This window comes from Coptis chinensis, chromosome 3 (genome assembly GCF_015680905.1).
Source record: "Coptis chinensis isolate HL-2020 chromosome 3, ASM1568090v1, whole genome shotgun sequence".
NCBI classification, from domain to species: domain Eukaryota; kingdom Viridiplantae; phylum Streptophyta; class Magnoliopsida; order Ranunculales; family Ranunculaceae; genus Coptis; species Coptis chinensis.
The window spans coordinates 118,880,480-119,024,658 of NC_141458.1; the positions used below are offsets into that span (position 1 = coordinate 118,880,480).

General features: G+C 34.4%; 9 protein-coding genes, 2 long non-coding RNA genes, 1 other non-coding gene and 2 pseudogenes across 24 annotated transcripts; 10 read left to right on the plus strand and 4 right to left on the minus strand.

Moving 5' to 3' along the window:
• Positions 1-971: 971 nt before the first annotated feature.
• On the plus strand, positions 972-7,072 carry LOC147513640 (uncharacterized). The gene is made up of 9 exons (XM_086596808.1): positions 972-1,195; positions 1,436-1,597; positions 1,913-1,967; positions 2,449-2,506; positions 3,337-3,431; positions 3,538-3,641; positions 3,900-4,028; positions 4,476-5,999; positions 6,781-7,072. The coding sequence occupies exons 2-8, from the start codon at positions 1,470-1,472 to the stop codon at positions 5,992-5,994; spliced, it is 2,088 nt and encodes a 695-aa protein (XP_086452934.1). The 5' UTR covers positions 972-1,195; positions 1,436-1,469; the 3' UTR covers positions 5,995-5,999; positions 6,781-7,072.
• A 555-nt stretch (positions 7,073-7,627) lies between these two features.
• On the plus strand, positions 7,628-9,743 carry LOC147513641 (Thioesterase superfamily protein). 2 transcript variants are annotated; one of them, XM_086596811.1, is made up of 5 exons: positions 7,628-7,904; positions 7,994-8,134; positions 8,295-8,326; positions 8,798-8,919; positions 9,138-9,251. In XM_086596811.1, the coding sequence occupies exons 1-4, from the start codon at positions 7,698-7,700 to the stop codon at positions 8,907-8,909; spliced, it is 492 nt and encodes a 163-aa protein (XP_086452937.1). In that variant the 5' UTR covers positions 7,628-7,697; the 3' UTR covers positions 8,910-8,919; positions 9,138-9,251. The 2 variants fall into 2 exon arrangements, with proteins under 2 accessions (XP_086452937.1, XP_086452936.1); XM_086596810.1 differs by lacking the exon at positions 9,138-9,251 and adding an exon at positions 9,466-9,743 and having other exon boundaries at positions 7,632-7,904.
• A 153-nt stretch (positions 9,744-9,896) lies between these two features.
• Positions 9,897-12,421, minus strand: LOC147513642 (corytuberine synthase). Its single transcript, XM_086596809.1, has 2 exons — positions 11,333-12,421; positions 9,897-10,620 (listed from the first exon to the last, which is right to left on the minus strand). Exons 1-2 carry the CDS (start codon positions 12,185-12,187, stop codon positions 10,015-10,017), a joined length of 1,461 nt encoding a protein of 486 aa, XP_086452935.1. The 5' UTR covers positions 12,188-12,421; the 3' UTR covers positions 9,897-10,014.
• A 6,998-nt stretch (positions 12,422-19,419) lies between these two features.
• Positions 19,420-21,617, minus strand: LOC147513643 (uncharacterized; annotated as a pseudogene).
• An 8,190-nt stretch (positions 21,618-29,807) lies between these two features.
• Positions 29,808-34,542, plus strand: LOC147513644 (pavine N-methyltransferase). Its single transcript, XM_086596812.1, has 8 exons — positions 29,808-30,125; positions 30,218-30,326; positions 30,716-30,940; positions 31,143-31,242; positions 31,329-31,439; positions 31,590-31,679; positions 33,801-33,859; positions 34,060-34,542. Exons 1-8 carry the CDS (start codon positions 29,939-29,941, stop codon positions 34,253-34,255), a joined length of 1,077 nt encoding a protein of 358 aa, XP_086452938.1. The 5' UTR covers positions 29,808-29,938; the 3' UTR covers positions 34,256-34,542.
• A 16,246-nt stretch (positions 34,543-50,788) lies between these two features.
• I-2 (phosphoprotein phosphatase inhibitor) lies at positions 50,789-55,055 on the plus strand. Of its 4 annotated transcripts, none has more exons than XM_086596818.1 (5): positions 50,789-50,993; positions 51,205-51,262; positions 52,942-53,054; positions 53,140-53,313; positions 54,653-55,055. In XM_086596818.1, exons 2-5 carry the CDS (start codon positions 51,258-51,260, stop codon positions 54,892-54,894), a joined length of 534 nt encoding a protein of 177 aa, XP_086452944.1. In that variant the 5' UTR covers positions 50,789-50,993; positions 51,205-51,257; the 3' UTR covers positions 54,895-55,055. The 4 variants fall into 4 exon arrangements, with proteins under 4 accessions (XP_086452944.1, XP_086452946.1, XP_086452947.1 ...); XM_086596820.1 differs by having other exon boundaries at positions 50,875-51,025; XM_086596821.1 differs by having other exon boundaries at positions 50,888-51,114.
• Positions 55,056-55,151: 96 nt separating this feature from the next.
• LOC147513646 (Sugar isomerase (SIS) family protein) lies at positions 55,152-56,315 on the plus strand. Its single transcript, XM_086596817.1, has one exon. The coding sequence runs from the start codon at positions 55,550-55,552 to the stop codon at positions 56,150-56,152; it is 603 nt and encodes a 200-aa protein (XP_086452943.1). The 5' UTR covers positions 55,152-55,549; the 3' UTR covers positions 56,153-56,315.
• A 434-nt stretch (positions 56,316-56,749) lies between these two features.
• Positions 56,750-56,823, plus strand: TRNAV-AAC (transfer RNA valine (anticodon AAC)). Its single transcript has one exon. It is a non-coding gene; the product is annotated as a tRNA-Val (tRNA).
• A 240-nt stretch (positions 56,824-57,063) lies between these two features.
• On the minus strand, positions 57,064-61,555 carry CPFTSY (signal recognition particle receptor protein, chloroplast (FTSY)). The gene is made up of 12 exons (XM_086596816.1): positions 61,178-61,555; positions 60,990-61,094; positions 60,831-60,904; positions 60,685-60,743; positions 60,065-60,102; positions 59,339-59,459; positions 59,183-59,251; positions 59,007-59,089; positions 58,387-58,455; positions 57,970-58,032; positions 57,691-57,817; positions 57,064-57,594 (listed from the first exon to the last, which is right to left on the minus strand). The coding sequence occupies exons 1-11, from the start codon at positions 61,484-61,486 to the stop codon at positions 57,704-57,706; spliced, it is 1,104 nt and encodes a 367-aa protein (XP_086452942.1). The 5' UTR covers positions 61,487-61,555; the 3' UTR covers positions 57,064-57,594; positions 57,691-57,703.
• Positions 61,556-70,806: 9,251 nt separating this feature from the next.
• On the plus strand, positions 70,807-75,643 carry LOC147513649 (uncharacterized). Of its 9 annotated transcripts, none has more exons than XR_015215566.1 (8): positions 70,888-71,183; positions 71,286-71,657; positions 71,743-72,025; positions 72,706-72,802; positions 72,914-72,970; positions 73,208-73,273; positions 74,473-74,547; positions 74,816-75,103. It is a non-coding gene; the product is annotated as an uncharacterized LOC147513649 (long non-coding RNA). The 9 variants fall into 9 exon arrangements; XR_015215570.1 differs by adding an exon at positions 75,152-75,643 and having other exon boundaries at positions 70,889-71,657; positions 74,816-74,915; XR_015215568.1 differs by lacking the exons at positions 70,888-71,183; positions 71,286-71,657 and adding an exon at positions 70,807-70,870.
• A 13,754-nt stretch (positions 75,644-89,397) lies between these two features.
• Positions 89,398-94,388, plus strand: LOC147513650 (uncharacterized). The gene is made up of 3 exons (XR_015217402.1): positions 89,398-89,893; positions 91,702-91,897; positions 94,270-94,388. It is a non-coding gene; the product is annotated as an uncharacterized LOC147513650 (long non-coding RNA).
• A 1,591-nt stretch (positions 94,389-95,979) lies between these two features.
• On the minus strand, positions 95,980-96,396 carry LOC147513651 (mannose-specific lectin pseudogene; annotated as a pseudogene).
• Positions 96,397-131,771: 35,375 nt separating this feature from the next.
• LOC147513652 (transmembrane protein 161AB protein) lies at positions 131,772-133,493 on the plus strand. The gene has a single exon (XM_086596827.1). It carries the CDS (start codon positions 132,013-132,015, stop codon positions 133,402-133,404), a length of 1,392 nt encoding a protein of 463 aa, XP_086452953.1. The 5' UTR covers positions 131,772-132,012; the 3' UTR covers positions 133,405-133,493.
• A 7,958-nt stretch (positions 133,494-141,451) lies between these two features.
• Positions 141,452-143,476, plus strand: AT-HSFB2B (winged-helix DNA-binding transcription factor family protein). The gene is made up of 3 exons (XM_086596828.1): positions 141,452-142,014; positions 142,130-142,379; positions 142,464-143,476. The coding sequence occupies exons 2-3, from the start codon at positions 142,143-142,145 to the stop codon at positions 143,190-143,192; spliced, it is 966 nt and encodes a 321-aa protein (XP_086452954.1). The 5' UTR covers positions 141,452-142,014; positions 142,130-142,142; the 3' UTR covers positions 143,193-143,476.
• The last annotated feature ends 703 nt before the right edge of the window (positions 143,477-144,179 follow it).

Consider the following 144,179-nt stretch of genomic DNA (forward strand, 5'->3'; position numbering starts at 1 on the left):
TTTATCTCTCTAAAAGTGTGGAGGCTAAAGTGAAGGTTTTCACTCTCTAGCTATAATTTACTCACTATATATAGAGAGTATTATTGAGATATAGAGTACATTCCACCCTATTTCAAGTGAAGTGGTATAATTTATTTTTCTATTCCACACTACTTCAACTGGAGTGGTATGATTTACTTTTTTATTCCGTGACAATTCAAATGGAGTAGTATGATTTATTTATTTATTTGCATTCTGAATTAGATGAAATAGAGTGGTTTGTTGAGGTTTTCATTCTATTCTGTAAAACCATTGGACCCATTTTCCTTATCTATATATGTAAAACACAGTTAAATTGAAGAATAAGGATAAAGAGTCCAAAACCATTAGACTCGGCCTTACTCATTATCAATTGCCCTTGCTGTCGAGTTAATTGTTCAAAACTATTTCAATTTTTTATTTTATTTTTTTAACTAGAATACAACTTGAGTTGCATAAGATAGCATATTTATTTATTTTTATTTTTTTGGAGGGAGGTAATTATTTTCTCGAAGATGTCACGATTAATAACAAAAAAAATTCTTTATCAACAACAGAACAATTATTAATAAATAACTCAGATTCATTACATAGTGGCTCCATGCCCCCTACAAAATTGCACCTTCTTAGTTGGAATGTCATATGTCTACCGAATCTTGAGACAGGGAACAAATAAAATCCACCATACAACCGTTTAATCCTTACTTCATAGTATAACCTTTTTAATTAAGCTAACTTTCCACATTAAATCACCACACACACAGCAATTACCAAGAACAACTTGTTCCTAGTTTCCAATTTTCAACAATTGCCATAAAACTAGAGAACGGGGCAGAACCGCATAAGGAAAGAAATTCAATTTGGAGGATAAACAAGTAATTTCGAAACCAAAGTTCATAAAACGTCGGCACACCCGTTACTTATTATATATTATAAGCCGTTTTACACCTTCTAACGTAAGCTTGCTTTTTTAGGTGTGTGTTTAAAAAGAGTTCGAAATTGAACTCTTTCTACTCTCTTTTTGGACTCTTCTTCTTCTTCTTCTTCTCTCAAACACACTTCGACTCAACTCGTGTGTTAAAAAAAAAACCTTTTCAGTTTCCCGCGACTTCGATCGTAACTTATTCTCTCTCTCTCACAAATCTGAATACATGGCTTTCTAAAAAATAAACCAAAGGTCAGTTTTTCTTTTTCGAACGTTAAACATTTTTTTTTTTATTCTTTAGTTTCTTTCTAGCCGTTACAAAGTTTTTAAATCTCTTTTTTCTAAATCTAGAATATTTTTAACCCTAATATATCTTGTTTTTACTAAATCTAGTTTTTTTTATTTGTAATCTAGTTGTTCAAATTTAAACTGTTGAAAGTATTAATATTTTTGTTTGAATTGGATATTGATGAAAGTTAGGGTTTGTTTTAGGTTACTTTGTCTTGAAGAACCGAATTGAGTAGTGATGGAGAAAGAAGATGGTGGTTTAGAGGATGAGTTTAAGAAAGTAACCGTTGCCGCTTTAAGTGATGATGCGGTTTTTGAAGGCGGTGCTGATTTAGCAGCTCATCCTAAGTTAGCCTCGGTTCAAGGGTATGCGTCATCATTGTCATCCTATCTTTATTATGTTTGTTCAAATTGATCTTATGTAGAACATGTGTATCTATGGACAATTTGTACTGGAATATGCTATTTAAATCGCGTGGTATGTGCCCTCATGCCCTGTGATTTGGGTGCCTTTTTAATCATTGTGGGATTAATTTGACCTTGTTATAGAAAAATCTCATTTACTAGCTGGCATTAGTGGCATATATATCCTGAAAATGATTGAGTTATAGTTGGGGTATTTATATGATTAAAATTATGGAAGTTTTGTCATTGGGATAACAGCTGATGTTTTATTTTTAGGAGGACAACTGGTCCAACTCGTCGTTCGACCAAGGGAGGCTGGACAGAGCAGGAGGTGAGTTTATGATCTTATTTATAGCTCTATGTAGTTGATTTGGAGATTGCTATCCTATTTGAAATGTTGTAGACTTGTAGTATCATCTGTTGTATAACTAGCTTGTGTTATTCACTGAAAGATGGACAAATCAGTGAGTAATTGTCTTTTTTACTTTACTAGACTGCATTGGGCTAAACTCTATCCATGTAAAATGTATTGTTTTCACTACACTGTATGATGTGCAGTACAATTAAAACATTGCAATCCTTTAAAGTGATTTGTTTTGTATTTTATTAGAAATTTATATTTGTTTGAGCTTAGTACTGGAGAATGTGTAATATGGTATGACACGAAATCTATATTTTTGAGTTTATGGTATTGCTTAGTCAAACACAGTTTATGATTTTAGTCTGGAAATAAAACGGGTGCATAACCTCATGCACTTCCTAAAGGTTATAATTTTTTTTGTTTGTGTTTTGTGTTTTCTTTATTCTAACAGGATGATATGTTGACAAAAGCTGTCCAACAATTTAAAGGAAAAAATTGGAAGAAAATAGGTATGAACTTTCTGATATATTTGATGCTTTACCTATACATCTTTCTTTTCTCCTCTGGGTAGGTGTTTTAATTTTTTAAGTTGCAATTAAAATGAAAAGGAATGTGACAGATGGTGAGGTGATCCTACTTTTCTATCCTTGTTTCCATTAGTATCATCTGTTAGAATGGAAAAGTGTGTATTCAACTTTTAGTAATTAAGTTTGAAGACACTTTTCATCAGTTAGAATGGAAAAGTGTCTATTCAACTTTCAAGTTGTCACAGTGCTTCCGTATATTTTATTTGATGAGCTTATTGATCATGTGCAACCCAGTATATTCCTGGTAGGCCTTGTCTTCACTGCTTAATACTTCAATTTTTTCACGGTTTACAATTGTGAAAGGACCATGAACTCCGAGCAAGAGATGTTGAAGTTATCAGTTTATCTTAATAATAAAATGAAAAATAGAAGACAACTGTTTCATCGGTGCCTTACTAGGATATGTTTGATAACACATTTTGCCAAAAACAAATATGGTAGTTATGAGAAATAAGTTAATTTCCAGTGCTTGGTAACTTAATTGGGAGGCTGAAAAATATTTAAGTTGGACCATTTTTTTTTTCTCTCTTGTGGTAAAAATATGTTTTGGTTCCCCCTAAAAAACATTTTCCTCCCTATTTTCCAACCCTCATTTTCTCCATATTTTTCTCCGTATTTTCCCCGCAGTTTATCAAACAGAAACCCTAATTTTAGGTGGAAACCGTATGCATTTAACTTTTCATCATCACCCATAGCCTTGTGCTGTTGTTTTAAATTTCAAATTCCTTAGTGATGTTATTGTTCTTTTGCAGCTGAATATTTTCCTCGGCGGTCAGATGTTCAATGCTTGCATCGCTGGCAGAAGGTCCTTAATCCAGATCTTGTTAAAGGACCATGGACCAAAGAGGTACAGATTTGGTATAGATGTTTGGTTGCAAAAAACAGATGGCTATGTGTTATGCTTGTAATATGTGATGTTGTCATGTCGATTGATTTCGTGTTTGGCATTTCAGGAAGATGATTGCATTATGGAGCTGGTGAAAAAACACGGCTCTAAGAAGTGGTCTGTTATAGCACAGTCTTTGCCTGGCCGCATAGGCAAGCAATGCAGAGAAAGGTAAGTGAAGTTTGTGGTGTAGTATTCTTTTTCATTATTGGAATTTGTGCTTTAGTGAAAAAAAAGAAAGTCAGCGCGTAAATTAGGTGAGTTCCTGCATCAAATTCCTATGAGCGACTTTATGAAGTTATCTCTCATCTTGGGGTCTTACTTAGAACTGTTAGGCATCTCTTCTGTAAAGCAATTTATTGTGCTGTTTTATTTATGTACCCTTTGTTGGGTTATTATGGAAGGTTTGACTTAGAATTTGGTTTACAGGTGGCACAACCATTTGAATCCCGCTATTAAGAAACATGCATGGACCAAAGAGGAGGAGCTTGCTCTTATACGCGCACACCAAATATATGGCAACAAATGGGCAGAAATAGCAAAGTTTCTACCTGGAAGGTACACAAAGATTAATAGAAGTTATTATCTAATTTAATAACCTTATTGATAATAACTCAATACGAATGTAGACAGCATACATGCAGAAAGAATGAATTTGATACGTTTTTTTTATATTACCTTTGTCCAGGGAGAGTTTTCAGGGTCGCTCTCTTAGTCTGTTTTGCACCATATGTATAGTAGTAGATGTTATACTATATCATATATATATAATATATTTACGTTTGGCTTGTAAAGTTCTTAAGAATTGGGATGAGCTTGTAGAAATTTGGCGCGAGAAATACTGGATATAGTCTAAAGTAGATTGTGTTCTCTAAAATGTTTTATTTTTCCTTTAAACACTATAGAGATGTAGTTCTTCAGTACTTAATTCTGCATTGGCATGTTAAAAGCAGCATGTTTTACTTCATTCGTTGATTGCCCTTCTTTTCTTTTGCAAAACAACAGGGCAGACAACTCAATCAAGAATCATTGGAACTGCTCAGTCAAAAAGAAGCTGGACTCATACTTGGTGTCAGGGTTTGATGGAGATCTGCTCGGCCTTAATTCTTATGATTTCTACAATCTTGAAATGAAGGCAAATTCAGTGAAGGTTAATGTATCAAACAGTGATGCTGAAATAGTATGTTCTCACAATCCAAAAGAAGAGTCAGATGACGGTGTTGATACTAGTTTGGTGGTGTCAGTTTTTGGTATTTCTGACGGTGAGCGAAAAGATCGACAGTCACATTCACAACCTATTCAGGTAGAGAACAGTTGCTTAAAAGAAGAGATAGATAGTCAAGAAGAATCACTTAATGGTAATAAAATTGAATGTAGAAGTCCTATTCCACGTGGAATGAACAGTGAATTTGGTGGAGAAGATGCTGATTATGCTAGCACATCTGAGGATTTTCATCATTCCATTGAGATGGATGTATCTCGTGGGATCTCATCTTATGACTCTATGATGATCAGGCATTCACGTGAAAGTACATGTGTGCCTCTCGGTCTTTCTATAAATTCTCCCAGACATCCAGGCGAGCTTTCTTTGGCTACACCCTCCTTGAGCGGTCTATTAGATGTGAAGGGTGGTAGAAATAAGTGTCAATATCCGGACAGAGCTATTCCTGTTACTACTAAAAGAATACCTGAATCTCCTAAAAGGCCACGCCATTATGCACCTCCTTTGAATGAATATGGTGATATGAATTCAGAATCGAGTAATGAACGTAACAATCTCTTTTCAAGTTCACCATTAGGTGATTCTGGTAATCAGAGTGGAAAAGTTCGCAGCAAAAGCAAAGTTCCTATTACACCTCTACTCTGTGAGGATAAATATTTGCCCCCCCTGTTTTATGAGCCTCCTGAGCTGTCAAATCCTGATACTTTGTTGCAAAATGGAAGGTATTTAAGCACAGAAAATAACAAACAACTGGTAGACAGTCCAGTTTGTTCTACTCCAGCTAGTCCCATGGGAAGTATCTCTGTAAATGGTTGTACTCCAGAATCAATATTGAGAACTGCAGCAAAAAATTTCAAGAATACCCCATCCATTATAAGAAAACGAGTGCGGGAAGCTTCTAAACAGGAAAGCAATTCAAACGAATCTAATGGGATATGTACGCCAGAAGTGAGAAGTGGAAGCTCCAATGATACACAGGGTTCTGCACATTCTTGCAATGGTCAAGAGGATCTCACTAGCAAGGATCTTTTAAGTATGAACTGGCTTTCTCTTTCTTCTCCAAGTTTGCACAATGATATCAACGCTTCCTTTAAATCTGTAGAAAAACGCCTGGAACATGCATTTGATTTAGAATGGGATAATTCCAAAGCAAGGTGCAGCTCAGCGACTGAAAGTGATTCCAATGATGGTAATATTGGCACATATATAGCGTTGCACAACTCATCTGAGTCGTCCATAGCCAGATCAAACGAGAACTTGATGCTCCTTGATTTTGGACTCAATTGCAACCCAATGACTTGAAATTGGTGAGTAATGTCTCAGTATCTTGTTCTTTTTCTGCATTTGCCTTTTTGTGTTGTGTCATAAACTTCTTTTGGCACCTGAAGTTGTTGAGAACATGCTACTGAATTCACTATATTCCTACTCTACATACAAAAGCAACAGACAGGCACATAGCCCACTGTGACGATGTCTGTTATTTTACCTGGGTATGTACTGGGAAACAACAGAAGAACATGTTGTGCACACAACATTTGCATTTAAATATCAAAGTGTTCCTGTTTTACTTTTTATTTATCTTTAATGAATTCTTGTAAATCATTTAAATTGACTTGTTATTAGGTGGAAGAAACATATGCTACTTTGCATTAGCATTAGGTTTTTTGCCTAGTCAATGGATTATTGAAAATTATAAAAGTTGAGGACACCTTATTTTCAGTTCTCTAAATATGTTGAGTCTCCCATAGGTTTGATAAAAATTTATAACAAGAATGAGAGTTAGATCCGTTTAGGATTCGTAAAATGATCGACTAGTATTGGATCTTGAGGATTTCTACGAGAACTTAGCCTTCATTTTATAGATCACTCTGAGGATCAAATTTTCACCTATCTATGTGCTGACCTTTCAAATTAGACCTAATATAAAGGAAGTAAGAAATAGTATGCAACCTAGGTTGAGCAGCGACATAATTTCTAGGAGTTTTTGTGCATAGGTTATTTTCTTAAGTAAATGCTACTAGCATTCCTCGTATTTATTTATTTTAATCTTAAATTAATTGACTCATTGTATATGTGTTCTTGTTGCAGATTGTAATTTTTGATGCGTGTAAAGAGAGAGAACAGGACACTGCCCGAAGGGTAGTGCTAGACATACTCGGCACTGATGAAGTTTAGATTACTTGCCTTCACTTTTATCATGCAGGGAGAAATGTATATTAGGAAGATTCATTAATTTGCGTCACTCAGAGTTCCAATTGGTTAAAGAAATTATTATATTGATTTCTCATAAGGTATGGCCTGTAAATATGAAAAGCCAAAAGAGTGGCTGCCGGGGATTGATTGTTTCAATTAATAAAAGGTAGCAGTTTGCATCTTTCAATAGTAACTCCTTGGATGACACTGTTTAGTTTGGCTGAAACGTTGTTTCTAAGGTGCGCGCTATCGTGCAAAGACCATTTTCTAAGGGAGCCAGTTTAGATGAAACTTAATATTTACATTTAACAGTTTGGAGTGGTTGTGCTTATTTTTATCAGTATAGGCTCTAGGTCACCACCAATCCGCAGTGGCTACATACATAATCGCTTTTGAAGTTGCTGAAGTAGCTGTGTATACCAACCATATTATGTATTGCCACCCCGTTATGGTTCTCTAGACTCTTTACATTAGACATTGTGTACTTCCGAAGTCTTCCTCCACAATTTGCATCTGTTTTACATCTTTGAAGCAGTCTGACTACTGAATTCGCCACTGAGAAACCCAGTCGTGTTTAACACAAAATTATGACCTTCATCTCGCATCGCTCATGCCCCACTGCAGTTAATTAGTATTAATAAATTTTGAAAAGAAAATGGACCATCACAAATTCACATTTTCAATCTCAGTGCTGATCCTGAAATATCGGCATGTTATTTCAGTCTCTCGATACCAATCTCTGAAGATATCGCAAAAATTAGTCCTGGCCACAGATTCGTTTCCAAATCCAAACGTTTAGGAGTCGAGCAAGAATGGGCGCTCCACCTCCAAATCCAACCACCCCTTCATGGATTACCCCACTCAATAGTTTCTTCAAACACCTCGGATTATCCGCGAACCTTCCAGAAAGTTCTAAAAAAGACGATGCTTACACGGATATGATTCGCGGCGTTCTCAAAGTGGAAAAAGTAGAACGCGGCAAAATCACTTGCGTTCTTACTATCAAACCGCCTCTTTTAGTCCGTATAACCAACTAATTAAACAACTCTTTTGTTCTTTCACTCACACTTGTTTTTTCTTCTAGTTTCTAATTAAACTTTGTTTGCAGAATTTTTTAGGGTCGTTGCATGGAGGGGCAATTGCGGCAGTTGCGGAGTTAGTTTCAGTGGCGTGTGTGAAAAGCGTTGTGGACAAAGAATTGTTTCTTGGTGAATTAGCTACTTCTTATTTCTCTGCTGCGTTTGTCAATGTGAGTTGCTTTTAATTATTTTCTGTTTTTGGAATACATGTTTTGAATTTGTGAAATGTTTTTGAGTTGCAATTGATTCTTCTTCAGTTTTGTTTCTTGAGTGACATCTAATTATTTTACCTTCATGTTGTTGTCTCATTTCATCTTTTCTCTCTCGCAGGATGAACTGGAAGTTGGTGGATTTTTAGTAAGGTATTGTTGGAATTCTCCTTTTGATATTTCAAATTACTTACGTGAGCTTGACTGAGATAGCCCCACATTGGTTGGTAAACTCTTGGAAACTAGTTTTGCAGTGTATATTATTGTTTTAGTCCCACATTGTTTAGTTAACTCTTTGTGAGTGACTTGAACCTCTATAAAGGCTTGTAATCATCATCCAAAGACATTCAATAATTAATAATTAAGACCTAAACCCATCTCTTTCATTTAAGTTTTAGTTACCGGAGAGAGTTGTGTTGCTGTTCTAGTAGAATAGAATTTTGAAGTGTATCTTAGTCTACTTCTGTCATTGAATTCTGTGAGTAGAGATGCCTGTGAAGCTTTTTACACCATCTGAGGGGGCGGCGAAATCTCTTCTTAAGGACAGTGTTTTCACACGCTTTGATAGTCTGTTCTTCCTCTGTCTTTTTGTTATATTCGATTATCTAACCCCTTTTACAACAGGTATGGGAGAAATGTGACTGTAACCTCAGTTGAGTTCAGGATCAAGGAAACAAAGAAACTGGTTTACACTGCTCGTGCAACCTTTTATAATCTGCCTGTTGCAAACTTGTGAATTAAATCAGGTGAGTTTACCATTATACTTGAATGATGTTCAATGACCTTAATTTCTAACCTTGGTGACACAAAATTTTGGTGAAATTTGTGGTTATATATATATATATACAAACAGACTTTTCTGTCAGTGGTTTAGAAATATTATGTGGGAAGTACTTGTCTACACTGAAAATACTGAATCTTCCTTCGAATTAAAAACTATGTTTATTATGTGTATAACACATAGACTCATCTAAGTGGGACCAGAATGAAAACAAGAAATCCCTGGACTGAGATCGTGACGGCGTAATTGAATGTAGTAGACATGGCTTTAGACAGATTTGAAGGGAGGAATGGAATTCATCAGCCCAACTTTACAGATTAGGATAAGGCATCTCTTAGTACGTAAACCTTGTTGATCCGGCAATGGAAACATGGAACTTACTGAAGAGATATCTCCAAAGGCCATGGGGCTTACAACAATGGAAAGTTTTCATTTCATCTGATAAGTTATGAGAAGATTCTGTTTCACTCTGCATCTTATAACGTGCAACAATCATTTTTATCTTTTTCAGGATCCAATTGTTCATAATTAACAAAATATATGAAAAGAAAGTGCACGATCAAGGTCTGAAGCAAAAGAGAAAAGCTATCAATGTAATTCTAATTAGTTTCTCTATTTTGATGTGTTTGCATGTTACAAGAAAACTGTCATTAAGTATTTATGTCAAGTGTAATCTTTCGGAACTGATTCTTTCACTTAGTAAGCAAGATGTATGTAATCTTATATAAGAGGAGATGTGGCGATGAATCCCTGGTTTAAATCTGAATCTGCATGGTTGATTTTTTCTTAGCATCCTTGTGATACTTCAATTATTTCAGAAATTCATCTGTAGATTCTTGATTGATACATCATTGACTTCAATTTTTCCTTAAGCTCATACTTTAAAGTATTAGGTCCAAACTTGATTAAGACCAATAAACAAAAAAACAATGTAAGCACGTAGAGCAGGAAGCCGTAAATTTTATTGTGAAAACTCAAACTCATCCCGACCGTTACATCTCCTGTGAGAAACTGATGAATGACCCAACCCGCCCCCGCCCCTGCTTAGGGCAACAATAACTTATGCCCTTGCTTTTGGCACAACACAAAGACTTGGATCTATAGCTAATGACAAGCTTAGCATTTCATTCATTTTCAAGTCCTCGGGGCGATTTCCACCTGGAAGACCCAAATCATAATTGTGCACCAAAGAACCCACAATCAGTGGAATAGTTCGAGTAGCCAGAGGCATCCCAACGCAAGTCCGCCTTCCTGAACCAAATGGTATGAACTGATAATGGGCTCCGTGGAAATCCACATCGGATTCCAAGAAACGTTCTGGCCTGAAAGTGGATGGGTCCTTCCATGATTTAGGATCTCTTCCAATTGCATAAGCATTGACTAAAACTTGAGAGTTCTTTGGAATGGTGTAGCCCATGACTTCACATGTCTCAGCTGCTCGACGAGGGAGTAAGAAGGGTGCAGCTGGGTGCAACCGCATTGCCTCCTTGATACATGCTTGAAGGTAGGGAAGTTGAGGGAGGTCTGACTCTTTAATAGTGGAAGTACCAACCACCTCGTTCAGTTCTTTTCGCACCTTTGCCATTTCTTTCGGGCTCTTGATGAGCTCTGCTATCACCCACTCAATTGTTGCACTGCTAGTCTCTGAACCAGGTCCAAATGTTTCCTGTTAATAAGAAAATGCTAAGATATTGGAACTTCGGAAGTTAGTGATTGTTAAGGATGCGCTAAGAATCTATGGGACCCAGATAATTAGTTAATCTTTTTTCTCCTTTGATTTTCTTAGTTAATTAGATTGTTCTGTCAGGTTGAGATGAGACAGTACCATTTACGTATGGGACCGGTCATTTTCCATGGAAACACAAATCATCAACCTAATATTGTCCCTACTATACAAAGTTTGTATTAAGTGGGTCAGCAGGACAGGCAACAAAACTGCTCACACCATAGCTTCTTTTGGTAAACTAAACTCTAGTTCTGCAGAATGGTTACTAAACTCTCCAGAATGGCTTAGGGACATTCTGCAAGAGGATCGAGTATATGTAAATAACTCTTCTATAATTATTCTTCCTTAATATGATGATGGTTATAAAAAAAAATAAAAAATCATTAACCTAAAGGAAGTAAGGATGAGACATCTTGGCTGGTATCATCTGTTGTGAAAATGCAAGATTTGTTAGCACGTGCATGCATATGAGCTAGTAAACTTTAATATTAAGACTAGGCTTGGCCGCCTGGCTAACCTTTTTCCACGATCAACGGTTTTGCTGAAAGGTTTGATTTTTCCCATTTTCCTTTGATCATTTGTCATATAATTCATTCATGCTACTGAAAATTATGAAAAATAATCAAATCTAAGGGGAGAAAGAATCACAAACCAGGAAAAGAGCATTGATCTGAGCATCATTGAAGTCATTAGCAAGTAGAACATCCAACATGTCCTTTGACTCCTCATTCCTGTTTGCCTTCCTCTCCTTGACAGTACCTTCCCACATCTTCATGACTCGGATGAATCGATCGTCACACTTCTTTTTCAACCCTTGTAAATCTAGCTCTTCCAGAATCGGATAAAACTCAGCAACATTTGGTTCTGCTCCTATCATAAGCATCTCTCTTATCAAATTTTGAATCCCTCCCTTATCAGTTTCATCACTATAAACAAAGACATCCTTAGAGAACACAACATTCCCTAATATGTTCAACAATGTCCCAAAGACAAATTGACTAATTTTCACGACTTGTCCTTCTTTACTCCTCAAGAACTCTATCAACTCAGCCACCTTTTGTTCTCTAACATGAGACTGTGCTTGTAACATTTTAGGTGAAAATATTTCTGTTCTCACTATTTTACGTAGTAGTTTCCAATAATCAGTACAATCCGACCACACAAGTGAGTACTTGATGTGGTGTTTTAGTCGAAAACTCATACGAATGTGACGAGCGGAGAAGATACGATCATGTGTTTTGAGGATTTCCATTGCGGCTTCAGCAGTTGAAGCCATGACCGTGGGTTGAGTACCCAGCCATAGGATCATTATTGGACCATGCGTACGAGCCATGTTGGCTAGAGTAATGTGAAGTGGTACTTCAGTATTGGTAAAAAGGGTTGGTAAGTTGCCTATCAAAGGCCATGGATGGGGACCTGGTGGGAGGTTCTTGTATTTAGGTTTTAAGAGAAGTATGAGAACAAGTATGACAGGAATTAAGGAAAACAGTGCAATTTGGAGATCCATTTGAAATCTTTATCCTTGGTTCTGTTTTCTGTATGGTATCGACTGGAACTTCAAGGTGATGGCTTAGATAGAAGATCTTTAATATATAGAAAAACGAGTGGTCTTCGAGTGAATAGTGAAGGTATGTGGATGTAGGGGTATTTTGGTAATTTTATATTTTTTTTTATTAAAATTTTAACTTTTTGAGAAGCAAAATAGTATTTTAACATTTATAAGTTTTTGAAAAAAAACAAAAAAAAATCTATAGATCCCACGTAGGTACCACGTGTACAGTCTAGTTTATAGAGATGAATATGCTTTCTGCCTACTGTCAGTGGCGGGTGGATCTAGAACTTTTCCGTCGAAAAAGTAATATTAATTATAATATTTGTGTCAGTCTCTCTTGACTAACAATTCTAGATATTTGTCGTGTATATTAGTTATAAAAATCTTTTTGAGTGGCAATCCTCTTGTGGCAGTCGTTTTGAGTCGCAATCGTGCATCGGATTGCGACTATTTATCATTGCTTTTGACCCGTTTTCAATGAAAGACCTCTCTAGTCCACACATCTTTACTTTATAGAAAAATATGGAGTCGAATAAGAGTGATGTACGCCCCAGAAGCAAAATTGTAATTTCACTTTTTTTAAAAATATTTTTTGTTTTTTAGGAAAATATAACAGTAATTTCATTTTTTAAAACAGATTTTCAAAATTGGTGGGCTATTATGTTTGGGGAAAGTTAGACAAATAGGACTATAAAAATAAATTCACTCTTAAATTAGTATTTTTAGTCAATTTATAAAACCTTTTGTGTTGAGAAAATACAACATAACACAACACGTGTTTTTGCACGTGCACGAAACTAGTATGAATAAGAATTACAAAATTAGTCCATCCTTGCCAATTTGTAATAAAAATTATTTTGTATATTTTAGTTTAGCCGCAAAATTTTACACCCGTACTAAGAGGAAGCCGTAAATCCGAACTTTTAACCTTTCACTTTGTCATGTTGCAAAAATTGTACTGAATTCGTAGTTCGTAATTCTGAATGAAATTTTGGAATTCCATTTGAAATTTTGGTTTTTTAAAAAATTGAAATTTCAAATATAGAGTTGAAATATTGAAAATTCCAAAATCATTTGAAATTCCAAATATAATAGAAATCGAAATTTAATAAATTTTGGTTTTTAGATTTATTAGAATTCGAAAATTCCAAAAATCCGAACTATGACTGAATTTACTTCACAAACATATATATATTTGGGATATTTTATGATCACTAACAACCTGGCACGGGCTCCTAGGGGTGGGAATTTGGCCCTAACGACCCTAACCCGGCCCTGACCGACCCGATCCTAAGCCTTATAAAGCCCTCACAACTAAAACCCTCACAGAGTTTAGGTAGGGCGCCTTCTAGTTAGATTCTAAAACATAGGCCCGACCAACCAAGCCCTAACCGCCCCGCTTTCAAACTATAAATACAAATACCATAATTTCTTTGTTAAAATTTTTCAATTAAAATAACATTGTCCTTTGTAATTTATCACTTACACCCAAGGTTCTTCCAATAACTTGTTTTATATAACAAAAACTTGTCAACTTAGCGGCCCAAGAACAAACTAGCACTAAATAATAAAAATAATACTTTATTCCTTTGATCATCAAGTCAAAGTCCATAACTTATTATTCCGATTTTCTTTTCACATTATTTCTTATAAATTATATTTTTATTCAAAGTCTAAAACTAAAGGTTTCATTCTACACCATTAAAGCTCAAAAATTTGTAACATAGAAACCAAAAACAACCTTTGTACAAAAAATGACATTTGTAATCTCAAATCTTTCTCCATCATTCAAAAGCCAATATTTTCATTTCCATATAAAAGCTTGAATCACTTTTTAAATTAGAAGAAAGGTAATATTATATTTGTTTGAATCTATTATAAAATAATTTATGATATTACAAATAGTTTAAAACTCCACCGACCTTAACCAAAACTATTATGTTTCTTCTTTATATCTTTACTTTTCCTTTAAAATTATAATTATTTGTTCATTTCAAAAAAATGTAATTTTAGTGAGGTTTGAGTACAAGGAAGAACAAATTCAACTCTCCGATGTACTTGATTCATTAGATTGTGGATGTGCATTTTAAATTTTGGACTTATACATGATTATTCTTAGATTGGTTGGACTTTGAGTTTGTAGATTATTGTACATTTTGTAAATATAAATGAGTTTTAAAACCCGATGTAGTAAAAAAAAGAAAATATATAGGCCGGCCCTAAAGCCCGAACCCTAAAGCCTTTAAAGAGGGCTAGGGGTCGTGGTCGAGGCTTGAAGTTTAGACTTATGACTGGCCCGATCCGCCCTATGTTGACTTTTAGCCCCTACCTAATATCTGAAAGGGTTTTAATGTTTAGGGCGGCTAGCCGGATTTTCCTAGATTCCAACTTTTCAAAAGCAAAGACCATCAATATTGAAATCCAAAGCCCACAAATCCTCCACCAAAGCATAAGTCCAACAGCTTTTGCTGACTTTTGAAGAGAATAAAATAAAGCCCACTAAAATTGAGATGACAAATGGCAAGAAAAAATGAGTTTTAAAATTAGAAAATCACAATTATGCCCCTGTGCAGACGCAATTTACCAAACTGCCAGCGTAACAAACACACTGCCACTATTGTTCGCACCCAGATTTTTCTAATATAGTAAAATATATATTGGGCGTCCCCAAAAATTTAAGAGTTAATTAGACTAAACTCTTAAAGTATGTACCAGTTTAAATAAAACTAGGGGTGGAACTCGAGCATATTAGGTCAGGTTAAGACCTAATCTGAGCCCAACCCAAGTTTCAATGCTTCAACCCAAGTCTGGGACCAAGTCCTATTCGGTCTTTAAATTTTCAGCTCAAGCCCTAACCCGACCTGAAATATGTCAACCTAATCCCAACTCGAATTGGTCGGGTTGGTCAAGCTTTTCGGGTTTTTTTAAATTAGGAGGTAGATATATAGCACTGAAATTGCAATCTTTTAACGAAACCAAAAGAATTATTCAATTTGATGATTATATGTAAGGGAAACTAATGTGATTGATTCCCTTATTCTATCTAAAATAGATGTTTTCAATATTATTATTTTTGACGAATGGAAAATATGCGTACACATATGTATACGAGTTCAGGTTTTTACTTATTTGATATTCCATTTGCTTCACTCTAAGGATTGGAACAAGTTGTATGATGTGAGACCACAAATATGAATGGTTAAGATTTTTTTCTAGCTGTTTTGACTGCGCTTTAGACGATATTTATTGCTTCCGGGGATGATGTTGATAGCCCTACCTTGGTCTCAATGGGACATACCGAAGTCGTTACCTTAGTTGAAACTTCCATTCTCGACTTGATATAGGCCCTAAAAGATAGGAAATTAGAAAGCCCACGGCGGGTGGTAGGGTGGTGGTTCTTCAGCAAAAGAGAAAGCAGTTCTGCAGTTGAAGTAGTTATGAAAAAACAATATGAATGCAAAGACCTTTGGTTAGGGTCCCTCATTGGCCTTTCTTTCTTCGCCATAAGAGAGTAGATCGGTCAAAGCATGTACGTGACTTGTAGGAGAGGTTGGACCTGGCTTACTCTCATCATAGGACATAGGATAGCTTTGGATCACATTCACGCTTAGCCTTCGATGTGATTCCCAAGGAGGATGAGAAGAGGACGGCCTTTCCTAGTTTGTCAACATTTTTTGAAATGATACAACAGAAGATGTTTTTCTGCCGTGCACAAAAACTATCCTCAGAAGAGATGTATAATCATTGGGTTTATACCAATGAACAAAAACAAAAAAAACCTGAGCAACGAACTTATCAACCAAATTGAAGCTCTTCCTAGAATAAACTAAAGTAAATTAATAAAAAAATGGATATATAAAATAAGTAAAAAAAGATCGCCCCCTACATATTTTATAATCTCTGCTACAAATAAACTTGTAACACCAATACCATTTGTAATTCCATCAATTATTTGTTTATCAAAAAAATTAGTTAGTTATGATAATCCTTTTATAGCCCTAGTTAAAGTTTTTGCATAAAAATGGTCTATGTAACCTCGATTATATGACCAATTATATATTACATTTAGTATTTTGTCCCAAAAAATTCTCCTAGGACCTATTTTAACAAAAAAATTGATTAAGTTAAAATTCTGAAAATATGAATAAAAGCGGGACCATATAAAAGAAAAACGCTATAAATATTCCGAAATAAGCTATACTGATGGACAAAATGGCATTTCTAACAAATTCATACCAATCAAAATAATTGTTAGAATTTGAATGTAAAAAGTTTATCGACGGAGTTAACCATTTTGATAATATATCAAAATATATGCTTCTTTGATCAAAAGGAATTCCTATAGATCCAATGAACAAAGTAAATAAAGCCAATAAAAAAAGTGAAAATAACATAGTATTGTCTTATTCATGAGGATACGTCAAAGGTTTTTTATTCGCAAACTTTTTAATAGTAATGAGGTTTTTATATGTTTTTTTCGAAAAAAGGGAATCCCTTTCATTATTATTTATACTTGAAAAAATAAAATAATTTTTTTATCGCTTTCGGTCTATTTTTACCCCATACGGATATTGAATAGAACGCGTTATCTTTATTGCCGCTATAATTTTTAAAATTAATGTTTAAATGCCCTACAAAAGTAAGTAAATACATCTGAAACATATAAAATGCAGTTAACCCTGCCGTGAAACAAGCTATTATTGTGAAAATTGGTGAATACAACCAACTATCATTAATAATTTCGTCTTTGGACAAAAAACAAGCTAGAGGTGGAATACCGCAAAGAGAAATTGTACCTATTAAAAAAGAAGTTTTTGTAATTGGCACATATTTTGTTAAACCGCCCATAAGAGCCATGTTCTGGCTTTTATCTGGAGAATATCCAACAACGGTTTCCATTGAATGAATAATGGATCCAGATCCTAAAAATAATAATACTTTCGAATAGGCAAGAGTGATTAAATGAAATAAAGCAGCTCTATAAGATCCCATACCTAGAGCTAACATAATATAACCCGAGCCCAACCCAAAATTGAGTTGGGCTTTGATTTTACAAGACCAAACCCGAACTACGGATCTGAAATGTTAGCCCAAGACCAACAAAAGTCGGGTTTTAACCTATCGGGTTTGGGCTAACCTGACCCAAGTTCCACCCCTATTGTTTAAATTATTAGACTTAAATACCCATTCTCGTTTGTGTTTCACTAAATTTCATAACTGCCCCTATTATATTTAACCATTCCATTTTCTTCCCTAATCACTCGTCCTCCCCAACTGCCCAACCCCAACTTAATTCTACAATACAATCACAGCCCAAATCCCATAACTCCAACACCAATACCATATCCAACCTTAAGTAAATTTATGGATACTCAATTTCAACCTCCAAATACTCAATTCCTCTAATTATTAGTCCAAAACAAATGGATTCCTCCTCACCTCACCAATTTGTCTTTCTCATTTTTAACCCCATTTCCAACTTCTTTAAACCCATTCACAATAAACTGGGCCTTCTTAATAGCTTTCAAGCCTAATATCAGTACATATTGCCATATTTTTTCAATTAGGTTTAGTAAGTTAGATTCGAGTTCTAACGATGTGGGGTTATTTTGAATTGGGAGAGAAATAGTGCAAGAAGTTCTAAATGTTGTATTTAGGGAGGACAACATGCTCTATAATGCCACCTGAATATGGTGGTCATTTAATTATTACGATCAATTGAATTGTATCAAAAGGAGAATAATGAGTAGGAGTTACAATATAGTTTGAACATTTTATCAAGTATATCGTTTTAAATTCTTGGTACTTGGATTATAATTTTGTATAAATATGGTGATAATGATAGCAAAACTGGAGTAGGAGAAGGATTAAGGAAAAAATAGGGGCAGTTATGGAATTGAGTGAAACACCAACCAGAATGGGTATTTAAGTTTAATGATTTAAACAATAATAGGGGGTTTAATCTAAACTAGTAGATACTTTGGCGGGTTTAGTCCGATTAATCCAAAATTTAATCATATAATGGCATAATTTATACACAAATAGTTTTTAGCTCAATTGGTTGTGTACCTCTCTCCTCATGGGATGAGATCGGAGAAGTTGCAAATTCGAATCTCACAAAGTGTTGGTTGAGATTTTTCTTTATTATGTAATTATATGATGGGCCTTTGGACTAGGTGAGCCTTCGGGCTAGTGACAGGGTGCTGCTACAATAGGTGGACCAATGAGTGAAAACAAATCTTCATAGGCAAGGTGGATGCGGTTGGGTCTACACAAAATGGAACATCTGTGAAAGCCTTAGAGCAATGTAAGCCTTTGGGGTCGGTGACTTGATGAGCCTTGGAGCAATGTAAGTCTTCGGGCTAGTGTCCCTTCGGACTAAGCTCCTTAAATGTAACTGGTGTGGGTCTACCTGAACTTTCTAAATATTGGAAAAAAAAAAAATGAGATGTGTTGGAGTTTATTTATAAGTAATTCAACTTAAATATTTCTTTAGATATTTTGAGGATCTAACCAAAGTTTTTCAGGGGTAGCGAATCGAAGGTTCTAAGGGCATCACCAATGGGACCTTTATATGGCCCTCTATCTTCAAATTTAAAGGAACAATACGAAAATGGGCTTCTAATGCAAGCTCTATATGTCCCTCTATAGTTATCATCTTTTAAAACTGTCTCTATTTCTATCACATTTATTGAGGGCCCGGTCCGTTTCGCGACTTAAAGAGAAATACGCAGTGTTCTAAAAAACGCTAGGCGGTAGTCGGGCGGTGGAAGAGCGCCTAGCGCCTAGCCCGTCTAGGCGGTTTTTTTTAATTATTATTATTATTATTATATATATATATATATAATAGTAATCCAACCACGAAAGTTAAGTAAAATCATAGCATGTCTCCTAACGGTCATAACTCAAACAAAATGACATAAGATCAAAATAATCCAAATAAACATACAAAAAGATAACATTATGACTTCTGAACTACTCCACTAGGTCTACAATTCTTCCTCTCCATATCTTTCCATCACTCTCTCTCCATCAGATTCAAACTCATCCTCGCTCTCCTCATCCGACACAAAATCTTCTTTATGAAGCTCTCTAACATTATTCGCTCTTGATGATTCTCCAACCATACCACCTGTAAATCCCGAACCGGGATCAACTTCTTCATCATCCCCACCATGAACAATCCATCATTGTGCCTTACTAGCTTCACTAGCAAGTAATACATCTACCTCTTCTTCTTTTTCTTTCCTATTCTTGTCGATGAGTTTGGCATTAAATTGGACATAGACTAGATGTTCCAACCTTGCTGCATCAAGTCTATTCCTTTTCTTTGTATGTATCTACACAAAAGAAAATGGAAGTTAAAATACTATTAATACTCTGACTCTCTTAGTTTTATTTATTTAACCACTTACTACAAACTTTCTGGTTAGTACTTACCCCCTCAAAAGCGCTCCAATTTCTCTATGGACTTGTAGTCAATGAGAGGATCCTTGAAGCCATTCTTTGTAATTTGGATCTTATTTAGACCACCATCCAACTAGGATCATAAACTTAAATAGTCATTCTTAGCATTAAATAATATCGACGGAATGGAAATGAGTAACTAAGTAATGAATATCTTACCGGATCATACTTATCATCATTCTTGGATCTACCAAATGCACCTTCTTTTTTCTTATACACCAATAATTCATCATTTGTGACTTTATTTTGCATATCAAAGTCACCATGGAAGAAGTGCTCCTCTATACAAAGAAAAATCCCGTTCATGACAATTGGATCCTTTCCTATATCTTGATATTTGAAGTAGTAATAAGGATTCAAAAGGTAGGTAGCCAAATGCAATGGACTGTCAAGCCGACCAACACCTTTTTCTTTGATAATATCTATGACTGGATTGTAGTTAGCCGCCACATTTTTGAATGTTTCTTTGATATCTTTCTCTGCTTGCTTTAGTTCACCATGTAAAAAGCCCATAGATGGCTTATATCCGTCAGCAATGCGAAGCACTTTCACTAAAGGAGCAAATACTTTCAAGCATAGTGTTACCCCATTCCAAAAAGCCATACTTAACACGGTGGAATATGCCATTTTCCCCTTTGCAGTCTTGGACCATTTGCACTCTCCCCATTCATCACTAGTAAACATAGTTTTCAACTTCTCTTTTTTATCCATCAAACTTTGCAAAGTCAGGAAAGAAGTTGCAAATCCAGTAACTCCCGGCCTCACTATGTATTTTTTTTTTTGGTAGTTTTCCTCATCATCGACAATGTTTTATGATGTGAATAAATGAAGATAGTGAATGCCTTTGCCTTATCAATCACTTCTTTGAACCTTGGTAGCTTTCCAATCCCTTCAAGCATAAGGTTCAATGTGTGAGTGGCACATGAACTCCAAAACAAGTGTGGTCTCTTGTTCTTCAGTAAAACCGTCGCGGCCATATTGTTAGTAACATTGTCGGTCACAACTTGAATTACATTTTCTGCCCCAATTTCTTCAATACACTTATCAACATAAGAAAAAATAAATTATCCAGTGTGAGACTCCTCTGAAACTTCCTTAGAAGAAATAAAAATTGTGCCTAGCTTGCAATTGACACATAAATTCATGATGCTCCTTCTTTTTCGATCGGACCACGCATCTGTCATAATAGAACACCCACTAGTAGCCCATTCTTTTTTTTTTGCTTCTCGAGTGAACTTTTGGTTCGCTCATATTCTTCCTTCAACAATGGCTCCCTCAATTGGTATTGGCTTGGAGGTAGGTAATCTGGGCCAAATTGACCAACCGCTTCAACAAATCTTTTGAAGCTATCATTGTCAATAGCATGAAAAGCAATACCGGTTTCATACACCCATCGAGACAAATATTGATGCACGCTATGAGTTCTTTCCCTCCAAAGTGCATCATTAATATTTTGTTGGTGCATCTTTTTTCTTGCATTAATTGAGGAATCAGGAGTGATAGCAGATGCAAACTTATCCATAGGCCCTAGAGTATGTGGCATCTTCCTCGACACCACCTCGTCATCTTCTTCATCAATAATTTGAACTTCTACTCTTACTTCTGCAATGTGCTGGTCTTTCTTACCCTTCTTAACTTTTGCTCCTTCTAGTGCAGCTTTACATTTAGCTTTATCTTCATCGTTAGACTTTGGACATGCTGTTACTTGTCCCTTAATGTTCGCAATGTGTAGCTTCATTCGATAAATGCCCCCACTAATTTCTTTATCGCACATCTTACATTTTAACTTATCCTTGTTGTTTGCATCTCTCAACATTCCATACTCCCAACCAACATCGTCGGAATCACGTTTCAAAGGATCAGATTCAGATTCGGGCACGGCATTAGATGCCGCAGAAGAAGCAACATTACCAACCATTGAACTGAAAATATCACAACATCATACAACAATTAATAACCCAAAAAGACAATTCAACCATGTAAGTTACTAGTCGAACAAGATATATGAAATAACTAAATGAGTTGTCATTCATTCACTTAATTTTCTCCAAAAACACACTAGCTTATAGTTTATAGGCACAGAAAATATATGAACCTACTAGATACTATACTGATATTAATTAGGATGACATAAATATTCTAGAAAAGTACACAATAAAACATGGCATTAGTTTTAACTTTTAACATTGAGCTGCTCCTGGAAGTTGGAAGTTAAATGTTTTCAATACTCAAAAACATTAGGCAACCTATTTATTCACACCTAGAGCATATTATGGAACTGCTTGGCTTGTGTACACTCGGGCTCATTGTTTGCATTTATACGATTTGTGAGATTTGGTCTCATGTTAGTTCCATACACGTATACAGTGTACAAATCAATTTATGTTATGTTAGATACAAATTTCTCAAGCGCCTGAGCAATGGTTAAATTTGTAAACCTAAAATCAATTGACCTCAAATCTGATGAGAACAAAGAGGCGGTTAAATGAACTGTTGGCTTGTTTATACTTAGTAATTCCCTGCGTCTTTATTATTAAAGGGTGCTAATATTCTCACACCCTTACACTTGTAGAATGCAAACTGGAGTCTGAACATATAGGTAGCTATTTTGGTGTTGATTTTTCTAATTTATAAGTTTAGGATCAACTAATATTTAACATTCTCATCGTACATCAAATACTCAGAACTAGCAATTCCTATGTACCCAATGCTAGAGATGATAAAGCATATCAACGAAATATACAAGGAAAAAACGATGGATAATCCTGACTTTAGTTTTCCTAGCTAGAGTTTATTTTGTTTACCTTACTGAACTATGTTCTGTCTCTACTAAAAGTATACAATGTCGGAAAAACGTGATGATCTTGAAGATAAGGAAGTTAGTACCTTATCTTGGAAGTTGGGAGACAACACGAGCAGCTGTTGAACGAAGTTGGAATGAAGTTGGACGAGCTGCTACTGAACGAAGTTGAATACGAGGGGTTTTTTTTTGGTAAAGAATACGGCCTTTGATTTGTAATTTCATAATTTGAGTAATTTGTTATAAGCCTTATTGGGCCTTGCCTTCTTGGGTTTTTTTTCAAAAAAACAAATATGGGCCCGACTAGACCGATTAACCCCCGCCTGGACCGCCTAGCAACGTGTAGTCGGATAACCGACTTGCCCACCGATTATAGCCTTAGGCGAGTCGCCTGGGCACCGCCTAGGCCGATTTTTAGAATAGTGGAAATACATCTGAAAACATTTCAATGAGTGAAAACCCAGCGTAGTTGGTAGAAGGTGTTCATGTAATGGGTAACTTCCCAGGTTCGAGTTCGAGATTATTCTGGTCACAAACTTTGTCACTAGTCCATTGAAAACCAAATTGTTCATTATCTTTGGATTTTAATTTTGATTATAAAAGTTGCGTTAGAGAACCCATGATTTAGAGGTCCTTCATACCAAGTTTCTCTTTCAACCTAATCTTTAAAATGGTGATGTGGCTCTCTATTTTAATGGCCTGCATTGGTGATGCCCTAACCAGTCACATTTTGCTGGCGACCTAAAGGAAGATAGGCTTTACAACTGTATGATCATCTTAAACAGAAGTTGGCAATTAAAGAGAGTAAATACAAAATAAAATATTTAAAAATTAAAAGCAACTTTAATAGAGCAAACTGGGACAGCGGGACGCATTTGCGATCCAGGTTCATGACTGGAAAACGACAAAAGAAGAGTTGCGGATACGGAATAACAATGCAAGAAAAGTCTGTCGAAACGCAATCATAAGCAAAAGCGTTCTCGTCATGACGTCGTGTCACATTTTCACGACCAAGACTAACACTGAGATCTACTGTGCTTTGCTTGTCCCACTCCCACCGAACCTATAAGTTTTTTTTTTTATTTTTTTTATTTTTTAATCACACCGAACCTATAAGCTTTTTCTTCCACTATATGAAATTTAATACTTATTCTTTTTTTTTTTCTTGTAATTATCGTACAGTATTAAGCAGCTATACACAAACTGAAAACTGGATGCAATGGCTCTCTATTCCCTCAAAAGCAGGAGTTGTCGTGGTTTTTTTTTTCTATCTCAATATAACTCTCTATATATAGAAAGTGTTATTGAAGAATAGAGATACATTCCACACCACTTAAAATAATGTGGTTTGTAAAAATCTAAACGGCACCATTTAAAGTGGCGTGAAATAAAGTCAATTGTTTTGTGTCCCCATCAAATTAGAAACTAATTATAATCAAAATTATTTTGTGTCCCTACTAACTCAAACGGCACCACTTAAAATAGCATAGAATAGTTCAAACTATTGAACACTAAAATTAACTTTCCATCTTCAAACTATTGTTTTTTTTTTGGTGGAATGGAGAGTGAGGGGGAGGGGGGGATGCACCATTTGTCAGTCTAAGTGTGTGTTCGTTTCTTCTTTTGTCCGACCTGAGCACGTGGGAGAAGAGAAGTTTGAACTGAACACGTGGGATGAGGAGGTCTGACTACTGACTTCAGAGACTTTAGGATTCTGTGTAGGGACCATGTACCTGATGTCTGATATTGCTCACAATATAATGAACACGTTTCTCAATGACGTTTCGTACTTTGGTTTTTCTACTTACTTTCGCTGAAATGCTGCGACTCGACACTCGAGTAACCGACTCCAGCGTAAACTAATTATGACATAATATTTAGAATAGTATGTATAGAATGACGTAATAAAGATTTATAAAAGATTATAAAATTAGATGGGGACTAGATTTTGAATCCGGGCCTATTCGGGCATACCCCATGGACTTTTTAAGTATCTTTCGTTCGTTATGTAAAAGAAATACTTTATTATGATAATTTTTATATTTAAAAAAAATTATGGTATAATTCAAGTGTAAAATGTGTGGCTATTTCGACCAATGAGATAGTAACCCACTACTAAATTTACTATCATCACTTGAAGTTTATAAGTTGAAGTATAATTTACAAAAAAAAAAAAAAAACTTTCAAAACCATTATACTTATTCTTGTGATTTGTATTGTTTGGAAAAATAGTTTACAGCCAGATATGTCAGATCAATAACTCTTTGATGCTGGCTGGGTTCGAGCCCAAGACTTCTGGTATTATCACCCAAAAATTTTACCGACTTTGCTAGTCGGCACCTTCAACCTCAAAAACATTGCACATATATATTGTTCCAATTGTAATTTTTTAGTACTGCCAACTTGTTTCATATATTTGAATTGACACTATTGAGAGTCATACTGGATTCAACTTATATATAAACTGACTTTAATAGCTGGTATTTTAATGGGCTTTGGACTTGACTATTGTAAGTAGTCCAAACTTAGTTGTTATTAGAGTGAAGAGTATGTGTCTCTTGAGTTAGAGCATGTGTCTTGGTGTCTCCTATTTCGACCTTTTCTAGTGAAACTCGTGTCCAAATTTTTAGTTGAAACTTGAAACTGAAAATAAAGTTATTACTTTATTTTTCTTTGGATTAATTTGAAGTTATTATATTTTTTTTGGATTTTCAAATTCCTTTTATATTCTTCATCAGTTGCATTTGTCTCCTTCAACAATTCTTCTTCGTTTTTGACAGTGTTATTGTAGGTATTTATTTGATATATTTGTTTTTAAATACATTTTTTAGTGTAATGAGTAAATCCGTTCTAGAAAATTGGCAATTGATTAAATTTGTAGTAATGTATAGTATATTGTTGCATTGTTTATTGTTTCATTGGAAATATACTACTTCGTTGACCATCCCACCTCAGCACCTCTTTAACCTGTCCAGTATTTTAGTTAACAATAATGTGATATAGATAATGGTTCAATTGTTAAATTGTTTAAGTAACACTGATGCTATAGGATGTTTTGAGAATCCTATTATTTTTTTGTTGAGATTTTTAAACTAATAGGCCATATAAGTTGTTTATGTTCCTGTGTGGGCCTATTATATTAGAGAAATAAAATTTTGTTATCCAATCTCTATTGTATTTGGTCATGTGTAATTGTGTATCACTGTATTAGTGTATATCATTGTATATTTGCATGTATGTTGTTTTGAGTAATTAGTACACATGCTCCAGTTTCTACATCCAAAATAAGGTCAAATCATTAATGATGTATTATTCCCACATTTTAATGATTCAACTACATTGTCCATATAATTTAGATATATATCTCAATCCCCGTCTAGATGTTGTTCTTAAAACCGCCACATACAATTGCCCATGTGTGAAAACTGTAATAACTTTACATAAATTTCCAACTTGAATTTTCTAGTACCTTGGAAAGTAGTGGAGGGTCTTTATGATTTTGAGCAAGTCTCGTGCTATTAGTATTAAAAATAATTTGTCAAAAAAGTTGGGAGAGCTTTTGGAAGTTTCAAGTGTCCTTACTGCTATCAATCAGGTGGAATGTCACCCATCTTGGCAGCAGTTTTAGTTGCGTGCCTTTTGCCAATTAAACGGAGTACACCTATCCGTGAGTTATAACTTTTAAGGAACTTAAACTTCTAACTTTAATATTATACCCCTCTTATTTATTTACTTTAACTTATTTATTTTAATATTATATCAAGTGTGTTTCATTTCAAGTTCTATTATGCATATTTATTTTGGTGGTGTCAATGCCTACAATTTTATGACGACATCCTCTCACTTAGATTTTATATTTTTACTTATAACTAAATTGTTAATACCATTGGGGGTAAGACAATGTGTATGTGACATGTCTGTATATAGGACTATCAATGGGTTTCGATAACCCGATAACCGGTTCGAACCAAACCGATAAAAAACGGTTTGGGTTTTCATAATTTAGTTTGTCCTCTACCGAACCGAATCGATAAGATATCATTTTAGTAATATTTATGATTAATTTTGTATGTGTTTATCAATTGTGTGGCTAAAATGAATTAATTTAATTTAAGATTTAATTGATTTTATAGTTTTCGGTTCGGGTCCGTTCGAGTTTAGTTTGTAATATATCTTATCGGTTCGATTCGGTTTCGGATTAGATGTAATATTATCAGTTCGGTTTGGTTTCGGGTTCCCAATTTTCTTATCAGTTTGGGTTTGGATTTTTCAAAATCCGACCCAAACCGATCCATTGACAGCCCTATCTGTATACACGCGGTTAATGGTGCAAATAGATAGTCTTAGAATAATAATATGAAGTTCATTTATGTTGTTGAGAATAAAAATCATGACATATTTAACATTGTTCTTTCCATGATCACCGTGTTATACTAGTTTCCGGTTAATTTGTATTCCTTTCTAATGTGCTTTCATGGTTTCATAGCTTCATTATCTATTATCTCCGAAACTTCCAATTATTTTTAAGATTTTTAAGAGAGCTTCAGATTTACGTATTTTTGAGGAAAAATTTGCTAGTTAAATATAATTATTTTTGCGAAATTTGTGGGGTAAAAATAATTGCTAGTTAGACATCATTATTTTTGTGGAATTTGTGGGGTAATTTCTTTCCTATTTTTGAGGAAATAATAACTAGTTAAAAATAATTATGTTTTAGAAAATAATTGTACATACTAATTTGAATTGCACTTAAGTGGGGAGACTTGTACTAAAAGGGTACGTCTTGTTAAATGGCTTATGTTGATATTAAATTTCAGCATTGAAGAAAAATCTATACGTACATAATTTGTGGGGGTAATAAGATCATGTTTCCTATTTTTTAGGAAATAATTGATATATTCTTTATACGTGCGGAATTTATGTAGTAATTTCTTTCCTATTTTTAAGGAAATAATTGCAAGTTAAACATAATTATGTTTGGACAGAATTTGTAGGGACTAATTTGAATTGCACTACTAAAATTGGAAACCATGTGGTAGAGCTATATTAATCGTAAGTAGGCACTATTTTGGAAAGTGTAAATTGAATCAAACTCTCTAAAGAGTCCATGTGGTATGGTAGAAAACATTGTATAAAGCTACGTAGGAGTGAGAAAAATTTATCTCTCATATTAGAGTGCTATCTAGGAGAGAGAAAAATCTCTTTAAGAGATCTCTGCCTTTAGTATATAGATAATAGATATGCAAAATCCTTAATGGTGAGGCTTTTAAATGCCAAATACCAAATTTTTAAAAATTTGATAAAAACCATATTTAGTAGTGAGACAAAATAAAAAAAAAACTAAAAAAAATAAACTAAACCAAACATAAAATGGGCTCATATTTGGTGTTTGGTTTGATGTTGTATCAAATGTACGACGCGGTGTTCAATAAATCACACGTTTTTCAAACACCGCGTGGCCCTGCAGACTATTGTGGGTTTTTTTAACGCAATTTTTTGAAAGCTGCATAGGCTTCGAAACAATATAGGCTTTGGGCTAAACTGTACGATGAATTGTTTTAAAAACCGCACGGTGTTTCCAACACTGCGTGGGCTTTTTGGTGTAGTGTTTCAAAAATTGTGTTGGCTATTCTGACACGATTTATCCAAAACAGTTTAGTTTGGTGTTAAATTTTTGATGTCTGGACTAAAATTGTTTGGTGTTTATTTGGTTTGGTATTTATTTGGTAAACAAATTTGGTGTTTTTCAGGTCTTATTATTGAAGATGTTCTTAGTAATCGCTGTCTCAAATTCTCAATACTCGTACTTAATAGTCATTGCGTGGAAAACAGTACGCCTCTTCAAAACTTCAAATCGGAATGTGATAAGTTTGAATGGCGGTCAGATACATGGAACGGAACATGTCATATCAAACAATCTTTGCTAAAGCCGAGAAACGTGTCTTTGCTCGACGATCTTATGGTCACCAAGTCATCTAGTCTGGGAAAAAAAAGTCAAGAAAAGACATCTATCGTAATCTTTTGGTTAATGGAGTTCCATTCAAAGAACCACCGATACTTCAATTTTTACTTTGTCTTGTTTGACAAAGGCAGTGAATGTTATTCAAGTTGTGCCCACTTTATCTTTTTGAAAGTTTGTTGGCCTTTGGATACTGTATTTAAAGACGTACTCCTCCTTTCTCAAGTCATTCATTGTTATTTATGTTAGCTATATAGTTGGTCGACATAGGATATATTCCCTAATTAACAACATTGTTATTACAATTTTAATTTACAGAGAGTAATTCTCAAGGACAAAACTGCCCAAAACGTAACTCTCAAGGACACTTTTTTTGTTTTGTAACACACAAGGACCGGATAGATGAAAGGTATAGTCTTGACGTGAAATAAAAAACGGATCGGATAGATAAAATATCAAGTATACTCTTGACGCAAAATAAATAACGACCCGGCTCAGACGAAACGACCTGGTGTATTTAGTATGAACAATCATTGTTCATATATTTAAGCAGGTGTGAACACTCATTGTTCACACCCCCAATTACAAACATTAGCTATGAACAATGAGTGTTCATACCTATTGAAACTATGAACAATGATCCAATAGGTATGAACATTGATTCAGTTATGAACATGGATTGTTCATACCTATTTGGGAGTATAAAAAATCACTGTTCATACATTAAACATGAATAATCATTGTTCATGACTACTTTTAATTTTTTTTTCAATTTGTAGGTATGAACATTCAATGTTCATAGTCCTTTAGGTATGAATATTGATTGGATATGAACATTCAATGTTCATAGTCTTTTGGGTATAAACATTCAATGTTCATAGTCCTTGGTGTTTTGGGTATGAACTATGAACATTCAATGTTCATACAATGTTCATAGTCTTTGGGTATGAACATTGATTGAGTATGTAACTATGTACATTTACATATTTGGATATGAACAATCATTGTTCATAGTAAAATGACAGAAAAGGTAAAATCGGAAAATATTTATTTTAAATCCGCGTCATTTGTCCTTGAAGGTTATTTTCATGGAAGGGTATAATTGACATTTTAAAAAAATATAAAAAGGCAAGACCAACTTATTTTGTCCTTGAGAGTTACAAATTTTGAAATAGTAGGTTTCGTGAGTTACTTTTTTCCAAAATTTGTCTTTGTGAGTTACTCACAAAAAACCGTGTCCTCTATACTTCATTTTCCTTAAAATTGGCCTTGGGACCAATTTCTTATTTAATTTAAACTTAAAATAATTTCATCTTATGACATCACTTAACTGACCCATTTGTAGATTTAAATATATATATGAGCAGGCCTGACGAATGAACCTCATATACTGTACTCTCCTTACCCAAAAAAATATACTATACTCTCTCCCCGCTCTCCCTCTGTATCTCACTCTCACGCACACATCAACAAAAGAAACATGTCTATGGAGACCAAGCACGCAAAGAAGGAGGCTATTGCTGATTTTATCAAGCGTATGGAGCTTGGGCAAGTTCCAGATGAAGAGATTAGAAAGAAGATGAGAACTCTAGTGGAGAAACGTCTTAAATGGGGTTATAAGCCTACACATGAGCAACAATTAGCTCATCTTATTAGCTTCATTCAGTGTATGGATCTCTAGCTCTTTGTTCCGTTATTTGTTTCTATATACTTTTCAAGTGTTTTATTGATTTTCCTTTTTCATTGTTTACTTTGGTAGCTCTTCGGAGTATGGAAATGGCAGAGGAGGTAGATACCTTAGATGCAGAGTTATATGAGATACCCCTTCCTTTCCTTCACATTATGTGTGGAAAGACCCTCAAATTCAGGTATGCTGATGACTCGAATCTCATTAGTTACCTCAAAACCTTTAGTCACAATGTCACATCTGTTCTACTTGCTGTCCATGTGGAACACAATATTGCATTGTGCACTAATATTTGGATGAGGAGTGCATTATTGCTACTTAAATTAAATGTCTCTATCTTTTCTTGCGTTAGGGAAGTGTGTATTTAAGTACAATAGTGAGTCATGATCACAAAATTATGATGAGTCGGACACTGAAGAGTCTTCATGCATCCTTCTTAATTGTTAGGAAATTTTAAGTCTAGCAATAATGGTTAGCTTGAACTATATATACTCAACGTAAGGACCATTGCTACTAAAAAAAAGGTTCTTGCCAGTCAAACTTAAAACTGGTTTTCTCAAAAATTTGTAGCCCAGGGTACTTCAAGGATGAATCAACAACTTTGGACGAGTCTGAAATTAATATGTTGGACCTATATTGCGAGAGGGCACAAATTAAAGATGGCCAAAGTATCCTTGATCTTGGTTGTGGACATGGATCTCTTACTTTACATGTTGCACAGAAGTATAGAGGATGTAAAGTCACGGGAATCACCAACTCTGTGTCACAAAAAGAATTCATAATGGATGAGTGCAAGTAAGTACATGACGCTACCTCAGTTATTTTTTCATTTTTTATCTCTTTTTTCTTCAAAATAGTGTTTTAGGAAATACTTGCGAGTTTGCAGGTGTGTATCAGTGTATAGTTTTTTTAGGAGTGTAAGAGATAGTTTTCTTAATTTCTAGCAAAATACTAATGATGAATAAGTTGTCTTGCTTCTCTCTCTTTATATAATTAGGAAGCTTGATCTATCAAATGTTGAGATCATTTTAGCAGATGTAACAAAATTTGAAACAGAAAATACCTACGACCGAATATTTGCTGTTGCGTTGATTGAGGTAAATCTTATACCCTAAAGCTTCCTAACCCATTATGAAATGAAACTTGATCTTGCATTGAATGAACTTCAATTTCTTCGATTCAGCACATGAAGAACTATGAATTATTTTTGAAAGAAGTATCAAAATGGATGGCACAAGATGGACTTCTTTTTGTGGAGCATCACTGCCACAAAGTCTTTGCCTACAAATATGAAGTATGATCCGCACCATTTTTTTTTTTGTTTGTTTTATCATACTAAAGTGTTAATGCTTATTCTGTGTTTACTAAAGAATCAACCATAAGACGATTATTCTGATGTGTATGATCGACGATGTTGTTCTGTCATATATATGGTTCTTTGCAGCCCCTCGGTGACGATGATTGGTACACAGAATACATTTTCCCAACTGGAACTTTGGTTATGTCATCGTCCTCAATTCTATTGTATTTTCAGGTAAGATAACATAAAATGCAAGTTATAAATTTAATGGTTTTTTAGACATATCCCTCCCCTCCATTTATAATTGGGAATTAGATATAACCTTCCACTTTAATTTTCTTTAGACATGCCCCCCAATTTAATGTTTGATGCCGGTCAATTAGATTTGACTCTCATTGACCGTTAGTACATGTTATCTATTTTTTTCTAATAAAATAAATAAATAATAATCTAAAACTCCCATGATGAAATAACTCTCAATAATTTCTATTTCATATGCAATTTGCTATTTAAAATCAAATCTTTCTATTCTACTATTAAACAAGCATGAACCGATGAACACACTTAACGGGTGTTTAAAGTTTTAATTCATGTATTTGATGGTCATTGAGGACATATTCGGCATTTCATCATAGGAGTTTTAGATTATTATTATTATTATTATTATTTTATTTGAAGAAAATAGAAACCTGAACTAACGGTTAATGAGAGTCGAGCCTAATTGACCGACATCAATCGATCAAAGTGGGGGACTGGGGGGCATGTCTAAAGAAAATTAGAGTGGGGGTTTATGTCTAATTCTCAATTATAATTTTTTTTTTTTGGGTGGGGGGTAAATAACCCTAAATTTAATTTTTCTTTTGGCATACTTAAGAATTAGCTTGTAGGCCCGTGCATATGCACTGACTCGTTTGAAAACATGCTAAAAAACATATACAAATTTCGTGACAAAATCATTTTAATGGTCTTTTAGAAACATGCCTTTAATTGGGGAGTTTGGAATTGTAATTCTCATTTTAGTATGAGAAGTATTCCTGTTTGCTAGAATTTCCTTCTCAAAAGGGAAAGGACTTCCCGTTTTAATAGGGCGATGACGTGGAATTTTAAAAAATCATGTCTTAGCTGAATTTCCTAATAAATTGTTTTAATTGTCCTGGGAAATAAATCCCGTTATAAAAGTTGATTTAATTTAGAAGTGTGATTCTTGTTTTAAGTTGGTTTCTTAAAAGTAAAAATATATTCCCTTTTTAGGTTGGTTTTGTAAGTTGGTGACGAGGAATTTTAATAAAACTTGAAAAATACCTTTTGTGGGAGCTTTAATATTAAGACTAGAAAGTAGATTTGTGCATATGCACTGACTCTTTTAAAAACTTGTTCAACAATTATAACAAATCATGATTCCTGTTTTCGTCACTAATATGTTTTAATTTTCTAACAAATTGTTTTAATCAAGTTTTAAAAACTGTTTTTAATTTCTCAACAATTTGTTTTAATTAAGTATTAAAAACTCGTTTTTAATTGGATGAGGGATACCGTTTTAATTTAGAAGTGTGATTCCAGTTTTTAATAGGAGAATGATTCACGTTTTAATTAGAAATGCTAGATTTTTATTTTTTTAAATAGGGAAAGAATTTCCATTATAATAGGAGAATGATTATCGTTTAAATTATAAGTACTAGAATTTCCCTTTTTAATAAGAAAGGAATTCATGCTTAGAAATGTTTTTTATTATTATTATTATTTTTTTATTATTATATATATTTTTTTTGAATAGGAGAATGATTCCGGTTTTAATTAGAAGTGTTTAAAATTTATTTTTTTAATAGGAGAGGAATTCCTGTTTTAATAGGAGTTGATTATGTAGAATTTTAAGAGAGCTCGAAAAATATCCATTGTGGGAGTTTTAATATTAACAAGGTTTTAGACCCAGCCATATGACCAAAATCATTTCTAAAATTCACTATCCCCTAAATTTTTGTGAGGAATTCAATGACTGATAATTATTAGTATAAGTTTTTGGAGTTGATTTAACAATGTTTTATTATTGGAGTCGTATAAAATTTCTTTGTCAGATGTTGATTGACTTATTAGAGTTGTGTTGTATTAGTAAATTTCTTAAAATTAAGAGTTCATGTTGTATTAGGAAACTTCTTATGATTAATTAAAAATGTCCATGTAGTATATCTATATCTCAAGAATGCGCCACCTAGGAAAGAGATTGTCAACATAAAATATACTCTGCTTTAATATAGCGAGAGGTGATATATAGATATTGATATGTGAACTTTCTTATTCTATATAGATTAACTGGAAAAAAAAATGCCTAAATTTCCAATTTCGTTCTTTGCTTTACAGGAAGATGTTTCAATTCTTAACCATTGGACTCTTAGTGGGAAGCATCCGTCTCTTGGCTTGTAAGTACACTTTATGACATTATATGTGATGTGTAATTGTAACAAACAGAACTATTCCTTGATTTGTGTATCTTATTTGTTGCAGTTATAAATTGAAGGATTATAACGAAAATTAAACCAACTTAGAGAATGGCTAAACACATTTGTGTCAAAACTTTGGTTAGACATAAATCATTAACCAAGTCCACTATTTTTTGCAGCAAAGAGTGGTTGAAGAGATTGGACGATAATATGGACGCAGTCAAGGAAATATTTGAATCATTCTATGGTAGCAAAGAAAAGGCTATGAAGTGGATCACATATTGGAGAGTTTTTTGCATTGCTCACTCAGAGATGTACGCGTCTAATAACGGCGAAGAATGGATGCTTTCACAAGTTCTCTTCAAAAAGATTTGAACCAAGAACTAAAGCGTATGTATAATGAGTAATATACGTCTCACGGAATCTATGGAATAACAGCCCGGCTTTTCAAGCAAAAAAACCACATCCCAGTTTTATTTTTATTTTTTTTTAAATAGATAATGTTCCAGGCTTCCAACCAATCACCGTCTTATCAACCTTTTCCCATAGGAAAACATGTACTTTCCATACAAGAGTTGTTAGAGCTTGATTTATCATTATTATTATTTTGCTAAGGATATATATGTTCGAGTTTGAATTTTAATTTCAAGTTTTTATTTAAATTTCAAGAATTATATACATTCGATACATATCATTAAAATCTTAATTGAGCTAGTACATCCATTAGAGAATTTTCAGTTAATGTAATTGTTATTCATATGCCATTATTAGCCCAACAAAATATTTTGTATGTAATGGTACGAACTTATGAAATATTTTACCTATGATACTTGCCCTATGTCACTAATTTCATGTAGGTTCATCATGTTTCTCTTCCACCTACGAGTTAAAGCAATGTACGGTTCACTTAAGTTTGCTTATTGAAACAAAGATCCACAGAGGATATGTTAAGCATTGCATTGGGATATATAAATTTCTAGGCCACTCAACTTATCATCAATTGGTTTTAAATTTGGATTTTTATCTTCAATATGGTATCAGAGCGGGCTATTGTTGTTGGCCCAAAAGGTTTGTTGTTTACTTCACATCACCCATTTAAAAAAAAAAAATCGCGTCTTAGGCTCAAATATTGTCACACATGAGGGGGCGTGCTGAGATATTTAGTCCCACATGAGATATATTAAGTCTTGCATTGAGATATATAAGTTTCTAGGCGGCTCCACTTCTCACCAATTGGTTTTAAGTTGGATGTCCATCTTCAATAAAAGATGATTCTGAACCTTAGTCACACAAACCGTGGACATGGAGTAAAGCTCCCAATCTCGAATCGCGGTTTGGCATTCTTAGTCCAAAAGCTTGTCGAAATCATGCTTTACAATTTTTGGAGAAGTTTTAACTAATTGATTAGTAGTTTTCTATTAAATTAATCCACCGTTCTATACAAAACCATTACAGATTTGAAGAAATCCAACATAGATTCCCAACCAAAAATGAAGATCAAGATCGACAAAAGAAAGGAGAAAGATAAGTGTTGAAACCCAATTGAAAAAATGAAATATGATGTTTTGACAAGTAGCTAGAGATGTTTTTTGAATTTCCATGAGATGTGCTGTTTATGGCATCGTGGGTCTCTCTAAACTTTGAAAGTGCAGAGGTCCAAGAAGGGAGACAAGGATCACTATATTGTAGTCCCCATCAGGGATGGATGCAAGACTCTCCACAAAGGGGGCTACTAGCCTTAATTACCACTACTATTTGGTTTTTGACGTTTGTGTGTGTGTGTGTGTGTGTGTGAGAGAGAGAGGTGTAATGCATGAGTAGTAATCAAATCTAGCAGGTGTCGACTAGCAAAGTCGGTAAAACCTTTGGGTGATGATACCAGAGGTCAAATTCTATTTAAAAGCAGTACCAAATAATCAAATCTAAGTACCAAATCTAACAAATATATACAATCTAGCTCCTAAAAGGACCATAAAATAAGTACCAAATCTAAAACAATCCACAACTTCACCTACAAAATAATTTAAAACCTAATTTTTTGTGGATATGATCTACTAACCATAAAGAATATTTTTACAAAAATTCAACTCGTTTGATATTCTCTAACTTAGATAAAAATTATTGTCCACTTTTGAAAAAAAATGTCTAACGGTCCAGAAATATCGAGTTTTTGCAATCATCTTTTGCCAATGTTAAAAATTGTCAAAACAAGTTGAATTTTTGTAGAGATGATCTTTATGGTTAGTAGATCATATCCACAAAAAATTAGATTTTAAATCATTTTGTAGGTAGGTTATTTTAGATTTGGTAAAGTTAGGCTTAGGGGGGAATAGATTAAATTCCTTAATTTGTTTCTTACTAAGTAATGCCCGCGCCTTTGGCACGGATTGGTTTTGAATTTCTTGATTTGCATTGATTTTTTTTAATATATTGATTTTTTGTTTTTTTTCTTATTTAGATTCACTAATTTTTTCTCCTAGCCACATTTTTAATATAACAAACATCATCTCTCTGTTCGTTTCTTATTTAAATAATAATTATTGATACATTATTTTATGATTTTGATACAATTTTTTTGTCTTGGACATATATATATATTAATATATATATATATATATATATATATATATATTTCACAAGTACTTTTTGTTTTTGTTTTATTTTTTGAAATTGTGAAAAATACATGAATTAATATGATACAATAAACGTGCTTGTCTACAAACTTTATACATCACACATGTTTTGGCAATATGTATCCCTAGCATGTATATACACCCTCTTAATGATTTAGTTTCCGATATTGAAAAGAAAAAAACCTACAAAATAAAAAAGAAAGATAAATTGATTACTAAACATGAATATGAAATGCTCCAGTTAGCAATGAAGGCACAAATTATGTTGTCGTCTTTTATCTTTGGTGTTATCTCTACACTCCCATGAACGACATGTTACAAAGAATTTTGGCAAAACCTCCGATCCCTTGTGTTTGTTACTTTGGAATGAAGCAACACAGCCACTGTTGACACTGAAAATATAAACAAAAAACCTATATATGCAAATTGCAAATATACCAAAGTTACCGGCCAGGTAATTGAACCATACTATACAATTGAGAATATTCATTGCAACGGTTAACTACACTTTGAACAATCTTTTGCACATTATAACGATATATCAACAAATGTTAATTTGCTTTTGTTCGACTCGTGACGGCACACCTGACTCATCTCTTACTTCAGCGTAACCGGTAAAGTATATAAGACATGAAATAAAAAATAGAAAAAAATTTGTGTCAAATTCACTCTACAAAAATTATTTTGAACATACTTCAACGGACTGAACATCAAATTTCACTGTACAAAAATTATTTTGAACATACTTAAACGAACTCAGCATATTCAACGGACTGAACATCAAATTTCACTCTACAAAAATTATTTTGAACATACTTAAACGAACTCAGCATAAAGACCATCTCCATAAAATTTCAGCTCATTTAGAAACCTCTAACCTAGATAAAAATTGTTATCATTTTTAAAAAGAAATCTAACATTTCAGAAAATAGTGTTTTTGCAATTATCTTTTGCCTAGATTAGAGATTTTTAAATGAGTTGAAATTTTGTAGAGATGATGTTTATGGCGAGTGGATGATAGCCACAAAAAAATTAGGTTTTAATTCATTTTCTAGACGAAGTTTTACTTACGTACTTACTTTTAAGATCCGGACTATATATATATAGCGACTACATGCACTGGAGGTACGTACTTTTCCTAAATTTTATAATTTGATTTCGTTTTATGGTTTTGAATTGCTTTTTTTGTTTATTTCATTTTCGTTAACTCATAGTTTTTCTATAATTCCAACTGTTCATCAAGACGATATAAACCAACTATCCATTTTAAACTGTTGCATAATGGTTTTGTCGTCCTCATATTAACGTCTCACATGTTATTGACTAAGATTGAATCCTACTGTGTTTAGAGTATGTCTCATCCCATATTTTAACCAGTTAACTCTGTAAATATCCAATTCGTACTTATCATAACTTTTCGATCCATTTTTAAATGCTTGTAAGCTATCAATTAAGATCGAAATTAAATACTAGCGAAAAAACCTCATTAAACTGTTGATCATCTCTATAAGAAATTCTCAATAGATTTTTTTTTTCGTAGACTTGTCTTTTAGTAAATTGATTTTGGAAAAATGGTAGAAACCTCAAATAATTTGCTACTTTTATTTTAGTATTTTAGATAGTCTGAAAATTTTGGCATATGATGTAATACCCCGCCTGTGGGAATATACTGCAGCGCCTAGCCCGTGAAGTGGGGTTGAAACAGGTACTTGGAAAGGTGCCTAGCCCGTGGGGCAAGGGTCGCCTCATGTATGAATTCTAGCATCTATGAAGTTGTTTGAGATCTGAGACACAAGTAATTCATCCACCAAATCCCAACATAGAGATTTTTTTTCCGGATTTATGGATTCGTGAGAACTACGTAGTGAAGCTTGCTCATGCAGGAGTAGTCGGAAACTAATGGAAGTCATCCTAACTAGAGCGGGGAACTAATGGGGACCATTTGTGGGGCGATAGGGTGCGAGATAACTTAAGCTAATTCAAAGCTTCAGTGCTCCTCTAGTTTGCCGCTTTTAGCAAAAACAAAGTTTAGACTCACCAACTTATCTCTTCATCTACACAAAACCTTCCTATTCAGGTAAAATCCTCCACTGCTTAACAGTGCGAGTTCTGGAAGAAGGGTTAGCTATATGCTTCTGGGTAAAATCCTCAACTGAATACAGTGTGAGTTCCAAAAGCTTGGGATTGGAATTGGAGTTGCTTCTATACTTCATCTTTTCGTAGGTTCCATAGTCTATCAGGTGAAATCCCACACTGATCTACAGTGCGTGTTCTGACAAGGCTTACAACCATGGACCTGTATGAATTTGAGCAACCCAATAAAATGTCAACAACCATACTGTCCCAACATAACCTGTCAACCCACTCTGAGAAGAGTGATGACGCAGTTCAAGCAGAGACAACAAGAGTTTCTTACGCGGATGCCGCAAAGCACCAACTTCGGCAACCGGTGGAATTCCAGGAACTGCCAATTCCTGAGAAGATGGGGGAATACCCAGCAATCACTATCCCAAAGTAAGCCTATGAAAAAGGTTTGGCCTTTTGCAAACACTGTTTGGTGGGAAGGATTGACTTGAAAAAAGTGTCACTGGAGAGAGTACGAGTCATTGCATCACAAATTTGGAAGCCATCAGGGGAATGGCCGATCACGCCATGGGAAAGGTTTTTACTGTTCCTCCGTTTTTTTGAATGCCGAGGATTTAAACAGAGTTTGGGCGAAAAGGCTCGTGGGACTTTGACAAAATGCCTATGAGAATCGGTCAATGGACCACGAACTTCAATCCCGACAACCAAAAAGCACTCGCATGGGCTGGTTTGGATTAGATTGCTGGACTTGGTCAGAATACCGGGGGCCGGAGGCTTTGATGTCGATTGCTTTCGGGGAGTGGGGTATCCGATGCAAATTGATGAGAAAACCCTCAATAGAGAGTATGGTTACTATGCCAACATTCTAGTTGGCGTAGACCTATCGGAACCAACTTTGCCGGATCAAATATATGTCGGGACTAAGTCTTCTAACTTCTGGCAAACTGTCGAGGTGGGCAAACTACCAAAAATGTGCACACATTGCAAAAGTGTGGGGAATTTGGTAACGGAATGCCGGAGACTTAGAAATGATATGAGGCACAACAAATCCAATGGAAACAAGGACAAGGAGGTTGTCGTAGATGCCACACCCCCACCTCATCCTCTGGAACAGATGGGAGGTAAAAGACGCAGATGACACGGAAAGAAAAAGAACACTGGAGAGTTCAGCAAGTAAGGGGAGTCTTTGTGGAAAGTGAAAAGTTCAGACAAGTCCATCGAAGTTCGGGACGCCTTAAAACCGGGTTTGTCAAATTGGAAGTGGACGAGATACACCATGTGGAGGACACTGCTATTGCCTCAGCAGAGAAAAATCCGGAGAGCAACTTGGGGAATGTAGTGGAATTATCTACTGCAGAGGAGACTGCTACAGTAGGTGCGATAGAAATTGCAGTGGATAACACAGCATCGCGAGGTGCTGCAAAGGGAGCTAAAGAGCGGTACACAGCTGAAAATCTTGCCTTAGAGGGGGTTTCTGAGAAGTCCACTCTGAATGGCGTGGAAGAGCTTGACTATCCTGAGGGTGCGGAAGTGCTTACCGCAGTTGCGAAAACAACGACTGGGTATGCTCAGGTGGGTAACAGAGCTGAGAAATCAGTGGTGGATGTTGTGTTTAGCCCAATCGTACCAGGCAAGATGGCTGATGCACCAAGGTCTGAAACAGAGGCATCTCTGGAAGAGCTAGGAGTGGCAAGAGGGATGGAAACTCTGCCAGAAAAGGGGGCTACGAATTCAGCGGCAGCAGCATCGAAAGTTGCGGGGATGCCAGCCTCACTCCTTCAAAAAGAATCACCATCTATCTTTGTGTCCAACTTTCGAGCAAACCTTGAAGAGGCTGTCGGATTACAAGTAGTGAACACACAACCAGAGGGTGAGAGTTTTGTGTCTCCTCTGGCCCATGGACCTACCTCAAACATAGTGTCTAACTTCACCCATGAAGAGATTGTTGAGGCAAATTCACTCACCGAGGATCAGGTGGTTAAATGGGGTGATGAATCGACACAAAGAGGTGTTCATTATCCATCTTTGCAGGACAAGAGCTCTTTAGACAAGGGGGCGAATAGCCAAGGATCAATCTCTTTTTCATCAATGTCGACAGGACAAGTTGAGCCTACATCCTTGGGAGACAGAAACAGGGCCAAATTAAACTATGAGGCTAATTCCTTGCTGAGATCAATTAACTGGGCATGATTTAGCGGATGATGAGAATGACGAGGTCGGTGAGGAACTAGGCCAGACGATAGTAAAGTATAAGAATAAGCCGAAATGGATGTTGCAGGAGTACTCTCCTCCATCCACAAGGGCGAGGAAAAATAACTCCGCATAATCAATGACGAACGTTCTATTCTGGAATGTTCGAGGAATGCGAAGAACATCTCCTAAGTTATACTTAGAAGAGATCATCCAGAAGTACAAGCCAGACTTCAGTGCTGATTCCGCAGCAAAGCATGGGGCGACTTTGGATATGGATGCATCGGAATGGAGTGCATCACGGCCATCTTTTGTACCCAAAATTGAGAGCCTTGATCAGGTGTACTTTCGATTTAGCTAGAGTACGCTCAGTCCTTTTGTTAGGTGGTGGGAACCCCTCATGTAACATGTTAACGATTCTTCACCATGTAACCTTATATTTATATTAATATATTCACATTCTGCCTGCAAAAAAAAAAAAAATGCAAGAGTAGTCATAGGACGGGTGACCTCCTGAAAACTTGTTGTTGGTGTCAAAAAACCTCACTGTGGTGACTATGTGGGAACAATCGATGTGTAGGATTTTTTATTCCTTAAATATCAACTTTGATAAAAATAAAATTTGAAAATTTTGATTGAACTGAGTTCTTTATTTTAATTTTTGAAATATTGTTAAAAGCATTAATTAATTTGATATTATTAGAAGTTATTTTTTAATTACCTAATTAAACCATTATTTATTGATTTGCGAAATTAATATAAAATTTTAACTATCATTATTTATTGATTTAATAAATTAATGAAAAGTTTTAATTACCAATTAAACCATTATTTATTGATTTGCTTAATTAATATAATATTTTAACTATCATTATTTATTGATTTAATAAATAAAAGTCTTAATTATTATTAATTGATTTGCTAAATTAATGGAAAGTCTTAATTACCATCAATCTCCAACACAGTAATCGAGGCGTTATATGTAATCCCAACCACCAATCAACCCACCGTAGGATGGAATCCCAGTGAGTCATAAAACTTCCCTCCTTTGTTATATTTATTGATTTAATAAATAAAAGTCTTAATTACTATTAATTGATTTGTTAAATTAATGGAAAGTCTTAATTACCATCAAACTCCAACACAGTAATTGAGGCATTATATGTAATCCCAACCACCACTCAGCCCACTGTAGGATGCCGAATCCCAGACGTGGGTCATAAAACCTCCATCCCTTGTTATATTGACTAGTAAATACCCGTGCCTTCGGCATGGATTCCATAAAGAAACATTATAGATAATGTGATTTAAAATTCCACATGCATTTACTATTTATTGTGATGGGAAAAAAAATTGATAAGTAGGAGCTCGATGAAAATAGGAGTGTCAAAGAATAGGAAATTCCCCTATAGAGTCGAAAAATAAAAATTGATAAGTAGGCAGCTCGATGAAAATAGGAGTGTCGAAGAATAGGAAATTCCCCTATAGTGTCGAAAAATAGGAGTGTCGAAGAAATCCCACGAAAAAAAAGACATAAAAATAAAAAATAATAATAATAAACAATACATTTTGCGAATAAATATGTTGGAAATTTACAAATAAAAAACATCTGGAATGACCATCAATAATAATATTCCTAAAGTTTCACCATGCCTTCACTTTCTTTGGTAACTAATATTACTACAGGGCTGCTTCACCAAACAAATAGTCAACAAAAATGAACTACAATGTTCAATGCATGAACTTATTGTTCAAGTTAGAAATTGTCCAAAGTCCTTGTCAAATATAATATACTCGAGCAATGACCTGTAACCCTAAAAATTCAAAACTAATAATACCACAGTCACTCAACCAATACCAATGTAAAAATCCCATCAAATCACTTAAAATTGAAGTAGAGGTCTTGGCTAGTGCATCCTCTTCGTTGCAAGAGTGATTGGAAGAAATGAAACCTTTTCACCCCAAAAAAGGAGGCACCATGAGAAGAAGTCCAAGAGCAAATTGTACGTAGTGACCTAAAAACACAATTCAACGTACACTTACCCTTTGCTTTCAAAGTGTTATTTTCAATAGTACAATAGGAATTCCAGTGAGGACTTTGACCACCAAGTCCATACATTCTTTCACAACATTGTATCCAAGTATGACTTGTGCCTTGAATCTGAAACATCGTATTATTAGTGATCAGTGTTTGGCATATTTAATTTGGTTGTATATGTATAAATAAAAAGGCTTACAACTAAATCAGAACAAAGAAAAACCAATTGAATGCACATAACCTCGGGAGGTTGAGGGGTCTAGATCACCAACGTCATATTCACTAAAGCAGTCGATATTGCAGATATATGCCACAAAAGCTATCCACCAAGTGCATATTTCATTTCAAAAGCTATGCGGGTTGGCATTAGTACTACCTTTAGTGAACTTGAAGCACCAAAAAACTTAACTTATACCATCTTACAACCTGAAATAAGACTCGGCAAAGTTTCTATCAAACATAAAAGGTGTATAACACTTTTTTTAAAACACAAACTCAAAAGTCAAAATAATGACCAATACAATATCAACAAATACAATTTTAATTCAATGCAACAAAAAAAGTACATTTAGTTCAGGTAATGCTAGCTTTGGAAAGTATTGAGTATCTTATTGGAAAGTCATGTATACGTAACAAAGTCTAATAATGTTGCTATTATGCATATAGATTAAGGGAACATCGATCAAGATAAAAGATGTAATTATAGACTGTACCTAGACATTTAATTTACTCCTTTATAAACTCAAAAATATATACTTAACGTGGATGCTTAAGTTTGAAAAGCATAATGGTCACTTTTCGGTGACTCAAATGCACATATATAGGCCTTGAGAATAAACTGATTCCAAATCATTGTTTTATGTACTACTAAGTCAGCAATTTTGTATGTGTGTGTATTCAAGTGAGTATTTTTCACTCTAGGATTGAAGAAACACATTCGTCTCCCCATTAAAATAGAACTAATGCATTCGTATCCTCATTAAAACAGAGTACTTGATCAACTTAAAAGGCTCTCTTAGAGCATCTATGGAGCTCTTAGAATATGGAAAAACTTTGACATACCGAATGTAAATAATATTCATCTTTTTCCACTTAAAAGCGTAGCCTAAAAGTTATCTGGCTTGACAAAAAGAAGATTTGAGGTGTAGAACCGACATACAATCATAAGTAACTATCTATAATCTATTTCCTAAAGATGTTGCAGAACCAAGACATCCTAAACCATTAGGTACTGTGGAAATCTAAACGTCTTGAGTCAACATTCCATCAAGTTCTATTCCACAGTAAAAAGCTTGGTGGAACCAAAATAACAAAAAAAAAAATTTAGAGATGAACTATAAAAATTTAAATATAAATAATCCCCATAAAAATATTTATCTGATGAGTATTAATCATATAATATCAATTATCTATTTAGTCCGATGAACTTTTCAACTGAGAAATTAATAAAATTGAAGAATAAAACCAATAAACATTTTCTTGAAAGCAGAAAGCACACATTTTACAATGAATCAATAGTAATATGTTTTTCTTATTCAAGATTAAATAACTTTCAAAGAAATGCATCACATTTAAGGGAATTAGCGCAACAATGCTACTCTTAAGAATCGATTAATCAAAGCAGCACTTACATGATCTTATAATTTTCTTTTTACAACATTCGCTTAAACGTGATTTTAGAATCAATGCTACTAATATATATTTTAAAGATACTAAAGAACAAATTTTTGCTTCACCTCTTATATTGATTATGATAACTTGTCAACCCAATCACCAAAGTTGATGCCTCCGATGCAATTAGGAAACTGCATTCAAAATAAATATAGATAACTGTGTATATTTGATAGAATCATCCTTGAATAGTTGAATGATTTAGACGAAATTGAATCATCCGTGATGAATGTCGGGTTTGTTGTCTTTGTCGTGACGTTCCATTGCTCCCATAAGTTCCCCATCAACCTTGTAACAATTCAAATATGGAAGTCAAGAAAATTCCAGAAATCAGTAGTTTGAAGAGATACAAAAATAGTCAAAATAATAAGAAGATTAATAATTAATTTGCTAAGAAAAATACTTGCACGAGTTTGTGGAAAACCTTTGATGGTCAAAAACAGTAGAAATGAGGCATTTGGGTTTGAAAACTCATCGTCTGTTTTATGAGAGAGAAGAAAATGGTTGCGCCTGTTCATGTCTTCATGAGTCTTGGGCAAATAAGAACTGATGAAGAGCTATTCTTAATTGCAAAAATAGAGTACTAAATTACAAATAAAGATGGGGTTAATGTAAGCGCATGCCTTGGTCCTTCAATAAGATTTTACCAGTCTAGCGTTTGGACGTATAAAAGAAATATAAATCGGCACACGTAAAAATTTAATTGTGTTTAAAGTTTGCAATTAGTCATTTCTAGATAAAACAAAGAGTTTTTTTTGTTTAATTTCAGAATTAAAAATCCAATTAATTTTTAATCCAACTCATGGAGTGGTTAAATCGGTACACGTAAAAATTTAATTGTGTTTAAAGTTTGCAATTAATCATTTCTAGATAAAACAAAGGGTTTTTTTTTTTTTTTTTTTTTTTTTTTTTTTTTTTTTTAATTTCACAATTAAGAATATAATTAATTTCTAATCCAACTCATGGGCTGTCATCGTGGCACTCATCTCGACCCTTGATTTATACCCCTTTAAATTGAATCTCAGCCGCTGGCTATCAAGACCATCCTGTTTTGTTAAGTTGATTTTTATACTGTTATTATGAAAATCAATCATTTATTAACTTAACCAATGACAAATCAGTAGTAATTGCCATTATTTGTAACTCGGTGCTATACTAATTAATAAATAATGCTAGTATATACAAGTGCTCCATAGCCGCTCTCAAAATGGGAGCTTCTCAAGTTCAGCGTTTTGGCGCTTCCGCTTCCGCTGCCGCTTTCGCTCTCTCGCTCTCGCTCTCGCTTAACGATCTAGTGACTAAGTTATGAACACATGTTACACAACATTAACACCGACTACACACCGTACCAACAAGGTGATTCTTATATCACAACAAAAATGTATACATACGTTAACAAAGAAGACCAACAAACTTATAGGTACGAGTAAATGATAATTATAGTACATGTAAACCTTTTTATGCATCAGGGTAAGTCATGCCATTTTTCTATTACCGATAGCGGATTATTTAACCGCGTATTATATAATTGGGGGTTGAGCATAAGTGTAGGTTTATTACACTAATGCGACCACATTGATCATTAACAAGAAATACATGAAGTTATAGGGCCTGTTTGGCAGCATGGTTTGGGTAGCCTATATAATGTATAAGACCCCTTATAAGGTGTTTAGTTGTTTGGTCCAGTCCATTTTCAGAATATGAGCCACAACTTATGAATAAGGAGAACAAAAATGGCCCGATAACAAGGATTACATTATCTCTTGGGAAAGGTAAGATAACGATATTCATTCAATTTAATCACGTGAGAAAAAAAAAAAAAAAAAAAACAAACAAACAAACAAAAAAAAAAACAAAAACAAAAAAAAATCGAGAACTTGCTGAAGAAAGCCTTCTTCTTCACCTACTCTATGGCCTCTTCTTATCCACCGTCTCCATTCCGATCTCAACCGACCACCGCAAATATTTGTCACTTCCTCCGTTTTAAGTTCTAACTCCCAGGCCACCATATTTTCTTCTGTGTATTTGAAAAAACAAAAAACCAAAGCATTACCCACAAATAGAATTTGGGTATTCAAAGAAGAACCATCTTCACAATTTTCTCCTTTTTATACTTTCAATCTTCTCTCTATCTTCACAATCTAGTGGAGTGCTTTTGAATTATCAATTTTTTTTGTTGGACTTCAAGTAATAGGGAGATTATGTTGAAATTATGTTGAATTGAAGTTTGGTTGTCATTTTGAAATTACTAATACAGGTTATCTTTCGGTTGATTTGTGGTTATTTTTTCTGGAAAATTTGATGTTATTTTCATTTAATTTGGAGAATTGATAAGAAAAAAAAAATGAAGAACAGTACCAGACAAATCTGAGGGACCAAACAGTCTCCAAACTAATTACTTTTGGGGTATCCACTACAAATTATACATAGCCTAAACATGGTCAGGTACTACAGAATTTCACGATGCCAAACGGAGACATAAATTAGTTGAATCACACTCCACTTAGCTACACTATGCATTCATCAACCGGCCAGCTCGGACGAGCGTCCTCACTTCACTCTTTCACAAATCACAACCACAACACTCTAAGTTGATTTAGACTATTGTAAATACCAAAATGAGTATATTTATGACTCATTCTAATATTACACCAAATGATATTAAGACTAAGCTAATCTGTGATAAGTGGGGAAAATTTTGAGTGTTTGGTAATGACTGCTATTCTTGGTGGAAGATATTTATGTATCCAGTGATGGATTTGGAATCAAGCTAAGTTAGCTAACGTAGTTCTAGGGTTGGCTTTTATAGATCTGGTGTCAAAGGTGTGAGTTATGATGACTTTTAGAGATGGATCAGTATTAGGGGCATAGCTGAATAGTGTAGTTGGTAGAGAAGCATAGTTGTTGTTGTTGGTGAGAGTGTTTTTTTTTTTTGAAATGGTTATGGGGTTAAGGCAGACCCCCACCTATTTTATTAAAAGTTGAACCTTACAAGCCTCCCTAAGAGTTAGATCATTAAAAGGAGGTACACAAAGACTGACAAGATCGATCTACAGACATCAAGCCTGACATGCATGAGAATACTCACGTCACATACCACAAGTAGTGCTAGGAATGCTCTCTCATCTCCTACTTTCTGGCCATAACTTGCTTCACTATCTCAAGATGATCCTTCCATAGATGAGACCGCGCTTTCTCGTAGTCACAGAAGAAACACCCACAAGCACAACACAAATAAGTGAGTCCTAGAGTATCATCACAAAACTCTTTGGTGTAGTCTTCAAGATTTTTTATCCTTCTGTTTTTAATTTGTGACTTCGCCTTCTTCATCATAGCAAGAGTAGGCTCTACTTCACCTGAAGAGCGCACTCGAATTTTACCTTCTTCCACTTTGTTCTTACCATCCTTTTGTTTTGCTTTGCTTTTTGATGTGGTCACCACTAGTGGAGGAGCCATGAGATGGTCATCTGTAAACAACTCATCTTCTGAGCCTAAAAGGTCATCATCCAAGTCCTCTTCCTCAGCAACCAAGCCTTGATACATATTAAGGCCTCTATTGTATGGTAATTGCTCACTAGGATTAAAAACTACTGGTTGGGTTATACAAGTAGTTGTGCAATTGCCGGCCACATTCATCCAAATCCCCTTGATCTTCCTCATTCGAATAAAACCGAAAATTTTTTAAAAGTTCTTTGGAACCTCGAGTGATTGCATACCACTATTCCAGCGACACCAAATGAATATTACTATGACCAACACTAGGCACATTCACATTTTGCATTATCCTAGGTGCGAAGCAACCCTTATCTCCATAAAAAAGATGTAGCCGCTATAGATTCTTCTTTCTTTTCCTCTATTTTCTTGTCTTTGCAATTGCGGTCTTCTATCTAGATCCTCTTATAGGAGTTGTACTCACATTTCTCATAAGATTAATGTTTGGTAGAGCAAATTGAGGGTAACCACCACAGTTTCCTCCACTATTATTTAAAAATACTTGTAACACCATTACCTCTTTTTTGAACTACTAGTGTTGCTTCATTTACTTGAGTAGGGCTCATATAGGTTGGAACACTAGCTTGTCCCCGTTGGTTTCTTCTTTGTCCAAACTCTGTTAACTCTTGAAGTGCATTTGGCAGTGGCATGACCAAATTTGTTACAATTTTCACATGAAGAAGGTTTCCACGTATATTCCACACCCACCACCACCTCTCTCCCACCAACTTTTAGTTTCACAATTGCTAGGTACTTAAAAGTCGCCGGGATTTCTACACACACACGAGCATAAGAGAGTCTCTTTCTTTGTGCAGTTGCGTCATCCATAAACATGGAGACACCAACTAAACTAGCCACAAAAGAGATGCCATCAAGTGTCCACAGTTGTTTTGGAACTTCAGTCAACTTTACTCATATAGGAACAGTATCAACTTTGTTCCTTTCAGATTCAATCACAACACTCCAAGGCTTTAAAACAAATATCCTACCAAGCAATAAAAAATTGGGCTGCTTCCAACACCATTTTCCTATCGTCGCCATTAGAGAAGGAAATGTAGAACAATTCCTTATCTGTAGCGATCTCAAAAGATGCCTTTAGCTTCCACTCTTTAGTTAAAAACTCCTTAACCATAGGAAAAGGTAGTCTTTTGTCAAGGAAATAACACACTAAATAGTCTTTCCATTCTTGTATACCTTGTTCTACAATATGTTCAGGGACTTCAGCAACTCCATCAACAAGCAACAGAGTAAAGTTCTTCAAAGCAGTTGTTTTCGCATTTGAAACACCTCCTTTGAACAAAGAGCTCCAAGAGGACACCCCACCACCAGTTTGAGTTGGCTGAATGGGGGGAGAAGATGATGAGGCATGTTGATCTGTTGCCATGATTGAGCCGATCTCTCTTCTTCTTCCTTAGTTGGTCCAGCAGAAAATTGCATTCAGTATGGTGGAGTAGTGATGCAAGGATGGCAGTTGATGGTTCGTACTTTATATGTATAAAGGAGGAGAATGAGAATGCTCTGGGTTTGATTTAGGACGTTATGTATATAAGAGTATTTGCTATGTAGATGAATATAATCCCCCCCTTATCACTGCGACCTCAGCACTTATTCACCTTCTTTTCACCGTTTTGGTGAAAAACAAGGTGAAACTGTACAATGCAAAGGTGAAAAAAATATCTCGGACGGGATGTTGGATTCCGTTTGGACGTAAAAATCGAAAAAACACTCCGGACGGAATGAAACATCCCGTCTGAAATTTAAAACAAAAACCGAAAAAAAGTCGAAAAATCATGCGAGACGGAATCCAACATCTCGTTCGAAAAAAAAACTCATTTTTAAAAAAAAAACACACACACGCGAGACGGAATCCAACATCCCGTCCGAAGTTAACAAGTCAGCCACTATCTCGGTGAAAGGTTTCACCTTAAAATCAACTAGAGAAAAAAAATCACCTAGTTTTTCACCTCTGCATTGCAGACCCATTTTCCCCAAAAACTGGTGACTTTTTTCACAAACCCCTATTATTCTCCTGCATTGGGAATGCTCTAAGAAGTGATCTTTAAGTCAGTTGGATGAGTGTGGTACTTGTAGGTGGAACAGTGTGGAGTATAGAGCATATGAGTCATAGCCCTGCCTTCATAAGTGAGATAAATTTCGTATGTAGAACGGTGTCGAGTATAGGGCGTAGCACCTTATACTTGTGTTGATGGCTTGATCTGATGGGCTGCTGAGTTCTTTTACGTGTCGTCCTATGATTGGTTGCCGAATGTTATAAGAATATATGTATATTGATTTGGGCTACCCCGAGGATGTCCTTATAGGGATGAGTGTGCCGATACCGTTGGATCTCGGATCCAACGGTCCGAAAATCAAAAACAAAAAGGAAGAGAGAGAATGTGAATTTGTTTTTGATTTTCGGACCGTTGGATCCGAGATCCAACGGTATCGGATGTCGTCCCTATGAGGATATCCCCGGGGTAGACGAACTCATGTATATTTACAACCATCCAAACAATTCAACGACATCAAACAGAGAAAAACCTTTCAATTTAACTAAAAAACTAAAACATGCAACCTATTTTTCATATGTAATCTCACTTAAAAAAAAAAGGATTTATTTACTCCTCACATATTCCACTAAGCGACGTGGTAAGAGATTGAAACTTATTTTCATGACCTTGAATACTAATGGCAATAATAAAGTATTAAAAAAATGAAGAAATTGTATGTGAATTGGAAAGGGCGGTGAGCCGGTGACTTCGCATGCCTTTATAGATGGGTTTTGGGAACCGGGGGTCCATGGGTCATGCCCCAAAAACTTTTAGGGATTTTTCAAAAATTTGTAATTTTCGGTCAATCGGGTCAGGTAATAAAAATAGTAAAATACACAAATTCGAAGGGGCTCTCAGATTCCAAAAATGCCTTAACAGCGAATCCCGCTCCCTTTTTATCTCTCTCGCTCTCTCTCATCCATCACAATTCGATCTTTCAACAAACTAAAAAGGTTCGAATCAGATTTATGAATTTGGGGGTTAGGTCAGATTGGTAATTATATCATTCAATTTTTGTTAAGGGAGTTACGTTTTGTATCTTTCCCGAACCGTTCAAATTCTTTCTTCTAAAAAGTAAAGATTTACTAAGTTTGTTTTTTACCACCTTACAAAACTGTTATTTTCCGTAAGTTTGGTTGTATGAATTAACAATGTTGTTTGTAGGTTATCCCATTGGAGCTAAACAATTACATCTTTGAGATTATACTTTTGAGAAAATGAAGTAAGTTTTTTTTTTTTGCTGAGTCTCTCATTTTAATGCAGCCTCGTACATGTTTTAGTAGTGGTGTTTGATGTTATATGTTGTTGTGGGGATGTAGTGATAATAAATTCATAATGTTAAAATCCAGCTCATTACGACTTACCAGACCTTTCAATTTGAATGGTCTAAGAATAGAATTTCCTTGACACATCCTTTTTATTTCAAGTTGTTGAAATGGATCGACAAACAATTATCACTCGGCCCACTTAGGTTATGTCTCTTTATACATTGCAAGGAATCATGGGGTTTTTTTTTTTTTTTCATAAATCAAGTGTAAATACCATTCGTTGTGTCATTTCTACCGTGTTTTTGTTCTGGTTGAGATGCCTCACGTGTGTGCAGTTTAATTAGCTTGCCTACTTTAAGTATCCAAAGTTTAAGGTAAGGTTCTCTGGAACTTGATATTTTTACCAGAAGAGACTACTCTGAATGACTCTTGAGGGTGGTATAGGATACTAAGTGTCGCGTGTTAGTATCTGGTACCTTGCCAAACTCGAGCACATATAGATATGGTAATTGTTCTAGCTTTAGAGTAAGGTTTGTACCGAGTGATCCTTTCTCGCATAGACTAAGGCTTATACTGAGTGACCCTTTATCGCATATGGAAGATTGAAAAATTATCTGTTTATGATTGTAACCAAAGTCCTCAACACTGTAGTTATATATAAATGATATTGTTATCACTCTTTTGGTTCTTTTGCCTCTTGATGGATCATATAATAATATTTTTGGTTCTTTGGTGTAAGAAGTGAGGAGGGAGAAACAGGGATATTTCTTCTGAGTTTGCGTTTTCTTAGGTGTCTGTTGTGACTTGTATGTCTTTTCTTTTCTACTTCGTCTCTTCAGTAGTATGATATTTCATCCTGCACTCTTTATCTATTTACTAGTGTGTTCCCGTGCCATTCTGCACTGATCAGCTCGTCAAAGGCCTACCTTAAGTGCCAAAGTACAGGCCCAGGCTATCAATCGTAGCCCTTGTATCATATGGGCTTGCTTTTACCCAGTGTCTTTGATGAGCCCATCAAATTCCCAAACTTAATCAATCACCATACAGGGCCCCAATTCTGACGTTCCTTCTAATTCTAACCCAACCGGGAAGTTTTTACTGACTTAAATAACTGACTATGATTGAGTGAATCACACATAAAAATTGAACAACTCAAAGCCGTAAAGTCATTGATATTGCCACGTCATAAGAGGCAGTACAACATGTCAGCCGTGAGATTTGGGAGTTTGTGGACCCTGCCTCCGTATTTTGTTATATATATATAGATCTTGAAGATTTTTTTTCCTTTAAATGCCACTGACCATTTTTACTTGGCAGAAAAGGAGAAAGGAAAAAAATGGTCGAAAAATCATCATATTCCATTCACAGTATCCCATGAAGGTTCCTGCAATTTAATAGAAAATGTGGAAATAATGAGTTTTCTAGTGAAAGTGCCGTTGATGCTTTTGTTGGCAAATACACTAGACGTTCTTGTCTTGTTCTGCTGTTTTGTGCAACACATGGCTTTTGGTGCTGCTAATTAGTGTATTGTGTTTAACTTAGTGCTAATGGTATAGTTTGATTTTGTAGATAAGTGGCTATATGATTTGTATCCACTACTTATTTGTATTTGCTCACATGTTTTTTACTTCAGGGGGCGTGTAAGATGGAATGAAGCTAACTTGGGCGAGATTGAGGCAAACAAACCTGTAAGGCAGAAAATAACTGAGCCCAAGACCCCTTATCATTCCATGCAATATGAGGATGGTATGCAGATCCTGTTCTTTTTTGGTTTCATTCCCTATTTGTGAAAAAGGTTTGTCAATGTTAACTGATAGTGTTTATCTTGTAGGTTCTATGTCTCCAATACAGGATTTTGACGAACACGATGATAATGCTGCACATGCAGAAGCTATACGTAGCGCATTGACTGATGTAGCTTCCTCAAGTAGACAGGACTCTATGCAGTCTGGTGGCTGGACATCCTCCGATGATGAAGCTGATGTGATGGATCAAGATAAAGAAGGTTTTAAACTTTTCTAAATAGTTGAGAGTTATATGCAAAAAAAATTATGTGCTTAATCATAGTGGATTGTCTGTGAAATCATTTTTCCCTTTATGTTTGGTTAAATGTTCTGAAAAACAAGGGAGATGTATATCTCTGAGACTCACATCAGCTTCTTAACCTGATAGAAGATGTACTTGTGTTATGCACTTAGGTATGAATAGGAATTTAAGAAGCATATAACTCTTTTAATCTCTTGACAGGTTCTCAAGTTATATGTAGATTATACATAGCTGTAGACTGTAGTAATACTCAACGAGAAACTAAGAAATAAGTTGCTTGTCTGAATTTGATAGATGAACCCACTTTTCTTAACTTTTTTACTTGTAACTGGAAAAGTCTTCTGATTTGCTTTCAATTAGAACTGAAAGTTGTTATGGCAGGGAAAACATTTATTAACACTGTACTTGAAGAAGTCTTTATGATCTTGTGTGATGCATTCTCTTAGGACTTCAGAGTCACGACTTTGACATGATATGCATCACTTAACTGGCTAACTTTCTGGAAGTCATTATGGCTAACTTTGACATGATATTGAGACACGAGACATACCTTTTGAGGCGTTTGTGTTTCGATGGGAGTCCATAATGAGATGATCGGGCTAAGAGACTTGTCACTTTATGGTTTTTCTTTTCTTTTCTTTTTTTTTTCTATATGCATGTAATGGAGGATATCTCATCCTTATGTACCTATCTTTAATTATATTAATAAAGTTATACTTTACCGATAAAAAAAAAAGTCATTGTGCTGTGTGTTTGGTCATAATTACAGGTCTTGTGTGAAGCTGGAGTATAAATTGTTTTTCTTTTTTTTGTTTTTTTTTCAAAGGGTGTTTAAAAGTATGTGTGTCTTCTTCTTTTGAGTTTTTCTCATGTAAACTAATATATGTTACTGGATTTAATCGCAAACCTGTACTTTATAAGTATTCTGTGGTGGGTACGAAACAAAGCATCCATTCAGGACACAGTGACTGGTAGTTGCACCTCAGGAACACTGCAATCTGTTAAGAGTTCATAAAGGTGAATTATATACATGGTCTTGTGGGAGTCTGTTTTCTAACAGCTTGTCATTGGAGACATTTTGAGTCTCTGATTGATTATTTTTAGGTATATCAGATATCCCTAAGCATTGGAAGTGACCCAACAGCTATATTTGATTGAGTTTGTTATTTGAAAGAATCTTTTCTACGGAGTTCAAGAATAGAAAAGTCAAGATTCCTTTGTTTACTTTATAAATTACTTTAAATAAAACTTCTGGCTAATAATCGTTATGTTTTCCCTTTGATCTTGAACTTTTCCAGACTCCAAAACTGGTAGGACCAAAAGTTTTAGGGAGCACCGGCGAGTGCATTATGATGAGTACCGTAAGGTGAAAGAATTCAAAAGAAAAGGATCCTTGGTAGACGATGAAGCTGATGTACTTGATGAGGCGAATGAAGGGAAACACAATTCACCCTCATCCTTGAACGGTGCTGTTAGAGCAATGGAGATCGAGAAAGGCAGTGGGACTTCACCCAAACAACCACTAGTAGATCGAGTTTAGTTGCTTGGTTGTAAGCTGTCCCCGAATAAAATTATACTTCTCAACTTCTGCAAAACTGATCATCTTTTATATCTTCTTGATGTGGAATTTGGAATATCAGGTGTTATTCTTTGTTTCTTTTGTTTGTAAATAGATCCTTTCGTGGCGTTGTTGTGATCTAACAATCTGTTCCTTCTGGGTTTTAAACTTGAAGTTGATTATGTATGGCCTAAGCGGCTTAGGCCATATGTTTCCATTCGTTCTTTGGATCCAAATAGCACTCCGGCTTGATCCGTAATATCTGCATGGTGGTTGGCCTGTTCTCTTTGTTATGTTCGTACTGTACCAGGTATAAGTTGATAGTTGATACTACAGAAACTGACGGAATTGTTTCCGTCGCTGAACGCTCATCTGCAATTTACCAAACGTTGGATCCGATGCCATTTCTAGCTAATAGGATTAAGGGCCTTTAATCCGGCGGGCTTAAGTTAGGCCTTAGTTATTTAAAGCTTTACCAGTCTTGGGCTTTGTAGAGGTTAGGCTTTACTAGGATGGGCTTTAATTGGGCTGGCTAAGAACAAAAAGGATAAGAAGAAGAAACGGCGTTGTGGCAACATTTGGAAGAAGAAAAGCATCACAACTCGTCAACTCTTGATTCCACTGTCGATCAACAATCATGGCTACTGACCAGAAAAATTCAGTGTCCGCTTTGGCAACTCAAATATGCAATCAAATAAACTCTGTTTTCTCTCAATCCACGATCTCCGAAACACTACCATCTGCTCTATCATTCCTCCTGGAAGAAATTTCAGCCACATCTTTCAGACAAGGCAGGGTGTTTGTACACGGAGTGGGCCGAGAAGGCCTAATGCTAAAAGCGTTTTGCATGCGTTTGGCCCATCTTGGTCTCTCTGCTCATTGCGTTGGTGACATGACTACACCTCCAATTTCATCTTCCGATTTGCTTATAGCTTCAGCGGGTCCAGGTGGATTTCCAACCGTTGATGCTATTTGTGGTATAGCTAAATCTAACGGTGCTTGTGTTGTGGTTGTTACTGCACAGCCAGAGAATGGTAGTGCTGTTAAGTATGCTGATAAAATTGCGTTTTTGCCAGCACAGACTATGGCCAAAGAAGAAGAGTCAGTTTCGTTGCTACCGATGGGGAGTGTTTATGAAGGAGCTATGTTCGTGTTGTTTGAGATGGTTGTATTTAAGTTGACTGGGATTCTTGGTCAAACTCCTGAAGCCATCCGGTCTCGCCATACCAATCTCGAGTAGAATGTTATTGTGTGCTTCAGTGGCGGCTCAAGAGTCAAGACCATAGATTCAAGTTTGTGTACGCATATTATTCAATTCTGTGTATTTCAAGTACTAAATTGTTTAATGCAATCCAATTATTGAAGTTTCCCAAATACAACGAAAAAAAAAACAAATGTATTTCTGATTTTTTGCAACTTATGAAGTTTCCCAAATACAACGAAAAAAAAAACAAATGTATTCCATAATATTGTGATTTTTTGCAACTTATTTATTTTTTTAATGATAGCACTTTCGAGAGAAAAAGATTAGTGCCGTTGGCTGTCTCCGGTGCAACAATGAAGAAGATGGTGGTCATTCTTGTTTTACATCTATTTTTACTGTTTCTTTCTTGAAAACCCGGTTTTCCTAGTCACTTGGTTACCCCATTGACGTGTCAAGTTTAGATTGGCTTGTGGTACACGGATGCGTAATACGTTGTGTTATATTAGAACGACTCAATTAGAAAACTTTAGTTTGAAGCCAACTAAAATTGCTGTAGGGGTGAGTCGCTCCTGTGTGTTTTTGTTTACTAGCAGTCTGTGTTGTATATAAAACGTTGATGTGAGCATGCAACAGGGTTTCGTGGTGTAGTTGGTTATCACGTCAGTCTAACACACTGAAGGTCTCCGGTTCGAGCCCGGGCGAAGCCAAATTTGATATCAGTTTTTTCGTTGTTAAATTGCACTGTATATTTTCCTTTTTTCTTTTGGGTGGCAAGGTGTGCAATTGTGCGTGCACTGTTGGTATTTGTAGGTTTATTTTTAGTGGTACTATTATTACTTTTACAAAAGCGATTAGACTGCACTATGCAACTCAATATATTTTCTCTTCGATTTCCATATGCTTTTTTCTTTCCGCTGGAAGGAATGGATCAATTTTCTCATGCAATATGAGAGAATAGACATTGAAATTCATTTCAACATAGAAATTCTTATTACACCTTGCAAACTAACATCTCCTTAGTTAGACCTCATTAGGTTACTAACTCAATATCACAAATTTCTACAGACACCACCATCCATTTCCCCGACCACTTGGTGGTGATAGCAGCTAAGTGAGTACATTATACCCTTATATTTTCATCTACAAACAGCCAAAGACATTTTAAAGAGTGCGCCATCATGAAAGAAGCACATTATACTTCCAAAATCATTCTGGGCAACTTATGTAAGGGGGCAACAAAAACATGCTCGGGCTGGAGTCGATGCAACAAATCATTCTTGATTAGTGAGGTCATCATACATATGAACTTTGTTAATTGGCATCAATTACCACAGCATATGGCAAGAAGAGAACCCACTGCAGCTGTTTGATCATCGTTCCATAAACTTGCAACAAATGAATCGGCTTCAATCTTCTATTCATTCAGGCAGTCTTTCCTGTTTCTTCGAGCTAAGCTACCATATAAATACGGTAACACCCTGTGTAACAAAAGAAGCATATAAGCTTTGTTTGTATCTTACAAACAACTCGTGGTCATAAAAGAAATTATAGTCGAAACATTTGCTTGTACTGACAACTTATGCTCCCTCAAGAGAAAATAGCATTAACAAAGGCCTCTGCATCAAATGGTTGGAGGTCTTCCACCCCTTCGCCAACACCCACAAACTTTACAGGGATGCCAAGTTCGTCAACTACACTGACCTGCAAATACATCCAAGTGTCTCCTCTATAAGAAAGTTGCAAAAAACATTTTATTATATCATGCAATCAAGAAAGGATCCTCCAGAAACCACAATCCCATTATTGTTTACATAATACATATAACATCACAATCACATGAAGTGTTAGCATACCACACAGCCACCTCTAGCAGACCCATCCAATTTCGTCAAGATCAATCCTGTGATCCCAACCACCTGTTGCAAAAGTTCAAAACTCAAGACAATCAATATAATAACATATTCTCAGCAACAAGAGATTTAATTAAACAGGCCTAAAATGAAAGCAGTATGAAGGTTATAATTTTGGACTTCTCATAATCTCATGTGTGACTACAATTAAGTGTTTCAAGATACTACAGAATGAAGAGAAGAGTTCCAATGAAAACCTTATCACAGAACAGAGTAAAACATGCTTTATATAAGAGAGATTGAAGTGCTAACCGGTACTTTCAAGCATGCATACAGACACAAACACACACATGGAAGTGAAATCTAACTATCTGTATATTAGAAAAGAGTTAATAAGATCATAGCAGATAGAATAATTACTTCATTGAACTCTCTTGCTTGAGGGAGCATATTCAGACCAGTTGTCCCATCCAAAACTAGCAGAAGCTCCTGAAAAATTGCACAGGATGTAATCAAAGTCAGGTTGGGAGTTCACAAATGAACAGAAAAAAAAAAGGAATCCTGCTCAGACCGATGAACAGAAAAAAAAAAAGGAATCCTGCTCAGACCGATGATACAAATATCATCTTTCAAGTCTAGAAAGTTTTAACAAAACCAAGACTTGTCCCAAAAAAGTAAAGAGGATGAATAGACCTCAAAAGAGCTAAACCAGAAAAACTTTAGTTGGAGAGTCATGTTACATACAAAATACCATCTACTTTGCTCTAATCTCAGCTTCCAAAGGATAGCATACAGGGTCATGATTTTTACCCGTTGCCTATCTTTATCATACTGCTTGTCCACTTTTCAGAATTATTACATGTCATTCTATGATGTGAGTATCAGTTAAGAAAGAAATTTCAAATAAAACCATAGTTTTACTTGGAAACAACCGAGACACACTTTTTCCACCAGTAGATAGGTAGCAAACAGGATTGGCATACCGCACACGTTTAATAACTAAAGAAGAAATATCAAGAGATACAGACATGTAAGCTTACATTTGGCGCGCCAGAAACAACTTTGCCAACAGCTTTCTTGCATGCAATCAACTCTTCCATCAAGCTGTAGTTAGTGTGCAGCCCTACCAAAAGACATTACTGTTACAGTGAAAATCACTCCCAGGGAAGAAACAAACAAAGAAAAACAATTAACAATGGAAGTTTTCCTCACTTACGTCCAGATGTATCACATAGAACAACATCATAGCCTTCTTCTTTCCCTTTTTTAACAGCCTGTGAAAGAACTATCCAGATACCAATTTAAAACAATACAGTACAAGAGGAGGTTCTGTTACATATTTGAAAAGAATCGCATTGATATTCCTTCCAACCTGTTGATGCTTTGGCCTTCTCTCCTTCAGCCACAACAATCTCAGATCCAGTCCTCTCAGCCCATATTTCCAACTGGTCACTAGCAGCAGCTCTATATGTATCACCTGCTGCCATTAGTATCTGAAACAGTCCCAAGACAAAGAGATGAACAATCCGAAGAGAAAAGGTAAACATGACTGGAATTCTCTATAATATGCAGTTTAGGTAGGATACTACTATAAAAGAGAAAATTTATCACAAAATATGAAGTTAACAGAAGACACAAATTTTAAGAACAGTAACATTGATCAAGCCAAATTATTTAGAAATAATGAAAGAAGTATATATTGGGTATGTGTGGAGTAAAATTAGCCCTGCATCGTCCAAGTTGGAGTTCACAACAAAGTATATAAGTGACTTGCAGACCCTAACTAGTGCCAATGCCTTTTAAGAAAAACCCCACACCTTGAGAGGAACAAGGTGGCTAAGTGAGGACAATATTGGTACTAGTTGGGCTGGTTCGGTCTTGCCCCGGACTGGTTTGACCTGTGGAGGGTTGCTCCGGGCCCTAACACTATAAAAGATATATAAGATAAGACGTAAACACGGACATAACTTGGTTTACTGGTCTATCAGCGAGTAACCTTTGATCACTGGGACTTGTGATCACAGATATATCAAAGGCCTCCAAATCAAAAGTAGAAAGAAATAGAAGAACAAAAGAGGTTACAAAGTAAGATCACTACCTTTACTCCTTCATTCTTTAATCTATATGCAAGTTTGCCTGCAAGAATGGAGCAAACACTTGATGAAAAGAACTCAGTCTTACTGTATCCAAATGACAGAGCAAAAGAAGGTTTAATTGGCTTGCAATTTGGGTTAAAAAATCAACTACTAAGGTTCATGAGTTCCATGAAGTGAAATTTTTGTCATGGACTGCTGCTTATCAAATTTCTCAAGATTGAGCCCTCAATTATTCTTTTAGCAGAAAAGTAGCAAACATACCTTACATATTTTTTGAGCTGCAGGGAAGCCTTGGAGGGCGTAGTTACTAGTTTTTTTTTCAGTAACCAAACTAATATTATTAATTACACCAAACAGTATTTACAAACACCAGTAGTCCAGTAGAGTCCATACGAAGTATAGTAACTAGCCAACATAATGAACTTAAGGTTTCTTAACTGCGTTAAATATGCTTTAAATCTCTCTAAGTATGCTTTAAATCGTAAATCGTAACCACTCTAGACTTGAACTCATAATTCCGACACATCAATTAGACACTACCATGAATGCAAAAGATTAATATATAGGTTGGTGATTATAATTTATGTACAGATGATAACAACTAAAAGTTTTATATCATTACCAAGAGATGTGGTCTTCCCCCCTCCATTCACACCAACAATCATGATTACTGCTGGTTTCCTAAATTCAGTCAAACAAACAAGTTCGATCAAACAAAAAACAGCTATTATCACAAGAAAACAATCAGAATGTGTACAAACGACAAACCTGAATCCCAATTGAAGCTCACTCTTTTTCCCTTTACTTTTCAACAAATCAAGTACACATTTCTTCAAAGCTTCCTATCAACAAAACCCACATCAACCAACAAACTAAAGTCTTCGTAAACACGCAAAAAAAACCCGCCAATAACCAATTACTCATTACCTTAATCTCACTTCCTGACTTCAACTTCCCAGCTAATATATCCTCTCTCAAACTTTCAACAATCTTGATTGTAATCTTTGGACCAAAATCAGATACAAGTAAAATCTACACTACAAAAAAAAAAAAACTATCAAAAACAATTTGGCACAAAAAATGGAACATAATGAAACTGAAAGAATTACTACTACCTCTTCGAGTTCATCTAAAACCCGGTCGGTTTCAGAAAGATTCCAGTACAATAAAAGTTCATCAATGACAGCAAGATTATCTCGAGTTTTAGAAAAACCAGAGAAGATTTTATCAACATCACTCTTGGCTTTTTCTTTGATCAAACGGCCTAACCGGGTGAAGAACCCGACTTGGCCAGCTGAGCATTTGAACCGAGTTGAACCGGTTCTTGTGTATTTAGAAGGCGGGAAGTGAGGTGGCGGGAGTGATGTTATAACAGGTTTTGAGGAAGGGGATAGAAAGGATAGGTTTGGTGGAGCTGCTGCCATCAGTGCAACCTCTCAGTTTTCAAAGTAACAAAGAAGCCAACTAGGCCGTAATCGTTCTTGGCAATTTTAGACATTCCCTATTTTTCCTTTTAACTACTACATCAATATGACTCAGCCCCATTAATTGGCCAGGCCCATGGGCCCGGTTGAAAGACTTGCATTCCTTCATACAGGATTTATTCAAGAAGTTATGTGAATTGCTTAAATAATTAAATTCCATCTTTTGTCAAGAACGTTTAGGAAATTAGGACTATGGTATTGATGCTTTTCAACGTCATGGTCATGCCATTTTCATGGTGGTTGGAGATTGTTAAATAGTTTTAGATGTTACGAATGGATGCGATTGATCATGTTTGGTTCTGCTAGATTATCGGTCATTAATAAGAACTAGCATGTGTCCTGTGCTACGCATCAGTTCGCCAAGTTGTAAAGAACTAAAATGAAAATTGTTAAAAAAACTAAAGATAAACAATTTTTTGTGAATCTCTCACTAAGAAAAGAGATACAATTTTCTAAAAATGGGGAAAATATACAATTCCTATACATAAATTTTAGCTTTTAAATTAAGAAGACTATCCTAAAATTATTGAAGAAGGAGGTGGTTCAATTTTAATAGAGATCAGAGAGCCAATTGTAATTAATAAATAGGAGAGATATAATTTAAATAAATGTAGGGAGGTGGTTCTAAAATCTTAAAATTGATAGATTAGAAATATACTGTTCGGTTGAGAAGTGTGGTTCCTACAAACCCGGCTATCATATAGTGTAGAGATACCTTGATAGATCATATACATATTGATCTAATGCTGACTGTGCCTAATTAATTATGCCTTTCGGCTTAGATCGATGTCATAAAATTTTCGTAACTCAAACATGTACATATTTTTATATGTATAGATGTCATATTAGGATGCATAATTCTTGTATGGGAGGGGTTCTAGAGACATATTTTATCTCGACACGTAAACAAACTCAAAATCGTTAGGACATTTATAAGTTTTGGATTAAGCTATTTTTTTTTTAGATATAATTTCACAACTATTCTAAACATTGTCACAAATAATTTAAAAAATAAAAAATTTCTAAACTTGCCAAATATAGTATCAAAAATGGTAGAAATAAATGGTCTACAATTAGCCAAATTTTGTAAATTGTTAACTACATTTTGCAAGATTGAATTTTTTTAATTTTTTTGATTATTTGTGACAATGTTTGGAATAGTTAAAAGATCATATCTACAAAAAATTAGCTTAATCCAAAACTTATAAATGTCCTAACGATTTTGAGTTTGTTTATGTGTCAAGATAAAATATGTCCCTAGAACCCCTCCCTTCTTATATATATATATATATATAAAGTAGCTATTTAAGTTAACTTAAAATAAGTATAAATAAGTACGTAAGTAAAATTTCACCTTTAAAATGAATTCAAACTTTTTTTTTTTTGTTATGAAGCACTCACCATAAAGATCATCTCTACAAAATTTCAACTCGTTTAGAAACCTCTAACATAGATAAAAATTGTTTTCATCTTTAAAAAGAAATCTAACGGTCTAAAAATGTCGAGTTTTTGCAATCATTTTTTGCCAATATTAAAGATTTTCAAATAAGCTGAAATTTTGTGGAGATGATCTTTGTGGTAAGTATATTAAAAAAAAAGGTTTAATTTATTTTCTTGGTGAAATTTTATTTACGTACTTATTTTAAGTTAACTCAAATAGCTACTTTTTAGAGACAGGATAAAAAGTAACTCAAGTAGCTACTTTTTATATCATGTGTTCTACTATAGTCTAGAATTATCACAAGTATCTACTCTAATGGCATATTTTGAGTATAAAGAAAAAGCCTAGATCATAAACTGTTCGATTTCACCATTATTATTTGATAGCGAGAACAAGTGCAGTTGTTGATCACCACCAGGTGTCTAGGAATAATGCAATATTTGAAGGGTTAACTAGTATTACACCCCCACTAGATGAGCCAATTAAGATTTCACCCCCACTAGATGGAAAATTAGGGTCTCTTCTTAAATCTTAAGTACACAAAAAAATTGTCAAATTGGATTGACCGTGTGTTTTTTTAAGTGTATTTGGAGAGAGGCCCTAATTTCCCATCTAATAGGGGGAACCCTAATTAGCTTATCTAGTGGGGGTGTAATATTTGAATCTAAGCTAATTTTACAACATAATCCTTCAACCCTTCAACCCTTCGAAACAACAACAAATATCTTGGCATACTGAATAAACTATAGAGGTTCTCTTCTTCTCCTTTATTTTATTATATTTTTGTTGAAGTTTTTTAAAATCAAAGGTTTTATAGATCTGCACTCCTATTTGAAAACAAAATTAAAATTGCCCTCCCCTCCCCCCCCCCAAAAAAAACTTACACACCGTCTCAATCAACGTATTTTGACCGTTATCTCGTGGTGAAATGTCTCAACTATCATTTTATGTATAAAATATTTGAAAACAAAATTAGACTCCCCTTTCCACTGTCTAAGTCAACGCACCGTTATCTCGTGGTGAAATGTCCAAAGTCCAAACTAATTTTTTAGGCATTTCACCACGAGATAACGGTCAAAATAAGTTGATTGAGACGGTGTGTGGTGTGTGAGTTTGTGTGTGGGGGGGGGGGGGGCAAGTCTAATTTCCAGATCTATAAAACCCTAGAATCAATTGCAATATCTGTTAACGACTTACAACTTTCAACTTACAACACTGCCCTCGTCACAACGACTTGAAGTTGGGACTGCAAGTTGTGTGACCTTAATGGGGACAATTAGACGAATCAGTTGCCGAAAATCTCTAAAATTGCAAAAATATCCTATCCATCTCTGTACTCAAATATCCTGTGTATCTTTGTACTCCTGTAGAACAAGTTATAATGAAATGGAAGTGCTCAAAGTATAAAGTTGAAGTTTGGATGCATGACTGCTTAGATAGAAATATAGAATCATACAACTCTCAAAAGACGCCATATTTAATTTTCTTTCTTTCTTTTTCGTCTATTTTTGAGCAGGCAGCATGAACATGGACAAAAAACCTACAACAACGTCTGGAGAAATTCTTTTGGACCAAATCAATCAATGTATTAATGTGATCCTCATATCTCAACTACATACATCAGTAAATCACTGCAACAAACAACACTCTCTCAGATCGAATAAGTGATCAACATTATTACCACGGTAGGAAGATATGATAAAGAAATCCCACTAACAAATCAAACTAGCTGGCTTTTCCTTCACTTATCCTCCAACTACAATACAACAGCGAACTGGATGCGCATCTATGTTAAAATCCACAACAAAAGGATGCAAAGCAACACCATAAAATATCTACGAAGACTTTTTCATCAACCATAGAATATGCTCAGTACTGCCAATTAGCCTATTAGGATTCGCTCAAATCAGTAACTGAGCTGCAATTATATTAGACCATAACTTAAATGTTGCGCCTTCCCTCATCTCTATCGCTCTTGGTTGCAAGCTGAGGGACCACCTGTGAAAGACGAAGTTCACCAGCAATTGTTTAGCAACAAGACCAACAAATTAACACAGAGAATGAGGTTCTCCAAGTACATTTTAGAGTTGCATACGTTTTAGTTGGTGGCACAATGCAACTATTTTAAGTTCTAAAGGTTGGTACTTAATCACATCTCCTACAAAAATAGATTTTTCACTCTTCATTACCATCAGCAGACCAGCTCTTGATCTAGCCGGACCCCTCAGAGTTCCATATTAAATAGAGAAGTGAGTACGTTAATAATGTATAACCAACCTGATCTTGTGATACATCGTAGGGTCGTGAACACCGTCTTCTCATCTTCTTGTCGTTGCTTCTACCATCGTTTGCAGTACTAGATGTTATTTCTAACAAAAAAAAAAAAATTTCAGTATCTCAACAAAATAATATTCAGCAAATTAACCATGAAAGAAAATAGATGATATTTGTTTACCTTTTTTCCAACTTCTTTGACGTTTTGAATCGCAGGTTGATTTTAAGCAATCGGGAAGACACTGATCAAGAGGAGCATGATGAACGCTGGTGAAAGTTAACGTTGAACGAGAGTCATTTTTAAGCATTTTTCGAACAAATGAAGTTTCCATTTGGTGAAGATAGTTCAAATGTTTTTCATTTGTCCACAAATCGTTGCTCTTGTTAATCAAATCCATTGGTCTTAGAATGAAACTGCTTGCCTAGCTTGCTACGTTTTTTAAGAAATTTTGGTTTGATGGTTTTACAAGTTGTGGTTCACTTTGGTTTTATATAAACAATGAATGATTTAGAGCAGAAGATATTTTGGACTTACCAGAAGAAGAAAAAGAAAAAAAGATATTTTAGAGATCGGGTTCAAAAAATATCACAAATCTCTTCAACCAAAACCAAAAGGAAAACGAATATACGTGATATTTTATGTATGTATTGTACTGTGAAGGTGGTTGATATTTAATTACAGCTTCAGGATCATCTTCTTGCCACGTTGACAGAAGAGTTGCTTTCCGAAACGTGGCAGAAAATAAGCCAAAGATATACAACTTCTGTATTATTGTCGTGAAGGACTATGGGCTAGAACGTAAAATATCGTAGTTTGGAAAGTTCTGTGCTATAATAGGTGGCGTGGCGGATTTTTGTTGGCTAAAGGCTTAACTTTCTTTTTTACTGAGAGTGAGTTGTAAAGTGTAAGTCAAAAAGCGGGATGGGTTGAGCAGAAGTTACTTTACATGTGGAGATGATGCCAAAACTCTGCCTAACAAACACATATTTGGCCCCACTGGAAAATATCTCTTTTTCGCTTAAGCCACTGGAAAATATCAGGGACACTTTGACACTGTAGAGCACTGCTACACGACTTTTTTAGACCTACTATTGCCTCCACTCAATATTTAGATAGCGTTGGTTTACATTAAAATACACACAAACACGTGTCTCGATGTAAATCAATAGTTATTAGTAGATGGGTTAAATAAATCAAATTAATTAGTTTGTGTATCACTGTATCATTACTGTTTTGGCAGTGTGAAGCGCTCAACCTCATAGCAAAATAAGTAGCTATTTAGGGCTATGAAACACCGTTGCTTCTAAATAGACCTTTTGTTTCCCTCGCCCTTCCCTAATATTTCACTCAGATTTCTCCAACAAAAAAAAAAAAATTCGCCATCCATTAGCATTCAAACTTTGCTTAGGGCTCTCGATTGTCTTGAGCCACCCCTGAACATTGTTTGGTTCAAAGAATTTTGATTCCCAAAGAAAATGAAAATCTAGAAATTAATTTGCCATAATTCATTTATGAAGAATGTGTTTCCTAGATGTTTGGTTCACAATTCAAAAAATGGGTCCAGAGGATCAAATGCCACCTAAAACCTTATAATTATGTAGAGGAGCGACTTTCTCAGGTTATTTTGAGCGACAATGACGGAACTACAGCCGAAAGACAGAAAGAAAGCAACTTTTTTTCCTTTTAAAAATGATGTTGTTTTCCTTAATATTAATTGACCCTAAATGAAAAAGGTTTTCTCGGTTAATCACTTTCCATGGTCTACTAAACACCCAAGAGAATTTCGAATCCAGAAAAATATTTTCTTCTATACCATTTTCTGTGAACCAAACACATTTATGAGATTCAATTGTATCCTAGATGTGACCGTGGCTACAAGCCTACAACACTAATGCCATAGTGGTGTGTCAATGTAGCAACCCTACATCCCCACTTACTGCATGACTCCAGCAGTCCGACAACATTATATTTCGAGTACTCCTTAGAGCATCATCAACGCATTGCTAAAAATCATTGATAGATAACAATTTATTTGACAATTTGGGCCTCCAACGCATTGCTAAACATCGATTTCTATCCCAGCAATTGTCAAATTATAAAAACGGTTCGGATAGGTAAAGGTTAGTTGTCTTCTTCTTGGGAATAAGACAAAACAAAAAATAATTTTGTATATGTAAAAAAATCATTTTAGAAATCACTTTTGTAGCACTCCGAAACCCGATCTCTTAACCTAGATCGGTATTTCACGCGTTAGTGCTAGTCTACATCATGTTATCAAAATATTGAAAGAATTTACGGTTGAATTCATACTATCAAAAACAAAAAAATAACTAAATTATTACAAATTAAAACAACTTAGACTAATCGCTTTAAAATTAAAAATAATCGGAAGTGCTTCCTTGTAAGTCACTACTATAGCATTACTCCGAGTGCACATTAAATTTCCTTGGTGAGCAGTAGTTTGTTTTCTAATTGAAAAGTGGGCACCTGATCATCCCTGTAATTTATTCTCCAACGCGTAGTATTAGATATTTAGCCAATAATTAATAATCAACGTAAAATAAATTTATTAACTGCTGTCAAGGTTCACTTACCTTTAGCTGCTTAGTAAAACTTACCAGTTTGCTTATAAATTAAAATTCACGTGAATGAGCGTATCGATTACCAAAATTTCAAAAAACACATTAGTATGTAATATAAATCAATTAATCGAAAAGATTTAAATCATGTTTAACACGTGCGAAAAATATATTTTCCCAATATTAAACAACAATAAAAGTATCGAAAACAACATATTTCCTTACTCAGAAAAAGAGATGGTTGTTTTTCTATGGAAGTGGTTGTGCTGGATGATTGCTTACGTACCCTTTAAGAGATCAAATACGTCTTTCGTAGTTCCTCCTATTGGGGTGTTTCTATATATAGGAAGGGATCAAGCCATTCCGATTAGGAAGGTGGCTGGCCCCTCTCTTTGATGATAGAATGTAATCTAAAATGTATAATGTCAAAAGCAAGGAAATGACAATATTATAAACGCATATTGAAAACTGTATACGCCATCTATACGATAGAATACAATTGATAGTAAAACGAGTATAAAAATAAATAAAGTTGTAACTGCCCGTCTTTCCTAATGCATAACTCCTTGCACATATGTCCAATTGCAATGAAACTTGGTTAATTAGAAAATTGCCACAGAACACTAACTATTTTATGTAGGAAGTCAAGACCTAATTCTAATTCAAACTATTTCAAAAATGAACCTCAAATCAGTCCAGTGCAGTTTTCCTGGCAGGCAAGAATACCATCTTTGAACATGGCGTAACTCCTGTCTCAGATATCCAAATTCAGCAAAACTTGGTTTGTTTAAAAATAGACTTACAGTACTAACTTTTCTATGCAGGAAATCCAAATCCAAATCTAACTCTAACTATGTTAAAAGTTAAAACTGGTAGCGAAATCAGTTCAGTGCACAGGAAATCCAGTTGTAACTGTCCACCTCCTAAAGCCCGTAACTCCCAACTCAGTTATCCAAATACCATGAAACTGGAACCGTTAGAGAGTAGATACAAAGCACTAACTTTAATGGCTACATATTCAAAGCTTAATTCGAAGTCTAACTACCTCAAAATTTAGCATGAACACAGCTCTATGTTTCTGCCTAACCAAACTGCCGCCCAGCTACTCATATGAATAGAGCTCCAGTGGAGCATATAGATTAGCCATGATATGTGGTGTCTAGTACTGACATGTAAGTGTCTGATGTGTATGAAAGTCAACTGGTTTTTGTCGAAAGGAAATGAGCAGAAAATGTAAAGAAACGAAGGAGGAATTGACGCATGGACGCCATTAAGTGGATACTCACAATTGTAAAGATATGACGGCCTCAACCGTAAATCTATTCTTAAATGAATATATACTGGTGAAAAGATTGTAACAGCAAGCTTTTGTTCATCTTGCTCCTTGAAGCCTATTTGTTATATGATCTAAGTATTCAAGTTTCCTTTAAGGAACACCCAATTATCTCTTAACCTTATTATTAGCTTCATCACACAAATTTTAGTGATGACTAACATGGTCGATTTACCTCATGTAGTAATCCGTCCCTTTAAAATAAGGATGTTTCAATGATTCCCACCACAAAACTCCAGAAGGAAATCCCCCGGCTTGTTGTCTGTTCTCACCCTTTGCTTGGTAACAAGCACCCATGACTGTATTCCAAGTGATCAACATCCCTTGAAGTGATGGCGTTCTATCCCCTTATTTCTGTTTCTCTTGTTATTTGTTGGAAATATTCTAAACACAAAAAAAAAATTCTAATAATGAAACCCTAGATATGGTCCATTAGTCTATAGAAAATATATAGTATATTGGTTTATTTAGAAATTTCCGATTATAGTGGTTTACTAAACAGAAGTCTTTCCTTAATTACGATATTCTTACTAGATAGTGAAAATCTTATGAATTAGGAAACTAAGGTCTTCTCTCCACCTATAAATATATATTGATTTACATTAATCAATATTAATTGAAAAGGTCATAGAGATGAGATATTCTCCGCTCGGGTGTAAAACCCTCCTTTTTTACACCTAACAAGATTTTCTTGCCACCTGGCTCTTTAGTTAAACCCAATCATGAAAAACTTAACGGCCGGGTGTGTTTTCTTTCGTATTTTATATAGAATAAAAACACTTAATAGTTAATATAAACCAAAAAAGGAAACGTCTCCTCTATATCTCTATAATTTCACTTCACCCGTTTTAATTCGAAACTTCGACAAGATTGTTCATGCATTTTTTAGTATTTTCTTTTTTCAATCTAATTATTGAATCCGACTCAGTGTAAAATTTAATACTTCAAATGAATATTTTTCATAGCTTGTAAGAAGTACAACGACACTTTCCGATGGAAGCTTTATGATTATTCTCCACATACCCAAATTAAGTATGCAAATCTCTGAAGTACAACACCTTCTATTCATACTAAGCGTAGAAGGTAGAGCTCAATCATGGAAAAATCAAGTCCTTAATTACAAAGATTACGCGGGGGGGACAGCGTAGTTAAATGGCAAAAATGGCAAACAAATGCTTTACTGCCTCGCTCCTTGTTGTATCAAACATTCTCCTCAATGGAAATATTGTGAGAAGCTGAAGAAGATGTAAAATCAGTACTTCAAGGTTTTGGCAACTTCAGTTTCTATTTTACAGTTTTAAGTATTTTTCAGTAACACTACGTTAAGTGAAATCTGTTAACTGGCTTTAAATTATGATACACATGGTAGAAAATTCTTGTAAGGTGTAGGAGTGGGGTATTACACACTGGCGGAAAAGATCTAGTATCTTAATTGAATACACAATTAAGGTTTATAGGCTAAGAGAGAGAAACTTATTTCCCTCATTAAAAATCTTTGCATACAAACATGACTACTGATAAAAATATGTGATTTATTTACAAATATTGTTATCTACTTAACAAAATACAAACATGACTACAGATAAAAATATGTGATTTATTTACAAATATTGTTATCTACTTAACAATCTGACTCGCGGCTGGGATTCAATTTCAGAGGTATAAAGAGGGTCGGGACCAGTGACACGATTACAATGTGAGTTGGATTAGATATTAATTACATATTTAATTGTGAAATTAAACTAAAAACCCTTCGTTTCTCCAAACTTACACCAGTTTTTTTTTAATTAGAAATTAAATGGGGTATTAATCGTGAAAAAGGAAACCTTTCATTCTCTCTCCCCACCGATCAATTCTCAGGCAATATGTTACTTCTTCTTCCTCGAATCGCGTTTTATTATTATTATTAACACTACAAAAATGGGGTTAGGAAACTGCCGTTTAATTTTCCCAGTGTTGGACTTCACATTCTCAAAAAGCAATTAGCGTGAAAATTTATGATCTATCTGGTACGTGTGTGTGTGTTTTTCTTGTGTGTGAAACTTTGGTTTTTGAAAATCGTATCTCTCTATTTAAAGTATCCAACCCAAAGAAAATCCTATCCGTTTCAGACGTCTTAGAAATTCCATTATTGGTGATAAATTCAGCAGTAGGCACGGGCAAAAAGGTGTTTGCTCTCAATTGTGGCCTGACATTGATATGCCATTCTCCGGAACAACAGGAATGCGCCCAGATCTTATTATCAATCCACATGCATTTCCTTCTCGGATGACAATCGGAATGCTATTAGAATCTATAGTTGTGAAGGTTCTATTCCGTAAACGGTAAACCAAATCAGATTTTAAGACACCCCCCCCCCAACTCCTCTCTCCCACTCTCCTGGATGTTAAGTTTGTATGCCTTGTTACTATTTCTCTTGAATTGTTCTCTATTTCGCTATGTGGAATGAGAACGTGGTCAGGAAACAATACTCTCCTTAATGGGTATGCTTAGAGCAATAATGCAAGTCTTTCATATTGAAGGTGAAATAAGCAATTTGGTACTTACACGTGTAATGATTTGTTACAGGGAGGTTGCTTAAATGGGCAATTCATTTACGCGACACCTTTTCCAAGCTTTTCTAGAAAAGAAAATGGAGAGTTACCAATTGAGTCAGACTCTGTAGATGATGAACTTGAGCCAGAGTCAGCTACTTGATGAACTTGGTCCCCTGTTAACCTCGCATGGGTTCAACTCTCTTGGATCAAAGGTATTATATAGTGGTGTTCTTGGAATGGAACTAGTCTGTGAAATTTTTATTGGGCCAGATTATTACCAATGACTTCAACACATGGTTTCTGATAAATTTAAGGTACCGTTTTTTCTTTCTTTGGCTCCTTTTGTTTTTGTGTTATTTTTAACAAGCAGGTATGTTTGTATTTTCTCTTTTATATTGTTTGGAAAATGGAAAATAGGCAAGTAAAATGTACTACTGCCTTGAACAATTTAATTTTGTACATCTGTTCTACTTCCTTGCAATTTAGTGATTTATCCCACGGATTGTTGAATTGTAGATTGCTAGGTTTTACAGCTTGACTATCCTCATTGTACATGGCTAGGGTATACGGGATTCAATATGAGGGGGGGTAAATCAAGGGTCCGTGTGAGTTCGATTAAAAAAAATAGAGGGCAATAAATTAGATGCTTTGAATTAGAGTTCGCGTGAAAAAAAAACCCAACCGCCCCAGCATTAAAAGCCCCGCAAACTTTGCACCAATTTAAGCAACAAGACTCTTCGTTCTCCATCTCCCTCTTTCTGTCCCCCCACTCTCCTTCTCACTTTGGAGTTCTTTTCTATTGCTTTGAGTTTTCTTCTTTTTTCCTTCTTCAAACCCTATTCAAATCAGGTATGAATCCTTTTGTTTTCTTAGGAAATAGGAAGAATGGTTTTGGACTTGCTTCGTTGTCATTGTGGTATTTCTCATTGTCTCTAATCATTTTACAAGTATTAACAATGAGCAAATTAAAAGGCATCCGCATCAAAAGCTGCAGGTATCCATGTATCCAGCAAACCTCCTCTCAATTGCATAAAGTTCGGTGGTTGAGTCAAATTCCATATTCAACAACGTCATCCCTTCAATATTATTTGGTATGGGTAATGATTTAATTAAAACAACACAACAGCACTGCAAATTTGCAACTACCATTGAAGTTTGGGTTTAATTTTTCTTTGCTACAACTGTGTTTGAATCCATTTCAGGGAAAAACATCATCGCGAGGAATAAGACTAAAATCCCCCTGATTTGCACTTGAAAATGTTAGTTTCTTCATCATTATTTGAAAAATCCCTCACTTCCCATTTGTTTGTGTCGTACTCTTATTGATTTTTGTTTATTGGTTTTCGCTGCGCTCATGAGCACAATCTAATGTTTGTTAAGGTGTTGCATGGTTGTTGCGTACGTAGCGTTGTTCTAAATTGTTGTTACAAGTTTAGAACACTTTATCCTAATTTGGTATTCATTTTTTTGTTTCGAATGTCACCATGGTACAACAGAACAACGCAACATGAATGCATTATTGGGCAAGGATGCTAGAGCACCCATGGATGGTTGAGCCTAATGTATGTTGATCTTCAATCATTTATCTTTTTCTCTAGATATAGATTTGTTTTTAGCTCAATTCACCAATTAAGAATTTTATGGTATTTACATGGAAGAGTGGGAATGCCAGATTTAATTTATGAATGCGTAGGAATTGGAATTACGTTCTGACCAAAGATATGATATATATTAGGGTTTTTTTTTTTTTTTTTTTTTTTTTTTTTTTTTTTTTTCAAATCGGTATCTAGGATATTGGCTAATTTAAACCATTGTAGTTGATTCCTCAAACATAGGTGTGTTGGAGGCACTACAGTTTGCTACCAAATGCACTCATTGTAGAAAATTTACAAGGAATTGGGTGCAAGCCAAATGGTGTGCATACTTTGACCAACATACAATATTAAAAAATCTGCTGACCGTTGTCTGTTTTTCCAATGCTAGAATCTTCTTTTAAATGCTACGTCCCATTTTTAGTAAGTTAAATGACCTCCCATTGTAATAGTCTATGAAAGTTGTACATATCTAGCGTCATTAAAGGAATACAAAGCTACGATAATGGGCTATAACATGACTTAAATGTTGTGCTTGGCAATGGACTTGGAGGAATGTAGGATGTGAGGCCTTCTAGAAATAATTGGAGCGCTACAAAAACTATGAATTAAAGAAAAACGTTGCTCCAGAAAAGGAGACGAGAATGAGAAATTGTGCAACAAATGACTTTCTCGAAAATTACTCCTATTATCCAAAAAAAAATAGAAAATTTAAAGATAGAAAATTTCTATCTTTTTGAGAAATTTCTAGAAAGATAGAAAAAAGCTTAAAGCTCTCTGGAGTCTCGATACACTGTCTAGAAATTTAAAGACATTTGTCTATTTAGGCGTGCAAAAAAAAAAGAAAAAAGAAAAAGAAATAAAATTAAGTAGCTAAACAGCCGTGGGCGCAAATTGTTAATTGAAGGTGTCCAATGCCTTACAACTCGAACTTTGGGAGGTTGGGCCCAAGGTCTTGGGTATTCCCACCGTCATGGGAAAATAGGGTTTAAGGGGTTTTCCAATATCAGTTCTAACTATAAAAGAGTGGGCTTCCCATGGGTCCTTGGAGAGTTGCAGTACGTAATGAAAAGTACACTTAATGGAAGTCGTTGAAATGAGTTCGTTATAAGTTGTCACATATATTTAAATAGAATGTTTGGTTGTAATCTTGAAAAAGTTTTCCTCAGATGTATGTGGTCTTCTCAAACATATGTTAGCTGGTATCCTTCTTCATATATATCATTCAGAAGACATATAACAAGGTAAGTGTTGTTTTTGCAAGATTTTAGATTTGTTTGTTGCAATGTATATATATATATCATAATTCCTTAGCTTGCACATGCCATGAGTCTTTTATGGTTTTGGGCAAATGAAATTGTTTTGACCCATTGAACAATAGTTGTACTGACAGCCTCACGAGTTTTATGATATTTCTTCACATGGGGAATGTGTCCAAACTTATTTTGAAATTAGATATGATTTTATAGTTACATTTTCTTTTGATTTATTATTATTTTTGAGACATTGCAGGGTGGTAGTAATTGTAGGGGATAAGGAATTCAAGTAGCTTTGATTGGATTGGCGGTGCCGATTTTCACTTCCAACAAATGCAAAAGTTGCAACTTCAAATGTGAGCCGAGGAATCTCCTATATATTTTTTCTGATTTCAGACTGATATAGATTGAGTATGACATGCAAATTCAACTTATCATATGGAAACTGCAAACTAAGTTTACCAAAAGCTTTATTTGATGATTGTACTTTTTTTTTTTTATGAATGCATTTCAAAGTCACTGATAATGAATGTGTTTAATTCAATGTTTTGACCAAATTATTGATAGCAACGTCGGGACTTTCTTTTTGTAGTTCTCATTGATATATTAAGGTCAAGTTGGGGTAAAAACATCGTAAATTCTAGATGCGGTGCTGTAGAACTGTAGAAAGATTCTAACATTTTGTTTATGATGTGAAGTCATCTCAAAATTAAGTTGTAGGATTATGATTTTTTATTTTTTTTTAAAGGTAATTGATTTGTAGTTTATGTGTAATTTTGGTTATAAAATTTCTTAATCGGTTGGTCCAAGTGAAGTTTCTTTACGTCCTAATACTCTATGATAAATCGTTAATCACATAGTTCAAAATTGGTTGCAATATTTAATACTTAATTTTGTCGTGTCCAATACTTAAGGAGATGAATTGCATGGAAGAAGTAGAAGTGCTCAGGATTTCTATAGGGTGCAAGTAAAAACAATTTGAGGGCATCCATGCCTTCACGGGCATTAGCTAGTGTAATTAACATGTGATAAATGATCATGTTAAAACTTAAGAATTATTTTATATTATTATCCCCTCTTTTTACTAATAACCAGCGCCCATTCTTCATTCTTCTAGGAGTGCTTCCTGTAGCTATTATTTTCCCGCTTCTTTTAACTCCTTTTGGTAATGCCATTTCTCTTGAGTGATGAACTGATGACTGATGAGACGTCTCTTCTTTTCTATTCCAACTCTTTCTAGAAGAATCCCAAAAGATGATAAACATAGACCCGCGGCCCAACCTTTATCTGTACGTATCTATACCTCACTTAGACGTGACCCTATCCCACATAAAGGCCCAATTCACCCCAACACTGAAACAAAAGCCCAAAACAGTCCCCATAATTCAAGTAGTAATATAAGCTAAATTATATTTTAGTCACTAACTAAATTTAATAAAAGTAATAAAAGGGTTAAATGAATCATCCCATGCTAATACCAAACTAAATGATCTCGTCCAGATTATCGTAATTAATAGTAAAACCCATTACTAAATTAAAATATTACATCATAATAATAGCACTAGAAAATAATATTGATAACAATGAAAGTTGCGAGAGACAAATAGTTTGCTTGGATACAATATTCTAGGATGTACGTTAATTAGGCTAGCTATAAGTCATCATTAATAAACAAAAACAAAATTTAACTAGTTCAAGTTCACATCAAAATTTTCATTATAACAAGACGAGTCTAATGCTATTATACAACAAAATAAATATAGTTAATACGTAATTTTTTATAGTAGTATTGAACTAATACATAAACGGATTACCTTAGGTACAATTCTGAGTCATTACAATTTTTTAAAAAGAAAAAAATTAGAATGACACTACTTTACTCGTTCAGAAAGATAATTAATTTTTTTTTTTTTTTCAAAATAGCGTTGAAGCTTAACATGGAAATTGCACTTTTTGGTTTCTAAAAAAACTGGTTTGTCACAATGAATCTAGCAATTGTGTTAATGATGCTCTTAGGCGTCCTTGAAGACTCATGAGTCATAACGAAATCAGTGCTACGCGTTTTTTGATGGGGAAATCAGTGCTACACATTTTGTCACAGTCCATCACTGTTCAAATCCCACTAATGTCAGAAGTCATAACAACATACTTTAGAGTTTAGTCACCGTAAAGCACCGTCTGGTTACATCCTTTACACTAGGGGTGGGAATTTGGCCCTAACGACCCTAACCCGGCCCTGACCGATCCGACCCTAAGCCCTATAAAACCCTAACAACTAAAGCCCTCACAGAGTTTAGGTAGGGCCGCCCGTCCCTAATGCCTTCTAGAGTAATAAGATTCTAAAACATAGGCCGAATACAACCAAGCCCCTGGGCCATGTTTCATACTTTCACTATAAATACACATACCATAATTGTCCAACTCTTTGTTAAATATTTTCAATTAAAATAACATTGTCGCTGTAATTTATCACTTACACCCAAAAGTCTTTCAATAACTTGTTTTATATAACAAAAAACTTGTCAACTTAGCCTTGAAGAAGAACGATGACTAAATTTAATAAAAATAAGACTTTATTCCTTTGATCATCAAGTCAAAGTCCATAACTTATTATTCTCAATTTCTTTTCTCACTTATTTTTATAAAATTATATTTTTATTCACATCCAAGCCAAGTCTAAAACTAAAGGTTTCCTTCCACACCATTAAAGCAAAATACTGAGCGGACATTTTGTAACATAGAAACCAAAAACACCCTTTGTCGGGAAAAATGACATTTGTAATCTCAAACCTTTCTCCATCACTTGTTCAAAAGCTAATATTTTCATTTCCATATACAAAGCTTGAATCACTTTTAAATTAGAAGAAATGTAATATTATATTTGTTTGAATCTATTATAGAAATAATTTATGATATTACAAATAGTTTAACAACTTCCATGACCATTAACCAAAACTATTATGTTTCTTCTTTATATCTATTACTTCTTCCTTTAAAATGATAATATAATTATTTGTATATGTATTTCAATGTTAAATGTAATTTTAGTGAGGTTTTGAGTACAAGGAAGAACAAATTCGAACTCTCGATGTACTTGATTCATTAGATTGTGGATGTGCATTTTAAATTTTTGGACTTATACGGGATTATTACTAGATTGGTTGGACTTTGAGTTTGTAGATTATTGTACATTTTGTAATATAAATGAGTTTTAAACTCCATGTAGTAAAAAATGAAAATATATAGGCCCGGCCCTAAAGCCCGACCCTAAAAGCCCTTAAAAGAGGGCTAGGTCGTCGAGTCGAATTTAGACTTGTGACCCGCCCTATCTTTTTTTTAGGGCGGGCCGACCCGGAATTAATATCGAGAAGGGCTTTAAATGTTTAGGGCGAGCTAGCTGGCGTTTGCCCACCCCCTACTTTACACCCACTTAAGAAACTTTGATGTAACCCACAAAGATAATGCTTGTAATAAACATCGGTTCACAGCCTGGGCACGTCACAGATGCATAACGATTGTTGCGTATGGAACAACTTGTAGAAGAAAATAATAAACGTATTTAAGAGTCATTGACTCTTGAGACTTATATAAACTAGCTTCCGAATCTGTCCTACGAATGGGTGCAGTTATATTAAATTATTCTAAAAATATTTGAACTATATAGATAAATCTATTTATAAGATATGAATATTACATTGGTCACTCATCTAAATTTCTTGCAACATGAAAATCACACTCCATAAAATTATAATAATAATAATAATAATAATAATAACAACAACGCACTTTTATAAAAACCCTTCGAGTTCTTTTTGTTGTTTAATAATAGAAGTTTGATAAAAATTTTGTGAGAATGCTCAATGAGGCGAAATTCATATTGAATATACTTGAATAGCAAGTCATTCCCAATCATATACTTGTTGAGACATTTTCACTACACATAAAACAACAATGTTTTGAGGTTAGTTCAATGCATTAACATTTAATTTTTGATTTTTCGTTAAATATTTTTTGAGATCAGTTCAATGCATTTGTATCCAGTTTTTGATTTTCTGTTAATTCATCTTTGAGGTTAGTTTAATGCAATTACATCCAATTTTTGATTTTCCATTTTTTAATTTTTGTTAATTATTCTTTGAAGTTAATTCTATGAATTTGCACTTAGTTTTGGATTGCGCGTTAATAACTCTATGAGGTTAGATCAATACATTTGCATCCAATTTTCTATTTCAAGTTAATTATCATTTGAGTTTAATTAGTTCAATGCATTTGCATCCAGTTTTCGATTTCTCGTTAATTATTGTTTAGGTTAGTTTAATACATTTGCATCTAGTTTTCAATTTTCAGTTAACACTACACCAAAACAGGATATTTCTAACTAGGGGTGGGAATTTGGCCCTAACGACCCTAACCCGGCCCTGACCGACCCGACCCTAAGCCCTATAAAGCCCTCACAGAGTTTAGGGCGGCCCGCCCTACCTTGCCTTCTAGGGCAGGCTGGGGCTAAGATTCTAAAACATAGGCCGACCCTAACCAAGCCCTAACCGCCGCCCTGTTTTCATACTTTAACTATAAATACACATACCATAATTGTCCAACTCTTTGTTAAATATTTTCAATTAAAATAACATTGTCGCTGTAATTTATCACTTACACCCAAGAAGTGCTTCCAATAACTTGTTTTATATAACAAAAACTTGTCAACTTAGCGGCCTATGAAAGAACAATGAGCAGCACTAGCCTAATAAAAATAAGACTTTATTCCTTTGATCATCAAGTCAAAGTCCATAACTTATTATTCTCAATTTCTTTTCTCACTTATTTCTTATAAATTATATTTTTATTCACATCCAAGCCAAGTCTAAAACTAAAGATTTCCTTCCACACCATTAAAGCAAAATCTGAGCGCGACATTTGTAACATAGAAACCAAAAACAACCTTTGTCAGAAAAATGACATTTGTAATCTCAAACCTTTCTCCATCACTTGTTCAAAAGCCAATATTTTCATTTCCATATACAAAGCTTGAATCACTTTTAAATTAGAATAAAGGTAATATTATATTTGTTTGAATCTATTATAGAAATAATTTATGATATTACAAATAGTTTAACAACTTCCATGACCCTTAACCAAAACTATTATATTTCTTCTTTATATATATTACTTCTTCCTTTAAAATGATAATATAATTATTTGTCTATGTATTTCAATGTTAAATGTAATTTTAGTGAGGTTTGAGTACAAGGAAGAACAAATTCCGAACTCTCGATGTACTTGATTCATTAGATTGTGGATGTGCATTTTAAATTTTTGACTTATCTGACGAGGATTATTACTAGATTGGTTGGACTTTGAGTTTGTAGATTATTGTACATTTTTGTAATATAAATGAGTTTTAAAACTGATGTAGTAAAAAAAAAGAAAATATATAGGCCCGGCCCTAAAGCCCGACCCTAAAGCCTTTAAAGAGGGCTAGGGTCAGGGTCAGGACTTGAGGTTTCGACTTGTGACCCGGCCGACCCGGCCCTAATATCTTAAGGGCTTTAAATGTTTAGGGCCGGGCTAGCCCGACCCGGCCCATTGCTCACCCCTATTTCTAACGCACACTTTTTTTGCTCCTGTAATCCTTATTATTTTTTGTTCGGATGTGTATAGATTAGGAAATAGGAAACATAATTAATTAGGACTCTTGAAAAGAGATTTAGTATATAAAGGAAACATAATTAATTGAGACTCTTACTCACTATTTTTTTTCTCCTATTTTTTCTTAATCTCCCTGCTTACATGGACAGCTCCAATGAGCCCGAAAAGGGACTGCTATTATATATACTAGCTTTCTAACCCGTTCTACTAACGGGTGCCGTTATATTAAATTATTCTAAAAAATATTTGAACTATATAGATATATCTATTTATGAGATATGAATATTACATTGGTCACTCATCCAAATTTCTTGCAACATGAAAATCACACTCCAGAAAATAATAATAATAATAATAATAATAATAACAACAACAATAACGGAGTTTTATAAAAACCCTTCAAGTTCTTTTTGTTGTTTAATAATAGAAGTTTGATAAAAATTTTGTGAGAATGCCCAATGAAGTGAAATTCATATTGAATATACTTGAATAGCAAATCATTCCCAATCATATACTTGTTGAGACATTTCCACTTCACATAAAACAACAATGTTTTGAGGTTAGTTCAATCCATTAGCATTTAATTTCTGATTTTCCGTTAAATATTTTTTGAGATCAGTTCATTGCATTTGTATCCAATTTTTGATTTTATGTTAATTAATCTTTGAGGTTAGTTCAATGCAATTACATCCAGTTTCTGATTTCCCATTCTTCAATTTTTGTTAATTATTCTTTGAGGTTAGTTCCATGAATTTGCACTTAGTTTTGGATTACGCGTTAATAACTCTATGAGGTTAGATCAATGCATTTCCATCCAGTTTCCTATTTCAAGTTAATTATCATTTGAGTTTAATTAGTTCAATGCATTTACATCCAATTTTCAATTTCCCGTTAATTATTTTTTAGGCTAGTTTAATGTATTTGCATCTAGTTTTCGATTTCTAGTTAATTATTCTTTGACATTAGTTTGATGCATTCACATCCAGTTTTCGATTACACTTGAATGATTCTTTGATATTAGTTCCATGCATTGGCATCATGTTTCCGATTTGACGTTAATTATTCTTTGAGGTTAGTTCCATTAATTTGCATCCAGTTTCTGATTTTCTATTAATTATTTTTTAAAGTTAATTCCTTGCAGTTGCATCCAGTTTTTAATTTTCCATTAATTATTCTTTGAGGTTAATTTGATGCAGTTGCATCCACTTTTCGATTTTCTGTTAATTTTTCTTTGGGATTAGTTTGATGTAGTTTCATGTTGTTTCCGATTACCCGTTAATTATTTTTTGAAGTTAGTTTGATGCATTTGTATCCAATTTCCGAGTTCCCATTAATTATTCTTTGAGGTTTGTTGAATGCATTTGCATCCAGTTTCCAATTGTCTTTCAATTATTCTTTGAGTTAATTAGTTTAATGCACTTGTATTCAGTTCCTGGTTTCCTGTTAATTATTCTTTGAAGTTAGTTCATTGCAGTGTTACATCCAGTTTTCGATTTCCCGTTAATTATTCTATGAGGTTAGTTTATTGCAGTGTCGCATCCAGTTTCCGATTTACTGTTAATTATTCTTTGAATCCAATTTTCATAAACTTCATTACATTTGCATCCAATTTTCAATTTTCATCCCACTAATTATTTTTTGAGATTAGCTCAATGCATTTGTATCAAGTTTCTGATTTCCCGTTAATTATTCATTGAGGTTAGTTTATGCAGTTGCATCTAGTTTTTTATTTTCCGTTAATTATTCTTTGAGGTTAGTTCAATGCATTTTTATCCAGTTTTTTATTTCTAGTTAACTTTTCTTTGGCGTTAGTTCAATACAGTTGCATCCAGTTTCCAATTTTCCACTAATTATTCTTTGAAGTTAGTTCGATGCATTTGCATCAATTTTTTTATTTCCCGTTAATTATTCTTTTAGGTTAGTTCAATGCAATGTTGCATCCAATTTCCGATTTCCCGTTAACTATTCTTTGAGGTTTTTTCAATGCATTTGCTTCAAGTTTCCAATTTCCCATTAATATTCTTTGACGTTGGCTGGTTCAATGCATTTGCATCAAATTTTTCCGATTTTGCATTAATAACTCTTTGAGATTAGTTCGATGCATTTACATCCAGTCTCCTATTTCCAATTACCCTTTAATTATTCTTTGAAGTTAGTTCATTGCAGTGTTGCATCCAGTCTCCGATTTCCCGTTAACTATTCTTTGAGGTTTTTTCAATGCATTTGCTTCAAGTTTCCAATTTCCCATTAATATTCTTTGGACGTTTTGGTTCAATGCATTTGCATCAAATTTTTCCGATTTTGCATTAATAACTTTTGAGATTAGTTCGATGCATTTACATCCAGTCTCCTATTTCCAATTACCCTTTAATTATTCTTTGAAGTTAGTTCATTGCAGTGTTGCATCCAGTCTCCGATTTCCCGTTAATTATTCTTTGAGGTTAGTTTGATGCACTCACATCCATTTTCCGGTTACCCATTAATTTTTCTTTGAGGTTTGTTCAATGCAGTGCTGCATCCATTTTCCGATTTCTCTTTAATTATTCTTTGAGGTTAGTTCAATGTTGTTGCATCCAACTTGCGATTTCTCATTATTATCCTATTTCCCGTTAATTATTTTTTGAGGTTGGTTCAATGCATTTGTGTTCAGTTTCTAATTTCCTGATAATTATCAAAGTTGGTGTGTAATACCAACTTCTATTTATCGTTATGTACAGTCCTCAAAACAGATAATAAGAATGTTCATCGTTTGCTAATTCATGTTAGCACGTAAAGAGCATGAGCACTGATATATTTATTGATTTAATGACCCTTTTTCCAAAAAAACTCAGGTACTCCTTTTCATGGTTTAATATTTGAAAACCATAAGAGACAAATGTGGAATGTGGTACGTGATAGAAGGCAAATAAATACTTAATTTACAAAAAAAATCACTCTTAAAACACATGAAAATTTCAAAACAAACCTGTGATAAAAATTCAATTTTGTTCTACGAAAGAAATCTATTAATTAGAACCCCATCACAAATTAAAATGAAGTAAAGCATAAGAAATAGTCGAATTAACACTAAATCACAGCATCACTCTATATTAGAAATGAATTCAGACGACAACACTAACAAAAACAAAAAGTTGGATAAGTTGCATTTAAATATATATTAGCTGCTCTGTAGAGTCCATCATCAATAACTCGGGCATAGTCAAGTAAGATTTCAATGATAACAATGAATTTCCATAGATCTAGATATAAATCAGGCGTAATTTTCGCTAGATAAGCATCAATGAGTCGTCCAATCTTCAAGACTAAGCCATGACTTAGAAAACTAAGACCTTCAAATTCATACCCAAAATGTGATGTTTTTTTAGATTCTTCGTCTTCGATTTGTTGCAAAAGAAACTAAGTGCTAAGAAATCCTTCATTTTGTAATTGTAAGTGGGACGAAAGTACCAATGAAGTAGCTTAAGGCTAACAAAAATATAGTAAAGCAACGCATGTGAAAGAAAATCAGTATTATATTAGATTAATAGCACACCTGAATCTAAGAACATACAAAACAATCAGGTTAGAAAATCCATCAAACGTGCCCAACTGGGTCAAAAAACGCAGTACCGACTGCTTTAACTTTAAGAAACATTAAATATTAACTTGTGAACCAAAAAATCGGGGAAACTGACTCCCACAAAATTTAAGAAATATCAAATATGAATTATGTTGTGTGCCTGAACTTCAATTTTAAGAAAATAAATCCATATGAGCATATTACTCAACTATTATGGTACATGATCATGGAACCTTTTGGTTTCCCTCAAGTATCTATATTATCATGTAGGTTTACATTATTTTACTTTAAGTATGCATTTGAAGAATGGTAGTCTGAACGACACAAATGTTCCAATAGACATATGTACACAATAAAATTAGTGCGCCCAAAAAATTTAGAAATACAGTTTCAAGTTTTGAATATATAGTCCAACAACTTCACAAAACACAACCTAACTCAGTTATATCATATTAGATTTGCAAGGTTTACTTATTATTATTATTATTATTATTATTATTATATATATATATATATATATATATATATATAGGAGTAGGTTCTTTATACAACACTTTTTATACAACGTTTTATACATATCCCTTGAAAATATGAATTAAGCATTGATTCCTCGTAGATATGATATTCACACCATGGAGATCATTTCTACAAAAATTCAGCTCATTTGAAAAATCCTAACCATGAGAAAAATTGCTCTCAACCTATGAATTTTTATCAACAGTCCAGAAATATCAATTTTGTAACCATTTTTTTGGCAAACTTAGAAATGTTCAAAGGACCCGATTTTTTATGGAGATCATATCTATGGTGAGAACATCTTATCCACAAAAAATTAGCCCTTAAAACATTTTGAAGAGTCCGGTGGGGGTATTGTATAAAAAGTATTGTAAACGGAACTTGCCCCATATATATATACAACAAAACATACCCTAAAAAATAAGAAAACCTCATTTAGTCTACTAACTCACTTTCTGTTGAAGAATCTCTTATTTGTGTTTCCATGTAAGAATCTCCTATTTCTGGTAGCGCCACTAACACTCCCTTAGAAATTTATCTACTCCAAAATACCATCAGCATGCAAACTACTAACACATAAACCTTAAACATGTACAAAATAATTCATTCCCACTTGAGTACACTACTAACACCAAGAACCTCATTCAAAATTTAAACTAAACTTATCAGATTATGCAAATATAACCAAATAACAACCATGAAAGTAAGTTTGGATTACTTCAACTTCTAAAGATATTATGGATAGAATCATTGATGTCTACCCATGCACGAATTGGTATAGAAATGCTCTTAGGAAATTAAGAGTGAAGAATAGAAAATAACAACCACATATTGAAACAAATAAAAACAATATAGAATATGGAGAAAAAAACACTTGGTTATCAAATCCATCAAAAGTAACTACATTTACATCTTTAGTATGCACTGAAATCTTATTATTATGTCAAAAGAAGTTTATCCGTTAGCATGGATGGGGCATACTAATAACTACAGAAAAAGGAAATATAAGTCTTAAACACATATATAAAATACAGCTAGTAGATAAAGATTAGGTAAGTGAAAATAGTTACTTAAAAAATTTTATTAATCAAGAATTGCTTATAAGAAAGAGAAGTTCAAAGCTCCGAAACTATACGTGTAAGGTTTAAAGCTTTAGATCCACTTACTAACGTTCTTATGGAACATACTAAAATATGTGGATAGTATATAGATAGTGACGACTAAAATAAATAACTTAACCGTCTCCCTAGATGAGGAAGTAGACTGAGTTGATAAACAGTTAGGGTTAGTATATATACGTTAAATGTATGGTTTGTCAATCTCGGAAGTCACAGTCAAACGTACTAATGTTAGACCTACATTACCTTCTCTCTTAACACTCCAAACTTTATAGTAAACACAAATCAAAAGAAATAAGACTTTTGAAATTAGCACATACTAGGGAGGTAGAGAAAGAAGACATGTAGAAAGAAGACTTTTGAAATCAGCACAATAGTTGTAAATTGAAGAACTCGAGAATATGGGATACTTAGAAGTTCAGGAGTTGGGACTTTTAGTTTCTATTTAGTTTTTTTTTTTCTCGCAGTTTGTTTCTCTAGCTTTTTTATCAGCAATTTTTTTCTCCTAATTTGAATAGAGTCTCTCCTGTAATCTTTATTATTCTTTATTTGGATGTGTATAGATTAGGAAGATAAAACATAATTAATTAGGACTCTTGAATAAGAGAATCTCTCTAATCCTTATTATTCTTTGTTTGGATGTGTATAAATTAGGAACCATGAAACATAATTAATTATGACTCTTGAAAAAGAGATTTAGTATATAAAGGAAACATAAATAATTGGGGCTCTTACTTATTATTATTTTTCTCCTATTTAAGAGATTTAGTATATAAAGGAAACATAAATAATTGGGACTCTAACTTATTATTTTTTTTCTCCTATTTTTTCTTAATCCCCCTAGTTACGTGGACAGCCTCAATGACTCTAAAAAGAGACTGCTATTATATATATATAAAGATGAAGATTTCCACGATAAATTGCCTACTCATACACCAATTGATATCTTTAAAAATACACAAACAAATACTTCACGACTTGTCTTGTACCAGCACATTGGCCCCCTTTAAATGCTGGCAATTCGGCAAATGATGTCAACTGAGATGGAGATTTGAAAGTAGCGTTCTAAAAACATAATAATGCAATTACTATTAGTGTGGAATGTTCGTTCATTGTCTGTTTTAAATTGATACAAATAGATTCATTTACTATAATGGTCTTTACTCTTTACTTCTTTAGTCAATAATCAAACACCTTTCTGAAGTAATGAAAAGCTTTTAGCATCGATCAACTGAGTTATAATAGTCCACAGAGTTGTTGACACACTGGTTGATACGCGATACTTTTAATTAAGTATACCTTAAATCTCAATACACTCTTACATAAATAAAACGCTCAAAAAATAAACCAAATCTATTATAATAAAACACAATGGGAAGACAAAGGGTGGTCGAGATCGTCTGGGGATCTGAGTTAGATTGGGGCAGATGTACGATCTAGAGCATTTTGAAACCACAAATTAATGAATGCATTTAATTTTGAAACACCCCATGACCTTCCTAATAGCCCACATTTAATCAGACATTAAATCACTTCAGTTTCGGTTACCAAAATTAAAATAGAAAACCCATTTAGCATCCACTAAATTTATTCTTAGTAGTAGAGAGTTGATCAATTAGTTGGGTTAAACCGCTAAAGGTTTCAAAAAGTGGGGTTAAATAAATGCCAAGGATTACCAAAAATAAAAATAAATACTAATTCAGTGGATCGGCTTGGTTTTGAAGAGTTGGCTTCCCTATGAAAAATGAAAACGCTTTTGTGTTGTATTAATTGCCGTTTTGTTTTAAAAGTGGGCTTGATCCCCAATACTGCATAATGACCATCAACCCCAAACGTTACCACTATCAAAACCCTCTCTTTCTCTCTTGATAGCTTACCACTATCAAAACCCACCTCAAAAATCATGCACCATCGACTTCTTTGTTCATCTAAATGCTTCCTCCACACCTTCGATGGCAGTGCGTGTTTTGATCTATCTCAAGTATTCGACTAATTTAATTTTGGGATTAAACATGGTTTCCACTTCCTCTTTGTTGGATTAATTTTCCTACCAAAGATGTTTTGAATTGGTTCTGCTCCAAGTTTCTATTCTTAGTAGTTGGGTTTTAGTAGCTTATGCAATTCCTCTTATTATGTTTTACCAGTTCAATGATTTTCAATCAGGAAGCTTGAAAGACAAATATGTTACTATGCACAAAATTTCACAATCGGCTTGAACTATGTTGTTGTCGAGATCAATTACACTTAAACTATTTTGCTTTCAGTCGCCGTATGTATAATGTTTCTAGACTAGATCAATAAAAAACCTCTTTTCTATTGTTTCTTGCTACTTCGAACTTGCAAATGTCCATGCTGTCAGATCCATATATACATACATACCTATATTTTTTTATTGGCCTAACAGATTGCATATTTATTAATTCAAGTGAATTGTTCATGGTTTAACAGATTTTCAATTCATTAAAGTTGGAATAAAAACATAAAATAATTCTCAACTATTGGGTTTAATTGATTAAATGTAATCGGTTGTGAGTTAACACATTAAAACGTTATTAAAGGCCGGGTTTGTAGGCTTGGGCATCTAATAGACTCAAACGGACTTGCATCCAATGGCGTATCCTCTCCCCAATTACTACCTCCGAAGTTTCCTTTTTCTTCACCAAAATTGATTGGATTAATCAAGACACTATTAGTACACCCATTAGAGCACCAGTGATTGTTACCTTACGTTGCTCCACTACCAAAATTTATCAATAGAGTTAAAGTAGAGCATGACTTTTACTAACTTAGCTTCTCTCAACTCCTCAGTATAAAACTCTCTATCCCAATTTAAAAATCAAGGTTCCTCTTCCAATCCAACAAATTTACGTAAAAAAAAATGCAATCAAATTGAGGTTTGCAATTTCAAATGTTTTTTTTTGGATAAATTTGTTTTGCTGTGATTTAGAAATCCTTACAAACATCTTATTTACATGGTGTCGTCTATTCAATTTATCAGGAAAATTGGTGTTCTTAGTATGCTTAGTATTTTGCCTAATGTATGATAGTTCTGAAGACTTGAGCTGTTGGGATTAGGAAGGCACAGTTAAATGGAACAAGATAGAAAAGCGATTAACAAGCACAAGCGTGAAAGAAATTACACAAAAGTCTTGCTAGGAACTCAATGTTTTTACCTTGATTAGATTTGCTAAAGATGAGGAAAAATATTAAACCACGAGAACCATACTCTAGCTAGGTACATTTCCTTTTTCTTCCTTAATAAATTCATGTGATGTGGTGTTAGTCTACTTTAATTTATTTTTCATGCTATTAAAAGTCAGTAGATACAATGTTGGTTCTTGGTATCTCAAGCTGCTATATGCATGTATGCTCGACTTGGTTAGCACGTAACAACATTTAAAAGCTTAAGTTTGTTTGTGTTTTATGTCTTGGCTATTTGTCTTTTGTTTTGAAGTTTTCACTTGCTGTGTTTGTTGTTTCTGTTCCCATCCCTTTACACTGGTATGGTACTTTAAAAAATTTCACAACATAGTAGAGTGTCTATTGGGGCTCCAAATGAAATATGGAGGCACTACAAAGCTACACCTTATTTGGACCATTTTTTTTTTTGAAGTAATTAAAAGGGTTAAGACCGGCTACCCCCAAACTATATTAATGAAATCAATCATAAATACAACCTAATGCATCCTCCTCCACTATACATTGTAAGCATTCACTTTCGGTGAAAGGGTGTAAAACATTACATTATTCAGATCCTTTAGTTTTCTTTTCGATTTGTTTTGAATTGAAGGGCATAAATAGAAAGACATAAATAGAAGATGATTGTAATGCCCGGAAGAAAAAGTGTACTTATAGTGGCTCCAAAAGAAATATGGAGGCACTACAAAGGTACACCTTATTCAGATCCTTTAGTTTCTTCGGGATTTATTTTTGAATGAACCGGGCATAAATAGAAAAAAGACATAAATAGAAGATGATTGTACCGGCCGGGATGAAAAAGTTGCACTTATAGTGGTATGGCAGAGTGATTCATGATCATTACATGAACCCAGAACATTATTACAAATTTGTATTGATTTAATTGATGCCAAGCCACCAATCTGAGTATACCTAGCATGACTATTTATAAGCATTTCATTGCTCTTTTTGGGAGGCCTATCTTGGCTCATTTACAAAGTTAGAGGTTGTTCACACTTCTAATCCATTAGTTTTCCTTATGGTCAGCATTTTAAAACTTGAAGAACCTAAAAGATGATGGAGTGTACGTGTTTGATAAATTGACCAAGATTATATATTGGTTATGATAGAAGATTATGTGCTGGAGTGTACGTGTGCAGCCAATGGTTTAAAGAAATTTACTGCTCGGGAAGGCACCGGTATATGAATTTCGGGATGGTGAAATTCCATGCTAGACTTTGGGAAATTTATTGTGTTCATTTAATGTGGGGGTGTTTGTCGACCTACAAAATCCAGGTTTCTAGGTACTTCATCTCATGTAAGTTACACATTTTGATTTCCATTCTTTAGTTTTTTCTTTTACTTCTTTAGGCCAATTCAGTGATGCACACGGTTTTTTTATATGTTTTACGATTTGTTTTACTAAATTTTCTATGCAAAGTTCCTTTTTTTGGTTGTTGTTTCCGTTATGTTCTAAATTTTGAGGCTGCTTTGCATCTTCGATACCATTTTGGGATACTTTCTGTTGTGAGTAATTGTCTTCAATCTCATTTGAGCACCTAAACAATTTCAGCATGCATCCCAATTTATTTGTTTGTTTAGTTTGTGCATGTTGAAGTATTGACGCCACTGATTTCTACCTTTTCAAATCCTTTCTCTTTTGAAAGTGATTCTCGAAATGCTATTTTTTTAACAAAAAAAAAGGGCTTAGAGGGGTAGCAGATTTAGAACACTTTTGTCTCATATCCTCTACATAAAGGTTAGTTTTAGTGCATTATGTTGGTAGACACCCAAAAAATTTAGTTCATAGAGGTTAATTTTAGCCAATTTCCTTTTCCTTCACCAAAAATTAATAGACACCCAATTAATTAGTACACATCGGTTACTCATCTTTTTCCTCTCGCATACTTATTGAGAGTTAGAGCACCACTGATTATTTCCTTCCGATAGTTGCTCTCCGTTTTCCTTTCCCATTCAATAAGAGTTAATTTGATTAGTATGCAATTTCTCTACCGACTTTAGTGGTTTGTAACGCTTAATGTGTTGAAGAAAATAAATGGTGTTTAAAGCATACAACGTTATTTGTAACTTCTCTACTGTTTAAAGCATGTTTTAAAGCATCCTTTCTTTCCCAGAATCATGCGTGGATACTATTTTTCTATAAAAAATAAAATCTTATGCATTCTTAACCTTCAAGAATTTAAGCACTCCCCTTTTGTTTGCGGAAATGTCGATTGAAGATATAATTGAGAGTGTGTTTTCATAAATGCTAATTGCAATAAACAAATTTGACTTATAGTGGACCCACTAATGAAGTCTCATTCCCAGTCCTTCGTGAAGGTTTGACAACTTATTGGCCCTCTTGGGTCCTTCATTGCAAGATATCAAGAACTAAAGATTCCATTGCCCTCAATGTCCTCTACCAATAACGATTATGATTTCAGTTAGATATTTTTGTTATGACATTTATATATAATGACTAATGACCACATATAGAATTCTCCTCTACCAATAACTGACTACGATTTCAGTTAGATTTCTATTATGACATTTATATGTAATGCCTAAGATTCTTTTATACAAATATCAATGAAAAGTACATGTTAATAGCGCATTGTACAACACAAAAATAAAATTCTTTGGGCTCTTTTTGATATTTATGCTCATTTTAGTTTGAGAAAAAGAATTCTTTGGGCTCAAAATAGAGGCATTCTCATAAGCAACTGCGGGTCAAAACCCCAGAAGGGCGACCAACCATACTTCTGCCTACATAATACGTCATGTTCCCAAAAGCCGGAGCAAAACCTAATTCTCAGATCTAGGGATTGCCTAAGCCTTATATCTAATAAGGGCATGTGAGGTGAAGAAGTGCTCTATTTCTGTGTTGTACAATATGCGCTACGAACATGTACTTTTCATTGATATTTGTGTAAGGATGTCAGTATGTCACATACCAGTGTGGGCTTCTAAAACCCGTTTTCTTATTGGATTTTCAGCAATTATATATCTTTTTATTGTTGTCAGATTTTAATTTTTTATTTATTCACAGCAAAGGTTTTATGCATACTTCCTAATTGTTGCCTGCCTATCCATACTAAACCTTTTATTCCTTTTGTTTTTTGATAGATATTAAGGTATATTGCAAGTTTGTAACTACCTTCTGTTCTCCATTAAAAACAAACCAATAAATTTGCAAAAGTGAAAGGGCATTGAATTAGAAGGCAACGTACTTCAAGCCAGGATGCGGGAAATGATCAAGCCACGAGGAAAACATGTACATTTTCTTCATTTCCCTCATCGTTGGATTGAAATTCAAATTAAGGTATTGTTTCTTTCGTATACTTCCATTGGATGATCTAATTAAAATGATGCTTACTAAACAATTGTTGTTAAGAAATCCAAGTGTCACTTTATTTGTTGAATCTATTACTATATTTGATCATTTTTCTCTATTTTGTTTTTTTTATATATTTTTTGTTGATGTTGGTAGGAAATTGTGAATTAGCCATTTAAGAGTTAATGTGTTTGTATTTTGAGTTGTTTAAATTGGAAATGGTTTATTGATTGTTTCTCCTAACAAGGATAGTGTAAACCAAGGTACAATAGTACTTCAGTGAGACTAGCCTCCCCCACCCCAAAAAATATATCACCACCCCAACCAAAAAAAGAAGGATATAAAAAGTAGTTTTTGCGGAATGCGCACCAAAGAGGTTTGATCTTTTTCATATTGTGTTCAAGTGGTGTGAATAGGTAATAGGGCATAATTTGGTGGAACCAAGTGTTGTTGCTAAAGAATTGTTTAATAGAGCGTGTTGAATTCAGTGTGCATAAATGCATAATATGTGTTTGATTTCAGTGATCCCAAAATATACTTGCTTTTGCAAGTAAGCTATTCATCTATAGTATTTTTATTACTGTAAGTTCCTTGCACAAATTGATCTTCAATGTCCATTGAAAGTGGTCTAAGAGATGAAGATACTTTCGGCTCTAGGAAGCATTCTTGCATTGTATTAGTCAAGTATTTTCAGATACTTTGAAATCTTGCATACTTACTAATACAAATGACATTATTGGACCGAGTAGAATTGTCGTTTAGAATGTTTCACTCATACAATATTCAAGTTTCTTCAAAACCCTGTTCGGTGGCCCTATATGGATTAGAAATTGTTGATCCCTTTATCCCTTGCTTACTATGTGAACTTGAGATATTGGATATAAGCATAAGTAAGGTGTAAAACCGTGACAACTTCTTTAGCCTAAAACAGTTAGTACTTTGAGATTTACTAGGGGTAGATGTTCAACAATGGGTAGAGAATCCCATGGCCTTCTCAATTGGGAGATTCAGCTTTAACTTAATAGACAAAGGGTTGGGGGGGTTATTGACTACCCATATTTTAATTTCAGTGAGTCGTTGAAGCATTATAGATGGATTATCAAGTCTCGAAGGAGTCAAACCTTTAAAAGTGCTAAATTATTTTTCAACCGTTGTAATCTGCTATAGTTAGTGTTGCTGTGTTTTTAGGATTATTGATTGGTACATCGGTCCTTTCTTTGGATCTTTGATGATTCTCATATATTGCTTAATGCAAAATGAGTAACTAGACATCTATTACCAATGGAGTAATGAGACATTTCTTTTACAATTATGGTTTGTGTTGTGCCCTCACTGCCTCTCTTTTCATCACATATGAAGTGGTTGATATATGCAATTTTTGAAATCCATAGATTGTGTTTAGAGTGGTAGTTCTCAAGTGATGTGTGGTTGGACCAAACTTTACGTGGTGTTCAGAAGTTTAGACAGGTGAGTAGAATTTATAATTAATAGTATGTAATTAGAACAAGATTGATACTATCATAAGACTAGCATGAAAAGGTGATCGAGCAACATCTTTCTTTGTTTGGAGTAATTATTACACTGTAACGCAAAGATGTTATTCCTTATTGCAAGTGAATACTAGGAATGTTACTCTGGGTGTATAGTTAGAGTTCAGTGTTGGGAATACAGAATGTGTGCTTCTCAATATTGTAATTACTTTGCAAAAACTCTTGATCGATGGGGTCTATAACACTATAAGCTTCGAAGTTAGTTATTTGTCTTAATATTTAAGTTTGGAGAACTTTGATGGACTTTGATTCATTTTCCTCAGTTGGTTATTGCCGCAATACAACAAATAACACAACCAAGTTCCATTTGATAAGAGATGGTATGATGAAATATTGATGGCCTGGCATGTTTCCTTGATAATTTATACCAAAGAAATTCGATTGATGGGAACATAGAAACTATAACACAGTTTATTTATAGGTTTCAAGAAACATCGACTCCTTTGACAAATAATGTTGTTACATAGAACTCTTCTTTAATAATGGTTGGATTTCAATTTGAACATTTAGTTCCTACTATATATACTACTTGATTGTGACATGTTATATATATATGCTCATAGTTGTTTTGAAGACATGATAGAAAGAAAACACGGTCCTTGGATGCTTGGCCCTCTTTTGACAAGTCCAACATGTTTATGACTCTTGGAAGTTGAATTGATTAAAGTATGCTCTTAGTCTTATGTTGCTTTAATATGTTACTTCTAATTTTGCTCTAATATTATTTTCCTGGATGTCTAGCCAGATGTCATTTGTATTGAACAATGGGATAACTCCGAAAATAACCAACTAAATTTGTCGGCTTTTCAGAGACTATTGGGAGCTAATCAACAACTATGTTGGCGCTCATGAATCCACTGAGAAGAAAAGTGCTTAGATGTGTTTCAAATTTAAAAAAGTTGGAAGAAGAAAGAACAACGCACTCTAAGCTAATTACAAGGAGATGTTCCGATTCTTGTGAAGTGTAGTGCTAGATCAAGTGTAAGTTCGAAATCACTTCCAATGTTTCATATTTCAAAATTTTAAAAGAATAAAGAACGCACCCTAAGCTAATTGCAAGGAGATGTGCAATTACTGTGAAGTGCAGTGCTAGATCAAAATCACTTCTAATGGTAATAATCTGAACTCTTGACCTCTTCGATTTAGCAATGTTACTTAATTCCTCAACTGCACTGAATGCATATTTTCTATTCAAGAAGCTTACCTTCCAGATTCAAGGTCAATAGAAGATTGATGAATGTCTTGAAAATTACCTCAAAGTTACCAACTTCTGTACATATGGTGGATGTAACATCTAATGCGGCATGCAGTGAAATGTGCCAAGAAAATACATAAAGTGACACCTACATGACTTCAAATGTGGGAGAATTAGAATACTAAGTGTGAGATTTTCTTGAAATGAGTCTCATGTCAACTGGAATAAAGACGAGTAGATCTATGTTACTATCCTCCTTGACGTTAGTTGTCAAAAAAATAACTATTCTCCTTGACCACTGTAAATACTTGAACACTCAACAAAGAAAAAAGTGTGTGCAAACTGTGCAACTTTTAATGAACAAAAATTTTGTCGTTTCAAATATTTGCATTGTATATGCTTAGGAATTGGGTACTACCTAGGGGAACACCTTTACAGTTTACAGTATAGATCGTAGATCGTAAATTCAACAAAGACCTTAGATTCAAGAATCTAAAGCATGAACTTGATTTACCTATTTATGTAAACGTCCTCTTCCTAACTGAAAGCCATGAGACTGGGTCGGAAGATGTCCTCAAAAAGCCCACTGGTCGAGATAACTTCAACTTGCCATGCACTGGCCAACTCCAACCAAATTTAAAGACCGGTTAATATGTTCCAATGTGGGTGTCGAAAAGCTTTGAAGGTTCTCTTCAATACCAAATTTAAGTATATAATGAATGAATTTGATGAATCTTATTAACAAAATTAAGGGGCTATTAAATAGTTGCCAACACCTTAATTCTGTGGAAGGGCTTCAATGGGTTTTGGTTTGAGTCCTTTCTTGCATGAAGAAGTGCCCATGAAGTGTCGCCCATTAAGTGAGTTTCAAGACAAATTTCTTAAAGCTTCTGAAAAAACCATGAATGTTGAAGCTTCTTAAAGCTGAAGCAGGATGCTGTTCTAATTTGGTTATAATAGAGGTACATGCTCTTCTCAAAGAACTCCTTCAATTCCTTATCATCTTTGAGTTTTTGACTGGTGTAGTACTACTGTTAGAAGAATATATTTATCAACATGTATTAACCAAAAAGGTATCCAGGGAATGTCCCCAATTCCCATTTGGTTGAGAAAAGGTTTGCATAAAATCAATAGAATGATTGGGATATAGTCATGGTAAAACGTTGTATACTGAATGCGGTAGAGTTACATTCAGTGCCACAAACAACATAATAAGCACCTCATAACCAATCGTGCCGTCGGCACGGGTTATATCTAGTTAAACAACATGACAGAAGATACAGATAATGACAAAGCACATGTTTACTCTTTCTCTAGAACGCAAGTTATCTTCTCCTACTTTGAACTGTATTTGTAGCCCAAAGCGCTGCACCATAGATCACAACATTCCCATCACCTTGAGCAATCAAATGGTAATTGTTCGGTCCACGGGCGCTATTGCTAGTCCATATAACATCAGTACCACTTAAGATCACAAGGTTCCCATTGTTCTGTAAGGTAGCCCGACATGTCGTAGCCCTTCCATTAGTTCGGGAACTCCAAAGCGCCCTAGTTCGGTTCACATACAAGACAAGGTTACAATCTGCTTGCATTATGAACCTATAAGGACCACTCAGCCCACTCTCAATAAATTCGCCAGCGTTCAAGGTTTCACCACTGAAGAGAATATCTTCAGAAACTGCACCACTGATGGACAAGAAAACAATCAAAAGAGCTGCAAGCATGTTGAATTTACGTGCCATAGTTTCTGTGTTGATGGATGTAGCAGAATAGCAGATACAGCAGGGGGAGAAGAAGATCGAATTTATATATGGGTTTCCTTTATTTATTTGTGGATTGTTATTATGTGCATGGGGTACGCAGGTACGGTACTATTTATAGTTGTGAACAACTTTCACAACTGGACATTAATATGACTTCAATCGTTCAGACGTTCAGTATGGAATTATGCATATTATCGAAAAAAAAGTATGGAATTATGCATGCTGCCAGCTGCCCACGCTGTGAACATTTAACATTTTGTCGTTGAAAAGTCAGAAGGAATTTAATAGATCGAATTTCTTGTTTTATTTGGACTTTTGACTGTTGACTTTGGTGGCGTCAGTATTGGTTGAAATTTTGATAAGTCAGCACTCAGCAGTGCTTATAGTAACTAGTAAAATACACGGACTCTGCACATGAATGACAAACAAAACTTATTGAAGATAATGTGAACATAGTTATCAAGAGGAAAGCTATATGTCAGATTGTTACTAATTCATATTCAGAAAATCTAACGACGTGTTACAAAAACTACAATTTTTTTTATTTGGGAAAAGGAATAGTAGCAATGGTGTGCTAGTAAACACAATATGTCAGTGTGCATTACACTAACAAAAAAAAAAAGAGATGAATGTATATGGTCCTGAAAGTCTTTGTGACACATTTGAAGTATGTGCATTATAAAATTGTGTTAAAAGATCATTGGTTTACTGCCTCAAAATTCCTAAGATGAAGATTTGGTAAGGAGGTTAAGTTCTTGAAGAGAGCTAATTTTATGGGTTTCACACAGAGGAGTAAACAAACACGACTTCAATGCCTAAGAACTTCCTTCACTGTCATCAATTGCTCCAACTAAATTTGTACCATCAACCTTTGGCCCCACATAATTCAAGAAGTGCTCTTTTACATAAATGTGCGAGCATTTGCAAAGAAATAGAACTCGAGCTGCTAAAAATATTAGCGCTTCTAGGGTGCGCAAGATGCACCCTAGATTTTAGATAAAAATATAAGTGAAACATCAGTACATCTTATTTCTCATAATTGCGTAATTACATTTGGTCAAAACAACTAAAAACAAAGATGATTTCCTTCGTCGTTATAGAAAAAACTAATACAAATAAACACATCATAAAAGTTTAAGCTACAGAGTTTTTTGGTGGGTATTGCTGTGTTTCTTGCTATACTTAAATAACTGCTTGTTCTGAGAAAACTCAAGTCTTCTAGCATGTTCAACATTATTGTTGTTGGAAAAGAAGCTTAGAGTCCTACCAATGACCAGCAATCATGTACAATCTCTCAAATGTAAATGAGGAAGAAGGCCAATTCAGGTGTCCCTAAACCAATCAGTAAGCCAATTAATAATTATCATCAAATAAATATACCATTTAATGTAGCTTCATAAACATACATTTTTGAATCATCTTATTCGTTCATTTGTCAAATGGTAAAATGTAAAGCGTAATAAGCTAAAAAAAAAAACTACCTCAGATTGGAACTCTTCTAACTTGCTAGTTGCTACCTTTAACATTCAAATTGTAGATAAGCTCGTTGAAGAATTGTAGATTGTAGATTAGCAACACTCAACACTACACCCAGCAAAGAAGATAAAATAAAAGGGTACCCAAAATAAAACCGCTTTCAACAAACTTCAACCATGGTTTCATAGGAATGGCCCAGCTCATTCTAAACCATCCAAAACTGGGCACTATGCACAGCAATCATGATGGAAAGCAAAGGCCTCAATATGTAAACCTCTTCGGCATACTTCACATTGCAAGGTGTAGTAGTTTTCATTATTGAAGCCTCAACCCCTTCAATAAGTACCCATGAACCAGTAGGAGCTTTGGCCACAAGAACGCGGTAACAGGCTTTGTTACTTCTTTTACAGTCATGTCTTCTTCGTCCAATTGAGATATAGAATTAAGCTAGTAATAATAATAATTAGTTGAACTTCTTTTATGAAATTGTAATAATAAAATTAATATGTTTACCTAATAAGTTATCATTAATGAATCATGCATATTCATTTAATCAACCATATTATGAAATTGTAAAAGTGCTTAGTTCCTGCTATCTATTAATTAGTACACCCTCCAAGCAGCCAAGAATTATATTTAGAATCAGGCTCAATTATTACCTTTGAGCTTACAATATATGTTTCGTTGTAGCCATATTTCAAAAGGGATGAATAAGTTACTCCTTGTCAAGATAGTCTAATTGTACTGTGATGGTAACAAACTATCAATCATATTCTACTTACATTACAAACTTTTCTCACCATGCGTAAAATTCTAAGCAATCTATGTAAAGTAAAGTTAGTTACACTATGAACTCCTCTCACCTGGTTAAAATAATGAGCAGCCCTCGTAAAGGGCGGGCGATCTAATCACTTAGGGGTTAAGAAATTACACTCCAAACCCAACCTGAGAATGGTGTGACCCAACAAAGGTTGCAGTAGCCACAACAACAATATCAATACTAAAGTATATATGCCATATCCAATCCTATCAGGCAGTATAAATGTTTATCTATGCAACATATCTACCAAGCTATTTTTGAGAAAAATGGCTTATCTTCTAATTTCTAGAGGAACAAAACACGTAAAGCTCCCAAAAAAATCATTTAACAACACTAACTTGTTAGTTCAAAATACATAAGTTAAACAAATGCCTATAAAAGAAAAATACATAAGTTAACAAATGCCTAGAAAAGAAAAGAACCATACCTATGAGGCTTGGTAACAGCCTTAACTATCAATGATCAAGTTGGATATTAGGAGCAATTACTTTTCTCTTTGGGTATCAATGAGTTTGAGTGTGGGTAGTCCTACACATCTACTAACATCAAAGAAACAAACTCATCACCTCAATACCTATAACAATATAATGCACAGCCTCCAGTGGACCAGGTTGTACAGGTGCACTAAAACATATTAAGCAATGTAGCAGTCTACCTACGTTCTTCAAATTAAAGTTATTAAGTTAGACAATGACATACCTGGTACAACTTTGCTGATTCTTCCTTTTGGTCAACAGCAATTCAAACGCTAACTTTTGCACCTTATACCTCACCATATCCAACACTTTCGATGCGCACAAATCTCCATCAGGCAAACTAAAATGACTTCCAATAATATCACCGTCCACACATCCTTGAAAAAAAAGAGTAAAGATATAAAGAGATTCACATTAGATTACCTTGGTAACTAAAAGCGATGGGAGTAACTAAAAGCGATGGGAATGAAATTCCAACAATAAATCCAAAGACAACTCCAATATTAGTTGTGATTGTGAGTCTAGCACCATTATTTGATTTCTTACTTACTCCAAAGTTAATGAGAAAAATAGCCTTTAATGGATACAAACCTGTAGTCAATTGTAATGAAAGCTAAAAGCAAGATAGGTGCTAGCAAACTAAAACCACATTAATACATATCACTATCACTAAACGTATCTAACATCAACTCGATTCAAGAGGTCATACCACTACCAAGGAACAAACACTGAGATCAAAACAATGCAATCGAGAACAACTTAATAGTAGTTCAGCAATAGAGAATAGAATTTACAGAAGATGAATTGTATACATACTAATTATGGTCACTTGGTGAACCACCTCTTCAATCACCGAAACAACTTCTTCAACTGGTTCAATAACCTCCGCAGTATCGATAGCAATAACCGGTGCTTCCACCCCTTCCTTCGACTCGCTCAATTCCTCCATCTTTGGCCCTTCAAATTCCACTTTATTCTCAACCTCTACATTAGAAGTATTTTGAAATGATAGTAATAGATTGTGAAGTTTATATCCAAAGCCTTACATACGTGAAACACTTGCACTGTTGCAAACAAAAGGTTTTACAATAAAAGAAATATTCCAAATTAATAATAAGTCATGGTTCAATGCTGCACCTTGATGGGACCTTTAGAAAAGCTAGTAAACCCACAAGGTTGTTTGAGTCCTTTCATAGCTTGATCTTGATTCTTCCACATACCCTATGCTACCAGATAGCAGACCCAATTACCTAAAGTAGATTTGCCTTATGCTTGACAACTTGAATTTCTTTATTTAGTCTCACACTACCTCCATTGTTTTGTATCCCATCTTTATAGCCCGCTATAATCCATGGAAATTATTCTTATATTGAACAACTGATATAAGTTCAGTTGTATATAGGGAAAGCTTTAACAACGTCCTAACGAAAAACCTTGATGATGATATTACCGGCAACTTCACAACAATGCAGTAACACTGTAACCAACAAAAACGACGTCAGAAATTCTTATGTGGTGTATTTGTGTGTGTGTCGGAGGATATATGGAACAAATGTTTGCTGTATTTGTGATGTACTGCGGCTTTTTAACAAACAAATGATAAAGTTATTAAACATGCAACTGAAACGAATATTGTATGAATCAACTTCTTCTAAAAATCAGACACCACAATCACAATGAATCCAACCCCAGCCAACTCCCATACTGTACAAATAATTCCATTTATCAGCGACAAAGAAATGAAAATCTAAAGAAAGTGTGCCAATAAAGTCCTGAACACTATCTGGTCCATGTAATGTGTTGAGACGATCTATTGTAAAGTAATAGCAATATAGCATAGCTTCCATTTCAGGTCTAATATAAAAGCAACTAAGTTGTCTAATATATCGGCCCATAGATTTTTAGGTTGTGCAATGCATGTTAAAAGAAAATGACAGACCTATATTTTACACTTGAATCCCAAAAGCAACCTACAATCACCTGATTTTTACAAACTTGTTCAAGTACATACTACAAAATCCAATACAGGAATCAAGCTAGCCAACATGAACAGAAATAAACTCGTGTACAAACCTCGACGCCCCCACCAAGTCTCATATGAAGTCGTTGTCCGACAAATGCTTGCCTGCAATCATCCAAATTTGTTGTTTCCACCATATTAGTGAATGAAGTGAATGATAATATAAATAAATAATATAAATAATTAAACAACCAAACATAAATGAAGTGAATGAACTGGTAGAGGAAACTAAGTAGTATACTTTTCCTTCAAAGTCTCAAATTCAACATATATTGGGTTCTTTCACACTCTCAAGTGCTCTTCTTGGCTGAGGCTTCTCCAATCCCAGCTCGAACCTGCACTAGTTCACTTTAATTCAGGCCAAGGACCAGATACACAAGCTTTTAAATCAAACATGATAATTAAAGGAATCTTTACATTCTTTTTGTTTCACTTGTTTGCATGAATTTAACTTTTTATTTATCAGGGACCATATACAGAAGCTTTTACATCAAAAGAAATGTGATAAACAAAATCTTGCATTCTCTATGTTTTGCATATTTGATTGATAGTACTTTCGATCTTTGAAAGGTGACTTGATTTTGGTTCTTTTATGATTTTGATTATGACATGAAGTTACAGCTAGAAATTTTGACACGTTCACATATTTTGCCATGATTAGTTCTATGAAGATGAGATCATCTTTAGATGCCAGACATTTAACAGGCTGTGGTTTGATGCGCACTTAGCACAAACCTTGGTGGAGCATTCAGGCTGTGGTTCCAAGCCTTTGAGGCACTTATAATGTTTTTGTTATATTCTAATGACCTAGGGGTTTGAGATTTTTATTAACAAATCAATAAACTTTGTGGTTATAGATAAGTAGATAACATGATTAACATCATAATAAACTTACTTCATCATGAAATCAAGCCATGCATGGGGGTTCTTCCAAAGAGCATTCACGACTGGTGCATACTCGTGGGGCTCAAGTCCATACTCTGACAGTATCTCTCCAACCTCAGCAGCCTCTGCAGTTTACATAGAAAGAATTTTACATGCTTGAATAAATTGAAAGAGGATGTATATTTTTCCTGCCAAACTATGTGATTATAAGCCAAACTCGTTTTAAGTAAAATAATGAATGTATTAAAAAATATAAAGGAGAAGAAACAAAAAGACACTCAGATCGGGGGACACCGATAACTCTTTCCCCATCTCTATTCAAAACCCTTCCCTTCATCCTCTACATCATCTTTTTAGCAGTGAATTAATCCAAATAGAAATCTCAAAAAAAATCAAAATCTGATGAATAAAAGGAAATTCTCATGATTTAGAGAATTGAAAGTAACAATCATACCTAATTTAGAGAAATAGTCAGATGGTTTTATTGTCCATGACCTTTTAATTTTTCAATAATGAGAGGAGATTGGAGAGAAAAAGAGAAGCTAGAACGATGTAACTGGTTTTCTAGTAATGAAGTCGGTATAAATGTTAATAAAAGTGGTATTAATGGTAAGCGCATTCTCACAGCATAAATTGAAATGGTGCGTGCATTTTATTTCCGACTTGAATTTACACAAAAATCCTTAAAGGTATTATGTAAACTTAAAGGTATAAATGGAAGCAAAAACTGAAATGATGAAATAGTCCATTTTAAGGGCATTGAATAATTTGTTTTAATATTTGATCAAGGGTATTTAGTGGTAGAAAAAAGGCTGGTCCAATTTAAATGTCCATGTTAATTATGGTGTACTCTACTAATTAAGATGTTTGTGGTCGATTTTTTTTTTTTTTTTTTTGCTAATCGGTTTCTAGTCGATTTAATCGGTTAACCTCCTAATCTGTGAGCCCAAGTGAAAAAACATGTACACGTGGTAGCATAAAAATAGATGGACGTCTGTACCCTCTCATGATTTCTCCGTCATTTTCTCTGCTTGAATTATCTGTCTTCTCGCTTCTCCCATGCCCATAGTAAGAACCTAAATGGGGTGAGTCGGGAGCGGATTTGTCATTCCCATTCTTATTCACTCTCCGTGCCCGCCCCTATTCCCATTTGAGAGACCGGGAGATTCCCATCCCCCCTAACAAAAAAAACTTATATTTATAATCATCTTTATATTAAAGGCCCTTAATGAATTTTGCAATAGCCTAATTAAAAGATGGTTATTGTTTCAAGAATTAGGTTATGAGTTTAACTAGCTTTCGAACCCGTCCTACGAACGGGTGTCGTTATATTAAATTATTCTAAAAAATATTAGCAACTATTCATAGCTATGAGATATGAAAATTATATTAATCACTTGTTTAAATTTCTTGCACCACTCTCTATCAAAAGAAAGCACCAAATCTTGGTAAAACCCATCGATTTATTTTTGTTGTTATGTTTAATAATAGAAATTTGATTGAAATTTTGTGAGAATGCTCAATGTGGCGAAGATGATATTGAAACTACTTAAATAGCAAGACATTCCCAATCATAATAAAATAATTATAATAAACATTACTTAAAATGTAAAACTATACTTGTCGAGATATTATATTCTCCCTATATATAATACAACTATGTTTCGAGGTTAGTTTAATGCATTTGCATCAAGTTTCCAATTTTACGTTAATTAAGGCTAGTTCAATGTATGTAGTTGGATCTAGTTTTTGATTTCCCATTAATTATTTTTTAGGTTAATTCAATATAGTTGTATCAAGTTTCTGATTTCCCATTAATTATTATTTGAGGTTAGTTCAGTGCAGTTGCACCAAGTTTACGATTTCCCGTTAGTTATTCATTAAAGTTAATTCAATGCAGTTCTATCTAGTTTTCAATGTTTCGTTAATTACTCTTTGAGATTAGTTAATTGCATTTGCATCAAGGTTCCAATTTTCCATTAATTACTCTTTGAGATACATCTACATCCAGTTTCTGATTTCCCGTTAATTATTTTTCAAAGTTAGTTCGCATCTAGCTTCCAATCAATTTCCAGTTATTTATGCTTTGAGGGTAGTTCAATGTAGTTACATCTGGTTTCATATTTCTAGTTAACTATTCTTTAAGGTTATTTAAATACATTTGCATCCAGTTTCTGATTTTTCATTAAATATTCATCAAGGATATTGCATCCAATTTCTGATTTCCCGGCATGTTAGTTAATATATGATTTTAGTTTAATGCAGTTACATCCAGTTTTCGATTTTCCGTTAATTATTCTTTGAGGTTAGTTCAATGCAGTTGCATCAAATTTCTGATTTCCCATTAATTGTTTTTTTAGGTTAGTTTAATGCATTTGCAGCAAGTTTTCGATTTCCCGTTAATTATTTTTTGAGGTTTGTTCAATGCAGTTGCATCAAATTTATGATTTCCCGTTAATTATTCATTGAGGTTAGTTCAGTGCATTTGCATCCATTTTTTGATGTTTCTATATTTGTTAATTAGTCTTTAGATTAGTTCATTATATTTGCATCCAGTTTTCAATTTTTCATTAATAACTCTTTGAGGTTAGTTCAATACATCTGCATTTAGTTTATGATTTATGATTATTTATGCTTTGAGGTTTTAATCAGTTTGATGCAATTTCATCCGATTTCTGATTTTCCGTTAACTATTCTTTGAGTTTATTTTAATGCATTTGCATGTAGTTTCTGATTTCCCGTAAATTATTCTATGAGGTTAGTTCAATGCAGTTGCATTTGGTTTTTGATTTCCTGTTAATTATATTTTGAGGTTAGTTCAATGCATTTGCATCCAGTTTTTGATTCATCGTTAATTATTATTTGAGGTTTGTTTGATGCATTTTTGCATACCGTTTCCGATTTACCGTTAAATATTTTTCAAAGATTTGCATCCAATTTCTAATTTCCCATTAGTTATTCTCTGACGTTAGTTTAATACAGTTGCATCAAGTTTTCGATTTATAGTTAATTACTTTTTGAGTTTAGTTTATTGCATTTGTATAAAGTTTCTGATTTCCCGTTAATTACTCTTTGAGCTCAGTTCAATGTATTTGAATCCAGTTTTTTATTTCCTTTTAATTATCTAATGTGGTGTGTAATACCAATTTTCTACTTATCCATCTGTACTGTCCTTGCAAGCATGACATAAAAATAAATTATGCTTGATTTACTATATTGGATCATCAAAGATTATCCAGTTCCTGATTTCCCGTTAATTATTCTTTAAATTATATACATGACTCACTGTGTGGGATCTTCAAAGATTATCTACGAATGGGTCCTGTCATATTAATTATTCTGAAAAAAATATGCAACTATATATGCATAACTATTATATACAGATATTATATTGCTCACTCATCCAAATTTCTTATAACATGAAAACCTCACGCACTCTTTATTAAAAAAAATAACTCACCATTGATAAAACCTTTTAACTTCATTTGTTGTTTAATAATAAAAGTTTGATTGGAGTTTTATGAAATTGTCTAATAAGATGAAGTTCATATTGAAGCTACTTGAATAGCAAGGTGTTCCCAATTATATGAAAAAAGATAAGATAAACACCGTTTTAAATGCAAAACTATACTTATCGAGACATTCCCATAACATATAACACAACTATATTTTGAGGTTAGTTCAATGCATTTGCATCCAGTTTCTAATTTTCTGTTATTTATATTTTGAGGTTAGTTCAATGCATTTGCATCCAGTTTCTGATTTCTTGTTAATTATTCTTTGATGTAGTTTAATGCATTTGCATCCAATTTCCAATTTCCTGCTAATTATTCTTCGAGCTCAGTTCAATGCATTTGCATCCAGTTTCCGATTTCCCATTAATCATTTTTTGAAATTAGTTTAATACATTTGCATCCGGCCAGTTTCCAATTTCTCGTTTATTATTCGATGAGGTTGTATTTGCATCTAGTTTCTGATTTCACGATAATTATTGTTTGAGGTTAGTTCAATGAATTTGCATCCAATTTCTGATTTTCCATTCATTATTTCTTGAGGTTAGTTCAATGCATTTGCATTAAATTTATTTTTTGAAATTAGTTTAGTGTAGTTGCATCCGGTTTCCAATTTTCCGTTAATTATTTGTAAAGATTAGTTTCACGCATTTGCATCCTGTTTCCAATTTATAGTTATTTTTTTAGGTTAGTTCAATACAGTTACATCCAGTTTCTGATTTCCCGATAATTTAATCTCTGAGAGTTAGTTCAATGCATTTGCATCCAATTTCTGATTTCCCGACAATTATTTGTTGGTGTTAGTTTGATATATTTGCATTCAAGTTTTGATTTCCCATTAATTATTCTTTGAGGTTAGTTTAATGCAGTTGTATCAATATTCTGATTGTCCATTAATTAATTTTTAAGATTAGTTTAATGCTTGCATGTGCATCCAACTTCCGATTTCCCGTTAAATATTATTTGAGGTTAGTTCGATGTATTTGCATCTAGTTTTCTGTTTCTCGTTAATTGTTTTTTTATGTTAGTTTCATGCAGTATTATATATATTTGAAAATATTTGTTATTATTTGGGGTGCAGTTGGTATTATATATTTTGTGATGTTAGTTTTTGTATAATTTAATTTTCCATATGTAATTTGTTTTGTTTTGGTTTGGTATATAGTTTATTTAATTCCAACGTCTACTTTAACTAAATCAATAGTTATATAATTTATTTAAGCCAACGTCCGTTTTAACTAAATCTCATTATTCCGTTAAAATTGAAAATTATAAAATTCGTAAATTTAATTAGAATATGTCGTAATTATTGTGGCCTGTGGTTTTTGAAATCTTTAACTATGACTAAATTTTACACCTCAAATTGATTCAACTTTATTTGTTAGGCCCATATATATAATGCATATAATACAATTTTATTTGTTTTTAGTGTACACTATTACTTATTTTATGATTTTTTTTTTTCTTTTTTTCTCAGTCAGATGTGTGGTTAACAAATGCATAAAGTAAATGTTCAAGCAACTCAATTCATTTTTTTCTTTGTTCTTTCATAGTTTCATTATCATTTTATAGAAAGAAACTTTGTTATGTTAAACTTGACCTGAGATTAGTGTGGAAACTATTCTTTGTGGCGTAAGGGTTTTAGGAAAATCGTTTTTGGTTGAAAATATTATTTTTTGCAATTTAATTTTTTTTTTAGGTTAGTTCAATACAGTTGCATCTAGTTTCCGATTTTCCGGTAATTTAATCTCTGAGGGTTAGTTTAATGCATTTGCATCCAGTTTCCGATTTCTCGACAATTATTTGTTGGTGTTAGTTTGATGTATTTGCATCCAAGTTTTGATTTCCCGTTAATTATTCTTTGAAGTTAGTTTAATGTAGTTGTATCAATATTCTGATTGTCCATTAATTAATTTTTAAGATTAGTTTATTAGTTTAATGCTTGCATGTGCATCCAATTTCTGATTTCCCGTTAAATATTATTTGAGGTTAGTTTGATGCATTTGCATCTAGTTTTCTGTTTCTCGTTAATTGTTCTTTGATGTTAGTTTCATGCAGTATTATATATATTTGAAAATATTTGTTATTATTGGGGTTTTTTTTTTCAATTGCTATTATATATTTTGTGATGTTATTTTTTGTATAATTTAATTTTTCACATGTAATTTGTTTTGGTTTGGTTTGGTATATAATTTATTTAAGCCCAACGTCTATTTTAACTAAATCAATAGTTATATAATTTATTTAAGCCAACGTCTATTTTAACTGAATCTCGTTATTCCGCTAAAATTAGAAATTATAAAATTCATAAATTTAATTAGAATATGTTGTAATTAATTATTATGGCCTGTGGTTTTTGAAATCCTTAAGTATGACTAAATTTTACACTTCAAATTGATTAAACTTTATTTGTTATGCCCATATATATAGTGCATACAATACAATTTTATTTGTTTTTGGTGTACACTATTACTTATTTTATGATTAGTTTATTTTTTTCCCCTTTTTCCCAGTCACATGTGTGGTTAACAAATGCATAAAGTAAATGTTCAAGCAATTCAATTCATTTTTTCCTTTGTTCTTTTATAGTTTCATTATCATTTTCTATAAAGAAACTTTGTTATGTTAAACTTCGCCTGAGATTAGTGTGGAAACTATTCTTTGTGGTGTAAGGGTTTTAGGAAAATCGTTTTTGGTTGAAAATATTGTTTTTTGCAATTTAGTTTTTTTTCCCCGTAATTAGCTATATTGTTTAGGAAAAGTTGGACACTCTGTGAAACTCTAGATGAAATTGTTTATTTATTTATATCCTACTTTTTCATAATTAGTAATAGAGTTTAGAAAAAACTGGAGTCTCTGGAGTGCTCCAAAAAATAGATTGGTGGGGGTATAACTATAATATATATCTAAGGATTTGGAATTCTTTTTTTTTTCCGTAATTAGTATTAGAGTTTAGAAAAAGTTGGACACTCTGTGAAGCCTTGAAAAATAGAGCCAAGAGGGTATAGCTATAATATATATCTAAGGATTTCTACTGTTTCAACATTTTGATAAATATTTTATACCTACCTAAAGAAAACTTCTCTCATACTAATACTTTTTTCACCAACTGGATTTTTTCTGTTCCAATATTACCCTTTGTAAGTGTGTAACGCCCGTATTTAAAATACGTACTTATTAATTAATTAATTTAATTATTTATTTAAAATTTGATCGGATTGGATTTGGGATACGCGGGCCTGATTTCTGGGCCCGAGTCTGTATTGGGCTTGGGTTTCAAACCCAAGTATATATTCGTATTGTTCTGGAGAATAGGGTTTTGAGAGAATAAAAAAATAATAAAAATGGAGGCGGAGATGAAAGCTCGTTGGCTAGAGCGTCGGAGTGCGATGACTCGGACTAGGAGGAATTTGTCGAGCCGTTCATTAAAGTGAGTAGTTATTTTTTTCCTATTTCACTAAATCTACAGTTTTTCGTGTATCGGTGTATATGGACATTTTCTCTGTCTAAGGTTTATGTCTGTTATTACTACTCCCTTTCCTGTTTTTATTTGGCGTGTTGTATTTGGTAAATTCGGTTGGAGTGTTTAAACTGTTGAAACTTTTAAGTGATGGTTCATGAGGCGCGATCCCCAAACCATCACCCTTTCCTTTTTACTGTCGAACTAGGATAAGGAGGTGGTGTGGATTGTTTTATTTTGAACTGGGGTATGGTGTTAGTGGTTGATATTGTTGGTTGTTGGTGTATGGGTAAAGTGTATTGGTGATTTGTTGGTGGAGGAAGGGTGTTGTCGAAGCCTCGAATCCGGCGTTAATGGCGGCACGCCCTGACATACTCCAGTAAACTAATATAAACTATTTTTGCTTGATTTTGGTTGGTTGATTTATAATGGGTTGAAGGGGGTGTGTTTGAGTGGGTGAGGGCGGTCGAATAGGGGCTGTTGGAAGCTTGAAACAAGCGTTAATGGCGGCGGGAATTATTTCCAGATCTAGTTTGGTGAAGTTTGGATTTAAGGATTTGAGATTTTTGTTTTTATTAATGTTGTTTGGTTTTTTATGGGGATTACAATCGGTGGCTTAAGAGAGGAGGACGAGTGGTGGTCGATTTGGTGCTGGTGGTGGAGGAGAAGCCTAAGGAAGAAGATGACCGGCTGGGCTTGGGCCTGGGTCGGTTTCTCTTGGGATTGGGTTGTTTGGTTGGGGCCGGATTCTAGTTTAGTTTTCTTGGGCCGGTTTAAATTGTTGGGCCATACCGGTTTTGAGATTAGTTAGTAGGTTGGGCCATTTTCTATTTGTTTAGTTTGGGCCAGTTTAATTTAAAGTTTTTGGGTCGGTTTCAGTTCAATTTTTGGGCCGAACCACTTAACTGTTTTGGGTCAGTTTCTAATATTGTTCGGGGCCAGTCCATAGGACTTAATATAGATCCAAATGGGTCTTTCAACATGTAGACTTTTGGGTTTTAAGGTTTGGGCTAGGCCAGTTGGGTCCGAACCATTTCCTTAGTCATGAACCCTTGAGCCATGCACCTTTGACCTTAGCCATGAACCATGGCTATGACCCTGAACCTGTCGAACATGGAAATGACAGTTTGACTTTGACCATTGACCGTTGACTTTGACAGTTGACCGTTGACCGTTGCCTGTGGAATACTGACTTTTTCCCAGTTTTTCTCATATTTAAGAATATGGACAAATATAATAATAAAATATTATCCAAAATTATATAACGTTGTTTGTCATTATCTAATTAAGATTTGACGTGAGTAGTGTGTAAAACATATATATATATATATATATATATATATATATATATATATATTATATAATATACTATTTAATTGTGTTACGCTTTTATATATTAAATTGTATGGACAAATCAAATATATAAAAATCTTTGATTGAAAGTTGACTGTATAAATTTGGTTGTCAAAATATCTAAAATGAAAGATTTGACGTCAATATCTAGGAAAGATTTGACGCTGTCTGTATATTTTTGACACGGATTTGAGATAGAAACTTTAGGAGATATAATACTCCTAAAACGCTATAAAAATGTACGTGATACGTTTGAAGCAATTGTGACATTATATAATATGTTAGGATATATATATTGAATGCAATAGTTTTGGAGAAATAAATATATAAACGCTCCATTATTTTATATGTGAGATGCTACTATGAGGTAGTATGGTATGTGTGGATATTTTCCCACGGGATTATGGCTTAGTGCAATAATATATTGGCACGTGAAAGAATGAAAGTGGTTATGAGATATAATTGAGATATTTCTAAATATTGTGGCTTAGTGCAATAAGGTATTTGACCTGCACGTGATATAGTGAAATTTTTATGAGTCATGAATGTATGACACCTGAATAAATTACGTAACGAAAATCCTAGAACCTAACTACCACAACTCATGTGATTTGCCCTGTGTGGGCGTATGTGATATGATTGGCCCTTCTGGCGTTTCAGTGAATCTGAATTGCCCTTCGGGCGTAAGTAATGTGATTGGCCCTTCTGGCGTTTCAATGAATCTGAATGGCCCTTCTGGCGTAGCTAAATAGTGGCTTGATTATTCCGTTCGCAAAATAGAACGAGACGCGCAATATTTTATGCCGAATAGTGGCAGTACTTGCATAATGGCTTTCGTGTGAGGGTTACCTAGTGTGCGGCATCCCGCTCAAGGTAGTTGTTACGCACGGAGTGGTTCATTATGTGAGGGGAGGCATGTGGATGTACATGTTCGGTGTTAGAAAGCGATTGTGGTAGCCAGGAAAACTAGGTAAGACATAGATACGACGTGATTTTAGGGACACGCAAAGAAAGCCTTAAATAATATAATTATGGTAATGTATTGGTTAATGATGTATCTTTAGATAGATGATTGTATATGGTTTTGCAGAAGTGTGGGTCAAACTAATTACTTGGGCAAAGACGACCCACTCTGTAATTGAGTATGAAATGCGGTACAGATATAATATGCTTGGTTGGTTATTTGTTTAGTTAGAACCTAAGGCGCCTCGATGGAGGAACTACATGCCTTATTTATTATGAGTATAGTTTGTTGTGTGGTTAGTGGAAAGTTAAGGCGCCTCAGTGGAGGAACTACCTGCCTTATTTATTGAACTTAAGGATGTTGTATTAGTCGTGGAAAGTTAAGGCGCCTCGGTGGATGAACTAACCGCCTTATGGATTGTGTATGTATATGTATAAATATATGTTGTATTTTAGAGCTACTCACACCAAAGATTTTTATAATGTCAATCTAATTTGCATGTTTACTTATCGGGTGTGTTCATTAAATGAGCATAGTTGATAAGTCTTTACAGGTTTAGTGTTGAAGAAGATTGGTTGCTGCTTGAGGTTAGCGTTAGCGTCGCATTTCAAGATAGGGTTTGTTTTCCTTTGAGGGGATATAGATTTTTCAGTTGAGATAAGGTTAATTGCATTTTCATTTGTTAATTTTTGTAATGAAGAGGACTTTTGTTAATTTGAAATTTTTACGGGTTTTTAAATTATCCGCATATTTAAACCGCTTATGGGTTTTGGGAGTTGAGAGTCGTCACACCTCAAGATCGAAGAGTCGGGAACAAATATTGTTTTTCCGAATTCTGTCGAAATTCGGGGTGTGACAGTTTGGTATCAGAGCATTTGGTTAGCTTAGACTTAGGTGAGTCTAGGTGATTCTCGGATCGTGGTTTATGGGTAGTGTTTAAGAAGTATTATTTTCAAAACTATTTCCGCTAGTTGTTTTACTTTTACAAAGAAAAGAAAAGAGATACAGGAATAAAGAGAGTCAATATTTTTTCTTGATTCGATTGTATGTGTAATGTGTATATTTATATTAGTTACTCTGGTGGAGTGCATATGAAATGCTTTTATTTTTCCTTATCATATGAGGAGTGGTTATATGTGTAATATGTTAATTATTAATGGATTTGATCAAAATGATGTGTGCTGTTATAAGGATGTTTTATTGTTTGTGTTCATTTTCACATGGATTATGGATTAAGTGTGATAACCTGTCTGTGAACTTTGTATTTGAGAATTATGTTATTATTTAAGAAACAATAAGATATTTTGATCTATATTGAATGAGCTGCATTATCTGATGGCTTTGTGACGTACTAAGTAAGGAACTAATTGCCTCGGTGTTGGAGGAACTATCTCGCCTTACTCGTACACTTTAATGGATGAATAGTATTTTGAAGTATAAGAGATTAATTTGTTAGATATGATTAATCATAAATACAAAAATATATATATATATATATATATATATATATATATATATATATATATATATATATATATATATATATATATATATATATATACTTTGTATTCTTTTTGAGATGTGTATACTTCTACGCGTATACATGTGTATTCTTTTTTAGAGATGTATACTTGCATATACACGTTTTTATATTATTGTATATAGAGGAACTATTACCTGGTATAAGATGATAATAGTGTGTCACCAACATGGCATGATAGATTAATATTGTTAAATTAGTTTCACATTGATTTTTGCATATTCGAGTATTCTTAAATATATACCTTGATTTATGGTTCATAAATATTACCGTGAGAATATAACTTGTCATGGGTGATATATTAGAAGTGAGTTTATATTATCCTAATTATTTTTAAAAATTCGTGTTATACGGTAGCAAGTCTTATGTTAATTGTCATTGTATATGAAGTTTAATTTTTGAATTTTTTCACCGTTTAAAATAATTAGTAATAATAATAATAGCAATGAGCGTCGAGTATTTATTCTTAATTGTTTTGTTTCAGTCTATATGATTTTGATAGATGAATATGAAAAATTATTTTTGGATACGTGCTATATTTGATCCAGTTGCAAGCATGAATTAGGATTCAAGGGTTGTTTTAAATTTAATATTTCTGATAGCATGAGTAGAGTAAATATAAAGTTTTATTGTAGTAACCATGACATTAGTGATTTTTATTTTAAGTGTATCAGGACACTAATTTTCTTTTATGCATGATAATGAAAGACTCCATAATGTTTTATGCAGGGATGAACTTACCTTGTATTATTGATTAGTTAAGTAGAATATTAATTTTCTTAGAGTTTGCTACGTGTCAAGAAACTACATGCTAAAAAGAAATGATATATTTATCTTATATTTAAGTGACAGTAATAATTTGTTTTAATATAGACAGTTAAACTACAATAGGTTTTGTAATGGCATGAGGATATATATTCGGGTATTATTTAGAAATAATTAATATCAACGTTATCTTGCTTAAGTTTAATCTACGTACATTCTTGTGTAGGTTATAAGTTAATAACCAATGTTATTTGTTCATATAGATTACTTTACTTCCGAATCTAGGGACGAGATTCTTTTGAGATGTGTATAGCTGTAATTCCGTATTTAAAATAGGTACTTATTAATTAATTAATTTAATTATTTATTTAAAATTTGATCGATTGGATTTGGGATACGCGGGCCTGATTTCTGGGCCCGAGTCTGTATTGGGCTTGGGTTTCAAACCCAAGTATATATTCGTATTGTTCTGGAGAATAGGGTTTTGAGAGAATAAAAAAATAATAAAAATGGAGGCGGAGATCAAAGCTCGTTGGCTAGAGCGTCGGAGTGCGACGACTCGGACTAGGAGGAATTTGTCGAGCTGTTCATTAAAGTGAGTAGTTATTTTTTTTTCTATTTCACTAAATCTACAGTTTTCGGTGTATACGGACATTTTCTCTGTCTAAAGTTTCCCTTTCCTGTTTTTATTTGGCGTGTTGTATTTGGTAAATTCGGTTGGAGTGTTTAAACTGTTGAAACTCTTAAGTGATGGTTCATGAGGCGCGATCCCCAAACCATCACCCTTTCCTTTTTACTGTCGAACTAGGATAAGGAGGTGGTGTGGATTGTTTTATTTTGAACTGGGGTATGGTGTTAGTGGTTGATATTGTTGGTTGTTGGTGTATGGGTAAAGTGTATTGGTGATTTGTTGGTGGAGGAAGGGTGTTGTCGAAGCCTCGAATCCGGCGTTAATGGCGGCACGCCCTGACATACTCCAGTAAACTAATATAAACTGTTTTTGCTTGATTTTGGTTGGTTGATTTATAATGGGTTGAAGGGGGTGTGTTTGAGTAGGTGAGGTCGGTCGAATAGGGGCTGTTGGAAGCTTGAAACAAGCGTTAATGACGGCGGGAATTATTTCCAGATCTAGTTTGGTGAAGTTTGGATTTAAGGATTTGAGATTTTTGTTTTTATTAATGTTGTTTGGTTTTTTATGGGGATTACAATCGGTGGCTTAAGAGGAGGACGAAAGTGGTGGTCGATTTGGTCTTTGGGTGGAGGAGAAGCCCGAGGAAGAAAATGAAGAAGATTGGACCGACCGGGCTTGGGCCCTGTTTGGTTGGGGCCGGATTCTCTTTAGTTTTCTTGTTGTTTGGTTGGGGCGGATTCTTTGTTTAGTTTTCTTGGGCCATTTTAAATTGTTTGGGCGGCGGACGGTTTTGATATTAGTTAACCGGTTTGGGCCATTTTCTATTTGTTTAGTTTGGGCCACTTTAATTTAAAGTTTTCAACATGGTTTCAATTTTAATTTTTGGGCCAACCAACCGAACCATTTCCTTAGGCATTTTTTAATATTGTTCGGGGCTAGTCCATAGGACTTAATAGAGATTGACCCTTGACTTTGACAATTGACTGTTGACTTTGACCGTTGACTGTTGACCGTTGACTTTGACCGTTGCCTGTGGAATGTTGACTTTTTCCAAGTTTTTCTCATATTTAAGAATATGGACAAATATAATAATAAAATATTGTCGAAAATTATATAACGTTGTTTGTCATTATCTAATTAAGATTTGACGTGAGTAGTGTGTAAATCATATATATATTGGGCTTTGATTGTGGACTGTTGACTGTTTAATTGTGTTACGTTTTTATATATTAAATTGTATAGACAAATCAAATGCTAAAATGCTGTGGAAGCTTGTATAAATTTGATTGTCAGTATCTAAGAAAGATTTGACGTTGATGTTGTGTATATTTGGACACGTGACGAGATAGAAACTTTAGGAGATATAATACTCCTAAAACGCTATAAAAATATATGCGATATGTTTGAAGCAATTGTGACATTATATAATATGTTGGGATATATATATTGAATGCAATAGTTTTGGAGAAATAAATGTATAAACACTCCATTATTTTATATGTGAGATGCTACTATGAGGTAGTATGGTATGTGTGGATATTTTCCCACGGGATTATGACTTAGTACAATAATATATTGGCACGTGAAAGAATGAAAGTGGTTATGAGATATAATTGAGATATTGTGGCTTAGTGCAACAAGGTATTTGACGTGCACGTGATATAGTGAAATTTTTATGAGTCATGAATGTATGACACCTGAATAAATTACGTAATGAAAATCCTAGAACCTGACAACCACAACTCATGTGATTTGCCCTGTGTGGGCGTATGTGATATGATTGGCCCTTCTGGCGTTTCAGTGAATCTGAATGGCCCTTCGGGCGTAAGTAATGTGATTGGCCTTTCTAGCGTTTCAGTGAATCTGAATGGCCCTTCTGGCGTAGCCAAATAGTGGCTTGATTATTTCCTTCGCAAAATAGAACAAGACGCGCGATATTTTATGCCGAATAGTGGCAGTACTTGCATAATGGCTTTCGTGTGAGGGTTACCTGGTGTGCGCATCCCGCTCAGGGTAGTTATGCACGGAGTGGTTCATTATGTGAGGGGAGGCATGTGGATGTACATGTTCGGTGTTGGGAAGCGATTGTGGTAGTCAGGGAAACTAGGTAAGACATAGATACGACGTGATTTTAGGGACACGCAAAGAAAGCCTTAAATAATATAATTATGGTAATGTGTTGGTTAATGATGTATCTTTAGATAGATGATTGTATATGGTTTTGCAGAAGTGTGGGTCAAACTAATTACTTGGGCGAGACGACCCATCTCTCAGAATTGAGCATGAAATGCGCACGGATATAATATGCTTGGTTGGTTATTTGTTTAGTTAGAACCTAATGGAAGGAACAATGGAGGGACTACATGCCTTATTTATTATGAGTATAGTTTGTTGTGTGGTGATAACCCGTAAAAACTCAATTAGATTACTCTAACCTTATTCTTACTGGACGGTATCAATAATTTATTTCCTACTCTCACATATAGATTCATGCAATATATATAGAGTTTCTAATCTCCAACTCTTAACCCTCAAGACTTAAAACAAATTCAATTGAATAAACCCAAGGAACAATGGTGAGAATAATGTGTTATATGAAATATCTATTCTATGATTATACTACATTGATTCAATTTATACTAACAAGATAATATAATTCAACTACGTAAATACTAACCGACTCTATAATAAGGAATTAGGGGGATTTTATTCCAAACTTAACTCTAAACTAATCTACTAACAAAGAACTGTCGCGACTTTAAATTGAAATGCTATCGCGATAACAATTGGTAAATCTAATCCCTAACTATTCATGGCAATCTCTACCAAGTAATAACTAACCATGTGAAGCATTAAACCCATTCTCATGGTGAACTAATTACTTTTAGAATTGAATAGATTATCGGATCTAATTCTAAGCTAACAAAATCAAGTTTTCATTAAGGACTTCCTCAACCCCTCTAATGGAGGGTTAGCCTAGAGTCATTAAACTATCATTTCTCATGGAATCTAAACAAGACATAATATAAAGATTTGAACTTTTACTTGTTTAAACTCAATTTTGTCTTCTTGAAACTACTCATGCAATAATTGAATTAAACTAATAATGACAAATAAGTAAATATAAAACACGGATTTAAGCTAATAAATAAAATGAAAATGAAACTAGATGATGGAGAACTAATTAACTTTATTTATCTTTATCATGAATAGCAATAACAATAATTTAATATTGAATTTAAGGCAAGAATAAAAACTAATTAATTTAAAACTAGATCTGAACAAAGAAAATTACATACCAAATACAATGTTTAAAATGCTACTTTTCTTATCCATAACATAATTTATTTTCTAACCTAAAGATATCTACCAAACTATGCAAAACTTAACAAAGAAGAAATGCATACACCACACACAAAAGGTAGAATTTATTCCAATTACAAATACGTTTGGTTTTATATGTTCAGATCCAAAAATTTATTCTTTTCTAATGTTCCGCATGGCTAGTACAATTTAACTCAAAAAGGGAAATACAAAGGAGATCCATGTTAACCGGTAGAAAGCTATAGAGGTTGAGTAAAAAATTGCAAATAGCCATTAAAGGACAATGATCCCAATAAGTTTAAGTGAAGAAGCACATACCCGGAATGATAATGGTATGGCGGATAAAATATGTCTTTGATAGTAAATCTCAACAAAACAATTAGGGTTGTAACGTATTACTTCACTGGTCTCCTTTGTAATAGTAAGGGTTTGCGGCTTTTCTCGAATTGAATGAGATCAATAAATGTTTTCAATAAGGAACTGAAAAACTTATTACGACAGACTTTTTCGTCCAAACCATTCTTGAATGTCATTACCTCTTATTGATATTGATAAAGCTAAACCTTTTACTTAACTTCGATTTAACAAAGGTCCAATTTTTACCGTGAGATCGGAAATTAGTTTGACGACTTTGTAGTTCATGAAAAACTTTTTCCAATTTCCTCTAGTGACCAAGTCTAAGGTCAAATAATTTCTAATAATTCCTCTAGTGACCAAGTCTAAACTTTTTTTTTTCAAGTGACCAAGTCTAAGCTTTGCATCAAATAATTTCTTGATCTAATAATTAACCTCCGTGGAGGTAAAGAGTACTATCTTTACTAAAAATGATGATTATTATGGAAGTCCAAAGGTTGTGGATTAACATGTATGACCTGGGTAAGTTTATGGAAACTTGCTCATTTGGATTAATTCTTGTTATATGTTACAATTCAGCCACCAAGATATTCAAAGTCGGAAAACTAAAACTTATCTCCTTATAACCATTAAACGGAAGGACTTTGACTTTATAAAGAAGATACTTTGCAATCAATATCAATTAATATAGAATCCCCCAGGTTTTGTCTTCTTGAACAACATTTGGCCTTTAAAGAAACAATGTGACAATGTCAAATGTTAAAACATATGGTATTTTGTTTCACCTTGTCTATTCCTATATTCATTTAGGCATATCTATTTACTTACATGCATAACAAAATTCAAAGAATTACATCAACACATGTTTCATGCATGTAGTACCTCAATTGCATATCCAATGGAAATCAACCATCATAATTAAACCCCGAATGCAAAATAAGATGAACCACGGAAAAACATTACTAACCAAAGCCGGTGAGGTTTCTAACTCCCGACCTCACAAGAGGTCTACTCAAGATCCAACAATTTCAAGGCTCGAATCGAATACCATCTCCAAAATCCAATCCACCAATCTCCTTAAAACTCACCAACACCCCTCTATCCCTTACAACACCAAACTCAAAACCAACTCCTGATTTCTCCATGTAAAAACATTTGAACTAAAACAACAACAAAGAAAAAAAATGCTACAATACATATCCACCAAGATAATCCACCTCAAACATTAAAATCAAGATCCAAGCTTTGGTAAAAGAGAAATAAAGGAAGAGGAAGATAAGAAGAGGAGAGAGGTTCGAAGTTAGTTCCAGATCCGAGAAGAGAAGAAAGAGAATCGAATCTAAAAGTTTTACCCTATATTATAGAAGAAAATGATATTATGGAACTTAGAGAATAGCACACCACTACGATATCTTGAAACAGCCATGTCAAACTTGGTAAAGACAATAACAACCATTGGATGGAAGCCCTGCGGCCCCCACACCATTGCTTTTTATTAGATAGATTGGTCTAAAAGTACGATTGTTAAGGGGTTAAAACTACAGTTTTGGGCTCTTATCATGTGGTTAGTGGGAAGTTAAAGGCCTCGATAAAAAACTACCGCCTTTAGTTATTGAACTTAAGGATGTTGTATTAGTCGTGGAAAGTTAAAGGCGCTTTTTGGAGGAACTAAGCGCCTTATGGATTGTGTATGTATATGTATAAATATATGTTGTATTTTAGAGCTACTCACACCAAATTTTTTATAATGTTGATCCCGATTTGCATGTTTGCTTATCGGGTGTGTTCATTAAATAAGCATAGTTGATAAGTCTTTTCTGGTTTTAGTGTTGAAGAAGATTGGTTGTTTGCTTGAGGTTAAGCGTTAGCGTCGCATTTCAAGATAGGCTTTGTTTTCCTTTGAGGTGATATAGATTTTCAGCTGAGATAAGGTTAATTGCATTTTCATTTGTTAATTTTTGTAATGAAGAGGACTTTTGTTAATTTGAAATTTTTACTGGTTTTTAAATTATCCGCATATTTAAACTGTTTATGGGTTTTTGGGAGTTGAGAGTGCGTCACACCTCGAAGATCGAAGAGTCGGGAACAAATATTGTCTTTCCGAATTCTGTAGAAATTCGGGGTGTGACAAAGTGCCTTCTATTCTTAAGCATTCACTACAGCACACGTGTCCATCTACCAGGTTATATTTACACAACTCGTATATCACAAGGTCGTAGTTACGACCCAGAACCAGGACATCCAAATATCGGATACAGTCACATATAGAAACAAAAGATCTGTAACGGTTTTGAAAATCAGTCAAAGCACCACATAAGGAGACATTTACTTTGTAACAATAGAAGTAATGGTGAATCATCAAGAGAGCGCACAATGTGGATATACACTTGACAACGGTCTGGAACAAATAAAGAAAGTCAGCTCAACACCTATAAATAGAAAGAGCTGAACTACGTAAGACTTGATTCATATTGAGTGAAAATTGAGTGAAGAAACTTGATACGTAGACAACTCTTCTCCAAAGGAAGAGCCGAAGAGCACAACCATTTCTATCTAATTTCAATCTCAGTTTGTAGATAAAGATCCATACCAAAACACCCTCATTTCATTAAATGTATTACAATATGTACTTTATATTAGACTTGGTAATTTAAGTTAAAGATAACAGTGCAGATTTAACTTATTTACTATATCTCAACTCATATCTCATATCTTCTATTATTTATCTTCTCTCTCTCCTTAATATTTCACCTCATCTCTTCATTATTGCAAAATCTCATTTCTCTCTCTCATACAAAATTTTGGTACTTTCAAACCGAAATTCCAATATAATTGAGATTTTGATACATTCTAAAACTTGAAATTAAATTGAGATTAATACAAGGACAAATAAGTAATTACCTACCAATTGACATATTTACTATTTTGTCATTTATAAATTAATTAATATATTAAAAAAACAAAATTTACATTTTTATTTTTATTTTTATATCCAATATAAATAAATTTATGGTTTGATTTTACTAACATGATTGGATTCTTATTCGGATATGTAGCTTCGTGTCTGCTTGACTCAATTAAGACAGTAACAAATAAGTAATTACCCACCAATTGACATATTTACTATTTTGTCCTTTATAAATTAATTAATATATATATATATAAAATCAAAATTTATATATTTTTACTTTTATATCCAAAATAAATAAATTTCCAATGGACATATGACAGTTTATTGGGCTGGGCATTTAAATTTTGAATTGGGGTTTGGGGTTCGGTTTGATTTTACTATCCCAATTGGAGTCGGATTAGGATATGCACACCTTTTTAAATAATAATAATAAATAAATAAGAAATAAGATAAATAAAAAAAAACATTGAAAAAACATAAAATACATGTGAAATTTCACGAACCTCACGGTCAATTTCATGCTCATTGAGCGTGCCAAAAAGGCTAGTATACATAATGTATGCAAATTACGTACATACAACAAGAAATTGGTCTTTTCGGGCCAAAATCACTATCAATGACACTTTTTTTTTTAAATCACTCACAAATGGACAAACCTAATATTTTTCAATTTTATCCTTCCTGTCGTTTTAGTATGAACAATGGTTGTTCATACCTCTTCATGTATACCCAAAATAAGTGAACATACCTCATACGCTATGTTGAGGTATGAACAATAATTGTTCATACTACATACACCAGGTCGTTTTGGTTGGGTTGGGCAATTTTTTTAATTTCATGTGAGGGGTGTACTTGTCATAAAATTTATCCGGTCCCGGTAAGTGATTATAAAAAAAAATGCTTAATTACATAAATATACAACGTATTTAGGCCCTGTTAACACTTGTATCAATATACAATTTTTTTTAACAAACGTATCAATATACTATGCCCGATTTCACAAAAATAACAATCTGTTAGCACGTCGGGCCAAGTGATAACGTGTCCGTTAAATGATGATGTGTCCGTCAGTTAAGTGATGATGTGTCTGTTAAATGATGATGTGTCTGTCAGTTTAGTGACATCCGTTACACTACCCTCAGAGGCGGCATGATGAGTGATTATAAAAAAAAATATGGGTTTGAGAGTGATTTTTTTTGGGTTAACTAGTATTACCCCCTCCCCCCACTAGATGAGCCAATTAGGATTTCCCCCCCTACTAGATGGGAAATTAGGGTCTCCCCCCTAAACACACGGTCAACTTGGTTTGACCATTAACTTTCAAGTCAAATAATTGAAAATTACACAAATGCCCTCATTGTTTTCAAAAAGAAAATGTTCGATTTTAATTAGGTGGGGGAATTTATGTCATTTTTAGTTGTTTGACTTGAAAGTTAACGGTCAAACCAAATTGACCATGTGTTTAGGGGGGAGACCCTAATTTCCCATCTAGTGGGGATCCTAATTGGCTCATCTAGTTGGGGGAAGGGGGGTAACACTAGTTCACCTATTTTTTTTGGTGTTTGTTACTGCCGGACCCCATATTGTGTTGGGCAGACCCAAAAAAAAAACAATTATTACAAATGTGCCATTGGCCCCAAAAGTTGTTTTGTGTTGGGCACCTCCCAAACCAAAGTGAATTTGACTTGTTGCAACCTTTTCAGCCATTCTCTTCTATTCTTTTCTCTTCCACCATCAAAAACCTTAAACCCTTAAACCCTAAAGAAAATTAACACTAACACTAAACACTAATGGAAGAGCCCAACCCCATTTTAGAACATGAAGATGAAGAAGAAAATGTAATGCATCATGACCCCATTTAAGAAGAAAATATAGAACAAGTTCCAAGTGACCCCATTCAAGAAGAAAATGTATAACAAGTTCAAAGTGAAGAAAATATATGAATGGATGATGGTGCATTTAATAAGAATAAGGTAAATCTAAATTAAACGTAATTATGCATGTAGTAATTATACATGTAGTAATTATGCATGTAGTAATTATTAATGTAGTAATTATTCATGTGTAAAGGGATGAATAGAGAAAATTCGAAGGCTTAAACGACCCGGCTAGGTCGTTCGTATTGCACACCAAACGGTCCGGCCACACCGTTTGGACTGAGTCCCAAACGATGTGGCTATGTCGTTTGGGATTTGGACTTTGAAAAAAAAAAACCTTACCGGTGTGGCCACACCGTTTAGACTAAGTCCCAAACGACATGGCCACACCGTTTGGACTGAGTCCAAACGATGTGGCCATGTCGTTTGGGATTTGAACTTTGAAAAATATGAAGTTCTTTTTTGGCCTCTTGACCGGTGTGGCCACACCGTTTGGATTCGAGTCCCAACGACATGGCCACACCGCTTGGGACTCAAACCCAAACGGTGTGGCCATGTCGTTTAGGATTTGAACTTTGAAAAAATATGTTATGTTTTTTGGCCTCTTGATCGGTGTGGCCACACCGTTTGGACTAAGTCCCAAACGACTTGGCCACACCGTTTGGGACTCAGTCCAAACGGTGTGTCCATGTCGTTTGGGATATGAAGTTGTGTTTTATGATTTGAACATAGAAAAACACAAACAGTGGTAAACGGTGTGTTTGTGGCATTTGGTACTTAAGCCAAACATCAATTAACAATTGTTCTTCATTTAGGATCCTTCGGTGTGTTTTGAGAACTCTGGAAACTCGAATGACGTGGATGATTTTCAACCGCTTTCAATTGATACAACATAAATATTTACTACGGAAGAGGTACATAGTAGGCATTGTTTTCACTTGCTTTTATTTTCTAAATGAAATTATATTAGTTTATTGATTGTTGTTTTCTTTCATATCTTTTGGTATTTCATACACGTAATGACATTATTGATTGGACAACTTCCTGGGGAAAACAATGTAATATGGTTGTGGTAATTGGGAAGTCGCAGAATGCTAACAGGAACCGAGTACCAAGGCTGGATTTAGCTTGCGAGAGTTCGGGCGTGTATCGTTCACACAAAAAAGCAGAGAAGGCTAATAAGAGAAATACGGGAACCAAGAAACGTGGATGTCCATTTAAGTTAAGATGTATTTTCCAACGTGGCACTGTTGATAGTTGGAAAATTGCCGTTTTTAATGGTGTTCACAACCATCCATTGGCGAAGACCCTTGAAGGACATGCATTTGCTACTCAACTGACTGTTCCACAATTTGAGTTCTTGTCAGAAATGACTCAAAATGGAGTTAAGCCTAAAGAAGTTTTGAAGTCCATTAGACATAGGTTTCCTGATAACCTATCTAGCATATGTCAAGTCTACAATGCCAGGCACAAAGTGAGGACATTGGATATGAACAATCACTCGCAAATGCAGAGATTGCGTGAGTTGTTAGCAGAAAACCATTATTTCGAGGAGGTGAGAGAGGATACAAATACGGATGAGATAACGGGATTGTTATGGGCCCATCCGAACGGTGTTAAAATGGATCGGACTTTTCCAAAAGTTTTCATCATAGACGCAACCTACAAAACCAATAAGTATCGGTGGCCTTTTGTACAGTTTGTGGGGGTGACTTCAACCTGGAAGTCTTTCACGGTCTGTCAAGTGTTGCTTCAGTCCGAAACAGCGATAGACTATGAGTGGGCTTTACGTCAGTTTAACGGCTTCTTTGGGTGAAAAAGGCCATCCGTGATCGCGGTCCGACAGGGGACTTGGCTTTGATGAGTGCCGCTGATATTGTGTTTCCTGACGTGCACAAGCATCTCTGTAGATGGCATATCTCTATGTGCGTCCTTCAGAAATGCAATGATTTTTTTCCCACCACAAAACTTGTAGATAAAGGCCGCCTCTCGTGGAACAATCAGTAGTGAAATCGAGGACCGAGGATATCTTCAACCGTAAATTGCCGCTTTGGAAAAATAGTATAGGGTTGAAAGTACTCTAATTTTGTTAGTTATCTCATGCGAGACTTGGTTGCCTTTACAAGGATCGATTTGTATGTCGTTGACGATCAACACATTCACTTTGGGGAGTACAACGACCCAATAGAGTCGAAAAGGTCTCATGCTCGTGAAAACGTGTTCTAGGAAACACAAACATACATGATTTTCTAAGTATGTTTTACTTGATCCACCCGATTAGAGATCCAAATTTATCCGAGATTAGAGGTACGCTTTGAGAAGAGTCCGATTGTAACCCAAAGACCACCACCGATTCCTTTATTTTGTGAACTCGTAAACCCGGTCTCAAGAAAATGTTTGGACTTACTTTATGAAGAACTAGATACCCGTAAGCCCGTCGGCCGCTAAGGACTCGAAGTTCATTTATGGTGTTATTTGGCGCACTGGCCATGGATTGCCATGTGCTCACGAAATCATTGAACTTCAAAAGCAAGAACGTTCCATATCTTTGAGTGCTATCGATCCCTCGTTGAAAAACTCGCCTGCTTTTTCCAAGTGTGTCGGGTGTTGGTCCCGATTGTAGACCTTCAATGGATATGTTTATGAAAAGGTATGAAATGGCTTCCGGCTAAGAAGAGCGTAGGTTATGGTTAGGAAACTTATGGAGATTGTTGTGCCAGAAAGTACATGGCTAGAACCACCTCATGAGGAGGCGAAAACCAAAAGTCGGCCTAAGGGTAGCTGCAAGAGAAAGCTTCCAACCGAAGATGAGAACTCTTCAAAGCGAGATTCATCTAGTTTTGAACATTCCCAACGTGAGCATGAAGAGTGGGTCTCGTCGCAACAATTGGAATATATGCCAAATTCCAAGCCTTCTTATAAAACACCCACACCATTGAAATACGCTACTCCAAACCCACCTGTAGAGAAGTCTTCTCCGAAACCACCTTTGCCACAAAAAAAAACTACACCACGGAAGAACTCTTCTCAAAAATCACCTTTACCACCTAAAACAACCACACTACGGAATAACTCTTCTCAAAAATCACCTTTACCACCTAAAACAACCACACCACGGAATAACTCTTCTAAAAAATCACCTCAAAAGTTAGGCATTGGCATCCTGAGGGGTTTGAAACATTACGGTTTGGATATTCTAGAAGAACTGCACAAATATATTGTTAAAGTAGATGACCCTGTGGGTGATGGCAATTACAGGTATAGAGCAATGTGCATTGCACTGGGAAGAAGTCAGGAAGAGTGGCCATGGATGAGAAATGAGTTGTTACAAGAACTTAATGACAACCTCCCTCTATACTGTACATTGTACACTCACAGTGAGGTTAGTTTTGTGAAACCTACCATTTCTCATGCATGTGGTTGGGCACCCTATAATAAGTGGATGACCATGCCCTTTGTTGGATATCTATTTGCTTCAAGATTTAATGCCGTCCTCGTACATTTAGGAAGTATGTACTGCCATCTTATCTTGCCACTGAGAACCCAAGCAAATCCTGAGAGAGTAAAGAAAGTGTTGGATGCCGCTTACGTACATGGATGTCATTTTGTCAATGTTGAACCTGTTGATGATTGTCCGGTTCCAAAACCGATGCGAAGATGGCGTAGAGCTCGACACTTAATTGCAGATAGTTGGGATACTGCATTACAAGCAAGACATGCGCAATTTATGACATTGAACATTCCCAATTTAGTATTGGAAAACAAGCACACTAATGATGAGTCTGAAATACCAATAATAGATGTTGACTAGGAATAAGTCTATGTAATTAATCTTCATGTGGTTGGAATTGTAATTTGATTTTTGATACAATTTTTTTAAATTTGATGATATTCTTTGGTCGAATTTGATGTATGGATGTATGTTTGTTTGATTTGGATGGTTTGGATTTTTGGGATTTGAACTTGTTTGATTTTTTGGATGGTTTGGATTTTTGGGACTTTCCAAACGGTGTGGAAAAAATTCAACGATAAAGTTCTTGTTTGGATTAAGTTCCAAACGACATGACCACCTTGGGACTTAGGCCAAACGGTGTGACCATGTCATTGGTTAATCCAAACGGTAACCCCACCGTCAAGAGGCAAAAAACATAACTAAGTTTTTCCAAGTTTAAGTCCCAAACGACATGGCCACACCGCTTTTGGGACTTACGGTTAATCACACCCCGTCAAGAGGCAAAAAAATAGAACTAAGTTTTTTCAAGTTCAAATCCCAAACGACATGGCCAAATTTTGGGACTTAAAAATAAACAACATGACCACACCGGGACTAAGTCCCCAAATTTTTTTTTCTTAACTTCCATATTCAACTTCCAACAATTCTAAACACTTCCAAATTCAAAAACTTCCAAATTCAACAACAATTCTAACACTTCCAAATTCCATATTCCAACAATTCTAACACTTCCAAATTCAAAACCAAACACATAAAATGGAATCGCAAACACATAAAATGGAATTGCATAACATAAAAACCAAATTCACATGACATCAAATAATATTTTGAAATAACATATGACAAAAACAAGTATTTGGGTACAGATATCACAACATCACTCTTTATAACAAAAGCAATCTAAACTAGAACTCCAGAGTTGAAATCAATGCTCAAGCTACTTCTTCACCTATGCTCCTTCACGATATCGTCCGCCAATGAACTTGCACCGAGTCAAATTGTATGCCTCCATGAACTCATTCCGTGCATCATCTGGAATCGCAGTCCCACCCAATTGCAGGCCTTGATTGAGCAAGCGAGAAACTTCATCGACCATGGGGTGCTGTCAAAATTAAAACGAAAAACTACATTACTATATACATTTATAAAATACCAAAACAAAAAAAAAAAACTAACGTTGTAAGGTATTAACTCATCAGATTATGATATGAAAGACTCTGTAGGGAGTAGTGATTATGATGATCACGGTTTATCATTTGAATATGACTATTGTTTTCATACCAACTCATGTATCTACTAACACACTCCCATGGATAAGACGGAATGGGTCATCGATTTTCAAGTTGTATCAAGTGATTCTGCCATTTACTCCAGTATGAAGACACAATATTAAATTTCACATCGTGCGTCCGGAAGTAGTTCGCGTCGAGGTCTTTGGTCTTGGGGATCCGAGGGTACAAACCGCATATGACCTAACCGACGCCTGAACCCTCGAAACATTGTATTGCTTTCGACATTATCAAGAAAGCATATAAATCCCTCGAAAAATGCTATTTCATCCATCGGGCCGTAGCTCGGACTTCAAAGATAGGATACCATTCAACCCAAATATAGCATATGATCGAGGAAATTAACCATTAACCACATACTAATAATATCAATTAATAAATAAAACTATTTACATACAAAAATGCTTACATCGGTACAAGTCATATTATCAATCATCGCTCGGGTATGCTTCAATGCAGCTGTTGTGCTAGCATAAAAAGACTGAGTAACTGAGTACCTATGAGTACGCGATATGCTCAACTGATAGTCCTCGTTTGGGAATGGCTTGAACACCGGGAAGTACTCATAAATACATGCCTAGATTAATATAGACACCTAGTTAATATTGTAATAGATAAATAAAATTGACATTGAAAAGAGAAACAAAAAAAACTAATACCTATATGAGAGTGAAATAGCCTGAAACACCCTTCACCTTGACACTTGTGGCAGTCCCAAGACCCCTCTACAAGTAAGCCAGTAAGGCTGCACCCCACGCGTAGTCTCTGATCTTGGCAAATTTCAAAAGCAGTCTCAGATAACAAACGGGAACTACAGTTCCAGACATGTCGGTGAAGGCGTACATCCAAAGAAAAATAACGATAAGCTCTCACAAAGAAATCGCAACTCTTTTTGGGTTGACGCCTTCTTCACAACAACCCCATTTTCATCCAAGAAATCTTCATCCGTTACCTTCCCAAAGAAATCGCTTCATCAAGAAATCCATCCTAACTTTGGAAGTGAACTTATTGGATTTCATCTCCGCATCTATCTTGTCCATGGGTATGCCAAGACCTTTGTGGAGGAGTCTTTTTGTTCTGTTTCCAGTGGTCAAACCGGTGTCCCTACCACCGCTTTGCCTCCTCGATTGAACTCCTAAGAGTTGGGAAACATCGTCCAACGTGATTTTCATCTCTCCCCACGGCATATGAAACGTGTTGGTCTCTAGATGCCACCTCTCCACAAACGCAGAGACCAACACAGGATCCTGATACCTGTATACACCTAAGAACAGAGCACATAAGCCGGTCCTTTGAAGCTCCACGTGAAAATTAGAACAGTCTGAACACTCTCTGACGATATCCCATTGTACCAACTTGTTTAGGTGCCCATGGCACTTCAACACCCCTCGCTCTGCCTAAAACAACAAAAACTCAGTATTAATGTATGCACAAGGTTTCGTAATACAAAATTTAAATATTAATAGACTATATATGATAATATTACCTGCCCCTCCTAAATATCGCGAGCCACGTGCATCACATAGTCATACAATAGATGTGACACACGAGGGCCACCTCCATAAACACCTCTCTGGAACTCCAAGTCATTGTTGGACTTTCTCACAATATTCACTGGAGGTACAGGGACTTCAGGGACTTTCTCGTCATCCTCCTCCTCCTCATCCTCTGCGTCCTCTTCCTCTTCCGCGTCTTCCTCCTCCTCATCATTCTCTCTCTTCTGCATCATCAACACCCCCTTCGTCATCTTCTTCACTATCAGCATGACTTACAACTACATTCTTTCCACAATCCATATTTATGTCATCGTCATCTACATCTACATCACTTAGAACTGTACATCTCATTTCTTCTATTTTGAGTTCCTAACTCTACACCACTTACAACATTACTGGGATCATCCGCTTTCCGATCCCCTCTACTAACTGATGCCGAGGTGGTTGTTCCCCTTCCTCTCTTTTTCTCAGGCGGGTCATCGTGACCTGAAGTACTACTCCCCCCACCTAACAACTTCTTAGCACCCGTGAAAACACTTTTTGCTACATTCTTCACATTCACATTCTTTGTTCGAGGCATTGCTACAAAATAAATAGGAGTTAAAAATAAGACATTCAACTAATTCAAATTGTTTATTAACAAGCAAATGAACAACTTCTAATACTAACAAGCAAATGCACAACTTCTAATACTAAGACATTCAACTTGTAAGTGTTTATTAACTTTGGAGTTCACTAACTACAATCTAAACATGCATATCCATAACACATTCAACTAATTCAAATTGAAAACAATCAGAACATATAGTAAGCTTAGGGACCTTAGAAAAAGCTGAGATGTCCAACTAAAAAGCTTTCGAGAAAAAATATGGGACCTTACAAAAATATGAGATCCTAATGTGTAAATTGATTGATTCTGTGTGCCAGATTATAGTCTTGTTATATCAAAAACCCCAGATGCACAAATTTGTAAGATTCAAATACACACAACAAGAAACAAATCTATAGAAGAAACAAAACAAGATGTTTTCATTCATTTCAATTCCACATCACCTAAGTCCTAAACAACAACACTACCACTACTACTTACTATATTAAACTCTTCTTTCATATTCAGAAATCTAAAAACATAAAAACCCCAACATTACATAAAAACTAAACTTCCACCGTCACAACAAGAAAACCCCAACATCAGGCTTTCTTGGGTGACCTAGTTCCTTTGCCAGGAAACTTAGGAGCCTTTTCAACCTTGTCAGCATTCTCATTCTTCTTTGGTAACAAAATAGGATTAATATTAGGCAAAACACCACCATGTGCAATAGTTACACCAGCAAGTAACTTCCCCAATTCCTCATCATTCCTTATTGCCAACAAAACATGCCTTGGTATAACGTCTCGAGATAAAGAACTTAGTATAACGTCTCGAGATAAAAGAACAATAACTCAACTTCGCTCTCAAAATTAGTACAAGGTCATTTCTCAACATATATACCAAAATAAGCCAACAATGCCGTACTATTAAAAATTCAAACTCAACTCTTAAATGGAAGCATTACACATAATCTAGAACTTAATAATACACATTCAATTAACGTCAATGGGAAACCACAAGAAAAACTTCCACCTAATATATCATCAATTAATGATTAACCCGATACAAATATTAACTCGATTCAATTAACGCCCAACAATGCCGCACAAAGATATTAATAGAAACACAATCTATAACGTCAAATTAGTCTAGCAAATTACAAACAACAATGTCGCACAAAGATCACAACACTTCACACAAACTTAATACAATTTACGTACACTTCATACAAACTTAACATTTTAAAATTGGTGTTAAAGCGTGTTTACGTGTATTTGGTTGGTCAATGCATGAACAAACTCACTTTGAAACTACGGCATTGTATGAACTACGACATTGTTTTTTGACTTGTATGAACCAACCAAATACAATGTACAATGTATGAACAAATATCTTGAATACTCAAACTACAATGTATGAACAAACTACAATGCATAAAAAAACTCACTTCGAAATTGGTGTTGATAGAAAAGCTTGAGGTGGTTTCAGATACTCACCGAACTCACTAATGGTGGTTTTAGTAAATCACTGTTTAGTGGATTGAAGAATTGGGATCGAGATCGAGCAGTAATTGGGTGGGTTTGATCGAGATCAAGATAAAGAATCGAGAGGTTGATGGAAACAAAGAATTGAAACAGAAATCGCGAGTTTGATTTTGTGGTTTTGGTCGAGAGAAATCACGAAATCGAAGGTTTGAAAGACCTGTGGTGGTAGTCGGTTTTCCAGTTTCTTGGGTATTTGGTTGGGGGGTGTATGATTCGAAGTTGCACCTAACACAATGGGCAGACCCCGGCCCATCTCGGGGTCTGCCCAACACAATACAATATGGGGTCTGGCCGTAACCCTTTTTTTTTTGTTTTTGTCCTTGAGACTTGAGAGTCTATGGGAGGAGTCGGGGATTCCCCATAGCCCCATCCCCATTTCCGCCCCATTAGGGTCGGGTAATATATACATCCCTACCCAACTGTTAACAGTTTTCTAGTTTCTACCCGTTTTGGTTTCAATTTTCCAACCTAATAAGACAGAATAAAATCCATGCCCAGTTTTACTCGACCTAAGTTGCACAGTTGACAGTTGCACCCAATGTACCGATCTCGGAACTTTCCCAGCTAACTAAAATGATACACAACAAACCAACAACGACCATGTTCATTAATTCCCTCTTCTACACTTACAGTAATCTAATACTCCACTCCGCACTCTCCCTAACCATAACTCTAATCCTAACCCTTCTTAACATCCCGGTTCGTTTCCTCGAAGGTCTACACACTTACATCCAACCTGAAAATCTCAATAACAACAACAACAACACCCAATCCGGAGTCCGTGCCGCAATTCGTAGACCCGGCACCACTGAATCAGAAGAACCCAAAAAGAGAAATCATAAATCGAAAGACAAATTCGAATTCGATGAAAACCATGCACAGATTTTCAGATTACAACTTACAAATGACCATCTTCGATCTCGAATATGTTTCACGGAATATCGTGACGTTTTTAATTATCTTTTTATTGCAATTTCGAGTATTGTACTCCATAGTTTCTTGAATGTGTCGGAAGGTTCTGGAATTTTGATAAATGGATCTATTTTTCCGATTTTACTAGTGTTTATTGCTGTTTCCAAAGTGGTGTTCACGATTTTCAGAGTTTCGTTTGAGAAATCTGCTTCCAAGAGATCGGAGAAGCAGTTGAGTGTTCTTTTAGGGTTTCTGTGGTTTAGTTTAGCGCTTGTGATAATATTTGTGATATCTCCAAATGTATTGGACTTTGAATTTGATTCAGTTGATGGAGTTGGGAAGATTTGGATTGCTATTTTTGCTGGTTTGTTATCGGGTTTTTTATTCATTCCTGGAGTGAAGAGTGCGAGGTCGTTTTGGCTTGGAACTGATCAGCTTCATTGGAATTTATCCATTATTCCTTGTGGATGGTTCGGTAGAATGCTTCTTTATGCTAATGTATTGTTAACTGTGTTTAGTTCTTTGCTTTGGATTAATCCATTGGTGGAAGATTTTATTAACACGAAAAATGTGGGTACTAGAAACAGAGTTAATGATAAGTTTGTTGGAAATTTTGGGCTGGAACGACCGGATTTTGTAATGTTCAGGTTTTGGTGTTTAATGGGATCAGGGGTTCTCCAGATTATTACATTGCGTCCAAATTTGCAAATGTTTTTGAACGAGGCGGTTTTATCGTGGTATCAAAGATTACATGCTAGTAAAGTTCCAGATTTGGATTTCAGTAGAGCGAAGATATTCTTGCACAATTACTACCTCTGTTTGGTAGTTTTGCAGTTTCTCATACCACCAGCATTGGTACTTCTGTTTCTTGGATTATCGAAGGTTGAAGGTAACTTACTTGACACATTTCCATTTATATGCAGTTTTGTGCCTTGTTCTGCATTTGTAAAAGAGGTGGCGTTGTTTATGAGTTGGTGGATTGCTTTTGTTTGGTCCATTTTTACATTGTCAACTCTTGTAGTCTATCGTTGTGGCCTTCTGTATGTTTCTTGACTGCTTTGCTCACACGACATTTCACGTATGCTGTGATATTGAGTTTGTTGTTCATCCAATTTTTAATGAAGAGCGTTGTATTGTGATAATTTTTTGTTAGTATAGGAAGTTCATTTAGTAAGTTTTGAGAAGCCACGATTAATGGTCATCTTTCATTCTTCTGAGCTTTTTTTTGTTCTAGACTTATGTAAGCTGGTATACTGACACTTTGTATTCTATTTTGCTACTGTGATTCAGTACTGCCAATTATTTTCAATTTAAATTTTGGTTACAGTACTAGTTTTGACAAACGAAAATAGACATCAACGTATGTTGAGTTGACGACTAACATGGAACAATGCGAACCGAGGGTCGCTGTTGATCTGATTGTAATGGAACAATGCGAACCGAGGGACGCTGTTGATCTGATTGTGATTGTTTCTTTTTAGAAACTTTTTTTAACAATCTAACCGCAAGGTCAGAAGCTATTCTAAAACTTACACTCATTTAGTTTGCTCCATCTAAACTTGTAGATTCTGTCACCAAAGGAGCAACATGTGAATGCTCTGGCTATAAGTACTCGTCACTAGCATAGCAGTATAGCACCATATAGGTTCTGGAACCATTGGACCAGACTCTTCCCCCTTCATTTGTTCTTTTATCTCATTACTTCTTTATACAGTTCAGCTTGAAAAGTGGGGTGCCAATCTTATAATTGATCCAACTCAAATAGTTATTTTATTGTTATTGGTGTAAGCAAGAACAATAAAGAAAGTAAAGTAATTGTGTAAGAGACATCAAAATCTTTGTTTAATGTTGGAAAAATCTGCCTCTGGGGTTAAAAAATCAGAGCACCTAGTGCAGATGACTCCAATAGTTGATCAAGAATCAAAACCCACTACTAGTTTTCTATCAGCCTGGAACTTGATTATACTATAACTCCTCAAAGTTTAACCACATCCTAGAAGCTTTTTCTTCATTTCTAAGACTTAGGTTGCGGGTTCAAGTCCTGCATATGATTTTTTCCGGTCAAATAAACTTTGGTGTCTTGTATGTTATCATTTCTTTTTTATTGGCAACTTTTGGTGCCTTGTATGGTTAAAGTGCATTTATTTGTTTTCTGTTACTCTTTATTTTTTACAGTCCAAACTTATAGTAAAAGACTCTTTTCTGTGATCCATTGCTCTTCGTTTTCAACTTACCAAATTAGGCATACCAATGAGGAGTGCGGAATGTTTGTATATTATATGACTACTGTCAACCATTTAGGAGTGTGGATGCATCCATTTTATTGATCTGCGTAATGTGGATGTGGCCATTTTTATTGATTTGCTTAACAAAGTGTTGATTGCCATATCACATCTGTTAAGTGCCGCTTTCTTTATTGCCATACAAGTACCAGTTTATCTGGCAGAGAAAGTAAAAAAATAAGATGGTCCATCTTAAGAGAACTTGTCTACAGATAAGGATACTTGGAATGCACTGAGTTACCACTTACCAGTCACCCTACCTCTTAGTTCACATTCTCTCGTACATACAGAATATTTTGAGAAATAAATGAGCTGATATGTCCGGAATTTTTAGTAATGTGAGATATGTGGGGTTGTCATGAAGTACCAAGATAGAGACTTCTCCTCTAGTATGAATTTATTGAGAAATAAATGAACCGATATGTCAGGAATTATTAGTAATGTGAGATGCACGTACGTAGAGGGTATGTCTTGAAGTACCAAGATAGAGACTTCTTGGCTACGTATGAGCCACGGGTATATACAGACTATTTTGAGAAATAAATTAGTCGATATGTCAGGAATTTTTAGTAATGTGAGATAGATGTAGGGTATGTCTTGAAGTACCAAGATGGAGACTTCTCGTCTGCGTAGGATCCACTGATGCTGGAGGGCCAGGCCTTCGTTGACGCTCAGGATGTTCTCGGTTACTTTTGGCAAGTGATGTTCTCTGTCAAAAATCACCCTTGCCAATTCCAATGTGATATACGAACTGGGCTGCGGTCCTCTGTTCTCCATAGCCTTATTTGTTGTTATTTAGGATTGCCACTTCTTCAGAACAGGAAATATCTCGAACAGAACTCATCAACTATCGTACCTGATATATTCTGCAAGAGTGTTCTGATTGCATAGGTGACAATGTGACATATCTCTGCATACAAATAAGAAAGAACCTTCTTCTTCTTTTTTACTTTGTTGTGTACCTATTTTTAAAAAGATTGGTTTTGTGAGCTTAAAAAAAGTTATCAACATTTGAAATCCTCTTCCTTCGAAACTTTAACTGTATTTCTGCCATTCCGGGGGATGCAAATGGGACAATCGTACAGTAGGTTGCAAATCAGTAGGGCCGTAGTGTTTCTGAGAACCCAACACCCCACCCCCACCACAACTGGAACCAAACCAAATATTTTAGCCTGAGTAAATGTGAAACAAGTTAACAAGGGTACGGGTAACCAGTTGTGTGGGAAAGTTAAGCAAGGAGAACCAACGTGGTTGGAGGCGTTAAATCGCAACCAATAGCTCAACTAATTTTGGGTGGCAAGTCATCTGTCCGTATACTTCTGGGCCTCACGCTAAAAAACATGTTAGCCTAACTCTTTTGAATGGAAACTTCGATATGCCTCTCAGTGAGGTGGTATGTGCTAATAGCTGCATCGTCAGCTTATCATTGGGATATATAATTTATATTTTGTCGTGCCTTTGAGAATATTTTAGTGGGGAAAGCCAATATTATCCATTCTAGTGCCTGACTAAATATACAAAATTATAATAATCCTACTGCACATTTCAAAGCGTTCATGGGTTGTTGAGCTAGTTCGTCATTCTTCCGGGAATGTTGTTTCATTATTATAACAATTTTGAAGCACTTAAACCTGATGTAATAAGTTTAAGAGTTCGTCTACCCCGAGAATATCTTCATAGGGACGAGATTCGAGACCGTTGAATGTAGATGTGTGATCTAACTGTCCGAAAATCAAAAACAAATTCACATTTTCTCTCTTTTTTTTGTTTTTGATTTTCGGACCGTTGGATCACACATCCAACGGTCTCGGAACCCTTATCCCTATGAAGATATTCTCGTGGGAGCCTAAGCCTAAGTTTAATGGTGCTGATTTTCCTTTTCTTCTTTCACACCTTCTTTCTTTACTTTGGTTTTTTAATTTTGATTTTGTTTATAATAATACAGATTGAGCTGAAAATTCATTTTAGCATTTAATAATTTTATCTTTTAAATTTTTGAGTGCATATAGTCTCTAAAGCATGGATGCACTACCAACCCATGGGTTATGTCCGCGTCAAACATGTGTCGTATGGACGCGTGTCGGACGTGGTAAATTAAACTGGACGCGGGTCAACATGGTCGACGTAGATTTGGACAAAAAAATAAAAAATAAATCAAAATAATATTAAAAAAACTTAATTTTTTTATTTTTTATTTTATTAAAACTTATGACATGTTTTTAAATTTTGATTAGAAAATATTAAAATTAATTTTGTGGCTATTTATCTTTAAAAATTTTGAATTTATGAATGTTGTTTTATTTAATTTAGTTTTTAATGTTTAATTTGTATATAATAAAATTATAAATATTAATTAATTTCCATATTTTTTATTTCATCCGTATTTTAGTCATCGCATCTGTATCCGCACCGCGTTAATGTCCGCGTTCGTTCAACATAGCATATCTACTATCTATATACTAAAGCAGAGACCTCTAATGGAGGATTTTCTCTCTCCTATGTGGCACTCTAATATGAGAGTTAGTTTTTTGCTCTCTCCTATATGACACTATAATAATGAAAAGATAATCTTTTTAATAAAATGTACAATCCCACATACATAGAACCTTTTGAGTTTGGAGAGTTTGAGATATTTCTAATTCTTATATTTGGAGAGTTTGAGTGATTTATAATTTTTATATAATTGATAAAATAAAAAAAAAAAATTGCTAAAAAATAGGTGATTTGTAAAAGTTAATTTCCTATTACTTAATCAAACATTTTAGTGCTCCAATTCTTATATATTTAATCAAATAAAAATTGCTAAAAAATATGTGATTTGTAGAAACTAATTCCCTATTACAAATCATACAATTTTAGTGTCTATGATAAAACAACAACTTATTTCAAATATATCCTTAACATAGTCTCAAAACATAGTTAAAAACAATTATACAAAAAAATAACATCACAAAATATATAATAATAAAATGAAAACAAAAAAAAAAAACAAAAGCAATAATGACAAATATAAATATTTTAAAAAAATATATAATAATTGAATGAAACTAACGCCAAAAACAATTTATGGGGAACCAAAACCGAATGTAAATACATCGAACTAACCTCAAATAATATTTAACGGAAATTGAAATTTGATGCAAAATGCAAAGATTAAACTAATCTTAAAAAGTAATTAATAAAAAATTAGAATATGGATACAACCGCATTAAACTAACCTCAAATAATAATTAAAGGAAAATCAAAACTTGGATGCAAATATATCAAACTAACATAAAAAAAATAATTGTCGAAAAATCGAAACCTGGATGCAAATACATTGAGCTAACCTTCAAAGATTAAATTAACGGAAAAATCGAACCTGGATGCAACCGCATTGAACTAACCTCAAAGAATAATTAATTATAAATTGGAAATATGATACAAATGCGGGGACTAATCTTAAAAATAATTAATAGAAAATCGAAAACCGAATGCAATCGCTTACCAACTAATCTCAAAAATAAACCTGATGCAAATGATTGACTAACCTCAAAACATAGTGGAGTTATATGTCATGTGGGAATGTTTCAATAAGTATAGTTTTGCATTTAAAATGGTGTTTATCTTATCTCTTTCCTCAGATGATTGAGAACTCCTCCTCTATTCAAGTAATTTCAATATATATAAATTTCACCTTATTAGGCAATCTCGAGAAAACTTCAATCAAACTTATTTTATTAATTATAAACAACAAAACGAAGTTGAAAGGTTTATCAAAAGTGTGTTCTTTTTTTTTTTAATGGAGAGTGAGGTTTTACGCCATAAGAAATTTGGTATAGTGATCAATATAATATTAATATATAATAGTTATGCATATTTGCAAATATTTTTTAGAATAATTAATATAACAACAATCTCGCTCAGTAGATAATTTTGAAGATTCCACATAGTGAGTCATGCATAATTTAAATAATAATTAATGGAAATCGAACCTGGATAATCTTCGATGATCTCACATAGTAAATCAAGCATAATTTACTTTTTATATCATGTTTGTGCACTACGATAGATCGAGAAGTTGGTATTACACACCACATTGGATAATTAAAATGAAATTGGAATCTAGATTCAAATACATAACCGAGCTCAAAGAAAGAATTAACGGAAAATCGAAAACTTTATGCAAATGCAATAAACTAAACTCAAAAAAATTAACTAAAAATCGAAACTTGATGCAATTGTATTAAACTAACGCCGATAACTAACGGAAATCGGAAACGGTATACAAATACATCAAACAAACCTCATATAATAATTAATGAGAAATCGAAAAGCTAGATGCAAATGCATTGAACTAAACTCAAAAAATAATTAACATAACATCAAAACCGAATGCAATTGCATTGAACTAACCTCATAGAATAATTGGTGGGAAATCGAAACTAAATGCAAATGCATTGAAATAATCTCAAAGAATAATTAGCGGAAATCGAAAACCAAATATAATTGCATCAAACTAACCTCAAATCATAAATAATCGTAAACTAGATGCGATGTATTAAACTAACTTTAATGAGTTATTAATGGGAAATCGAAAATGGACCCAAATGCAATGAACTAATTAATCTCAAAGACTAATTAACAAAACATTGAAAAATGGATGAAACCGCATTGAACTAACCTAAATGAATAATTAACGAGAAATTATAAATTTGATGTAATCGCATTGAACTAACCTCAAAAAATAATTAACGGAAAATCGAAAACTTGATGTAAATACATTGAACTAACCTCAAAGTACAATTAACAAAAAAATCGAAATTGGATGAAATTGCATTGAACTAACCTCAAAAATAATTAACTAAAACTAAAAACCGAATGCAACCGCATTAAACTAAAATCAAAGATTAACTAATGGGAAATCAAAAATTGGATGCAAATGCATTGAAATAACCTCAAAAAAAGTTAACTGAAATCGAAGTCGGATGTAATCGCATCGACCCGACCTCAAAGCATAAATACGAGTAATTAGGAACCCAAAATGAATGTGAGTTTATAAAAACAGACTCTTACATGTATGCAAACTGTATAGAAATTGTAAACTATCGAACTAATCTAGAAAAATAATTGATAAAAAAATTAGAAACTGGATACAAATGTATTGAACTAACATTAAAGAGTAATTAACGGGAGATTGGAACCTGGATGCAAATGCAATGAACTAATCTCAAATACTAATTAACGAAACATTAAAAACTGGATGCAATTGTACTGAATTAACTTTAATGAATAACTAACGAAAAATCATAAAGTGGATGCAATTGCACTGAACTAACCTCAAATAATAATTAACGGAAATCGAAAACTTGATGAACCGCATTGAATTAACTTCAAAGAATAATTAATGAGAAATTGAAAACCTGATGCAACGTGATTACATTAAACTAACCTCAAAAATAATAATTAATGGAAAATAAAAAACTTGATGCAAATGTATTGAACTAATAACCCTAAAACATATTTATATTATATGTAGGGGAAATAAATGTCTCGACAAATATAGTTTTGCATTTTAAGTAGTGTTTATCTTAATTCTTTTATTGTGATTGGGAATGTCTTTGCTATTCAAGTAGCTTCAATATTATCTTCGCCATACAATGGATATTCTCACAAAACTTCTATTGTTAAACCTAAAGAATAAAAAAAGTCGATGAATTTTATCAAGGTTTGATGATTCCTTTTATAGAAAGTGGTGCAAGAAATTTAAATGAGTAATTAATATAATTTTTAGAATAATTTAATATAACGACACCCGCTCAATTGGACACGCTTATGTGATAAATCTTTTCAAGTGGGAGTAGTGTATTCTTTTGGGATATTGAAACAATCAATCTGTTTTAGAGATTTGTACATATTAATATCGTAAAGCCGAAATGTAATGATTTACCGCTAAATCACCATAAATCTAATAAAACTATTATACAAGCTAAATCGAAGTTTAAGATAATTTCATCCGAAAATTACGGATTATTATCCTAAACCACAAAGTGAAGAGGCTATCTCAATTTGATCCCTTAGTTTCCAAGTACTTATACACCATAATCACGCCATTTACGTTTACGTATTTAGGCTTATTTTCAATAAAAATATATCCCGATTCGAAAATTTGTCGCTAACTCACCATAAATCTAAGAAAACTATTATACAAGTTAGATCGAGTTTAAGATAATTCTATTTGAAAATTACTTAATTTAATATCCTAAACCACAAAGTGAAAAGGCTATCTCAATTCAATCCCTTTAGTTTCCAAGACTTATGCACCATAATCACCGCCATTAACGATTTTGTTTATTTTTAATAAAAATCTATTATGATTCAAAATTTGCCACTAAATTACTATAAATCTAAGAAAATTATTATACAAGTTTAGATCAAGTTTGAGATAATTTTATTTGAAAATTATGGATTAATATCCTAAACCACAAAGTGAAGAGGCTATCTCAATTTGATCTCTTAGTTCCTAAAGACTTACGCACTATAATCACGCCATTAACGATTTTTTGGTTTATTTTCAATAAAAATATATTCTGATTCGAAAATTTGTATGTGACATTTTGTAAAGCCTTTTAAGCACACAAAATATTTAATAGATCCCGAGCGTATGCCCGGGTCCAAAATCTAATAGTTATCGAATGCCTTGCTATGGCTATTTTAAAGGAAGTCCTGAGGTTCACAAAAATGGTTGACTCTACAGTCTCCACTTTCCAAGGTAAGGTTCGGGTCTAAGGTAAGGCTCGGGTACATAGTCACATGTCACAAATACTAACCGACTTGTCAAGGTTCGGCGAAATTATTTGTTGTTATTTTCACGATTTAGTTTGGAGGTGGTTTTGAATATTGGAGAAAGAAACCGCAGCTCCTTTATTCTTTTCATCCATGGCTGCTACACGCCACTTCCGAAACGTAATGATCTCGTTTCTCACGCTTTTTCCCCCTCTGGAAACCAATACAACTGGTTCAAGCTAATCTTATCTATTATGAACATTATGAACATCATATACTGACACGTGTACGACTAATAAGCCTAAAATAAAGATTGGAATGGAAACCGAACCTTCTGGAAAAGACGTACTAGAAAAAACCGGATACCTTCTCGCGCTTTCCTTTCTAAAGTTTCTAAACTCTTCCATACGGTGTGCAACTTACCTTTCTTTCTTTTCCTTTTTCATTATTATTAAATCCACACGGAACTTTCTAGAAACCTAATAAAAATTCTCTCACACGCCATTTGCGTTTCTCATTTTCTCTCTCCTTCCTCTTCTGGTTCCATTCATCATTTTCATGTTCGAATCTCGTGCTAGTCTTAACTGGTCTGATTCAGAGGGTATCTCTATTTCTGGTAAGATTTTTCATTAAATTTGTAGTCTGAATTAATCACAATTTGTATGGAAAATCTACATTTATATTGCGATTTTGATGAATAAAATATGTTTGATTTGGTTTGTTTTGAATAGAGAGGAATTGATTATGGCACCGGTGGAACAAACCGGTGAATCTCAAGATGGTCAGAGGCCGTTACCCACTCCCTTTTTAACAAAGACTTACCAACTTGTAGAAGATCCAGAGGTTGATGATATAATTTCATGGAACGATGATGGTTCGACATTCATTGTATGGAGACCCGCTGAATTTGCAAGAGATCTGCTTCCTAAATATTTCAAACACAATAATTTCTCAAGCTTCGTTCGACAACTTAATACCTACGTGAGTTCCAAGACCCCAAATGTTCTTTCTTAGTTATCCGTATGTTTCCTGTTTTCAATACTGAAAAAATTCATTTTTATTTAGGGTTTTCGGAAGATTGTACCAGATCGATGGGAATTCGCAAACGATTGTTTTAAAAAAGGCCAAAAAAATATTCTTTGCGATATTCATAGGCGGAAGATCTCACCGACGGTTACGGCAACCGCAACGGCTTCGTCACTAGCAACAGCCATTCCGTTAGTTCGAACAGGATCGCCTTCGAATTCTGGTGAAGAGCAAGTTCTTTCTTCAAATTCGCCACCTGTAATTGTAACTGGTTCGGTTACAGTGTGTCGGGCTACAACGACTACTACTACGAGTTGTACTAGTACCGCTGAGCTACTAGATGAAAATGAAAGGTTGAGAAGAGAGAATCAGCAATTAACACAAGAATTATCACAGATGAAGAATTTGTGTAATAGTATATGTGTTTTGATGAATAAGTACGCGTATAAGCAAGAAAGTCATGACTTGCGTTTTGAGGAAGCACTTGATTTAATGCCGACAAGAAGGTTTTCTGACGGTGTAGGTCAGAGTGCGATGAAGATTGAAGAAGACGGTATTACAAATGCAAACACCAATGGTGAAACTAGTACAAGGTTGTTTGGTGTTCCGATTGGAACCAAGCGAAGTAGAAGGGAAGATGAAGAAGAACAAGAATATCAAATGCAAAATGGTGGAACAGAGGTGGTGAAATCAGAACCGTTGGATAATAACATTAATCATTGTGATTCGAGATGGACGATAAGTATGAATACAAATGGATCTAACTAGAAGTTTTTGATAGTGTAGGGAAAATCATCAGTGTAGTGGGTGATGGAATATGGGAATAGGGGAGTCTGTTGGAGAAGCACGTGACAAATCGGAGGATATCACGTGTTTCGTCGTCAATCAGAAAAGGGCAGTTCCCCAATTTTCACTTCTGGGGTTTAATTTGTTCTGAAGTCTAAATTTTTTTGTTGAACTGATGAAAATGTATTTACAGTAATGATGTAGATTGTAGAAGTTGCTGGAATATTGGAATCTAACGTATGAGTAATCGACTCTAATTTTTGTTAGTCATGGTTTCCGAATTCGTGCGATGACTGTCTATGTGATATCAACTTGTATAAATAAAATATGTTATCATGCATTTCAAAGAACAATTACTTTTCGGCTAGATTAGAAGACCCGTTCTCTGATTCTGTCTAGAGAAACGTAGGCATAGAAATGAGAAGTCTACCTCGTCACAATTATTCAGCGTTAGATCCAAGTGTTGGTTTTTGCTTTAATTTGGCCCACCGTATATCCTTTCTCTGAAAGGTTAATAGATTAAAGTAATTGCAGATTGCCAGATTTGCAGTTAAAGAAATTCCGGTCTTTCATTAGAGAATTTTAGTTTAGTCTTACGAATTTTCTTATGAGCTGTTACATGATAATAGTGAACAATTTCACACCATGGACAACGTACCTGAATCTTAGAAGTTGACCTGGCGTGTGATGTAAACTTGTAGTCTAGATTGATTGGTCTGGTAATGCTTTGGTTTTTTTGTTGGTAATGCTTTGTTAGTGACCTTCGTGTTGAACAATTCGATAATAAAAAGTATTTCAGTGTATATTTGCAGCTCATTTCTTTTCTCCTTCCAACAGGAATTGCCTAAGTTTAAAGATGATACAACAAACATTCACTATGGTACTAAGAATTAAGAACTTTTAATTAGAGCATCTTTAGGGAGAGGCATCAATTTGCTTCCATCATTTAGAATTTCGGCCAAATCTAAC

Bases quoted from the DNA above. Each gene is read 5' to 3' on its own strand.
- LOC147513640 (XM_086596808.1), top strand. From the start codon at position 1,470: ATGGAGAAAGAAGATGGTGGTTTAGAGGATGAGTTTAAGAAAGTAACC. The intron at 1,968-2,448 runs GTGAGTTTATGA...TTATTCTAACAG, and splicing joins GAGGCTGGACAGAGCAGGAG to GATGATATGTTGACAAAAGC. The intron at 3,432-3,537 runs GTACAGATTTGG...TTGGCATTTCAG, and splicing joins AAGGACCATGGACCAAAGAG to GAAGATGATTGCATTATGGA.
- LOC147513644 (XM_086596812.1), top strand. From the start codon at position 29,939: ATGTCTATGGAGACCAAGCACGCAAAGAAGGAGGCTATTGCTGATTTT. The intron at 30,126-30,217 runs GTATGGATCTCT...TTACTTTGGTAG, and splicing joins TCTTATTAGCTTCATTCAGT to CTCTTCGGAGTATGGAAATG. The intron at 31,680-33,800 runs GTAAGATAACAT...TTTGCTTTACAG, and splicing joins CAATTCTATTGTATTTTCAG to GAAGATGTTTCAATTCTTAA.
- LOC147513641 (XM_086596811.1), top strand. From the start codon at position 7,698: ATGGGCGCTCCACCTCCAAATCCAACCACCCCTTCATGGATTACCCCA. The intron at 8,135-8,294 runs GTGAGTTGCTTT...TCTCTCTCGCAG, and splicing joins TCTCTGCTGCGTTTGTCAAT to GATGAACTGGAAGTTGGTGG. The intron at 8,327-8,797 runs GTATTGTTGGAA...CTTTTACAACAG, and splicing joins GTTGGTGGATTTTTAGTAAG to GTATGGGAGAAATGTGACTG.
- LOC147513642 (XM_086596809.1), bottom strand. From the start codon at position 12,187: ATGGATCTCCAAATTGCACTGTTTTCCTTAATTCCTGTCATACTTGTT. The intron at 10,621-11,332 runs GTTTGTGATTCT...TCTTATTAACAG, and splicing joins AGATCAATGCTCTTTTCCTG to GAAACATTTGGACCTGGTTC.
- CPFTSY (XM_086596816.1), bottom strand. From the start codon at position 61,486: ATGGCAGCAGCTCCACCAAACCTATCCTTTCTATCCCCTTCCTCAAAA. The intron at 60,103-60,684 runs GTAATGATATAA...CCATTCTTGCAG, and splicing joins GGGGAAGACCACATCTCTTG to GCAAACTTGCATATAGATTA. The intron at 57,818-57,969 runs GTATGCTAACAC...ATGTATTTGCAG, and splicing joins CTGCTAGAGGTGGCTGTGTG to GTCAGTGTAGTTGACGAACT.
- LOC147513652 (XM_086596827.1), top strand. From the start codon at position 132,013: ATGATACACAACAAACCAACAACGACCATGTTCATTAATTCCCTCTTC.
- LOC147513646 (XM_086596817.1), top strand. From the start codon at position 55,550: ATGGCTACTGACCAGAAAAATTCAGTGTCCGCTTTGGCAACTCAAATA.
- AT-HSFB2B (XM_086596828.1), top strand. From the start codon at position 142,143: ATGGCACCGGTGGAACAAACCGGTGAATCTCAAGATGGTCAGAGGCCG. The intron at 142,380-142,463 runs GTGAGTTCCAAG...ATTTTTATTTAG, and splicing joins TTCGACAACTTAATACCTAC to GGTTTTCGGAAGATTGTACC.
- I-2 (XM_086596818.1), top strand. The intron at 53,055-53,139 runs GTATGCAGATCC...TTTATCTTGTAG, and splicing joins TTCCATGCAATATGAGGATG to GTTCTATGTCTCCAATACAG. The intron at 53,314-54,652 runs GTTTTAAACTTT...GAACTTTTCCAG, and splicing joins GATGGATCAAGATAAAGAAG to ACTCCAAAACTGGTAGGACC.